Source organism: Gasterosteus aculeatus, chromosome X (genome assembly GCF_964276395.1).
Source record: "Gasterosteus aculeatus chromosome X, fGasAcu3.hap1.1, whole genome shotgun sequence".
Taxonomy (NCBI): domain Eukaryota; kingdom Metazoa; phylum Chordata; class Actinopteri; order Perciformes; family Gasterosteidae; genus Gasterosteus; species Gasterosteus aculeatus.
Genome location: NC_135698.1, coordinates 14,589,877 through 14,695,232, shown reverse-complemented (window position 1 = coordinate 14,695,232; position 105,356 = coordinate 14,589,877). Strand labels below are relative to the sequence as shown.

At 42.5% G+C, this 105,356-nt stretch overlaps 11 protein-coding genes and 1 long non-coding RNA gene across 27 annotated transcripts; 6 read left to right on the top strand and 6 right to left on the bottom strand.

The window, feature by feature from the left end:
- Positions 1–5,322: 5,322 nt before the first annotated feature.
- Positions 5,323–7,280, top strand: LOC120808761 (uncharacterized). The gene is made up of 2 exons (XR_013451171.1): positions 5,323–5,601; positions 6,330–7,280. It is a non-coding gene; the product is annotated as an uncharacterized LOC120808761 (long non-coding RNA).
- A 170-nt stretch (positions 7,281–7,450) lies between these two features.
- Positions 7,451–20,725, bottom strand: swap70b (switching B cell complex subunit SWAP70b). The gene is made up of 12 exons (XM_040161873.2): positions 19,718–20,725; positions 18,266–18,406; positions 15,649–15,822; positions 14,647–14,874; positions 14,250–14,396; positions 13,958–14,066; positions 13,305–13,486; positions 11,113–11,220; positions 10,768–10,934; positions 9,144–9,342; positions 8,707–8,803; positions 7,451–8,345 (listed from the first exon to the last, which is right to left on the bottom strand). The coding sequence occupies exons 1-12, from the start codon at positions 19,811–19,813 to the stop codon at positions 8,227–8,229; spliced, it is 1,767 nt and encodes a 588-aa protein (XP_040017807.2). The 5' UTR covers positions 19,814–20,725; the 3' UTR covers positions 7,451–8,226.
- Positions 20,726–21,318: 593 nt separating this feature from the next.
- On the bottom strand, positions 21,319–27,192 carry wee1 (WEE1 G2 checkpoint kinase). Its single transcript, XM_040161871.2, has 10 exons — positions 26,212–27,192; positions 25,524–25,735; positions 25,071–25,137; positions 24,306–24,478; positions 23,852–24,120; positions 23,600–23,689; positions 23,384–23,469; positions 23,116–23,286; positions 22,611–22,756; positions 21,319–22,491 (listed from the first exon to the last, which is right to left on the bottom strand). Exons 1-10 carry the CDS (start codon positions 26,698–26,700, stop codon positions 22,335–22,337), a joined length of 1,860 nt encoding a protein of 619 aa, XP_040017805.2. The 5' UTR covers positions 26,701–27,192; the 3' UTR covers positions 21,319–22,334.
- A 675-nt stretch (positions 27,193–27,867) lies between these two features.
- znf143b (zinc finger protein 143b) lies at positions 27,868–37,257 on the bottom strand. 7 transcript variants are annotated; one of them, XM_040161870.2, is made up of 15 exons: positions 36,572–37,257; positions 34,918–35,030; positions 33,934–34,122; positions 33,712–33,789; positions 33,425–33,621; positions 32,994–33,062; positions 32,799–32,915; positions 32,624–32,699; positions 31,948–32,073; positions 31,205–31,384; positions 30,850–31,077; positions 30,336–30,484; positions 29,519–29,671; positions 28,982–29,145; positions 27,868–28,216 (listed from the first exon to the last, which is right to left on the bottom strand). In XM_040161870.2, the coding sequence occupies exons 2-14, from the start codon at positions 35,018–35,020 to the stop codon at positions 28,996–28,998; spliced, it is 1,815 nt and encodes a 604-aa protein (XP_040017804.1). In that variant the 5' UTR covers positions 35,021–35,030; positions 36,572–37,257; the 3' UTR covers positions 27,868–28,216; positions 28,982–28,995. The 7 variants fall into 7 exon arrangements, with proteins under 7 accessions (XP_040017804.1, XP_040017800.1, XP_077939023.1 ...); XM_040161866.2 differs by having other exon boundaries at positions 29,017–29,145; XM_078082897.1 differs by having other exon boundaries at positions 34,918–35,027; positions 36,572–37,230.
- A 2,750-nt stretch (positions 37,258–40,007) lies between these two features.
- Positions 40,008–49,591, top strand: LOC120809672 (AT-rich interactive domain-containing protein 3B). Of its 2 annotated transcripts, none has more exons than XM_040163662.2 (9): positions 40,008–40,508; positions 41,126–41,710; positions 45,404–45,478; positions 45,582–45,654; positions 46,340–46,523; positions 46,874–47,088; positions 47,291–47,584; positions 47,678–47,767; positions 48,314–49,591. In XM_040163662.2, the coding sequence occupies exons 1-9, from the start codon at positions 40,482–40,484 to the stop codon at positions 48,454–48,456; spliced, it is 1,686 nt and encodes a 561-aa protein (XP_040019596.2). In that variant the 5' UTR covers positions 40,008–40,481; the 3' UTR covers positions 48,457–49,591. The 2 variants fall into 2 exon arrangements, with proteins under 2 accessions (XP_040019596.2, XP_040019595.2); XM_040163661.2 differs by having other exon boundaries at positions 46,874–47,124.
- Positions 49,592–50,704: 1,113 nt separating this feature from the next.
- On the top strand, positions 50,705–52,684 carry syt18b (synaptotagmin XVIIIb). The gene is made up of 2 exons (XM_040163663.2): positions 50,705–51,250; positions 51,494–52,684. Exons 1-2 carry the CDS (start codon positions 51,106–51,108, stop codon positions 52,519–52,521), a joined length of 1,173 nt encoding a protein of 390 aa, XP_040019597.1. The 5' UTR covers positions 50,705–51,105; the 3' UTR covers positions 52,522–52,684.
- A 1,113-nt stretch (positions 52,685–53,797) lies between these two features.
- LOC120809839 (uncharacterized) lies at positions 53,798–61,024 on the bottom strand. Its single transcript, XM_078082896.1, has 22 exons — positions 60,892–61,024; positions 60,479–60,651; positions 60,332–60,396; positions 59,944–60,229; positions 59,739–59,833; positions 59,546–59,657; positions 59,348–59,443; positions 59,114–59,227; positions 58,909–59,013; positions 58,670–58,816; positions 58,352–58,581; positions 57,985–58,249; positions 57,737–57,833; positions 57,591–57,636; positions 57,422–57,491; positions 56,895–56,961; positions 56,716–56,798; positions 56,547–56,633; positions 55,841–55,978; positions 55,597–55,740; positions 54,853–54,913; positions 53,798–54,525 (listed from the first exon to the last, which is right to left on the bottom strand). Exons 2-22 carry the CDS (start codon positions 60,566–60,568, stop codon positions 54,326–54,328), a joined length of 2,598 nt encoding a protein of 865 aa, XP_077939022.1. The 5' UTR covers positions 60,569–60,651; positions 60,892–61,024; the 3' UTR covers positions 53,798–54,325.
- A 486-nt stretch (positions 61,025–61,510) lies between these two features.
- edc3 (enhancer of mRNA decapping 3 homolog (S. cerevisiae)) lies at positions 61,511–67,534 on the top strand. Of its 2 annotated transcripts, XM_040163953.2 has the most exons (7): positions 61,524–61,676; positions 61,926–62,091; positions 62,191–62,417; positions 62,504–62,842; positions 63,266–63,419; positions 63,503–63,720; positions 63,798–67,534. In XM_040163953.2, the coding sequence occupies exons 2-7, from the start codon at positions 61,928–61,930 to the stop codon at positions 64,130–64,132; spliced, it is 1,437 nt and encodes a 478-aa protein (XP_040019887.1). In that variant the 5' UTR covers positions 61,524–61,676; positions 61,926–61,927; the 3' UTR covers positions 64,133–67,534. The 2 variants fall into 2 exon arrangements, with proteins under 2 accessions (XP_040019886.1, XP_040019887.1); XM_040163952.2 differs by having other exon boundaries at positions 61,511–62,091.
- Positions 67,528–78,554, top strand: LOC120809837 (tyrosine-protein kinase CSK). Of its 4 annotated transcripts, none has more exons than XM_040163946.2 (14): positions 67,675–68,073; positions 70,692–70,740; positions 72,533–72,631; positions 72,748–72,861; positions 73,003–73,112; positions 74,698–74,917; positions 75,414–75,507; positions 75,613–75,678; positions 75,872–75,971; positions 76,067–76,157; positions 76,240–76,313; positions 76,819–77,014; positions 77,121–77,207; positions 77,592–78,554. In XM_040163946.2, the coding sequence occupies exons 3-14, from the start codon at positions 72,617–72,619 to the stop codon at positions 77,775–77,777; spliced, it is 1,353 nt and encodes a 450-aa protein (XP_040019880.1). In that variant the 5' UTR covers positions 67,675–68,073; positions 70,692–70,740; positions 72,533–72,616; the 3' UTR covers positions 77,778–78,554. The 4 variants fall into 4 exon arrangements, with proteins under 4 accessions (XP_040019878.1, XP_040019882.1, XP_040019880.1 ...); XM_040163945.2 differs by having other exon boundaries at positions 67,692–68,073; positions 70,651–70,740; XM_040163944.2 differs by lacking the exon at positions 70,692–70,740 and having other exon boundaries at positions 67,528–68,073.
- Positions 78,555–79,180: 626 nt separating this feature from the next.
- mapda (N6-Methyl-AMP deaminase) lies at positions 79,181–82,138 on the top strand. The gene is made up of 10 exons (XM_040163949.2): positions 79,181–79,353; positions 79,492–79,622; positions 79,882–79,942; positions 80,063–80,150; positions 80,230–80,311; positions 80,502–80,628; positions 81,086–81,166; positions 81,241–81,379; positions 81,445–81,545; positions 81,807–82,138. Exons 1-10 carry the CDS (start codon positions 79,309–79,311, stop codon positions 81,996–81,998), a joined length of 1,047 nt encoding a protein of 348 aa, XP_040019883.2. The 5' UTR covers positions 79,181–79,308; the 3' UTR covers positions 81,999–82,138.
- Positions 81,763–89,251, bottom strand: nat10 (N-acetyltransferase 10). 2 transcript variants are annotated; one of them, XM_040163942.2, is made up of 29 exons: positions 88,993–89,251; positions 88,636–88,761; positions 88,467–88,558; positions 88,201–88,372; positions 87,984–88,106; positions 87,842–87,903; positions 87,639–87,753; positions 87,162–87,269; positions 86,869–87,002; positions 86,683–86,776; positions 86,493–86,591; positions 86,262–86,398; positions 85,716–85,840; positions 85,374–85,524; positions 85,111–85,207; positions 84,884–85,000; positions 84,586–84,687; positions 84,431–84,505; positions 84,239–84,355; positions 84,028–84,161; positions 83,892–83,940; positions 83,707–83,803; positions 83,516–83,623; positions 83,258–83,430; positions 83,056–83,175; positions 82,875–82,973; positions 82,705–82,778; positions 82,533–82,613; positions 81,763–82,460 (listed from the first exon to the last, which is right to left on the bottom strand). In XM_040163942.2, exons 2-29 carry the CDS (start codon positions 88,747–88,749, stop codon positions 82,322–82,324), a joined length of 3,108 nt encoding a protein of 1,035 aa, XP_040019876.1. In that variant the 5' UTR covers positions 88,750–88,761; positions 88,993–89,251; the 3' UTR covers positions 81,763–82,321. The 2 variants fall into 2 exon arrangements, with proteins under 2 accessions (XP_040019876.1, XP_040019877.1); XM_040163943.2 differs by having other exon boundaries at positions 89,092–89,215.
- A 603-nt stretch (positions 89,252–89,854) lies between these two features.
- Positions 89,855–101,369, bottom strand: caprin1b (cell cycle associated protein 1b). Of its 4 annotated transcripts, none has more exons than XM_040163938.2 (18): positions 100,995–101,369; positions 99,442–99,606; positions 99,235–99,297; positions 99,065–99,151; positions 98,728–98,966; positions 98,546–98,628; positions 95,082–95,297; positions 94,909–94,958; positions 93,700–93,783; positions 92,877–93,104; positions 92,695–92,800; positions 92,533–92,594; positions 92,348–92,440; positions 91,961–92,080; positions 91,474–91,627; positions 91,143–91,322; positions 90,512–90,618; positions 89,855–90,409 (listed from the first exon to the last, which is right to left on the bottom strand). In XM_040163938.2, the coding sequence occupies exons 2-18, from the start codon at positions 99,604–99,606 to the stop codon at positions 90,323–90,325; spliced, it is 2,124 nt and encodes a 707-aa protein (XP_040019872.2). In that variant the 5' UTR covers positions 100,995–101,369; the 3' UTR covers positions 89,855–90,322. The 4 variants fall into 4 exon arrangements, with proteins under 4 accessions (XP_040019872.2, XP_040019873.2, XP_040019874.2 ...); XM_040163939.2 differs by having other exon boundaries at positions 91,143–91,319; XM_040163940.2 differs by having other exon boundaries at positions 92,877–93,065.
- Positions 101,370–105,356: the final 3,987 nt, after the last annotated feature.

The window sequence follows — 105,356 nt, the reverse complement described above, 5'->3', positions numbered from 1 at the left end:
AAAGACATGAAAGCAAACCTACAGTTTGGGAAGAAATCCACAGCTCTTTTTTTTTCCTTCTAAATTCCATAAATTGGGTTTGATTTTTCATGGAATGAATGACTAACCCCCTGAAGACATTTTGTTAATAATAGAAGATTGCACAGTATTTGTTGACGGGTGTATCTAGGATGTCAGGCTGATTCACCAGTGAAGGAAGGTCACAGATAGAAACTAAAGCCTACAGATCACGGCTGTAATTGACTACATGGGGGGGGGCTGACTTTACAAAACCCAGTGGCACACACAGCTTGGATGGGTCTAAAGACGCTCATGAGTAATGCTTTTGAATGATTTGAATAGGTAAACACATTGCCGTCATGGCAACAATACGGCCAAAGAGATGATTCAGTGATAAATCTGATGTTGAGTTTCATTTCTCCAAAACACACGCTCAAAATCAATCCATAGGTGGTCACTATCCGTATCAGTAAGCCAAGATACTGTATATTATTTTCCTTCTTGACTTTTTTGCCGCAAGAATAGCTTTTGCATTAGATATTCAAGAAATGAAGACAACATGGTGTTTTCTCAGGGGACGAAGCTGCTATTGATTTCCACTGTCAGGGGTCAGTGGAACCCGATGTGAGCTAAACATTGGCACGCTCACACTGTGATAATATTAGATATTTAAGGTCTATTTATAGTCGCATATTTCCTCCAGTGTTTTTATTACTACTGAGAGAGAAACGCAGGAATTATAGGGTTTGTATTAGAAAACTCTCCCTGGAATTGAACAATATGATTTGCACCATTCTAAACATTCCTCTCCCCTCCTAGTATGTGTTGTTTTGGTCGGGTGAGATATTTACCAATTACAGGTGGAAAATATCATTTTGCCCAAGGGAAAGGCAATGTTCCACGTGTATTTATGACCCATGTGTCTGGAGAGGTATAACAGAACAAGCCAAACTAGTTTGTTTACACTCAATTAGGTTAAAAGTCTCCAATTAAATAAAAGACGAAAAATCGACTTGACTTTTACGTGGGGAGGCTGTAACAGACCTCTCCTACAATACATGTTTCAAATTCTACAATCTTGTAACCCATTGTTTATCAGTTTGATGAGAATAAGCCACTTGTGGCGAGGGCCATTCTTTGCGGTTGTAGCCAACGTATACCGCGTTAGAGGATAACTGTGGGTTCAAAATATTTAAATAAACTGGGAAACAAATTCTTGGCTTTGGCTTGGATCTTGGCTTTTTGCAACTTGGTGACGTATTGGACGGTAGTGGATTGTGGAGGGGTGACGTAGTGATGCCGTATACGGCGCTGGCAGCAAAAATCATCCCCTGCTTTATGTTCTGTTTGACTGAAAACCGACCATAATTTACTAACTTCTGCAACACTTGTCTTCACTCAGCATAACAGGAGATTTCCAACTGATTGATAATTTTACGTCCAGCACAAAGCTGCCAGAAGAAAATCTAAAAATTTTTCAGGTGCATCTTGTTCTTTGTCCATTCATTCTGTTTACGCGGTGTGTTTACAACACTCCCACAGTTTTAGTGTCTAAAACAGACGCGTAAACCCATCCGTGGCGTTTGTCTTCTTACGCTTAACAATTAAATATGAATTATTTACTACTACTCCAAATAAATATACCACAGAGTTCCTTCTTTTTGCAGCGCCAGAATCAAAAGTTAGCGCCTGACGCCTCGATTGACTCTTTGCTGTCCCAAAGGCATCGTGTTAAACTGCGTCTGGAAGTCAAATGTGTGGTTTCTTTCTGTTGCTTCGTGTGTCCCGCGGTACCCATCTGGTGTTCTTTGGGAAGTCTTTCGTAGGTGAGTCTCCACCAAACGCCGCACTGAGAGCACAGTTTGATGCTGCGTGAGAGACGACGGTTTTGAAGATCATTCAGCGCTGCAGTGATTGGCTAGTGGCACCATTTTAGCACGATTTCCCATCATTAGGATGTAAAAATCTGTCGTGTCAGTGGCGGCGGGGGGGGGAGTTTTTTTCCAAAACAATACCGAAACTTCTTTCAAAGGCCAGATGTTAATCTCATATTTTGAGCATTGTGTAGCAGGCTTTAATACGTCCCACTTAAATTACCCAAGAAAGTGGTGCCAATGAGTTGCGATGGTCAAACTCTTGCGTGATTCACCAATTACACAGAAATGAACACAGGCGGGAAACACTTCTGATCTCAGAGGTTTCAGACCTTTTCACCTGATCATACACCAGCTGTGTTATACTGTGCTGTGTTGTTTTTCTTAGAGTCGCTGGAGCAGATCTTATGACAATCCATCCAATAGTTGTTGAGTTATTGTGATAAAAGACTTAATGGAAGACCCCGTGGTGGTACTTCATTAAACACCACAAAGTCTCTTGCCTCTTGTTTGTACAAATTGTTCAAAGCAATTCAGCCAAATGTTGTTGAGATATTTCTTTCAAGACCAATGTGCTCTACACAAGTTGCTAGTAAAACCTAAAAAAAAAAATAATAATAATAATAATTTGTATGTCTGTGATCTGCCCAATTATCCATCAATGTATCTTGTTTTGTTCTACAAACATTTCCAAACCTGAAAATAAAAGTCTAAGATTAAGAAAGACAAGCATATATTGTATGTATTTACAAGCTGTAAATAGTGTTTTTGTGACCATTTCATTGCATTGTTCATTTGAATGAAATGGTGATTAATCCACAAACCGATATTTCAATGTTGAATCAAGTTTTAAGTGAAGTATGGCGAGCGACAGTGATCCACTAACACAGGTACCGACTGACAGGTGTGTGTCTGTGTGTTCGGGTGTTAAAGTGGTCATTTCATAGACCAATTCTTCATTTATTGGGCCTTTTTTCATTTAATAAGCCATTGACACACTACTGCTACTGTCCTACTGACTACATTTTGGTTTCCCCAAATATAAATGTAATTCATTCAACTTCTTTGTTCTCTCTGCTGTGTCTGGAGAGTTTGATTTCTCACAAATCTCATTGTTGCATTGGAAGCGTAAACGTGTCCGGGATGGACTTGGACAGACGGGAGATTCCAGCGTGTGGGGCGCCGGAGGGGAAGTTCATTTCATAAAGCCAAAGACCATCTGAACCGCAGTCCATTCACTTCCCATCTTCCCCGTTATGAGACACTTATAGAAATATCCTTCAATATGTTCTAATCTGAATGTGTGTGTGTGTGTGTGTGCGCGCCTCAACAAAAGCCACGGACACACACATTAGAGCTACAACTGTTTCTTCTCTTTAACTTTCTTGTATCGAGTCAACGAGCCGAGCGAATCTCCATCGTATTCCCGAGATGTCCCGGGGTTCAGCTCCACATCGTCTTCTGCACCTCCAGCAGATGGATGTCCCACAAGTGGCCCATAAACCTGTTTCCAAAAGAGCATGTTTACTATAGTTACACCCCCCCGCTGCCAGCTGACATGTGACTTTAGCTCTTTTGGATTAGATGACGCCACTTTGAGCCAAAGCATTACTGTCACATTGTCCTCGTTAGGACTCTTTTTTAAGGCAGGTTTCATTACTTTCAAACAAAATGGAGCGATGACTCGAGTAACGGTTTAGCAATCTATTGTATTTCTAAGACGTGCTCTTTGAAACCTTCCAAGGGGTTTGTTAAACTCTTTTCAGACGTAAGAGCTTCATCTGTCTGTTAAGTGGAGGCTTTTTGTCAAGACGTGTTTGTAATTATGTATTATTATTGAACGTTCCTGTTGGCTTTAAGCAGGCAGAGAGTGCATTTACAGATTGAGCCTTAGGTGGAATTAATATTAGTATTACATATATAAGTATTTCATCATTGAATAATACATTTTCTAGTCACTTTTAATCATATGAAGTTCTTACATGGTGCATTCAGCTGCCTGTTTTTAACATAATCTGTATAAGGCTGCAAACAGATCTTAACATAATCTGCTGAATGCTAGTGTGGCCTAAAGGATGTTAATAAGCATAAAACACCTCTCGGATAATCTGAATCGTTTGCATGAGTTAATTATGAATGATGTAGTTTGTACAGATTGGCTTGTTGATTACTCCGACATACTCGATGACAGCAGTGAGGCTAACGAGCTGTTTAGGAGTTTTACCTAAAAGTGATTTACGGATCTTTTATCTCCTTTAAATGCACGCCGGTAACTCAGAAGGGGGCTCAGGATGGATTGTGTGACTTCAGGTGTCCTCGCTGCAGGAGGTCCATGAGCCGTGACGACCCGCTGATCCCCGAGGAAGAGAGAGTCCGAGTGTTGAGGGAATGGGATGAAGAGGATGATGAGGATGATGATGATACAGGAGCGTGCAGGTAATTCCACCCACTATCACCTCACCAAGCACTTGTTGGTGAAACAACAAAGCTCTTCCGACGAGTCCACCTGCTTCCTTTTAAGCCCGCTGTACTCTGGGTATTTTTAGCCTAGTTTTATACGCTCTGTGCAATTAGGATGCAAGTAGGCTGCTGGTAAACAATCCGCTGGTCGCAGGCCAGCTCCGAGCTTGGCTCAATGGGACGGTTTCAAGTGGAAAACAAAAAAGAGACAAAAGAAGAAGTGCATGTGCTGGCAGGAGCGCAGAGCGGTCCATGGGGGGGATTCTTGCAGGGATTCTTTTTTCTTTTTCACAGGAACACTTGTGTTTTATATTTGCGCCGACATTCTTGTGTGTTGTTGGAGGAGGAGGAGGAAGAGAAAGACGTCGACTGTTGAAGTCTCTCCATCTTGTCACGTAAGGCATTCCTCCCCGATAGAGAGGGAGACGGAGACAGCCGGTCATTGGCGTCCTCCAGTTTGCATCAGGCCGAATGAAACCAAACCATGTCTCCACATCTGTGTTGGTCCAGAGCACATGTAGGTGTTTAGAAAAATGCATTGCTGCATTTTTCTGCTGTCAGGGTGCATGAATGTCATGCAGCATTGACTCATCAAGGTGTGGACACTTACGTACGCATGGACGTGTGCGTATTCACTGGCACATGACCTACAGTAGGAAAGTAGTGCATTTTTCTTTTTTACACGTATGGTAACCTCCAACCTATAAGGGCAAAGTGACCAACAGGAGGTCAAAGTGGAACCCCGCTCATCTTGTCAGAGGGTATTTATATCAGGAATGAAGAATTGGAAGATGGGTCTGATTCAGCCTTTCTGTGGCTGCAGAGTCGACCTCAGTCAGATGAGGTGATTGGACCCAGATCCTTTGTCCCAAATTTCGTCTCCTTGCATCCTTGAACCTCACAAAATATCTTAATTTATCTTTATCTAATCTTAATTTGGGTTAGGCAACACAGGTGAAATAAGGTGAAACTCCTCTGCTCCTTCCAGGTTCCAGTTCTTCTTTTTTGGTGTGAAGTGGAATGCTGCTGCTGGTCTTCTTCGGTGTTTTCCACTTCCATGAGGAGTAGGGAGGACATCTGTTTGCGTCGTTGGCCTGTCTAAGGAATTTTCCGGACACCTTTCAATCTTCTGTAGAAATGTATGACGTGAAGATGCAGTGATAAGCTATTTTTGTCCGCTGCTCTCGCCAGATGCTCGGAGCTCTGGATGCGCCCGGATCGGCCCCCTGGGCTCCATGAATTGTCATCGGCGATACTGTGAAGGAAGGTAAATGTTCTGCAGGCATTTTTATTTGATGGTCCCAAGAGCGCTACCTCTGATCCATAAAACCTCTACAGCCCCCCGGGGGCTCCGGAGAACCCCACTCGCTGTAAATACCCAGAATACCTCAAACTTTCAAACCCCTATATATTTTGAATTCCTTAGACGTCTTCAAACTCTCAGATGCTCTGGTACTCGGGGGGGCAGTGAGACCCCTTAACCCCGCCATTTTTTCTGACCTAAGTCCCCCCACTGCTCTCTCTCATACACACACACACCCCCTGCGATGGATTCCAGATCAGGGAATTTAATGCATTTCTGTTTCGCATCACCTCCCAGGAATGCAGCACGCGTGCCACAAGCCTCATAACCTCAGGCTGATGAGTGTGAGGATGTTTAAAAGAGAGAGGCATGATGGGATACAGACGCTGCTGGGGGTTGTGGGGGGGGGGTTGACAGAGCGCGGCACTTTGCCTTAATGACCATCTTGTTGCATAAAGAAATGTTAGTGCAGCTGTGGTATGTGCAGAGCGCATCTGGGCTGCAGATTTTTGGGAGCGTATTGTAACTTGTGTGTGTGTGTGTTTGGTCTGTCTCACTCAAATTAACAACTGTTGCACGATACGGAGGGCGGATGGAGCGAATTAACTTGTTAGGGATCTTTGGGCCTGATTTTACCAGGCGGTCTGTTTTGCATAACGTTTAGATGATGCTGTGTTTTCGTGTCCTGGCAGGCGGAGACGTGTGAGCACATCGAGTCGTGTCCGGATCGGCCTGAGCGTCCGGCCCGTCGGCAGATAACCTGCAGCGAAGCGTCCGGTGTCAATCTAGTGGAGCTCATCGATGGTTGACCAAGTTATTTACAGTCTCTCTTAGTACTAATTAAAATGAACACATCAATATCAAGAATGTTTCTCCAGTGCTGATGTACAACAGTCTAAATCTACACAACTTAAAAACACATTATGGTTGTACTGTAACTAGCTTTTTTATGTTATGAAGGCGAATGCTGTGTGTCTACGTTTGTAATCTTCACCTGCAGCTAACAAGTTCTAAGTTCTTTTTCATTCAGGCATAATTAAACTATTTACAAATAACATTTAATGGAGACTGCACGGTGAACCAGTGACGTCTTCACATCGCTTGTGTCCAAAACTGGAAATTAATATTTAAATTCTCCTATTTCCATTTTTGCTTGATAAATGATTCAAACAATTGATCTTTTTTTTTTTTAATAACATGTCAGTTGTACATGAACTGTGTGTCGTCTAGTTGATTATTTGACCGTTTCTGCAATTCTCCCGACAGCCGACAAAACTCATTTATTTCAGGTTTAGAATTTATTAATCTTGAATGGATGAAAGTTATTGATGAACTCAAACATTAAGACATCAAAATACATCAGAATTATCGGCTATTCTTAGTTTGAATTTGTTCAACCCAAGTTTATCTCCATATCAACACTCAAGTGTCCAAAGTGTTTCCTTTTGTCTTAATGGAACTTCTCAAGTCTCTTTTCAACCAGACGACACTTCAGTAGCACATTATTAGAATTACCGTCAGGGTGTCTCCGTCCCACACCGGAGACAGTGATTAGCTTCATTTCAGGAAGCTCTGGACTTGAGTTCCTCTGAACTACAATTAAAGCATCTACTGCATTGTGACAGAAGCCTGGAGCCATCCGACATGCTGAGCCCTGCTTGGTGTTCGTGGTACTGCGGCGCCCCGCGGTGGACGTGTGAGGTCACAGCAGCAGTGCAGCAGGCCGTTGGTTTGTGTGATGTTTTTAAAAGTTCTGCTGCAGGTGTTTTGTGCTAATCATTTATACCAAATAAAAAGGAATGCCATAGGCAAGTTATTCAAGACATGTTTTACTCTTCGTTTTCATTTATATAAAACACAATAGAGAAATCAATATACACTTATAACATTATCAAAGGCACTGATGTTAGAGTACAACAACACAGGACAAATGTTCCTCAGTTAGCATCCTGTTTTATGGGGGAAATTTTGGCCGATTGCCCGATTAAGCTTCAGCTAAACTTTAGTAAGGACAACAGCAAAAACCATTGTTAATATATATGTAGAAAATCCCTTTTATTTATATTTTCACGCTGACGGCTTTGCTAACAGGAATATAGCAAAAAGAGAGTTTGTAGCAGTAACTTACAACTCATTTAGATGCTGATCAACATCTCCTAACTTTACAACATGAAAACATGCTCAAACAGAATGAACTCTGGTTAGAAGCGGTAGTGTAATAAAGGATAAAAGGTAGCGACGTGCACTCTTTTCCACTAATGACATGTAAAAACAGATTTAACGGATGCGTGAACCGTGAGCATGTTAGCGCCGAGGGTTCAAAGGTCAAACGTTATCCTCCTCCCAATTTACTGTTTGCACTTTATCCATATAAATGACTCGACTTTGCCACACTGAGCATTTCATGTCCTGCGACTGACAGAACGATAACGAAGCTTTCATTATTCCAGCATGTCTGCTCTTGCTATGTTTTGATTCTAATATCATGCCGTTTGTTTCCAAATTTCAGCTACGTCCAATATCTGGTCACCAGAGAGTTTGTCTACCTCCCGGGCAGTGTCTCCGCCTCGGAGCTGCGTGTCGGAGGCTCTACTGGGCCTCGGCTGTCTGGTTCTTGCCTTCCTGCCATTTCTTCTGCCTCAGAGTGAGCTCTGCATCAGAAAACGCTGCAGGACCCCAATTGGTGATCATCTGCTGTCCCTTGGAACCTGGAGTTGGGACGGGAGGAGGCAGGGGGATCCCCTTAGAGGTATGAATACTTCCAAGTATTTGTCAATACTATGGATTGTAAATGGCAACACAAAAGCAACAGTGATGAAGCCCCATTTGAAATTGAAGAAGTAAGGAGCTCATCCTAGACTCTGTCCAGATGAACGGAGGTCCTCTGTGTCCGTTTCAACCTCGGGTCACTAGTTCCCCTCCTCCCAGTAAAACAGTAAAAGAGAAATATACTTTATCAGACAGCTGACAGCTGATTTTAACCGTAGTCATAAAATCCAGCCCTTCCCCTCAGAGTGACCCATTGCACAAACGGACGGAGGTTATTTTTCCTGTTGTTGTTGTTGTTACCTGGTTGAATGAGCCGCAGCATGCCCTCGTGTTCAGCCACCTTGTGCTTCCAGGTCTTTGTGTTGTTGGTTGCGTCTTCCAGCTTCTTCATCACGGTCTGCTCACACAAGAAAGTTATCGAGGGGTCTTTATTTAATTCATGATTTAAGAAGAGCCCTTTGAAATACTTCATTGACTGTAACACGTGTAAAGAAAACTGTAATAGTTATTAAGAACTCAGATCGGTAACATGTCCTGGATATCGTTCTTTGCTCAAGATGACATCAATCCCCCACGTCTCTACACTGCTCGCTGATATGTTTTCTCTCTCTCTCTCTCTCTCAGAATTTTACACATTATTATTATACCTTGTCATTGAAGGTTTTTGTTCCTTTTGACTTAAAAAACACTACATTGTCCTTATGGACCCGCTGGGCCCGCCCCTGCTGTCAGCTGACCTGGTACTGCTCCAGTGCCCCCTTCCTCTCTTGTTCCAGCTGCTCCAGTTGTGTCATGGCGGCCTGCAGGGCGCTCTCCTTGGCCACACGTTCCTTCTCCAGCTCCCGTTTCTCAGCCTCCGTCTGGGAGATTGCGCGCTGCTGCCGCAGGTGGAACTCCTCCAACTCCACCCTCTTCGTGGCCTCCTCCTCCAGTAACCTGCTCCACACAGACGAGTAATTCCAATAATCCCGTAGGAGGCATTTAATAACCTGCTTACGGTCATTCCCCTCCTTTGTAGACCGAAAGAATGTTTGATTTATTGATAAAGACATCGCCAGACAAAGACAGGATTGCTGTACAATCCTGACATTTTGGCTTTATATATATATAATCTATAGATATATATATATCTCTCTCATATATATATATATATATATATATATATATATATATATATATATAAAAACTGGTACTGTATGTACATATGTATTTATATATATTTATATGAACAATATTTATACAAGTAGTGAATGTATTAAATCTGTACTGATTTAGCTTTTTGATTATCAGTCTGGATAATAAAAGTTGATGTAGAAAATCTGTGTGTGAGGCGTCAATGTGTCAGCAGGTGGTGCTGTAGTGCAATAATGAATTGTTTTCATTTTTAGGATTATGAGTCATTAAAAGTTCACTTCTGGGTTAATTAATTTAATGAATACACACGTTGTATAGAAATCCATCCAGAGATTTAAATAACCAATATATAAGGTAACTACTGTGTAATCTTATTAATGGATGTTTGAGTTTTCCACTGCATTCATTTTGCGCCAAATATAAAGTGACAGATAAATTGTACAAGACCTTCTATTGTAATATCAACAGACTGTCATTTTAGGGCCCTGGGCCGTGAGACGGAAAGTAAATGTCAGCAAAGAGGAAGGAAGCGTGAAGAGAGGGAAGTAGAAGTTAACGTTTCTAAAACAGAGGAGCAGGCAGACTTCTTAACAAACAGATGTTACATTTCTAACTTTTATCGGATGACAAGCAAATCTAAAAGTGTATTACATTTCATCACTTTCATCATCGCTTGTCTCCTTTGACCACACTTTTAGGATTTTAAATCTGATGTGTTGAATCTGTGATAAACATGTAATATTTCCCTCAGCGTATCACCGCATTCAGCCTGGACGAGCCGAGTGAAGCACGGCGTTCCCACGCTGTACGTTCGTACACGATTTTGTTCACTTTATTTATGTGCCACGAAGGGGCGCCGCCCTAGTCTATTGTAGGAGCACCGAGACAGCGCTATTAGCCACAATATAACAATGTTTTGTTTTTAAATCAAGTGTGAAGGCCAAACTGTAGTCCTTCCTGTGACCACATTTAAGAAAGCCACACGAGAGAAGCAGTTTGACTCTCTGGTCACATGACCTGCACCGCTCACATTGAGTGGTTGGTTTAGAATTCACATTAATATCACTTACTTTGTTGTAATAACATACTGAATCTTTTCCGTCAGCTGAATATATTCATGAATCTGTGCTCCTCCTCCACCCTTTATAGACACACCGTGTCTGCAGATGCCGCCTGCCCCCCCCCCCTCCCCTCCTCCTCCTCCTCCTCCACCCTTCACAGACCCACCGTGCCTGCAGCTTGCGGACTGCCTCCTCCTCCTGCCGGGCGCGCTTCTCGTCCTCCAGGGCGTCCTCCAGCTGGCGGTACATGCCCTCCATCTCTCGCACTCGCTGCAGGTACTGCTCCAGCTCGGTGGACTTCTGAGCCACCTGCTTCTCCATCTCTTTCCGTACCTGTTGAAGAGAGAAATACTTCAGGATTGTAATTTTCCAAACTAAATATTTACCTTTTATCAAAAAAAAAACTTGCATAGATAATAAAAAGCCTTCAGTATACCAAAAACAGGAAGCTGTATTTGGGTCTGCTCTTGCTCCACCACCTGTTCCGATGACTCGGTGGAGGGTGACGTACCATTTGCTCTCTCTCCAGGTCCGTCTGGTAGCGGTCCTGGAGCTCAGTTTGGGTCTGAAGACGCCGTTGTTCTTCTTCTGCTGCGTTAGTCGCCGCCTCCTCCAGAGCCTGGTCCAAAACGAAAGATCGTATAAGTATAGAAAAGCACCGTTTCACTTTCTCTAAACAGGTTTTCACCCTTAAAGTCGAGCGATATATAGAAAAAGGATATTGAGGGTGAAGCCTCATTGCTTTAATATTTTTTTTTTTGCCGGACCTTTATTTAACTAGGTAAAATCCATCGAGAACCAATTCTCATTTACAAATAGACTGACGAGATAAATGAATAGTGCATGGCTTTAACTTCTGAAAAAAACTGTAAATTGAACTGCAAACCAAGGTGGTCTACATCATCTCAACAGTCCAGAATTGTATTGAGTTAAGTTGCCCCCAGAAAAACGGGATTTTGAATTTTGCCGAACAACACAGCACTACAAAAGTATTTCTTTGCGTTTACTGCCGTGTACAACGGAAAAGGATGTTATTGAGTGACACGTCAACATCATCAACAACATGAACATTGAATGAATGAGAACATTCACAAAAATCTGTGAGTGTGAGGACAAAAATCTTCTTTAAGCCATTGAGTTTTTGTGTCAGAGGAAGTTAATTGTCAAGTTTCACGGGCAGTTGAGCTGTAACCTCATGTGTGTGTGTCTAAGGGAGACGGTCCACTAAATATAGCAGCGCAGTGTGAGAGCCGGGCTGCCTATTGTGTGTGTGTGTTCATTGTGCATTCATGCAACCATCAGTATGCGAGATAGGACCGTCACCTCAATGGCAGATTGTTGTGCGTTCTTTAGAGAGCAGTGTGGCACAAAGGCAATCTGTACGTTACACAACCACTGTGTTTGAGTGCTGCACTGTACTACTGTACTGAATTACGGTTATGTGTGTTGTCGTAGTTACGTTGAAGGAGTATATCCTTATATATCCTTGTATATCCCGATCTTTTATTCAACTAAGAATGTAACGTGTTGATATTTGTCGAAATATGTATAAAAACTACGTAAACCAACAGTGGCCAGATGTGTATATGATGCTCTCTCACACACACACACACATTTCCCCACTTATCAACTGATTTTCCTAAAAGCGGAACATGCAGAGCACGTGGTTAACCTCCGACCAGGACGTGAATGATGAGGACGGAGGAGAAGTAAAGACACAGAATATAAACAAGGAACCTTTTGGTGGTTTTTCAGCTTTATAGAGGATTAACCTCCTTTTCCTGTTTTACTGCTCTATGTATCCCATCATGAAGCACTAGTTGTTTTCATGTAGCATGCAGACATGATGATTGAGAGATTGTTCACAGGAACATGTGATGAATTTACAATAATAATAATAATGCTGCTGTAAATAATCCCGGCGCTTCCTCTTCGCCGCTTTTACTGAAGACAGAAGTACAGATATGAAAATGAGTCATTTGGGAATTTTTATGTTATTAGGATAACTCTTCTGTGCACAAGTACATCTAATCAAGGATTTAGATGTTTAAACGATAACTTAAAAAACAAATCCACATCAAGACTCGTCTAGTCCACGTAGTCACAAGCGGTGACATCAGAGCGCGGGAATCCGTTTCCAGCTGCACTGGAAAAACATGTTTAATGGAGACACTGTGTCCTTCAATGGGCATTCCTAGTAGCAACTTCTGGTATCAGTATCGGGTAGAAGATCTTTACAGTGAATACACATTACTCAAGAGTTTCCCGTTTTAAAACCGAACGCTGCCGCCGCCGAGAAATGTTGTTCAATCAGTTTTGAGGCTTTTGTTATGATGACATCTGCAGTACTCATTGTGACTGCAGCAACAATTATTTCTACATATAGTGCATCTCCTAGCTGACACATTTCCTTCCTCTGATGTCCAGAAGCAACATCCTCAGTGTGATTTTGTACGTGACTTAAATAAATACATTTATTCATGTAGTGAAACAAATTTTTCCATTTCGGCCCGAATAAAAAGCACCGCCGGTCAGAGTTAGGACTGAGGAGGATGCGTCACAGGCTCAGCATGAACCATGTCATGTGATCAGGGATTCCTCCTCGAGTCAACGCTTCCATTTCAAACCGGATGAGCTACAAAAAAGGAACCGATCTCGAACCGGACGGAACATTTAACGTGTGCGTTGTTTTGTTTTCTTCACCTTCCTCATGTTCTCCAGTTCCAGTTGTTTCGCCTCGTTGGCCAGCTGCAGCTCTTTCATCCTCAGCTGCAGCTCCTCCTGCTCGGCACGCAGCTTCAGTCGAAGGTCCCGCCGCCTCTGCCGGGCCTCGCGGTGTGGCGCCGGCCGGCACTGACGCAGCAGGCTCACGCAGGTCTGAATGGCTGAGGGCAAAGAAATAAATGATTAAAAAAAAAAGCAAAACTTAAATATTCTCACGTTATTTTCTGCTGCTTTTCTTTTTGGCTTTATCGTTTATGATGGTTTGAATTCGGAAAATAGAGCGAATCGACAAAAGTTTAACGTTTGATATGCAGTAGAACACATGATAAATGAATTAAAGGAGGATCCACAGGTTTGCCAATAATGAAAATAATATTTTAGGTGTAGGCCACGTAGTGTGTATAATTTAATTCCCATTTTTATCAATTTCCCTTTGATATAAGAAATAAAAAAACTGAAAAGTTTACTATTGAAAATATTCAACATAATTAATGATGCAGCTTTGGCAAAAATAAACTTTAAAAAACTAAAATGAATACATTTTAAAAGGCAAAACGTGTATAAGAGGTTGTTCATTAATGTTGGTGTAATCAATACAAATATTTAAAACGTGATGACGAGTCACCACTCACCCAGAATCCACTCGTGCTTCTTCTTCTTATCCGACACACTGATTTCAAAGGTTTTTTGGGACGACTTGATGAGAAAGAGACACTTCTTTCCATCTTTATCTGGTAGGGGCTGCAGAGAGCAATGTCAGAGAATACCGTTTTTAAGAACACAAAACTTCTCTGTTTTTTATTATCATTAAGTAAGTCAATATAAATTTGAATTGAAAAAAGGTTGTAAACAACACTTATTAATAGAGGTTATATCCCTGATATTTTGCAAACCCTGGTCTCATATCAAATGCATCCTTCTTGCCTCCACGTCGCAGTTCCGGTCCAGTAATATATCTCCTTTCTTCTCCGCCAGGTCCTCCCCGACGTAGTAAGAGATGGAGTTTGGCTTCAGCATGAACCAGCGCTCCGTCCAGTTCTTCCTCTTGTGACCTTTCTTCATCATGTAGCCCTGCAGACAGCGGTTCAAGAAGTAAGTTCCTTTGCTCTCTTCAAAGTCACGAGACTCCACAGACGGACACGTAAACCACCAAAGAGACCACAGAGGACAAATGTCCTTCAGTCTCTACGGTAACACATTCACAACAATCTTTCACACCTAAATCCACTGACCTCTCACACAAACTGAGTTCCTTGTTTCATGTTCTTAGTGTTGTGAAGCAACGTTCTACTTTGATTTGTTACGTTGCCCCCCCCCCCACCTGTTTGAGCACGTCCATGATGAGCTCCTGGTAGACCTCGTTGACCCCCATGGAGAGCGTCTGGCGCTCCATGCCCTTGCTGAAGTGACCCGAGCCCACCAGGCCGATGAGCTGCCAGGCGCTCAGGCTCTGCTGCCTCGAGTCCAGCTGCAGCTTGTAGTCCTCGAAGCGCTCCTCCACCCAGCTGCCCCCCATGGCCTCCGTCAGCTTACGCAGGAAGTACTCGATCTGTGGGGGGGCGTTAGTGCACGGACACTCACATAAACTAAATAAAAACAAACCAAAGCTATTTGATTGTCCGTTTTTTTATGAAAGCGGTTCATGTGCATTGAAGACCCCCCCCCCCCCCCCCCTACACACACTGTATTTCACCTCCTTGTTATTGCTACGCAGCACACTAACGCCTAAATCTACATTTCTTCCTGTGATTCAGCGCCGATGTTTGCTGTCCCCACAATAAATCTTCCAGCGTTTGTAGGAGAACAGGAAGCTGCAGACTTCCTTTTCTACTCTTGAGCAACAGGCGTTTTTCAACGCTGAACTGAACATTGTAACCAAAGGGAAGCTCTCGCTGGGGCCTGAACGATCAAAAGCTCCTTCAGATGAGTCGTCAGTGGACTCAGAGGTAACTTCCTCAATGTTGGAGAAGGGGCTTTTCCGAAATTTAATAAGTAGGTTGAATAAGAGTTAAATGTCTTAAATGTCAGCTTTCATACTGCCACCAATAAACTACTGCTGAAAGTCCTCCATTTAAAAACTTGAAGGTTCAATTAGGGAAACAGTTTTATAGTAAAAGAAGATCAGCGAACGATAAACTTTGTCACGTTCGCACCGTATTTAGTTTTACGGTCAATCGACTGATTGGTTGGTTGGTTGGCTGGTTTGTTTCAGCTGTACTCACATTACCAGTCGAATCGTTTCATTTGTTAGTAGCCAAGACACAGATTGTGTACTGCACTCATTGACACTGAATGGTGGCGGTGACGTGAGAAGGCGGCTCACCTCCTCGGTGACCACGGTCAGCGGGTAGGTGTCCTCCGACAGGAAGTTGAAGATGCACCAGATCTTGAAGGCGTCGTCATTGGAGATGAGCAGCAGGCTCTGATCCAGATTCTTCCTGAAGCTCAGCGTCCAGCACATCTTGTTGAAGTCCTGAAGGTCAAAGTTGCCCGTCACCTGAAGCAGAAGGACGACAACAACAACAACAACAACAACAACTGGGGTGAGTCCGTTTGTTTCTCCAGGGAGCACAGAAGTTTGTGCGGTTTCAAACCATTTTGGGGGTTTTTATTCTAGAAGTGGAGCAGAAAAGGTGTTCCTTGGATTCAGCAAGTTGCTTCAAGAAGACAATATCCTCAACACACAGTGTGTAGCGCTAAAGACCCCGTAAACACACTTTCATATTTATGTATTCATTCACAAATGTGAGCGGGATACTGGTCCTTTCAGTAAAACAAATTTAAAGCTACAGAGATCGAATTCCAGAGCAAAAAGGGAGCAAAGCAGCTCTTGAGAAAGAAAAAGGGGGACAATCTGTGCTTTGGAGGAGAAATGTCCTCCTCGGGTTGGTGGACCGGAGCGTCTCCATGGAGACGCCTGGCGGTTCTCCCCCGTCAAACGAGCCACAGAGGAAACAAGAAAACAGCTCCTCCACCCATCTTAAATCACAGCTCCTCCACCAGGTGCTTCGCCTCGCTACACGTCTTCATCTGCTTCTATGCCCGCCGTCTCCGTAGCTTCTCTTAGATGTGCGGTTCATAACTGCGCCCAGAACATAGCGGAATGTCCTGATATCAGTCTGTATTTTTCTTTTAGGAAAATCCAACTCATTCTGCATTGAGAATTTAAGAAGTTAATTTTACTGCTTGACTTTAAGAAGTTTCTAAAAAGATGTATCAACTCTTGTGGGAAAAAAACAGTGTAGAACCCTCCTGTGGTGATTCGAGAGGGTGATGAAGAGGGTGATGAAGAAGGGTTCAGGCTTTGAGTGCAGAGACGTTTATTCGCCATCACTTTGCAGTGTCACGCTCCTCTGCTTTTCTCTTTGTCATTGAGGCTCGCCCGCTCTGTCGCTTTTCTCTCTCTCTCTCTCTCTCTCTCCACTAAAACAATGAGAGCCTTGTGGGTGCTGCCCCCCCACCCCCATCCCTCTCTAAGGCCACATGTTCATTAGGATTCCGGCTGCGGCTTCATCTCCTGCAACCTGCAGAAGCAACTCACATCGCCTCACAGAAACACAACAACTGCTCATTATCAGTAGGCAGCTACGTGGAAACACAAACACAGATGTGAGTGTCAGATTAAGACCAAAGACGCCAGTTCCTCCAATTTTCAACCTATAAACCAAAAAGAGAGAAATACATCATATATATCAGAACCAAGTCCACCCCAGAGATACAACCGGAGCCCAACATCATGACGTTCGGTCTGCAGCCGCTCATGACGACGCATCACCAGTGTTTCAGGGTCACAGAGTTCCACTTGTTTAGCAAACCACAGAGTGCTGAGTCCTCAGCTTTCGACCGATCAGCCGTCTGCCAGAGCTCCGCGATCACGCCACACTGACGCGGTCAAATGAACAAGTAGAAATACCAACCTGCAAGAAAAAGATGTGCAGCAGTTTGCTGCCGTCTTTGTTCTGATGCATTTTCCAGCCGATTCCTTTTCAAATCGCATATTTCTTCTACTCAACGCTAAACTAATCCAAAACTTCACAATTTGCAGAACTGTGGTTTTCCCTTGAAAGGAAGGGGATGAAAATCTGATAAGTAACCAAAGCTGCCAGATAAATTAAAAAAGTTCTACTTTTTAAATTTCTACTTTTACAACAGTGACCACCACTTCTCACTTTTCCATCTGAATCAGGTTTTCAACACACACACACACACACACACACACACACACACAGTTTCCTTGTCTGACCGGGTGGAGTTTCCTGAGGTGAGGGCAGTTGAATAAATTTAGCGACGGCCTCCTCCCTCGCCGGTCACCTACACTTCAATGTGTGTGTGTGTGTGGGGGGGGGGGGGGGGGGGGGGGTGTACACAAGAGTGTAATGACGGACCGAAATGCAGGATTTACATTTTCTCAAAAGAAGTTTTTAAATGAAGACTCTCAGGAAAAAAACAACAAAAAGCAGAAGGGTTCAGGTAGAAAGGAGGACCCGGCGTGTTAAAGTATGATGACTCTACAGAGACTGAAGTGAGTTGTTGCCGGTTAAACCGGTCAAACAACTTTCTTTAAATCTGTCGGAGCCAGCAACTAATGAGGCAACTATATGGATGAAAAAATAAATAACCCCGAGGTCAGTGAATCTTAAAAACATTTACAGAGAAAACATTCAAATTCAACAATTTGATGTTAACAACAATGACCACACACCGGCAGGCCGCCGTCGTTGTTATGGCAACAGCCATTCAGCCAGATCTATCTGCAACGTTATGACATCACACATCAACAAGTCCAAATAGCCAGAAGGGATTACGTTAAAGTTCCATTGCTGACATCACAACATCCCTTTACCCCCCCCCCCCCCCTCGTCCCTCCCCCACAGGGGATAAAGGCCTTCCATTGGTGCGGTGGGTCGCTATGATGTCATCACAGTGGGACGAGTGCCTACCTTATCCAGGATGAACCGGTTGAGGTAGGGCATGTAGCCCTGGTTGGAGACGGGGCCCTCGTCGTCGTCTTTGAAGTGCTCCTCCAGGGCCACGGGGTCGTGTGGGATCTTCATCACCGTGCACAAGTTGTGGGACAGAACCTGGTAGATGAAGATGTATAATGTCATTTTGAAGACTTTAAATATCAGCATGTGTCCACATTCACAAAAGAGTAATTCAGTTGTTATTGCTATGATTTAGTCTCTGTCTTTTAACAGAGAGCTTGTCTCTGTGAGATAAATCACAATATCTCTGCTTCAAGAACTGTTCCTTTAAAAAGCAGGTGTTTGTTTGAGGTCTATTTTATATGATGTTATATTAAAAAAGGCCTTTGGTTGCTTTGTTTAGAGTTCAGCCTGACACGTCGATCATCGTTTTGATGAACACACTTAACATCAGACAGATGACGTGTTGCACTCAGAGAGGAATTAAATAATTAAGTTAAAACTGCTGAACAATGTCTGTGTGACACACAGCTGGAAATATGTGGGTGTGTCAGGTTGTCGGTTGTTCTCGGAAACATTACTTACCGGTACTTGTTTGGCTCCGTTCACGATCGTTGCAATTTGCTCCTTTTGCGTCAACAGAACATTTAACCTAATCTTCCCATAAAAGGTTCAGGTATCTGCTTTGAATGCGATCAACGCTCCAAATAGCCCGTTTACACAAGAACACTTTGATACGGATTGTGTTTGTATCACAGTTAGTAGTACAGGAGTACTCTCGTGTGCTTGACTACAGATTGAGGGACAGACTTCTATTTTCAGTGGGAAATATTGTATGAAAATTACAGCTGAAACGATTGGCTGGTCATTCACCGATCATTCATAACGTTATTCATGCAAAACTATTTTGTGGAACCTTTTTCACAAATGTACTTTTTATTTTAATTTATTTACACTGATTTATAATACTGTTGATCTTTATGAGCACTTTGTGCTCTCAGAACTTTGAGCATCTCTCACGGTTTTCTAAAAAAAAACAATCGGACACACAATAGTTTACAAACTCAAGCGGTCAAATCCGGCTCTCGGGTTTACACGAATGTGTCATCTGAAGATTTAATAAACAATAGCAGAAGTTTAGAACTTTAAATTGCACGCGTCGTCACTTCAAGCCTTCTGTCACATCGCGTTAGCATCGCGTTAGCTCCGCCGCCGGGTCTCACGTTGAGAGGACGGAGAAAGAGACGCGACGACGTTCTCGCGCCTCGGAGTCCACGCGCAAACTCTCCCTCCGACCTCCGGCGGTCTCACATCGACGTGTGTTCACTTTATTGGGCCCATTGAGCACCAATTAGTTGCTTTAATCGACCAAGAAACAGGTGCGTCTCCGTTGCTGTGTGCGTGTGTGTGTGCGTGTGTGCGTTTGTGTGTGCGTATCTCCGCGCGTGTGCGTGTGCCCAGTTTTACCTTTAGCTGAGACTTTGAGACTTTCCCGCTTTTGTCCACATCCAGAGACGTGAAGGCGTGCCAGATGGACTTCAAGAGCTCGTCCCGCAGCGCCATGATGAGGAGGTCTCTTCTCCTCTCTTCTTCTCTTCTCCTCTCTTCTTCTCTTCTCCTCTCTTCTCCTCTCCTCCTCTCTTCTTCTCCTCTCCTCCTCTCTTATGTTCCTCTCCTCCTCTCTTATTTTCCTCTCCTCCTCCTGTTCTCTTCTTATCCTCGAGTGAGGAACTTTCTGTCGGACGCGACGATGAGGGGAAAAGTCACATGATGTGCGCGCGCGCTGTGATTGAAGAGCTGCAGCACCGCTCAGCGAGAGAACTACACCCACACACGCACGCACACCAAAAACTCATCAGATGATGTTTTGTGCGCGTGCGTGTTCCAGAGTTCATGCTGAGAATTTAGATTTGTGTTCGCTGGAACTCTTTGTGGGAGTAAAAGGTTCAACGGTTGTTAAATGCAATTGAATTAAATGCATTTTAATGTGAATAAATTAAACTAATAACTTATCTCAAATTTTGCTGCTTATCTTCAAACTTAAGGCGGTACATATCTGCTATATTTGCATATACTTTGACTGGACATTTGTTATGACATTTAAGATACTACCACTTTTTAAAATAAAGTACAATATATTTTAATTTAAAACATACTATAGGCCGTGCACTTTTTTATACATTTTCAATGTCATATTACATCATATTGTCATATTTCTTTATGCCCTACTGTACAATATCTTTTGTGACATATGAATTTAACATACTATGACATTTTATTACTAATTATTTTTGGTGTCATGCTATATGAATATTACATTTGATAATACACAATTACTTTATTTACGTTTTTTGAAATACTTTACTGTGACATTCTATGACATTTATACATTATACTTTAAGACACTATACCCTTTTTTTTTTTAGATATAGCATCCGCTGCAATCTATGTCTAAATAAAAATGACATTTGCCATTATACCACACTATGATTTTTTGTGTGTGATTTTTTTTTTATATATATAGATAAATAAATGTGTATGTGTGTATAGATAGATCTCAATTGATCTGTGACATTTGCTTGATACTTTCCTTCCCTCAGACCAAAGGTACCCGGGCCAGATGTTCTTCACACAGACGTCAGTGGATCACTGGAGCCGTGTGAAGGCCCATCCAGTTTTAGATAAATCATACATCTCCAATAAGGAAAACCGCTGGTTGCATCCTGCAGACCACTTTCCCCCGAACCATTTGAATGTTATGCTTTACTATGACAGTGCTGTGCTAGTTCCAGGATCTTTATGCTGAACCAGACCCAGACAGTCATAATACATTTTTTTAAATATATTTGTTTGACATAATACATAACAAACTATACATTTTGCACTATTTTTTTTTTTAATTAAGGCATATAATAGAAATTTCTTTGCGGCGTACTATAATGTTTTTGTATGACAGAATACGCTCATTTATATTTCTGACATTTAATTCATTTCAAAAGACCGCAATCGGACCAATTTAAAAAATGTTAACCTCCTACACATGATCACAGTGAAAAGTACTCAAAACGTAGATGTTAAGAATTTATTGAAAGAACATATATACAAGGTCAACAACTGAAAAGTTGTTGTGTTAGAGCTTAGGAGAATTTTGAAAAAAAAAAAAAAAGACACTGAATACTTGTATAACCAGTAATAGACGATGCGTGTTGAAAATAAATCAATAAAAATAACAGAACACATGAGAACCTAAAGAACAGGACGATGATTGTTCTAATGCTACAAGGGGGTTGGCAGCACCTATCGAACGGGGGAATTACCAGACGTAACCGCACAGATGTGTCGCTTGCTGGTTTGGGTACTTCAAACAAAACAGAGGATTTTGGCTCGAGTGGGATGATCCATTCTCCATGCAACCAGAAGAATAAACGTTAAATGGGGGATGGGGGGAAGCCTCCTGCTACATCAAAATAAGAGCCAAAGACCTCTAGAACGATCCAACCTGAAATGGGCCAAACCCCGATACACATAAAACATCAATAGCAGCAGGTTTTTCTTTTTTTTTCTCTTTAAAAAAAAAAAGAAAATGTGGCAAGTTCCAGGTGTTGCCTCCAAAGTGCTCCATACAAACACGGACATGTCAGTTCTCAGACCTTCTGGTACCCAGCATCAGGCATTTGACAGGCAGTAAGGTGCACACGGCAAGTACATTCACACTGAGAGCTTCACTGCGGCTTCGGTCCGCGGCCAACAGGCTTTGTCGAAGGGAAGTGCAAGGACAGAAACGGTGATGGAGCCTGACGTTCATGCAAACTTATGGAATGACAGTGTAAAAATAAAAAAGTAAGGTAAAGTATCTACCTTTCAGGAATGACAGTTTATCTTCCAAAAGTAAAAGTTAATTTGAAAGGGAAAAAAAGGGCTGAACCATGTTGGCAATGAGAGTCTGGAGTTTAGTTCAACACCACGAGTGACACGGCTCACTTGGAAAATAAAAACTTGATTGATTCCATCTGAACGTGTTTAATTTAAATAGGTCCATGAGCCTTTTGGGTTTCCCTTCCTGTCAGGGGGGGCCGGTGAAGTTTTAGTAGATGGTGAGGCTGACCGACCGGTTCATCTTCTTGCCGATGAGTCTGGAGGATCTGGGATTGGACTGCACCGTGGAGCGGGTCAGGACCCGGTCGGTGGACAAAACCTTCTCCTCTGCGGCAGCTCGAGCCTGCTGGGCCTTCTTCAGCTCCCTGAGGAGAATTTAAAAAAGGGACACAGTTTAGGATTGAGACTTGAAGGACGGCTTATCTACTTGAGGAAAGACGAATCTCAAACAGTAGGATGCATTAGTCTAAACTTGATTACTTACTTCTGGAGCAGTGCGTTCTTGAACTTCTCCGCATTGAGCTCCACTCTGAGCTGATCGGCGCTCATCCGGGCAGCCGTGAGGAGCACCGGGTGTTTGATGAGTTCGGACGTTGACGGCCGTCTACTTGGATCAGGATGGATCATCAGCTACAAGGAAAAGGGATTACGTTAAAAAAAAAAAATAAGGAAGCGCTGCAAAATTGTGATAAGAGATGCTAGAAAGTCATGTCCCAATAGAAATTATTCAGTTAAAAGTTGAATTAGCTTTAATGAGCTGAATTGTTAAAATTAACTTTTACAACAGATATAAGCTACAGATAAATAGTTGGTCTCTGCCAAAACAGCATTAAGTTGCCTCAAAATCAGTTTATCAAGGACCTTCATTCAGAACAAATTTAGAAAGGAATTAATCATCCGACAGGGGACATGTGTAGTCTTCACAAAGACATGTGTAGTCTTCACAAAGATATAAACTGATAAAAGTGGAACAGACGGTTGTCCTTTACCTTGAGAAGACTTAGAAACTCTGGAGAAAGCACTTGGGGGATGGCGGGCAGTTTTCCCTCTCGGATCTCGTGCCATTTGTCTCCGTTGGTGGGAAGAGGCTCCGCCCCCGAGGCGTTGACAACAGTCAGGGCCAGGGCAAAGATGTCCGCCTTCGTCAACTTACTGTAGTCCTACGAAAGAAAATCGGACCAACGGGGAGAAATGTTAACACCTTTGTGAAGCCCTATTCAAAGTCAAAAGGCACTTCTTAAGAGTAGGATGACCAACCTCTTGTAAAATTTCATTGGCCAAGTATCTGCTGTCACCTTCCTCCACTTGTGGATTGTTCACTCGTGTCACATGACCCAGATCCCCTGCAGAGGGAAAACGAACACGATCAGAACAGATCAAAGCGGGGACCCGACTCCACGACAAGTAACGGAAGAAAATATCAGTCAAAAGGGCAACAAAACAAACCAGGGAGGCCATGTGAAAGCAGCCTACCTATTTTGTAGACCACGCTGGTGGTCACTCCTTCGTCATCATCACATTCATCACAGCTTGATACAGATTTTCGTGAAATGAAGATGTTACCTATGAAAAAAGACATTTCCATTAGTTTATACTTTGACTCCTGCTATATGAAATGACACAAATACAGGGTTATTTCTTCTGCCGTATCTTAAAGTCCATCATTCTATACGAGATGTTATCAGGACCACAGTTGGTACAACGTTTGCGTGCCCAGGTACTCACTGGGCTTGATGTCCATGTGCACCAGAGATGTGGAGTGGATGTACTTGAGGCCCCGTGTGACTTGCAGCAGCAGGTCCTTCAGCTCCAGCTCGCTCAGGTAACTGAGCCGCCTGTAATTCTCGGAGATGGCGTCAGAGAGCGTGCCGCCGTTGCAGTACTCGTTCTGGATGAGCATGTGGTCGTCCTCGGCCCAGGCGGAGTAGTAGCGCACCACGTGGGGATGCTGGCCCAGCACGGCATGGGCGTACACCTCCCGCAGGGCGTTCTGTCTGCAGAGGAGGGGAACAGGCGGTATTAATTAAGACATGTCTGGGGCAAGTTGTGGACTTAAAAAAAAAACGCAATGGCGGGAAAAGGGGATGTTTTCCAGGCAACAACTTTAGATCATGTAATATTGATTGTTGAGGCTTTCATTAAAAAAAACTTTTCTTTAAAAAAAAAAAAAAAAACGTACTCGTCTACGGAGCCGGCCAGAGGTTTCTTCGACCTCTTGATGGCGTAGATGCAGCCATCGAGTCTTTTCACACACTTGAACACAGCACCAAACTCTCCGCAGCCGATCTTCTCCAGCTCGAGGAACTCCGAGGCGTACCTGGACATCATGTTGCTCTCCATCATGGTGATCCTCTGAGAACAGAAGGACACATTCATGATTAGCATTTACATTTCAGCGACTTCACAACCGACATTTTACACAACCATTTAAATTAAAGCGATTTCCTCTCAAAAATGTGTTCTAAAATCAATCTGCATGGTATACGGCATTTGGGAAAGTGATTATAAGAAATTGTTGTCAAAACTATTTATTTGTAATATATCTACTGACTATTTTTGTTTTTAATAAGCATGTTTGGGCCTAAAACTAAGTTTTTTTTGTGATAATTCAATGCGTCCACTGTTCTATTGTGCAATTAAATCTTCACAGGAATACTTATTTTGAGTAGCAAAGAAAGGTTATTTGCAATTGCCCCCCAAATTACAGAATATGTTCTATGTCAGCATTTATCTAACTGAAATAAACACATAACAGGTTGATCAATGAAGTAAGTCATTAGTTACAACTCTGGAGGAAGTGTGTGCTGGACAAACGTGGGTTTGTGCAGCAGCTGATCTGCACAAAATGCAACAAGTGTCCCACCAAGATAAATAAATCAACTAACATTATATACCCAACAGTAAACTGCAGATCACTATGCAAATCAAGAGAACATTTAATTACCTTCGATGGAGGTAAGACTTCATCCTCTCCTTCGCCGTCACTTGCCTCCATGTCTTCTCCACAAGAGCTGAAAGACAATAGGCCGTGTTGGTTAGCATTCTCCCCAGCAGGGGGAAGCACTGGGGGGGGGGGGGAGGTTTCACAAGCACGTGGCAAAATCCTCCGGTGACCATGAGGTCTCGGTTCCCAGCCAAACCCCCTGCACTTATTCAACGGCTTTAACGTATCTGGTCATTATAACAATGGCTTCCATCTGCGCTCAAGACAAACGGTTAACCTGTCCAGCTTGGCGGTTAATAGGTTTTGCATTGCTTCACTAACATAAGGACAAGTTCTAACACACCAACTGACCGGTAAATGTAGAACCAATATATTAACTACAGCTACATGCTATTTTTGACCAGCACTACAGGTTAAGACAAGAGGGATTTCTAACAAAACCGATAAACTCACTCATTCCAGTGTGCTCGCTTCCTGTTCCTCTGCTGTGTAGCGGACTGGATGAGGAGGGAGTCGGGTGTGAAGGGGTTAAAGTTGACATGGGGGGTCTGCTGTTTCCTGCCCGTGTCTGTGATCGACTTCCCCGAAGCCTCCGCATTCTTGAACAGGGCAACTCTCCTGCTGGAGGATCCCGGGCCGGAGGCCCTGGCTCTGGACAGCAAGCTCTGGAGGACGGGAAAAGGACACAAGACAGATTTAGTGCTTTGTTAATTAAATAATCAAAAGCTAGTTGATTAAACCGGGTAAATAAACACACTGGGTTGGAGTGTTGGAATCTGCAGGTTTTAAATAGGTTGCTTGACGTGAATGCTGTATAATCTAGGATTAAAAAAAAAAAAAACATGCCCAAACATACAGCCTCACGTGTCGTATCAGTTACAGTGGGGACATTGCGCAAAAGATCCTTCTGCATTAAGTAGGTCATCGCTGTTCACTGGATGCTAAAAATGGCCCCGGTGTTTGTTTAGGGTTAGTGTTACTTGTTTCTTCCCCACATTGAAACTTATGACAAAAGTCCCAAAGCAGACTAAAGAAATGTGCAAATGGCCCAAATATGCGCTCTTGAAGGTCGCTGCCAAACGTTGTCTCTGATAAACACACATACGACATGTGTGCACAGCACATATGAATCAACACGAACCTTTGGTGTGTGCGGTGTGTCAAAAAGTCTGAGTTTTCTGAACGTTTTGTGCGGCGGTGTGTCGGGGCAGTCCGGGATCGGGGAGCTGGATCCTTCCCCGTCGTCCTGCACGTAGGACCGCTCCGGTGACCCTCCGTACAACCGGGAAGCCTTGCGCGGCGACGGCGAGCAGTTGGCGAAGATAACGCTTCTCGGCGATCGCAGGTGAGTCGGAGACCCGAAACTCTCCTCGTCCCACAGCTCCACGTCGTCGTCTCCGCCGGACCGGTTCAGCGGGCTACTGTCGCCCTCCAGCCGCTTGTCTTCGGCGACCCGTCGCACCGGCATCGGGGAGTCCATCTCCGTGAAGCCGGACTCTCCGCCCGTGCTGTTGTTGACGTCCTCGATGGGCTCGTCCTCCCCGTCGCTGCACGTGAACTGCAGTTTCTGCCGAATCGGTGGAACTCTAGGAGACGGAGATCCGTGCCGATGGCGACTGAAGCTCGACATGTTCAGGATTTAAACCCCGGGGTCGTCGACGGTAAAAAAAAACAAAAAAAAAAAAAAAAACGGCTGGACCCCCACTACCGTTCGTAGAGAGGACTCAATACGACCACCAACTACCTTCAAATAAAGGTATCGACTTCAAAGTGTCAAAAAAGTACCGCGAGTCGCTTAAAGGTCCGCTAGCATCCAGTGAAACGTTAACTTGTGAGCCAACTCCTACACGCCCATCCAGCGCGGAGAAATGGCCCCGGAGTGAGTTGCGGAACAACGTCCCGAAGTGAAATTAAACCACCACCACCGGATACACGGGGGTCCAGTCGAGTATCGGTATCCGTCGATACGTTAGCGATGACTCACCAATTCAGAAACACGTCTTTCCACAGTAAAAAAACAAACCAATGTTTACGGAAAAGGAAAAAAAAGTTTGAACCGGTGGAGAAGGCTTCTTCCTATCACGCGCGTGGCAGAGGACTTCCCGCGACCGTTCGTCACGCGGTCCTCGGGAAGCCAATCGAAACGCGTCTTGATTTTTTGAAAGAAGGGCGTTCCAGAGTTGTGGGTGGTGTGTGGGGGTCGGGGGGTGGGGTCCGAGGAGGCGTTACGTCATCTGCGGCGCAGTGAGGGATCCAGCGCCAATGCCGCGTGCCCTTCTCAAGTTACCGGAGTGACACATTTACGTTGAGCGCGTCCATTGATTAGTCGGCTAGATCATTGAAGTCATGATAATTATAAATAATTAAAATTATAAATATAATCACCCTTCGGCCATAATGTGATTAACCTCCAATAGTTTTACAGGATTTAATATTCAAATAATATAATAAAAACTATTTGAGTTCTTCACCTGTAAGGTCATACTCAGGATTTATTTTATTCACGGTAAGTTTGTTTATTCACAATATTCATTTGCTAAACAGGCCATAATAGTCTGTGTGTCAGTAATTGTGGTGCATTAATACTTTTGTTTTATATCTTTTCTTATTTAGTTGGCGTTTATAAATAATTAGTACCAGTCAAAAGTTTGGATACATTTTTTCATTCAATGAGAAAATGTGTCCAAAACTTTTGACTGGTACTTTATATTATAGTGTATATTGTAATAAACAATTCAATTTTATATATAGACAACACTTCCAATTCAAGTGTTAAAAATCAATTACAACCAACAAATGACACTTCTTTTTTTCTTTATTAGAAATAGCATTAGCTGTACACTCAACTGTGCACTCTGCACCATAAACATAAGAAGGCATGTTCCCCTCTCCCAACGGGAACAAAGAAGCAGAGTAGAAGTCCAGTTATCAAAATCCTATGTACACATAAAAGCTAAGTTCTTTAGAGGGAAAAAAAGGAAAAAACACATGGAGGAAGACGTGTGATTTCTCTCGTATAGTCCAAGTGAGATGTGTTTTTCTTTAAAATCCTAATTCATTCATCAATCATCCAGGCCCAGCGACTCCCCTTGCTGTATTCTTGATGCTATTCTGATGGCTTCCTCCAGCGAAGGCTGATCGCTGAGCTACAGAGAAGGAAAACAATGGAAATGACACACACATCTATCGACACACTGATAGCAGTCGTTAATCGCTAACTACCACCTCAAAAGACGAACACCCCGGCTTGACTGACCAATGCGTTAAAAGGCGGTCACATGTTTGTAAGAGGTGGAATAAGCGGTTTGCTGTGTAATTAGCATGACAGAAAGACCCTAAAGGGACAAATGAAAACAGGGTTTTCCTGTTAAGGTAAAGTCATGAGACCTGTAAACTTTGATGAGATAATAATCTGTGGTTTCAGGCTTGATAAGCTAATTTAGTCCTTTGAATTGATTACAATAATATGTAGTTAAACCACATCTATTTTTGTATGGATTAAAGATTATGATAATTTTAGGAAGTAATTCCCCTGAGCTGAACCCCACCCCATACCAATGACTTTTAATTACGTATTAAAGCTGGGGTGGGATCCGGGTAGGCATTCATTTAAATACCGTAATGACTGAAACTCCTGTTGTTTATCGTATGGATGACAGCACACTGAGTGTAGTGGACATTAAAATAAATCAATCACAAATGCAGTGCACTGCAGTGTCAGATCCATACCAAGTGTATAACTAATACCTCTGAATTCAATGGGCCTCTACTGCCAAACTTTTGTTCCCAAATGTTCCATTTCACAGATAGTCTGCATTTACACTACATGGCAGACGTTTCCGGTTGTTTTCCTTCTTCTTCTTATCCTTCTGAATAACTAAACAAATCCGCAGATGTGAAACTCAACCCACCGGCGTATTCACTCCTACGGTGTCGTTCTACCAACCTGCACAGCAATGTGAGTGCCGTTGGAGGTGGCGAGTAATGTGACAGGATGAATGTCATCCTGCTCTTGGCTGTAGCCGGCCTCCTCCACGGTTTGGAACGCGGCCATGTCCGGCGTCATGATGGCCACCTGAGGCAGACGAGAGACCCGGGCGTAACCCCAATCAATCACACGTCAGTTAGTGGAAATACTAAATAAATATAGATATAGAAGGGGATCAATTTCGCTCTCTCTTAATAAATCACCTCTGGACTGCATAAATAATCAGGATGAACGATATCGCAGGATTAACAAAGTAACTATCCATCTGTACAACCATCTATTAAATCGTTTATAGACAGCTGAAAACACAACCAGAGTTGTCTTTTGTTTACGGTCCATTTCCCCCTCGTTGTTCCTGATTTGGTCCACAGATAATGAGTCGGGTACGCAAAATACCCCAAAGTCAATCATTCCCACAACATATTTGCACAATGAACACGGCGGCCGGACAGCTGGTTACCTGTTCCTCTGAGCCATCTGTTGTTACCATGGTGACCGAGTGACCGCCGTGCGTCGTCAGTTCGTGGGCCGGGATGGTTATGGTTGTGCCTTCCTGAGTTACCATGGTGATTGTTCCACCCATAGCTTGCAAGTCCGCTTCGGAGATGCTGACCTGATCCCAAAACACAGAAGAACGTTGAAAACGTGAAATTAACAACGCGGTCACAAGTGTTGTGTTAGGAAATGGGACAGAAGGCTTTCAGCCTGGAATAAGGAAAGAAAATGTCCTTCTAGAGTCAAGAATGGTTAAAGAAATATATATCATCAATATTTGGATTGGAAAATACTTCCTTTTGATAATGTGACATTTGGGGACAAACAGTGTACAGTGTATTCGGAGGATATATATTTATATGGTGATGATCTTACTATGAGTTGTTATTTATTTTAGCGTGTAAAGCATTTTGTTTAATTGTCGTTGTATCGTTATTACTTTAATTAAACGCAAAGTGCCACTGACGGTCTCTCAGTCCAACAATAACAAAGGGGAACGTTGATGAGGTCTTGAAGTAGCGTGGGATCGTGGGAGTTTTTGATTTAAGATTTGAAACGACCACCAACGCTCATGGAAACTAAAGTTTTAACCACGTTGGGTCATTTTATTTGATGAAATAGCTGCAAAGTAACATTAGCTAATGTAGCGTTAGATGAATTAACCACACATGCGGCTACTGCAGCGGACTCTCTATTACATATTGAGCTTATGTGTTCAAGCGCAATAATTTCTCAGTTCGAACATTCTTGGGAATATAAGTAATAATTAATAGTGTCATTACCTGCTGTTGGGTCCCGTCCTCCTGCGTTACCAAGGCGACGTGCTGCTGACAAATCATGTCCGAGCCCTCCACGGGAACCTGCTCTGAGCCAGAGTCGTCTGCCTCAACAACCGACGTGGTGTAGCTGGCGTTGGGGTCATCGATGGCGTCTGAAGGGAGGGTAAACATTTGGTTGTTTTATCCTCGTTTGATACATTTCTTCCATGTTGTTCAGTGATTTATTTTTATTCTGTGAATATTTCCTGTACAGTTTCATACTGTGCACATTTTCTTTTCTGCAAACCGTAGTGTCTAGTTTTAACTATTTATTTCATATATACTTATTCCTTTAGGCATTAGGAATGGACATCATACAAAATGTGTATTCAACAGTCACAGTTAAAATGAAAAGTAAAAATGACGTCTCATTTTCCACAGCCCAATAAACCGCTCTAGAAGGGTTGCTGATTTAATTTTTGGGCCGTCGACTAATCGTTGCATCTCTATATATATCCACACACACACAAATACTGACCTGTTGGGGGTTCAAAGTAGGCCTCCTGCTCCTCCTCGATGGGCTCCGTGTCGTTGTGCGCTGTGCGTTTGTGCATGGCGAGAGTGGAGATCTGCTTGTAGGTCTTCCCACAGTGGTTGCAGTTGTACGGTTTGCAGGGCGTGTGAACCACGTGGTGTTTGTAAAGGCTCGAGTATTCCGTGAAGCGCTTTTCACAGCCCGGCACGGTGCAGACATAAGGTTTCTCTCCTGGAGAAGAAGAAAAGTAGGTTTTAATATTAAAAACTGGGTGTTATACTCTGGAGGGACACCAAACCAGGACTTTAAGACTCGCGACGAGTCGGTGGGGACAGACTGTGTCGCACAAAGGACTCACCAGTGTGTATCCTCATGTGGTTCTTGTAGTTGGTGGCACTGGCAAACGAACGGCCACAGCTCGGCTCGGCACAGTAGTACGGCCGCTCCCCGGTGTGCGTTCGGATGTGGACTTTGCGGATGTTGGAGGTGGTGAAGGATCTGCCGCAGCCGTCCACCGGACATTTGAAAGGCTTCTCTCCTGAAGACAATTTTATATTTTCATACTTTATATGTTACGGTTAGGGGGTTTACAGATATGTCAGTTCTTTAATAACCCTGTGTTTTAACGTGTAAACAACTATGAAAATGAATCATTTGAACTCAGCTGTATTTGTTTGTTTTTAAAAATTACGGAGGAAGATGAAAAAGTTTGTTGTTCCACGTGGTATTCTATCCGTCTCCCTCTCCCAATGAGATTTAAAACCCTAAAAAAACCAAAACGTTTTATTCAAAAATAAAAACAGAATCATCTTGTGATGAGACCCCGTGGCTGAAAAGTCCTCAAGCACTTTGTGGGGAAAAATCGACTCCACACATTCAGATACAAAACCATGTAGTGTGTTCAGCCTGGACAGAGGCACAGCACCCTGAGGCGTGGTTTTACAAACCACAGGTGCCTGTCTCTGGTAGTTCCGAACAAAATACTATATCTCTTCCGTATCAAACAGCAGCAATCATTTCAGAGGATAAAATCTGTGCCAGACCCATGTGTGATTGCATAAAGACGCAACTTTACAGGAATATTGTTCCTTGGGGTTTCACCTGTATGAGTCCTTGTGTGCTTTTGAAGGTCTCCAGATGTTTTGAAGGACTTGCAGCAGTTCAGTTCTTGACATCGATATGGCTTCTCCCCCGTGTGTGTGCGTGAGTGACTCTTGAGTCCGTACCCTGAAAAGAAAAGAACAATCACACACCATAAAAACAGTGTCACTTGTGCCTATGGGTATGTATATATATGTACGTGTGTGTGTGTGTATGTATATATATATACATACAATATATATTATATATATATGTGTGTACTTTTTGATCTCAAAGTGTTAGTTGCGGACGTCACGACAGTAATAACAGCATTTTTGTCGATGCCTTCAATAAAAGCATTACAACAAACAATAAAGAATCCCTGAGTATTCCAGCAAAATTATCTGATGAAGGCTGAATCTTTTTCCACTCCAAATTATGCAATATGGCAAAAATGACCTAAATATGACACGTTCCAATACGTAAATTGTTTAAAAATATATATTTATAACAAATGGCTTACAAATTGTGCTGCTTGTTAAAACTGTTATTTTCACTTTAATATCTTTTGTATTCTAATTCATGTTTTCTGTTATTATTTTTGCATTTGCATTATTAGAAGTAATTGATAAAGATATTGGTTGCCTTTGAAATGACAAAGGTAGCTCAGACCGAGAGAAATGGTTTCCACGGCTACCTGTTGCAAACTTCTTCCCACAGCTTGGATATTCACAGATGTACGGCTTGTCTCCAGTGTGCGAGCGCTCGTGTACCTGCAGGGATGAGACAAAGCAGGCTGGAGATGTAAAGTAAAAACATCAACGGGAAGATGCTGCCAGGGAAATGTTGTCTTTAAACAGTCCTACACTTACCTTGAGATGGTGGGCGGTGGTGTAGAGCTTTCCACAGCCATCGTAGTCACAGCGGAAAGACTTCTCTCCTACGTTTGAGCTCCTCACCGACCTGTTGTCTTGACCTTGTAACACGATCTGAAAGACACACGTGAATGTAACCCCTGGTGAAGGATTTTTAATGAAGTAATGAATGAGTTATTATAGAAAAGATACCCGCATGTGGACGCCGTTGTCTGCTTCCACTCTGCCGAAGGACCCCAAAGGGTTTTCAATGTTCTCCACCTGACGGCAGCAGGACAGTTGAGTATTACAGCAAATCACTCACGATTATGAACATTCACAACGCAAACGCACACAGCTGTGCTATCCACATATGCAAAAATGTTGCACAAGATAAACCATAACGATGAATCTACAGCATCCTTTCTCCCCACTTCTCCAGTTTAAAAAAAATCAATTTAACCAAAGTACATTTTTACTTTACTTTACTCGACTGGATCAATCTTTACACGAATAAGCAGAATCAAAAAAATCCATTATTTTTCATAGTGCAGTAGAGCATCAATATAAGATTCCAAAACAAAAAGGGAAAACCCAACGCGTCGTTGCGTCGACTGGCCGCACACCTGTCTGATCAGGGTTACCTTGGTGGTGTACTGTTCTAGCACGCTGATGGTCTCGGGGTCGATGGCCGTGGCCTCGGCCTGCAGGTCCGCGATGGTGCCGTCAGCCTGGATGGCCAGGATGGTGTTGGACTGGGGCATGTGCAGCGTGTGCTGGATGTAGGCGGTGCTGCCATCCTCCAATTGCACCTCCTGCAGGCCGCTCTGGTCATATGCATCTGCACGGAGACACGGAGGGGGACGTTCAGGTTTTATTGAATAAAATGTGCGAAATGAGACACTTGACGAAAGACGGAAAATCCTTTTACCTTTGGGTGTGTGGATGTAGGCGGTTGTTCCATCTTCCAGCTGAACTGCTTGTCCATCTTCAAGTTGTAAACTGTCCCCTAAAACAAAAGAAAGCAGTTGACTGTAACCTATGCTCAGCTGGAATTTCTGGACATTTCAACAGCAGTCACACAGTAGTAAGATGGTGTTACACCCTGCGGGTAAAATACAAAATAACAACTGGTTTTAGATGTATATTTTACCTCCTTTGGGCATCGACACATGCTGAACGTAGGCCGCTGAGCCGTCCTCCAGCTGGATCACCTGTCCGTCCATGACCTGTCCATCCGAAAAGGACGATTTGGAGTCGTGCTGGATGTATGCAGTGGATCCGTCCGCCAGAGTGACAGCCTGCAGGCTCACGGTGTCCATGCTCTCCATCTGATCGCCATCTGGGAAAATCATGTGAAAAGGACAATACTTGAGAACAAGGAGATAGTGAAAGTTGCGAGGTCATCTTGTTTTGGTTGAACGTGGAACTGAGGTTGTATCCCTTAAAATGGAGCCGGCACGCTCATGTTGACAGACTCGATCCACTCATGGCTTATTACAAATGCACAAAGAGATGGCAAAGAAACGTTATTGACATCCTTGGACACATTAAGCAAACAAAGCAGATGTAGAAATAACTTAAGATAAGAATGAACGGATTGTATGACCTATTTAGCTTTAAATACTATACTTGACCATGACCATTAACGTCCTTTCAATTTCTAGGTTACTGCTCTTATAAAGTCTGAAAGAAGACATTTGATGAATATTGATTCATTCATGAACCAAACACATTGCACAACTGTTAACTCTTTGTACTACTGTATGTACTACTGTACTATCACATTGAAATACAATTTACTGCAACATGCTTCTATATTTGAGGTAATTTGCAACTCAATAAACTAGCAACTAACTGTTTATATATAACGTATATAGCGACATAAACAATGCTTTTTTGGAGAAAATGACAACTAATTTCCACATATTTGTCATGCATCATATTGTTCACAGTATATGCTTATAACGTGTTATCTATTGAATGCATCTTTACCTTTTGCATGGTGTACCTTAAAATGTCTTGCATTGGATTTCCACGTCTTATGAAATAAGAATAATTTGGCTGGTTGTGCGTCGCGATCTGTATTCTAGTCTCGTGCTGCGACGGCGAGCGAGTGAAGTTCAGTGGAGCTCACCTGACACGCTCACAGCCTCCGTCAGACAGAGGGTGACCGGCTGCCCGTCTGCATCGTGAAACTCCATTCCCTGGGAGTCCCGGTTTATCTGGGCCAAGAGCATGCTTCAGCTGCTGGAGAAGACACACAAACATACGGGGAGCCCCGTATGAAACTTTATGGTGTTGTCCACATGACGGCGAACACACAGGGCGACACGTGTGTTGATGTGCAAACGGAATATAAAACATACATAATGAAGGCCTTGCAGCTTGATTTTAACACTGGTAGCCACAAGTCAGAGCCTTGAAGCCTTTTATGGGAACAAAGCACAACCCACACTAATGCCCCTTTTGTCAGTGACTGTGGTTTATAGGGTGGATGGTCCTCTTCACATTTCCTCTTAAAATCGGACTAATTACTGTAAATATTGCACTATATACTAGTGACCCTTATAATCCTTAATCTTAGTTATTTTTTAAATCCTGACCTGCCATTAAACTGTTTTTTTTTTGTTTATTTTACCTTTGTTTTGTTAGGTCATATTAATTTGTCATGTTTAACCGCCTGTGCCAATTGCCTGTTTAACATTGTTTGTATGTTAAATTAAATGTCTGCAGTAAACCTTTTGTGCTCCATGTTAAAATCTTACGTGTTGAGTCTGTTTTTAATGGCTTCATATCAGGCTAAGGGAACGACATTTATAAAACGCACAACGAACCCGTGCTGTTACATTGATGTGGATCGATGTGCCTTTGAACTGAAAAATAAATAGCATTGCACACATCAATGGTTTTGCATCTTGGCAATAAAGGAGTAATAATGTGTTTATTGTGGGTAAAGAAACAATATACATTACAACCAAACTCATATTTTCAATATGTATTATTGAAGTACGTATAACTTGTACTACTTACTATATAACGGTATACACCACTAAGACATAATAATATGGAAAAACAAGTTACTGTGTTGTCTATGCTGATGACAGCCCCCGATCTGAGGGGCTCTTACTGCATCTCAGCTGTTTTTTGGCGCTTGATATTTTGAACACAGCATCTGGAGGTGGTTAGCTAGCTGCGATGTTAGCACCACTATGACTTGCTACTTGTGTCCCTCTGTAATAAAACATGATTACATGTTACACACAGTGGAGCGGTTCTGTCGTTATCAGGCTGCCCGGTTTAGCACACTCGACTGACGGCATGGTTGAATGCGCAGCCGAAACGTAATAATGTCATGTAACGTTAACGTAGCGGGGTTAGCCACCATGCTAACTGCGTTGCTAACTACGCTAACCGACTGTCCGCCTGTCACGACTTTCTTTTTTTTAGCGGCGTACAAGCAAACTGTTTCTTGCGGATAATCACGTTAGTAAGATTACAGCAATTGGGACTCAATATCTGTAGACTTGGTCCGATATGTGGCAGCCGGAGTTGCTAGCTAGCTTTATCCGTTCAGCTCACAGCCAAGCTACTGTAACTAGGAAACAACGTCGAGCTAATTAATGATAACTTAAGCATTTTGACTCGCTGGGTGTCATTTTGTAATTCATGTTTAAACAGTATTTCCTATCCGTCTTTTGAATCCCGGTCGCAGCCTGTCACTCCGTCTCTGTCTCAGAGATGGCTGTGGGAATAATGCATACTGGGTAAAAACCAATTTATACACTAACCTCCGAAAAATTTCCAACAATTCCTCCTGTTCGACCACCATGCACCAGTGCAGGAAACGCTTCACACAGCCGGGAACATGTATGGCAACAGAATCCTTCGCGCGCCTGCGCCCGCCTCCTCGCAGTTCAGACACGCTGATCTGTCGATCTGTTCGCAGCGCCCACTCCGATTCGTCTTTTGGAGGCCGCATTGCTTTTATTCAGCTTCCCGGGCCCCAGGCAGACGCCATTCCGCGTCGGTTTTCGTATTGTCTCGGGGTTTTTCACCTAAAATTACGCAGTGTCGTCTTTGGGAAATAAATGTGTAGGCTTCAACTCAAGACGGCATTCAAACGAGACTGTGGATTACAAGCCACGGTGTGCAACACCAGCTGTATAGACGGGTTCTCCTGCAATATAAACAGCGATGTGTGTGGAGGTTTTTCGGCATCCATGTTGAAAACAAGGTCGTGTGGGTAAAAAAAAAGGGGGAATGTGGGCAATGCAGTGAAGAAGGGAGGCTAGAGGGACGAAACGGACTCACAACAACCCACACGGCATCACATCTGCAGAGGGATTTTAAATAACGTTAACCTAAACTGGAGTGCAACGCATATATAAGATAGTGGTGGCAAAGTGACTCATTTAACTTTTTCTCTAAGTATAAACACTTATTTTTTAAGTAAAGGTTATAAATATGAGAACTACAAAATACGACCTCCATTCAATATGACTATTACTTTTGGTGCTTGTACATTAGTCACTCCCTAACTCTTAAGAGATGGCAGGCTCGAACAGTGTGTGTGTGTGTGTGTGTGTGTGTGTGTGCTCCACCAGTGAGTTTGTGATACAAGCTGTAGCTGTGTCTCAAAGTCGCTAGAATGCATCCTTGAAGCCTCCAGCCTTCCGCAGTCTTCGTGGTAGACCTGGGCTGGTCCTCCAACAACCGCATAGGCTGAACCGAGTGGTCTCTGAAATGGGACTGTCTGGCCTACGGGGGTCCCTCCACTGCTCCCGTTGCCTAGCAATCTGCTGAGCTTAACAATAAAAGCCTTTAAACCAGACACACTTAGTAAAGAACAGATAAAGAAGATAAACTTCTTATTTCCTTTAATTTAGGAAGATGCGCTTCTCCTACGGATCATGATATATTTCAGGCTGAGAGAAGAACACTTTCCGGTTATTTTAAATTTAAATTAAATCGGTCAATGTATAATAATAATATGTATAATGCATGCGTATAATGCAATTTAACTTTTTTTTATTATCATTTATAATTACCTTTAGCTAAAAGTAATATTGCAACCTTAAAGCAGAGGAGATTAACGGAGTTTGTTCTAAAGTCTTATTAAATTAAAAAAAACATCTGTTATCAACGTCACGTAATTAAGCGATTTCATAAACTAAGATGTGATTTTATATATTATATTACAAAATGTCTATTGGTAGATATTCGAGTGAATTTGTGTCCTCCAAATCGGCTCCTGGAGGGCTGCGTCCCTCGACCGCGTTCGGAGGAGCCGCTGCCCTGTTAACGGCAGATCGTCTAGTTATTAGTGAAAAGTCAATTTAATAAAAAAGTCAATACAGTTAATAAATGTGTTTGCTGATTTAATTTGAATTTATAATAACCAAAACAATTTCTTCTCTAAGCCTGAAATATATCACGCACCTGAGGAGAAGCATATCTTCCTAAATTAAATGAAATAAGAAGTTATCTTCCTATTTCCTTATATCTGTAACTTTGTAATTTTGGGGCTTTTAAGGCTTTTACTGTGAAGCAGAGCAGGTTGCTAGGCAACGGCGGCAGTGGAAGTAAAGCTGATGACGCAAGCAGAAAGTCTCCCCGTAGGATAGACAGTCCCATTTCAGACCGCTCGGTTCAGTCTATGCAGTTGTTGGAGGATCAGCTCAGGTCTACAGCGAAGGCCACTGAGGGCTGGAGGCTACAAGGATGCAGCCTAGCGGCTTTGAGACACAGCTACAGCTAGAGACACACACATACACCTCCATTATGACCAGTGCAGGTGTGGGAGGAAGCCAGGTGCGACATGTGTTCTGACCTTTCAAATTAAACTAACTTAAAATTAAATTCCAATCCTCTAACATTTTGAAATGCGATAAAAGAGCTACATCTGAATTTCCCTGTTTTAACAACAAGAAAGCCAGTACGGACGTTTTGCGTGAACAACAGATAAAAACTATTAACAACATCAATTATGAACTGTTACATAAAATGTAAATATTATTGATCCATAAATAATTGACGATTTAACTTTTCACTATATATATATATATATATATATACATACTTTTAGCATTGTTTTATTTAACTTAAGCTGCCGAGGGTTCTTGGGTTTGTCAACCACACGCCTGAGGGATGCAGGAGTGACCGGAGGGAGGCTAAGGAGGACAACAAAGGACCTGGCAGAGAAAGGGAGCTTTTGGCTCTGGCTGAGGAGGAAGGATAGGTGTTGGGGAAAGAACACCTAACCGCTGACAACAGCTGCAGGGGAGAACAACTTTCAGCTGCAGGGGGTGACAGGGAGACGTCCCTATCACTGCTCCGCCACCAGGAGACGTTCCAGAATTAAAGGAGCGAAGCGTTGGTGAATGGTTGTTTCTGGCTGATGACCCTGCAGCTGACCCATTGCCACCGGAGGAGGTGCGACAGGCAGCAATGCCCAGCAGGTGGTAACATCTTCCTGTACATTCACGGGATTTAAAAGGACAAATGTTGATCTTTATTTAACCAGCTAGTTCAAATATTTATGATAAAGGCAATTCAAAGTTTTTCTCACCCTCTACTTTGACTTTGTTGCAAGTAAAAAGAAACCATGAATGTTAAATCCTGTTAAATTGCACTAGAACATGTTCCATCAAATTGAACTTATTTGACAGGGATGGGTTTAGTATGTTTCCCCCGTTTTTGAAACCATATTTACCAGCTTGTGTTAATGAGCTGTGTGGTTTATTTCTCATTTTAGGAAAAGTGTCTTGCTAAGCCCTCCTGAGCTTAATGATATGAATTGACATCAAAATGTATTTTGTTCTTAACATTTAATCAATCCAGTCATGTAAATTCCCCCACGCTACCTTGGGTTTTGTAGAGAGGCGTTACCTAAGCACGATTCCAGTATTGTCCCTTGTATACAAAATTTCCGTTTAAGTCTTTGCCAAGCGAAAGAGAGAAGCCTTATTTGTGGTTTAAGCTCCCTGAAACCATTAAACACTGGGTGAGAGTGCATCATACCATTACATACCTCTGATGGTTATTATCCACCATGACCCAGATGAAAATAGACCCTCCGAAGGATGACCTCTGACCGCCTGCATTACGCACCTTTTGCTAAATGCTCTTAAGCCTGCCCCACAGAGACACGGGATAAAGTATACCTAACTAGGGCTACCTGCTGGGAAGTGTTAGCATTGGGAGTGTGCTGTGGCTTTAGGGATCAATTGCAAAGTGAGTGAAACGGCTCCGGACTCAAATGTATTTTTGTTGCAGTAGAGTCCGCGTTATCTCAACAACCATTCCAGTGGGATAAGACCAGTGGGTGGGACGGCTACGTGAAGTGGGTGGGTATATTGCCACGGAAATGCGGGGAAGAAAACCCCACTTTACGAGCTTTACGCGCGGGGCGGGCCTTTCATTCATGCGCGTCGGGGGGTGTTTGCCACTCAGTCAAAGACAATCAAGAGATGTTTGAGTTTCCGTGCGCAGGGACCACGGAGCCAAAGCGCACAGCGGTTTCACCCCTCCTCCAGTTCCACCTCCGATCCGCCCGGACTGCGACCTGCGCCGGCTTCTAACGCACACGGAGCCACGGTCCACCAGAGGAATCTCTTTTCGGGTTTGAAAAGGGAAACGGATCATGCGATTAATTCCTGCCGGAAGGAAGAAGGAACAACTAGGACAGACCTGTTGACGATGATGGATTACTCAAAGGCGCAAATGGTGAGTGTCGACGGGTCTTCGGAAACGCTCCCACTCGCGTTTGTTACTCTTAACCAAGCAAATAGCGATTAATCGGCAGTTTTTTACGACCATTTGACCTTCATCGAATTTATTTTTGAACTAGTATAAGCGTCTTTCACGATTATTAGTGTAGGCCTTGTTTTGCATTTGTTCTGTGGAAGCATTTTCTTTTTTAAAAACTATTAGTGTAATAAGATGACACTAATCCCTTCATATTTAGGTAGCCTTCAACATAGTTAGGATACAGAACTTATTTATTCTGCAACGAATATATTTTCACCAAAAATAAATGTAATTAGCGTCAATCATACAGCTTAATCTCACTTTAATCCACCATTACCTCGTTCTGTGGTTCAGACTGCTTCTCTTTCCTTTTACATTACTTTTATATTGTTTACTATTCCAAAAGAAATATGTATACGTTTATTCAGACAATGTACTAAATAGGTAAACAACACATTAGGTTAATTTGTCTAAATGAGCCTTCTTATGCTTTATTATATAAGACTTTACATGTCCTGCACCATGTATATGCAAATACACCAATATTTCTCAATAGGTTGGTGGTATAAAAAGATAAATGTTTTCATCCACAGTCGAGCTTATCCGAGGCGGGCAGTTCAGTCGGGTGTCCACAGGCCAGTAATGCTGGGGTTAAGCTGGAGGCGGTGATGGAGCAGCTGCAGAGACAACATGGGGCCAAACTGGAGATGAACCTTCAAGAGAAGCATCTTCTTCACGCCCAGCTCCTGCTTGCTCAACACGCTGCTGCAGCGAGGGCCTCTGACTCCTCAGTGGATCAGACCTATCAAGCAGACCACCAGGCTTTGAACGGACGTATCACCAGAATGGATCCAGATGAGGAAGATGAAGACTCTGATGAGGAGGAGCCGGAAATGGTAGAGCCCGAGGAGAACGACGAGGTGGAAGAGGGGGTAGGGGAGGTAGGGGACGGGCCTCCTCAGCAAGTGAAGAAGCCTGGGTTCCAGCAGGTCGTAGGCTTCCCTTTGACTCCCTACTCCACAGCTCACTCGTCTGCTGTGAAGGAAATGTCAGAATCTCCGCCTTCAGCCATAAAACAGGAGCAGGAGGAGAAGGCGCTTCTGTCTCCTGCAGGAAAACCCAACTTCACCTCCCCCAACGGCTCGGCTGATTGGGGCTATGATGAGCCACTGAGACAAGTAAGATGCCCAATTAAATTAATTATTGTTTTTCTTTGCTGGACTGTTTGGCAATCATTCATAGTGATCACTTCCTGTCATCGATTACAGATCCCGTTGTCTCTTCTTTATCGATTTGTGAACATCATGCTGGTGCGTGTTCTAACTTGTCGATTCTTGATTTCTTCCTGCTGGGAGGTCAACTGCTGCCCGCTCTTCCTCCCGTCCGCTCACATGTGTGGTTAGGGAGCATTTCCCATTGGCAAGATGCCCAAACCTGATAGTGTTTAATTACTGACCGGGCCACGGATGTCTCCTTCTGCCGTGCTGCACCTCATTTCTCACACTCTTGCAAACAGAGCGACCTGACCACTGGTTGAGCTAATTGGTCTTGGCTGTTGTCCAATCCCAACCGTTCAAAGCGGGGGGCTCAGGCCCGTCCAAATGAGAGCAGGGGATTAATGAAATGGCCTCAAGTGTATATTTACGGACGCGGTTTACTTCAAGGGTTAACTGCTGTAAGGAATTGTCCCCTTAACCTGCAATTTTTCAGTTCAACCCCTTTCTCATTGGATCAGACAGATCTACTTTAAAATGAGATGAAGTTATTCATGAGTGCTTTCGAGCCGATACGTTTGACTACTGATTGGAAACTGATTGGAAACAGAGGGTCAATTCAGACCCTGAGACAGATTTATTTTATATAGAGTTCAGAGAGTGTGTGTGTGGTTACCTTTTTAAAAGGCCCCACTTCAATACAAAACATTCTGATTAATGGGGCTTGTGGCCAGAAGGACAGCTGGGTTCGTGCCTCACAGCAAATGGCTACTCGTAAGGTTTACTTACTGTGTACTTTCACTGGAGCAGAAAGGCCTGTTATGTTGTCAGTTTTGCAAATCTCCTGTTGATTATTTAGTGAGTGTTTTGGGGAGAAGTGACCCATTGAGACTTTTGAGCTCTTTCAAAACGACTCACTCGCTCAGAAACCTCATTGCTGATACATCTCATGCGATTGCGTTACATAATTTAGCAGTTGCTTGGCAACACTTAATGGATGCTTAATTTAACTGCAAGTGATCAATACATTATACAGCGAGAATTACATTTTCTTTTGTCAAACCGGCACACAACAGCCAGAGTAGTGAACGTTTGTTGTTTCATCTGTGTTCAGTTTACCTAAAAAGTTTTTTTTTTACCATTGCTTACTTGTATTTTCTTCACTTTAGCAGTGTTCGGTTTGAATTTCAAAACGGGACTCTTGCAGTTTTTTGTAACATGCATGTAAGATAAATGAGCTTTGTTAGTTTAAAAAAAGGTCTTGCAAGTTAACGATGGCTGGTTGAAATGATTGCATGGAGAGCATAATATCGTCCCCCTCTTACTAATTTAGCGTTTCCTTTCAGTAATTTAATTAAACAAACATCTTTAGAACATGTGGCCTCACCCTGATGGCAGACATTGTTCAGTCACTGTCCACCCTTAATTGTCTCATGGCCCCTGTTTGCTCTGAGTCCCAGTTCCCCGCACAGCGAGCGTTTTCGGTTGATTAGAGGCCTGATAATTTGATTTGGATTATTTATTTGATATGTTTACACTGCAGCTGTGCTGTATCAGCTGAATATTATAATACATCTCATTAAAAGAGGCACTTTGCGTTCACTAAAACTGATTTTTAAATGTCCTGAAAGTAAATACATTTGTTTTTGTTTCTTATCTAGACTGCCTGGATAGACGACTTTATTTTTATATGTATTAACCAGATTTTTATAAATGGTTTTATATTATTCAATCAAATCCAACCTTTTTTAACAAAACAAAGGAAACCTTTTCCTGACCTACATACTGAATACTATCAGGATTCCCAGGGCAGAATGAAAAATGTGTGAGCAATTAACTGAAAGCTCTTTGTTAATAGAGCCGCAGTAGGTCCCACTCGCTCATCAATAAGAGGGGGGAAGGGTTTTATTTCCATTTCATGGTGAAAAGACTGGGATGTTTATCTACCTTCACATCAATAAGCTCTCTGCTGGGGGAGTAGAAGTCCTTTATCAGATGTTTCTAAGCTGAGGCCATTAGATGTGTCAACAGCGGTGCCACCACAGAGGCAGCGGTGTGTGTGTGTGTAAAATGGATACAAACAGTTATATATTAAGTAGTTTCACAACTAAACAAAACCGTGGTTCCCACCTACAGGAGCAACTTGGCTTCTGTATTTATCGGTATGAATCTAGAAAACAGAGTTTTTGAAGTTGCTGTATAACCTGTGTTGTGATTTTAGACACAAACATTTGGCTGAAAGGGAAAGCTGGTTAAAATGGTTCGCTCAAACTATTAGATGTACATTATCATTGGCTATTACGGATAAAAGATTGACTTGTAACGGTTTTAAATACCTTTTAAATGATCCCTGATGCTTCTTAGCAGAACCTCTGGGTTATTATTTTATGTCGCTTTGTGTGCTTGAATGGTGTTTTGACTGTAAGCAAGAGGAGAGTCACAGCCGGACTCGAATCAACAAGTCGTTAGTTCTCATGCGTTTTGTAGCTCAAAGTGTGAAATGTGATTGGCGTTATTAGTATAAACCCCAGGTGAGATCAGTTGCCACAACAAGCGTTTAGGGAAGGTGATTAATGGACAAAGTGATGCACTCAAATGCCTTTAACAAGTAATGTTGTTATAAGGGCAGACAAAAACAGTCTTGTGTTTATACAACCCAAGATTGACAACCGACTCATTTGATTCTGTCGCATACAAAAACACATTTTGTTTTGGATAATACACGTGCTTGTTTTAATATGAAACATGTTCACGTAAAGTTTTTAGCCCTCATAAGTGCTCTGCAGGCAAACGCTGGTCGATACCTACGCAGAAAACATGCAATCAGCATAGTCCTTCATTTTAATGATTTGTAACGCCTGTTTGGAACAAGGATAGAAAAGACAATGATTGAATTTTAATGAAGGACCATTCTTAAGAATGTTCTATCAAGCATGTGTTATTTTCCCACTTGCATCAGTCTCTGGGACAATAACTTCTCAGCAGGCTTTAGCATGCAGGCTGCTCTCCACTCCCCTTTAGTGACGGGGGAGGGGAGGAATGTCCGTTAAACTATCTAACGAGTGTCGTTGGCATTAATTCTTATTTCTATTTGTTTAAATTAACAGCTCCCCTGTTGACACTATGAAAAAAGTTAAATACACAGAGAAAAGAAAAGTCATGAAGTATACAAAAGAAGTCCAGACATAAAAACGAAAGAACAAACTCAAAATCACCATGCATACGGTAAACATAGACTATTTACTGTAAACCGCTAGTTCATTATATGGGAAGTGACACAGAGGGGTTATTAGTAGCTACAAAGTCAGCGACGTGAACCACCTTTTTACCATTAGACAAAAACTCACTTAACATGTTTGGTTTTTTTTATTGGGAAAGGTTACAATTGGTATTAGTTCCCGGGATCAATGTCGTCACAGGGACTTATCGTCTCCAGCAGTGATGGAAACATGAGATCCAGTTGGACAAGCTAGTTTTTCTCTATTTGTGGCACAATGCTATGTGACATACATACATGAAGTTTAAAATGCTCTCCTCAGAGCTGTGTGTGTGTGTGTGTGTGGACTATGGTACCATTTTGCATCATATAATGAACATGCAGGACAATCTGGTGGACAAACGGTTGACTAATGTTTCTTACGATGCGTATGTTTTCAGAGAGGGAATGGCATGTGGGCTGAGGAAAATGAAGGCGGAAAAATAAGAGGAGAACCATCCAGGGACTTTGCCAAGGTAAGGAGGTTTAGAAGATGCATGCAAATGAGAAAATGACTGAAATTCCCTCCGAGTAAAGGGATTAGCTCGTTCCTCATGTGTTTTTTGTTGTTGTTTACAGCTATATGAACTGGATAATGACCCACAACGGAAGGAGTTCCTTGATGACCTCTTTGTCTTCATGCAGATACGAGGTAAAATTCAGAGTTGGAGTCTTTGTTTATGTTTTTGTGAGTAGCTGTAAGACAGTTGAGTATTTTGAGAATTTTCAGCAATTGAATGAAACCACATGCTGGTTTTAAGCAGTTTTCTTTTTAAATACCATATAGAACTGACTGATTTAATTATTAATTCGTCAACACATCTCGAACGGAAGTAGATGCAGCACGATGCTGTCTGCAATCTTTGTTCATGTGCGCGACGGTCGTGGTAATGGAACATGTTTGTCTGTGACACAGGTTCATCTTGAGCACAAATGAATCTCTGTTCTACAATTGCTTTTAGCCCCCTTGCTTAATTGGCTTTGCGTCAGGTCAGGATTGCACGGGTTAGTTGTTAACCCCTGTGATTGGCAGGCCCTGCTGTCTCTAAGATTGCCCCTCCCCCCTGCGCCCGAATCAATGCAGCAACAGAGCTGCTGTGGAATGGTCCCCACCCCCATCTATCTGAAATGAGCTCCATTAGAGAAGTCTATCCACACAGATTATACATGCTAAGCCATATTATCTAACTTAACCTTAGACCCTAAGGTGTGTAAATCAGAGTATGTTGTTTTCCTTTGTCCTTTCGTATTTTAAGACAATTTCTCAGTAGAATTCAAAGACTATAAACTCATCTCATTGGATTTAAAGGACGACTGTGTCCTTCTTATTCATTCAGGAACTCCTGTGAACCGCATCCCCATCATGGCAAAGCAGGTGCTGGACCTGTACAAGCTTTATAAACTTGTGACAGAGAAGGGAGGCCTGGTGGAGGTGATCAACAAGAAGATTTGGAGGGAGATCACCAAAGGTCTCAACCTCCCCACATCCATCACCAGCGCGGCCTTCACCCTCCGCACCCAGTACGTGTCTTTCCCATTCATATCAGAATCTGTTGCATTGATAAATGTGGTCTGCAGGAACAATTAAGAGAATATAATGTGCTCCAATATAAAGACAGAGACAAATACCTTGAAATGTAGTTTCAAAAAGTTTGAAATTATTTAAAATGTAATATACTGAAATGATTGATATATATCTCTTATTTATTTATATTTATATATATACATATCATTTTGGAGAAATTATTATATAATCTAGTAGTTGTCTCTCATCTAAAGTGTCTTTGAAGTTTTACACCCAGGTTATTTTTATTTTATATAATATAGTGCTTGTTTGCACCAGATTGACCAATTTGGGAACCTTTTTGCAGGTACATGAAGTATCTTTACCCATTTGAGTGCGAGAAGAAGGGTCTGAGTTCTCCAGGAGAGCTGCAGGCCGCCATCGACAGCAACCGCAGAGAAGGTCGACGTCCCAGCTACACCAACAGTCTATACCGCTACTCGCCCTCCCCCAGCTCCACTTCACTGGCCCTCCTCTCTTCCCCCACCATGCAAACCCCCCCGACCGGACACAACGGCCTGAGTACGTGCGCCACCTCAAATCTCAAGAGAAACACCGGTACGGTATGACACAATTGTGCTGCGTTTCCCCTCTTATTTTGTGCACCAATCTCGTCTCAAAGAAGGCCCGTCGGTACTTGACCGTTTCTTTCACCGTCAAAACAGTCCGCGTTGTTGTATCTTACCTGTTTTAAAACAATCTTCACTGTTTTTCTATTAATCAGATGAGCTGTCCACCCCTGTGTTGCCCAGCCGACCCCTGGGCCGGCAGCAGCAGCATGCACAAGCTGTGTCGTTGGAGCAGTTCAGAGAGAGGCTGGAGAGAGGAGCTGGAGGAAGTGGAGGAGCTGGAGGAGCTCCTGGAGGTGCAGGAGCTGCTGCAGCCAACGGTCCAGAGAAGAAAAGGATGCGGATGGCGGAGGAGCAGCAGCGCCTCATGCAGCAAGCCCTCCAACAAAACTTCCTGGCCTTGGCATCTCAATTCAACCCTATGAACCACAAACTGAACAATGGACACGGTAAGTGGTCTTCGCTGTAATGACAAATGGCCTGTCATCACTTAACATGATTTTGGGACAGTCCACAAAGTCCATTTTCTTTTTGCCCCACAGAGAGCAAACAGGATTTGTCTCTGAGTCTCTCCACTAATGGAGCAGCAAGTATCAGTGTGTCTGTGGAGGTCAATGGCACCGTTTACTCAGGTGAGGAATTACATTTTAACAAGTCAACCTTTTTTGGTGTTTTTTTTTTTTATGAAAAGAACCAATTATATAATTTATCAAATAATGGATTTCTTTAATGATATCTTCATAGTTAATTTTAAATCTACATTTAAAATTCAACCAAACCCAAGTCTGTGGGGATGTGACTGCACATGTACACACTGCAGTTCATTTCATAATAGAAACTTGGTTTACTCTGATAGTTCTCAGTTTACAAGAAAAGTTTAGCAAAGCGGAAGTATAAAAGCTGAAAACAGCCCGTTCTTCAGCCCATCCAACTCAAATCCAGAGGTAAATTTGGGTATTTTTCAAAAGGCTGAAGCGTTCCGTTTAATAACCCTGTCTTTTTATTTGTTTTCAATCAGTTTCACCATTGTGCAACTGCAGCACTAAATGTTTTATTCCTTAGGATATAACGTAGTTAATGCATTCAAATTCCACCTAGCACTAGACATGCAATGTGTTCCAATAAAGTCATGCTCATTTGTTTTAACTTTATTCTTCTGTCTGATTTCTGTATTGCAGGAATGCTGTTTGCTCAAAAGTCAGCTGCTCCTATAGGGTCACAGAACGTAACTATGGCAGGAACGAATGGTTTCAGTGCCATGTCCTCCTCGCACAGTCCCTCCTCTTCATCTTCGTCTTCCTCCTCAAAGGGACCACATTAAGCCTCGCTGGTCTTTAAATCTTTCTAAATAACAAATAATACATTTGCAATATGCATACTTCTCTGGTCAGGCATGAACTATACTGCTTTTTACTTGTACACCTCTAGTTGTACTAGTTGACCTCACTCAAGCAGTGCAGTCTTTTTTCCATTTTTACAATTTAATGTGCTTCATATTTGTCAAGGGGACATGGCTGTTTGACCTGAAAGGCGTGCACATTAAACATAATTTAAATTCAGATCATAGTGACCTGTTAGAAGCTTTTCTGTATTATAATGTGGCATTCGTGTCTAAAGGGCGTTACAAGGTTTGTTCAGAAGTGTCTTTAAAGCCTTGTTGTCCAATGCATTTATAGCTTATTATAATAGTTGTAGCTGCCTTTTCCCATGTAGAAAAGTGTGGTCACCAAAAGTGCAGCTTAAGAAGACCAAAAAAGCCTTCGCTCAATGTCATAGCTCCCTTCTGTAACAACGTTTCTGAAGCTGTTTTGTACCTTTTGTAACCTCATAGTTTATTTTTTTTCATAGCAGCTTTCAGGGATTATCTAAAACATTGATTTTTTGCAGTTTGGTTGAAATTGTGTATGTACTGTATTGTGTTTTCATTTAACACTTATTTAATCATTTGGCTTCGCCTCAAAATTTCCAGAACCTTTTTTTTTTCATGTCAGTTTTGAATTAAAAAAGGCCAGAAAGTTGCTGGGAATTTTATGTAAGATGAAGTAATTCAACATTTACCTGAATTGACTTCTTATGTTCCTAAGTATCTGGATTTATTCTGGACCCAGGAATGTACTCTGGACTTGTCCATGTTAAACTATATCTCACTATATATTTGCATAAACAAAGAGAATGTATCCCTATCGACCTCAAGATTTTGACAAGTGAACACTGAAACAGTTCTACCTCATTCCTCTAGAGAAATATGCAATACTTAAAGCAGTGTGTGGTGGATCAGCCATCTGCTGGAATATACCCTATGTGGACAATCAAGTAGACCTATCAATCATGCAGACACATGTCACTGTGAACTTAAAATCAGGATTATGTTAAACTCTGTTTTGGTCTTTGGTTAGAAATTGTATTTCTTGGACATGTGCTCATGAAGAATAAAATAATATTGTGTGCTGTAGAAAGACTTCTTTTTTAGCCTCAATGGTACCCTTGTGATTCCCTTAGAAATATAATAATGTTAATAACCTTTTATACAATGTGTGAATAACTGAAACACACATACACTTCATGAGACATACTTCTACTTTCAATCCATATTGCATGTTTCACTCCACTGCATTTATTTGGCAGCCGCAGTGTCTACACATTATCTTTACATAGAAACACGTTTCATTTTATAAATATCATGCATTGTTAATTTGCTCCATCTTAACCAACTATAACACATAACACATTAATAGTATAGCGCTCACTTTTACTTTGGACATTTTAAGTTATTTTCACCAATGCACTCTTGCGTAATTTTCATGACTGTTTTGTAATGCGGTATTTTTCTATGTCATAGCCATTAAGCATCTAAAAATCGTAGAGTAGATAACAAAAAACATATATTCTCTAAAAGAGTGGCCAGACGGGGGTAGTATTGCCTCTATAAAATTAAGTTTTAACAATGGAACCGTCTTCTTGTATATTAACGCTTGTTGGCGGTACCGCTTGGTCAAATCCCTTCTGCTCAGTTTGCAGCGGATCCAGATGGATACAGATCAACAAATATGAAAGCTCCTCACAGTAGTTGTAACGTTTTCAATGAAGAAACGGAACTATTGAAGAATTAAGAGATTAATTTCTTTAAAAATCTCTGCTGAATTTTTATTGTCATTTAAACAGTGTACCTAATTGTGACCGTGCTGACACCGCAAATTAGTAATTGTGGTTTTGATGTGAACTGTGACACTTGACATTAGATGAGGTTTAAAAAGTGAAAGAGAAACACATTGTGTCTGTGGAAGAGGAAGCACAGAAAGAGTCCATATCCAGAGTTAATTCTTGAACTTTGCAGCAGACCGACGTGACAGGTAATACTAATGGAGATAAGAGATTATAGGTCAGAGGAAGAGGGCGGGGCATGTGTTTGACGGATTTACCGTTAGGACAGTTAATCTATAGTGAGACTGCTGCATTGACATCTGGAACACTGTAGAAAAAAAGATGATTCAGGAACAATTTAGCGGTATTATAGGAGATAATATCTCCGCCCACAGTCCCCGCCCGCCAGGGAGAAAATAACACCGGTCAAATCACTCTGCAGATGAGATCACTGTAACGGGTTGAAAACGGGAATATACTCTATGCAAGCAGGGACATCAGGAGGTTTTCTTTTCAATTTTGAGCCAGGAAAGACATACGTGTCTGCTGAACATTGCTTGACTGTAGCTAAGTGAGAAATCCTTTTTTTAAACATATAGTTTGCAGGTTTTGATACTCACTTTGTTACTCAAAGCTGAAACTTAGGATTCTAAATATTCAAGATGTTTTTGCTCCTCTGTGACTTTTGCACTCAAAACGATGCCCTGGATTGACTCACGCAGACTCACGAGAGGAGATATCTCCAACACTGAAAGCCAGATAATGTTTTCATAAGTCAAACTAATTATCTTCTCCACCGGGACCAAACCTTCAGCACACTGTTGGAACGATGCCGTACCACGATGAGGAGTACCCGGGTCAGCCTCTGTGGCAGTCTGTGCTGCTGTTCTGCTGTAAGGGTATGATTGAGGGCATCATGATCATACTCTTCTTCTGGCTTCTGGTGCAGGTCCTTTTCACCAAACAACTGGAAGGTATGCTCTTAGGGGATAAGTTCCCTTAAAATATATTTTTTAAATGTGGTGCAATGTGTCAACTCACAAATGGGGACGTGATTTATGAAAGATTTGAAAAAACCCCTCCATTGACAGAACTTTGATTTGAAAAATTGTGTCACTGCTTTCAGAAACATGAGGTAAAATGATATATAGTCTGTTTTATGTAATCAAGATAAGCAGATTCTAAATTGCTGTTATTATTCTCGTTTGTGTCTACAGTTCACCTCCAAATTCTTCTTCTGGTTGGCCTGATAGTATTTTGTCTGTGTTTGGTCCTGGGATGTATTCTGTGCTGCAGGACGAGTAGGATTTGTGCAGTGCGAGACAAAGACCCTGTGTCATCAGACCCTGTGACATCAGCACCAGCTCACGCTGAACCTGTGACCTTTGCCCAGATCCCGCCTCCCTCGGCATCGATGACAGCGTCCGCGCACAAATACGGGGAACAGGATGGCGACATAGTGGAGTACCCCTCCACTTTCCCCAGCCCTACCCCTTCGGAGAGGGAATTTGCCTCTCTGTCGTTTTCAAAACGAGCTAGAGCTGGTTCTGAACAGAAGGAGCAGCCAAAGTCTTATTTCTCCCCGCGCCGCCTCAGCACACCACCGCTAATATCACCCCTTTATAAACCCATTCATCACAGTCACACTTCCCTGCCTTCATTTCCCAAACTGGGTCTGATGTCCAAAACATACAAGGCTCTGCAGAGGCGCTGCATGGTGACGGGAGGTAAACTATCTTACAATGAACACAGCAGGCTCACCAGTCCCAGTTCTGTCTTTGCTTCTTCGCCTGAGGAACCAATCCCGCTGGCTCCGTTGAGCTATGGCTCCGGTGCCAGCTGCCAAATGCCAGTATCGTCAAAACCCTGCCTCCATTTTACGATGGCCTTCTCCCCAGAGCAGCAGACGCTGGCAGTGACTGTCCTGGACCTCACTGGGACGACCCACAGGCTGCAGGATGCGTCTGTGCTGGGCAGTCTTCCGCCTCTGTACCCCTGTCCCGTACAGGCCTCCACCCAAAGTCCTGAGAGCCGCAGCCTGGTGCTGCTACTGAGGGTGAGCTCCGTGATGGAGCTCCAGAAGTGTGATCTGAGAATAGAAGTATACACCCGGGAAGCTCCAACCGCGCTGGGAGAACTGGAGGTGGAATGCGGAGGAAGAGACTGGAGAGCCGAGCATCCATTTCATCTGGCGAAAGAGCTAAACATAAACAAGTGGAAGCTAAAAAAGGGATCGGGGTATTAAATAACATAGGTTAGCAAGTGTTGACCTTCATTTTAAGATTGGTGGTATGGAAATGAATGTTGCAAGGCCTACTTTGATATTGTTTGCCTGTATTTCTGTTTCTGAGTGTTGGACATGTGATCTCTGTGGTCAGTGCAATTAAACTTTTCGGTTTTCCCCCTTTGTTGATTTATGTGATTTTTGTACACTGCAAGCCACATGCTTCATTTGCTGCTCATTGGGTTTTTCCTCTCTGCTCTTTAACTGCAGAGTCTGATCTTAGAGGACACACTGATGTTTAAGGGGCTTAGCTGCTAATCTTTATTTTGCGTCAGTATCAGCCACTGGTCCGTCACATCAAAGTCAAGGTCTTCAGAGCATATTACTTAGTCCACCTCGTCCACTCGTTGGCAGCAACAGGTAAAAACAACGTTTGATGTCACTTGAATTTGAAAAAATGCTTATTTGATTTGGAGATCCCGTAAGGACATCGTGCTATGGCGACATTACGCAAGCATGCATGTGCAAAGGCAAGTTTCGCCTTTGGAGCAGAGGTAAAGTAATTCCCTATGTTTGCTTTTATTGTTTGGGGGATTAAATGACGTCTTAGAGAACTTGAATGCAGCAGGAGATCATCCCTTTTTTAATGACATTTTCATTTAATCCCTTACTATTCACAATCCTCTGGAAAATGTTCCAATCTCCTCTTGATCTCTGTTCGGACAGATCTAATCTTTGTTTGCATTAGCCTGTCAAGGCATTACTTTCATCGCAGACAACATGTCCATTAGATTTTACGACATGGATAATCTCTTTTTATTTTGTATCATGTTTATGGCAAAGTGCATTTCTATGCCCAAAGGACAACATTTGGATTTAATACTTATGTTACTGTGTGGAATACTTCTGTCCTTTTTGACCCTCCTCCGGGAGACATCAATCAGCTTCCCCTCATGCTTGAGTTTATAATTGTGCAGCTCAAGATTGCAATCACATCATAGATTGATAACTGTATTTATTTGCAATCCTGCTTGCAAATGTCCCATTCCTACTTAATGTAAATGTAGGTGCCTCCAGTAGATAAAGTTCTTTGTCAAGTCTTAATCTGAGCTGCGGGTGCGATGCAGGACGTGCTGACTGGAGGGCCATGCAGGGGGAGCAGGCCCGCTGGTACCAAAACACAAGCGTGTTGTAAAAGCTTCATGACCAGTGGACATGACGTACTGTATTAACAAAATAAGATACCAAAGGTCCCCTTTTGCCACAATATGTACACATTAAATAATGCTAAAACACATTTTGGATTTCTAAAGGTAACCATATATTTGTTAAACAGACTAAATTCCATGAGCGTTTAGACATGACGACAATTGAACTGATCTTTATTTCTTTAAGAAATAGAAATGTTCTTATTGTGATGTGAAATGTTAGTGTTGACTTTTAAATCTGGAATGTGCAACCTTTTCACTTTTTTTCATGTTCATTGGATTTTGGGGTTAAGCACTCCACCTTGTACTACTTTAACCAAAACATACACATACTCTCAGGTGCATCTGTAATGATTTCATATAGAAACGTATCACATCATATAAATAAACATAAACTTTGGCCTAACAAAGCTTGGTGGCTTTTATTAAAACGTGTATCATAAGTATAAGCCAACCCACCAAGTTGAAATTGTTGAAGTGAAGTTCTTAAAATACGTTTAAGTAAAAGGTTGGCATAGTGTTGGCAGCAAGCGCCCTGTAGATGCTGGTCTATCATTTCATTGCACTTCATAGTATAAAGCAATGTTTAACCCATGCAGGAGTCTTAACAAAACACATTATTTTCCCTTTCCCTCCACTTCATCTTCATCAGGGCTAGATATATCCACAAGCTCAGCCAGGAATATTCCATCAGGAAGGAAGGTGGGCGGTCTTTCCTGATGCATGTCAATCTTATCTGAACAGCTACACGACTTGTCTGACTGTTTCTTTGCAGCAGGAGGGAAGTCTTCAATGGGTTGCTTGCACGTTAGTGTGGCTAAATCAGGGAGAATGGAGGAAAATAAAATACAAACATTTGAATTTCAAGATGTCATACGAATTCTGTATTTTGAGACATGCAGAAGTTGGAAGGTCGTGGATAGAAGAAGAGAAATGACATAAGATCAGGGACCTGTCCACCAGTAAAGTAGCTAGTTCATTTGACAACGCGCTCCATATTATTTAGTCAATTCAGGTATTGGTGGATAGCTCCCTGTCTGAGATAGAGAAATGACTCCCATGGTTTCCCTATAGGCTCCATACCATAAACATGGCACAGATTACAGCACAAATAATTATTACACTGATTTGTGTTTAACATCACCTTGCAGAAGATTCACATTTTTTGCCTTCAGATTGCAGATTTTTGCACTCAAAGATGATATCTGGCAGAGGAGAGAACGGTTTCAGTGTGATAAGACCCCTTGTATACTCCATTTTCTTTATTAATTCTTCTTTTTGTAGATTTTTGTCGATGGAAGATGATTTAATGGTAAAGTTCAACTTGCTCTTTCACATTCAGACCTTGATTGTTTGAAATAGTTGAATTTATATTCTGTTGGCACCAAATGACATTCAGACTTTTAAATGGCTTGGATACGGAGTTCATCATATTGAATCTGGATGTGACTGACTTGTTCTCACGTATGAGCTCATATACGAGACTGTGTGACACGTGACTCTTTCCTATCCTCTTTTTCTCTTTGAGTCGGATGTAACCGGTTCACTCCTCACCTTTAAATCTGATTATTTAGAGCAGGAAGAGTCATATGTGAGATTATGGCTGAACTACATTTTCACATAAGTGGTTTTGCAGCCGGGCTGACAGCTCTCTGCTGTTTGCTCTTTGATCGAAGCAGAAGCCGGCGTTAGCAAACACTCTGTTTGTGTGTAATGAAGGAATTTGCAGGTACGTCTGATAATTTCATCACTTGCTACTACGTTTATGAAACATGCAGTTAGGCTAATTCAGATCTCTTGAGCGATGTGGTGGCTGTTTTTCTTTAGGTGATTTAGTTCTGGCATATATAAAGCCTGTTTAGACTGAATGTTACCATTCATCATTCACCTGATTGTGGAGGTCATCCTCAGCATGAGCCTCTTCTTCCTGCTTTCCCTCCTCCCCTGTCGGCCAGTCACTGCCCTCCTCGTCCTCCTCGAACACTGGCATTAAACCGGAGCTCTGCTGCCAGATCCTCCTGTCCATTGGATTCTGAATACAAAAAAGAAAAACAAGATCTTTCTGCATATATATTCAGATTAGTCCAATCTTTTTTTTAAATCTCTGTCAGTGGTGCAGAGAGGTTGCTTACCCTTACAACTTTAGACGTGTGGGACCAGTCTTGAGGAGAGGAGACTCCAGTCTGACTTACTGGTGATCTGTTGCTGTTGTGAACGGGTCCCACCTCCTTTCCTTCCTTTCCTTCTTGCTCCCTAAATAGACTCTTTAACTACAAATATGATAAGATAAAGGACATTGCTTTTGAGAGGGATTTACAACAGGTATAAATCAACTTCGGAAGCCCCACAGGACTTTACTGAGGCAGAATTGTGCCTTGAGCTAAATACTCATGCCAGCTATGAACGTGCTCACAGAGACAGTGCCAATATGGGGATGTTTACTTTTCTCACCCTCTTAGTTTAGACATAATAAAATGTCAAGTAGCAGTAGCAAAAACTTGAAATATTAGCATGAAAATATTTTTATGAAAAGTAAAAGTTGGCATTATGCGGGAAGGAAGATATCATAAAATTATATATTATAGTATTTCTAAGCAGTAATTTGATCAGCTGATAAAGTGGGGATTTTATTTACTTATGGGTTGCAGCAAAGTCATCAATTTATACTAAAACAATAGTTTCCATGATATCTTAGATTAATTTAGATTACAAAATTGCATTAGCAATCAATCCATAGTTATTTCAATATTTCAATTCAAACCAAAGTTGTTCCATTACCCTCCATGGAGCTGCTGTGTTCAAATAAAACGTGTTATCTTAGCATCAAGCAGTAAATACCTGTTCAGTGACCATCCTCCGCTGCTGGTCCGTCTCTATATTAATTTGGTTCTTCCTGCCTTCAGCAGACGGCTCCTCGCCTTTAACCTGTGGACCAGTAGTCATCGATCATGTTGATCAGCAGTAGCGGAGGCCCTCTTTAGAGCAGTTGATCTCACAAAACGTTTACCGGGTAAAGCTGCTCCAGTGTTTGAGGCTTCTGGACTGCCGGAGTTTCCTGCCGCTGCAGCTGGTTCGTCCTCCCCCTGCTCTCTGAAAACATGAGGAGGAAAACGTTTTCGGAGCTGAGCCTGTGAGGAAAATCAACCCACTATCTTCAGTTTTTTTTTTTTTAAAGCTGGGTCAAACCTTCCAGCTGGGCCCTCGATGAGTCAGTGGTTGAGACATTTGCTTGGCCTCCATCTTCTTCAGAGTGCTGTTTTTATGAGTGTTCATGGGGAAAATACATGAAGAAGAGTTATCTTCTGCTTGTTTTGGGTGGATAGCGACCAAAACGAGAGCAGAAATTTTGAGTTTAGCCATTTTTTCCCCCATCTCCCTCATTCTTTCTAGATGCTTGAAAGCTTCTTCCCTAATATAGTAACAATGAAAACCCGTCCACTTTCACCGCTTTGTCTTTAAAACAACTACTAATTGGTCAGATTTTCAAAGAGGCCTCTCTTTCTCGTCGGTCGCTTCTCTCTTTCTTTTTGCTTCAGCCTTTGCGCCTCACTACTTTGTATACATACTCATTAATCATTTAAATTTACTGTCAGTACTCCATACACAAACTATTCCACCCAACCGCTTCCCACTCAGCCCCCCACCACGACCACCCACACACACCTTAACAGTGGGTTCAAATTGAGGTCAGCGAGAAAGGAACATTGCGTTACCTGAGGGGCTTTGTTTTGGCTGCTGTGGGAGTCCGATGGCGGCTCCCATAACAAAAGGGATTGTGATAAGCTGATGAAGTGTACACGATAAAGAGAAAGACCAATTTCATTTGGAGCATTTTTCTGATGGTACATTTTAAAAATTAAAGTCCCTGGAAAATCCACTCACACTGTCTGCGTCTCTGTGTCCTTAGTTTGCAACGAGGCTTCACGGCCTGCAAAGACAAGAGCACAGCACTTTAACACCTCCTTGTGGTTAAGAGTAAAAAGACACATGAATATTTGCAGGTGCCACAGATCAATACGTTGATTTACCTTTATCTTCATAACTGTGAAGCAGAGCCTGACTCCTGCTCCTCTCCAGCTCTCGTTTGCATGCTTCAAGCTCAAACTTCAGAAGTGAGTCTGAATCCTTTTGTTAAAAAAAAATATTGTTAAAAAAAAACTATTTGGCAGATGTGAAGCTTCCGCTTGTAGCTGTGAGTAGATTTGTTTCATTTTTTAACCTAGATTGGTCTGAATGAACTGATGTAGAGTAAAGTCATTTTCAAAAGATGTCTTACTTTACTCCTGGAGTTGTTCCTTTTGTGTTCCTCCAGCTCTTCCTGTGTGGACTTCAGTGTCAAAGCCACATTCTGCCATTTCTCTGCCCAGTGTGAGGCCGTTGCTTTTAACTCCTCGCTGCTCTGGACTCTCACTGCATCTTGTTTCCGATGTTCTTCCTCTTGCAGGTGTAGCTTCTCCCTCTTCTCGAGGACCTCAACCTCCAAACGCTGGCACCGATCCTGCAGTTTCTCTTTCTCTAACTCCAAAGCTCCCACAGATTTCCTGGATTATTTTTAAATTTCATAAAAGACAAGGTCATTTCACTACATTAAAATGAGTTCTTCTTCAAATATTGAAGATGTTGGTGCTTGTTCAACATCTCACCTAAGCCGGCGGCACTTTTCTTTCATCTTCTCTAACTCATCAGGTCCGGGTTGATTCATTTTAATCAACAGTTCTTCTTTTTCCCTGATCAGCTGAGCTCGTTCTGCCTCCACGGCTGTGATCTGTCTGGAGCTGGTAACCCTCTCTGCCATTGCCTCCCGTAGCTGAGACTGAGATGTTTTCAGTTCCTGTTTAATCATTTCTAGCTCACGTGTCAGCTTTTCATTTGCCTGGCGTGAAGACACAACAAGGATCATTTAACAAAGCATTCTGAAAAGGGGGAATTTTACAAAAAGATGTCCACTTCAAGCTTTCAACCTCTTTAAGAGCCTTGTTTTCAACTTTGACTAGTACGGCTTCCTGATGCCGCTCGTTACTGTTGGGCAAAGGGTCACAACCCTCTGAACTCGGTTGGTTCATCTGCAGCTGCAACTCCAGGACCCTCTGCTGCAGATCTGCTTTCTCCTAGACATGCAACAAGCCAGTGATGTTGCCAACACATACTATTTTTAAATTTAGATATATAAGTGGCTGTAATGGAAGATTATTTAACATACCTTGATAAAGTAATCTTTGTCAGACAGTGCCTCTGTCAGCTTGGCCTTTAGTTCTTTTATGTTATCCTCCAGTTTAAGCACATGAGTCGACAGGATGGCTTTATCCTGAGTGAGAAGATTTAAATACCATTTCCAATTCCTATTACAACATTTTAAATGTATCTGTAGGATAAAGAAAGTACTGATTGAGAGACAGGAGACCGACCAGGCACGCTTGACCGATCTTGTTGTTAGCTTCACTCAGTTGTTCTTCCATGTCACAGTGATTCTGTAGTCGTTGATTCATCTCCTCTATTTGATTCAACAGCAGTTTCTGTGTCTAAAAACACAGAAAAAAAGACCCACAGTGCAATAACGTGTAAGATTGAAACAAAAGGACGGCTGCACAACAGACAACTGCAGTGTGACTTTTGGATTTTGTCTGGAGTTTTTGGAGAACCTGGTTTTGTTCTTCTTCTTGTGTCTTTGACCTGGCCTCCGCATCTCTCAGAGCCTCTCTCATCCTGCAGAGCTCCGCGTCGACCTTCTGCTTCTCCTGAATTTAGGTGTAAATGCAGTGTTTGTCAGAGAAAAGAAAGAAAAGGAAATCATTTAGAACACACAGTTATTCTCTTAAACAAGAATGAAGCTTACACACCTGTCTGTGAAAGACGTCATGCATCATTGGTAATGTTTCATTTGGTGGATCACTGCTCCCTCTCTTCAAAGTACACCTCATTTGTATGAGGTCCTTCTCCAGCTGCAGGACCCTGGTGAATACATTTTGCATGAGAACTCAATATTTTTTCAGTCTTCCAAATTCTCCAGTCCGTGTGTTTTGCTGCACTTACTTTTCGTGAAGCTCTTCACGTTGCCAACCCTTCTCACACTTGGATAATTTAGCCGCCTCCTTCTCCTGCTCAAGAGCACCCATTGTTTCTGATAGCTGAGGCGAAGTACATGAGTGCAGTCATAAAACAATGCAGAGATTAAACACTTTTCAGCATAGAATTTGTTTACATAGACATTAAAAATTAATTTTCTGTTTGAACTTACCTTATGTTTCATGTCAAGTAGTTGTGCAGTAGTTATGTTTTTGTTCAGCTGTGAATTTCTGGTCCTCAGTTGGTCCAGCTGAGTGTCTAAATGCTTGTGAGCATCCTGAAGCCACTGCACCCCTTCTGCTTGTCTAACGCTACCTTCACATCGGGCGGCCCTTAATTCAACCCCCGGAGATGGAGGAAAGGTACGCGTAGCACCCCCAGACACCAGATGGGACAATGACTGCCACTTCCTCAGACTCGGGTCAGTCTGTCTGAAGCCACCAGTGCTCCCAGATGTGCTAGAATACATTCAGTTTATCAGCCAGAACTTCTTTCATCCTCGCTTGTAAATTAAAATGACTATGTGTCTGTTACTTAAAAACAAAAAATCTCCCCCTTACCTGGTGCTGGTGCTAGACAGGAACTCTGTCCCAGAAACAGTTGCCATGCCACACCATGCTGAGGTCTAGGACGGAAAACACAATAAAAACTTTACACTTTGATCAACATGTCTTACCAGAAAAAAAGATACCCCATCTGGATTTTACCTGAGCTCTAAAGCGTGATTTGGTGTCCCACATATCAAGGTCCGAGGTGAGGGTAAACGGACTCGAACTTCTGTATGAGGGTCTAAACATATTGTGTCTTCCTGGATCTGAGATGTCTCTTCCCTTTGTACGGTGGAGGTTAGAATCCTCGTCTGCCCACGTGTCCGCCCAGGCTTCAGGGATAGGTTTTCACACAAGGCCGATAGCTTGAGGCGTTTGGCTATTCTTGGATGATGAGCCTTAATATTTCCACTGTTTGCTTGATGATAAACAACTACTTTTAACATTACATGATTATTATAATGTGCTTGTGACAGATTTATTTTCTCTAAATATAAATTGTTTGACTACACCTTTTATACATATGTAAATACACGTAGGTTTGCATACTAAAGTGTATTCCTGTACGGTACCGTGGTGCAGAAATCCTCTCCCCGCTCCGCTTTCAAGACTCACACTGCGTTGATTGCAAGCTTTTCCATGGTTACCTGTGTACACAAGAGGCAGTGATGTGGGTGTGCCATGCGCTAACACTTCTGGGAAGGTCTTCACATGATCTCACTCAGTCTGCTGACTGGCTATTGGTACACTTGGGTTGTTAAGAACAACTCATAAACAGTGATCATAACACTCATAGGTTCTGATCATTATGTATTACAGTGAGTTCATTCAAATTAAGTATTTACTTTGGGAATACTGAGAGTAATATTTTTTTTAATAAATGTTCTTAGTTGGGGCAACAAAGGTTTTTAAAGGGAAAAATAAGCATATGTTGAGTTGTCAAATAGTACCATGGCTCTAGACGCCTGCTAATTCTTACGGGTCTGTGAGAAATATTGCATGCAACTGACTAATTCCACAGTTGTTTAGATCCATGGGATTAACGCTTGAATAGGCACCTGCGTTACATTGTATTTTAACTACAACAGAAGCGTATGCGTTGATAATTTTGATGATAGAAACCGCAGTATATTTCCAATTTTATTCATTATCATGATTTGTTGCGCTCTTAATGTGAAAAACGTATTTTAGAGGAAAACGGAAGCTGTCATCTTGACGCTGTTAGCCGCATCTTTTGACCATTCAATAAGCTAAAAGCTAGCACTTTGAAGGAGCTACGACTGTCCTTTTAGCATTTAATTTGACATTTAATTAATTACTGTTCTTGATAATTCTGTTTCGTGTCAACTTCAAAAAGGTAGAACGTAATAAGCTCTCGTCTTTAATCAAATACACCGTTAGTTTCTCGGAATTAACGATGAATAACAGGCCGGCGCTAATGCTAGTCAGTTAGCATTACTTCGATAGCACCACGCAAATTTGATTTCTGACGTCCAGCTGCCATAAAGTTACCTTTATATTTAAACCGAGAGTCCGTGCTTGTTTGCTAAGCTTCCCTGGGGAGAAACGTGTAATCAAAACGTCTCTTTTTTTTAACGTGGCGCAGACATGGCAGCGGACTGGTTGGGTAGTTTGGTGTCAATTAACTGTGGGCCAACACTGGGAGTCTACCAAGGAGAAGTGGTGTCCGTGGACCAGTCCAGCCAAACCATCTCCTTAAGGCAACCTTTCAATAATGGAGTCAAGTGCCCTGTTCCTGAGGTCACATTCAGGTAAAACTGCCACAAAATGTTTTCTCATTAAATGTTTATTATGAATGATTAGTTATTAAATACAATATTCTACCCCCCCCCCCCCCCCCCCCCCTGCAGTGCCATGGACATAAAAGAACTCAAGATTTTAGATATAAAATGTGGCAATGCTAGAAATGGCTCTTTCGCAACCACCAAGGCAGGGAGTGCCCCAGTTGCAGTCCCAATGGGTGATCCCAGGTCCGTGGAGAAAGTCAACTCTCCTCAGCACAGCTCCAAAAGCTACGGAGAACGTCACCTAGACATACCTGGCCAGCCAAAAGCATTTCGTAGAAGACACAACTCCTGTAAGTGCAATGTAGTACGGCTCAATCCGAAAATATTATTGCTAATGGTTGGTGTGTTGAGAATTGCAGTGTATTCTTCCCATCAGGGTCATCTTGTAGTCGAGGGGTGAACCAAGTGACGCCGAAGAAGAACGGCGCGAAGAATGGTCAGATGAAGCCCCGAGATGACGAGTGTTTTGGGGATGCCGTGGATGACGGGCTAGATACGGATTTTGATTTTGAAGGAAACCTGGCTCTTTTTGACAAAGCAGCGGTTTTCTCAGAAATCGATATATCCGAGCGCCGTAATGGGGCGAGGTCACGTGGGACTCCTCAAGATCAGACACCAACTCGGTACCGTCACGATGAAAACATCCTGGAAGCCAAACCCATTGTGTACAGACAGATTACCGTACCGCAGCCTGGGGCCAAAGAGTACTGCACCGGTAAGTTGTTTCTCGTTAATCAGCGACCGGGAAGGAAAATTGTCTAAAGAGCGCTGAATATAGTAAAGATTACACATTGTTTCTTCCAATCTGCTGTGGGGTTCATCAATAACCCCCCCCCCGACTTGGACACTTTCTTAGCTAAAACAATTTCTTACTATTACTCACCCTTGTAATTAATTTATCTATGTGAAATGCTCTTCCCACTTGAGTAGTAAACTTAAAGCACTATTATGTGTGTTAGTTAACCATATTTTCGTTGTGAATTTCAAATAATTCAATTTTTAAACCACGTCACATATTATTGCAATGTGTTTATTCATTGTTATGCACCATTCACCTGGTGAAATTCCTTGTATGTACTTTGCAGTAACCAGTTCTGATTCTAAAATATTCATATTTGTGTTGTCTTTCTCCGTACAGATTCTGGGCTGGTTGTTCCCAGTATATCCTATGAACTACACCAGCGACTGTTGTCAGTCGCTGAGCGCCATGGCCTCTCGCTGGAGCGAAGACTTGAGATGACTGGAGTGTGTGCAAGTCAGATGGCACTCACATTGCTGGGTGGGCCCAACAGGTAAGCAATCAGCAATGGTTTGTAAGTTCACAACATCCTTGGCTAAATGAAGAGCAGCTTAGTTATGTCTCTGTTTCTTCCAGATTCACTCCCAAAAATCTGCACCAGCGTCCCACAGTTGCTCTCCTGTGTGGGCCTCATGTTCAGGGGGCTCAGGGCATCAGCTGTGGCCGTCACCTGGCCAATCACGAAGTGGAGGTCATCTTGTTTCTGCCCAATTTTGTTAAGATGCTCGACTCAGTCACCAGCGAGCTCACCCTCTTCAACAAAACTGGTGGCCAACAGGTGTCCAGTATCAAAGGTGGGCATATTTTTCTAATTCTCTTATTTTGCTCAATTGTTGTTGTTGTTTTTAATTTCTTCCCTCCAACTCCACAGACCTCCCAGACAGTCCAGTAGATCTAATCATAAACTGTCTGGACTGCCACGAGAACACATTCCTGATGGATCAGCCGTGGCACCGAGCAGCTGCAGACTGGGCTAACCAGAACCGAGCACCAGTGCTCAGCTTGGACCCTCCTGTTAGTGGAAAGGCACAGGCAGTCGAGGCCAAGTGGTCCCTCTCTCTCTGCCTCCCCCTGCCCCTGGCTGAAGGGGCTGGCAGGGTTTACCTGTGTGACATAGGCATTCCCCGACAGGTGTTCCACGAAGTGGGAATCAAGTACATTTCTCCCTTTGGCTGCAAATTTGTCATCCCCTTGCACGCTGCATAATGGGACTAGTTGGTAAACAACACTCTTCTGTGGCCACACACAAGGTTACGGGGCCTTAAATTCCAGAGTTTATCCTTAAAGTTGTGACCTATTCAACATGTGAATGGGACCACTGTTGTCAGCATTAGTTCTACAAGGAATATGTTCTATGGGTGGGGGAGTGGAGAGCTTTATTGAAAAAGTAAATGTGTCAACCGTCATGTATTTACATGATACTAAATGATATTTGTAAGATTTCTTTGAAACTACAGCTTAAGTGGCAAAAATAATAACAAAAGTAGTTTTAGACAGGCATGAAAATCCCTCACCTTTCAGCGAAATTCGCCGTTTTGAAACCAAAATAAGTGACTCGTGTAGATTCGGTGAGGTTTTTTTTTGGGGGGGGGGGGGTATGGCGGCAAATCACTGTAAAAATTTGAGCGCGCATAAATCAAACATCCGCGAGCAAAAGTCCGGTTTCGCGCGAGCAAAACTTTGTCTTGCGCGAGATATTTGCTCGCTCGCGGAGCGTGAACTTCGTTGCTCGCGAGGAGAATCTCTGCTCGCGCTCGACGGTGTTTTCTACGCGCTCGCTGTTTTTCTTTTTGACAGTAAGGGGGCGGAGCCAGTCACCATGGTCTCTACACCTGATTGGTTACAAACCCCGTCTTTGGATTGGCCCGAGTGATGCATTCACACAACCTATAGAAGCCCATTTCCGCACTGAAGAAAGGGGATAGAAAGTCGAAATCATGAGATAAAACGTTGTCAAAACACAAGCGGCACCTCTCTGTAACGGTAGTGGACCGTAGATGACAACCAGCTACAACCATAAGGGAAGGGAGCGCGAGATTCAGTGAACTGCGAACAGGTGCGCGTGTCAGAAGGGAGCGCGAGATCCAGTCACTGAATCTCTTCAGTGAATCTCTTCAGTGGCTACTCTTGAATATCGTGAAAAGTATCGAAGAACTTACACTGACTAGTGCTACAAACGGAATATGTGCGCGGGGGGCGTGGCGACAGCGGTTACAAATACGCACGCGCGTGCAGGCACGTCAGTGGGCCGCAAATTACTTTCTATTCAGAATGGTGGTCCCTGGGACAAAACCAGTTAAACTCCCTGCCCTAGAAGGGTAATATCCTTCTCACCTTTTTCACCCTTGACCCGTTTTCATGCCTGTTTAGATCATGTGAAGGCATTTGACATCAAAACATTTCTGAATGGCACTTAAATCTAACGTCATTCCAATACCATCTGGTGAATGAATGGAGATGGATGTAAAGGGGATGTTCCATAAATCTGGATGAGAGAATAGAAATCCACTTTATATTGGATGTACCTTTGCCATTGGTTTGTTTTAAATCCTGTCCGGTTGGACAGCAATTTAACTGTCACCTGATATTTTGGGATAGAAAATCCATTGGACAAAATGTGGAATGTTTGTCACGCGAGTGATTTTGTATTTTCAATCTAAGTCAGTGTTTAAAGGAGCTGCTTTTGCAGAGGATCCACATATCAGCAGTTTCATTATTTCATAAATTAGTTCATGTTGATTTAGATGGCGCAGCAGGCAGAACCTCCCAATACGCATTTTAGGCTTTTAAGCGGGGGGAAACGTTTGTGTGCTAAATGTGATAATATAGAGCTTAAGTTATGATGTGAGCATCTGTCCCAGTAGCTTCTGCGCCAATGCAATCCGTCATTAGTTGCATCAACACCTTCAGAATCAGTCTACAGCAGTTATGAGGGTACATTTTAGTATTTTAAAAGACTTGTTTTGTGAACGCAAGAAAAACTACAGATCCTGTGTGCAAAAAAACAAACAAAACGAGTACGGATGTCTACATTTGGTTTAGTCCATATCCATAAAGAATACAGGGCGCACTGGAAATGCTGTTTGGTGCTAAAAAATGTATACTGAATAGATATTACATTGTTGTTTTTTTGTTTTGTTTTTAAACTGACTTGTTGGAACCTGCGAGGCGAGCCAAACGACTCACTGACTGTTCTGGAACTAGTTGTTCGATTAGTAATGAATGTCAACAAAGGTTTTCGTTGTGCTTCTGTTTCCCTTTTGCTTTTTATTGCTTTGAAGGACCATACCTGTGTTCAGTTCCTGAATTACAAATCATTGGTTTGTATTTTACATTTATTCATATTTTTCTATTACTGTGTGGAATACAAAAACGAAACAACACAGTAGCTACATCATTTGCAGATTTTGAAAGTGCCGCCTCACACTAACACATGTGTATGTGGCATTTTCTATAATGGACTATTTTAGATGAATTACAGTTGTGATGTTTAAAGATGATTTGTAAAAACAAGGGGGTATGGTCCTTTCTGAGTTTCAATCTTACAGGTGTATCCCCTTAATGTTAGCATCTGTTTGCTATTATCGAGTGGTTTTCTCACATTGAAATGCTGTATTTGGAATGTGAACGTGTGAATGGGCGAAGCATCTTGACCTCACGTTGATCAAGATTCAACTAACTGCACCGAGTGCTCCCTATGAACCAAATATATTGGGTTTTTTGTGATGAGGCCTAAACAGTTATTTCCTGTATTCCCCGTCATGATATAAGAGGAAGGCTGTTTGTGTACTTAACCACTGGTGGTATTTCTAAAGTATAGACTGAAATCTAATCAGAGCTGCTCGACGTGTGCTGCCTCAGGTCCTCGACTGAGGTGATGTTTGTACTTCTACTGCCAGACCTTCTTGACAATGAAGGTCAAAACTTTTGCTTTGTACTTTGACACAATCACATTTATTTGAAAATGTGTCTGGGATATCGATGGTTTTAAAAAGTCCAGCCGATTGTTTACATCAACATGTTGATCTCATTGTTTTCTGTCTCAACTCACTTGCAGAGGGCTTTGATCCACTAGTTGAGGGAAAATGACACCCGTGCACAAAGGGTTTGCCCTTTCTCAAACATTCCTGTCTCCTCTGTTGAGACAAGTCTACTCTGGAGACATCAGCCAGGGGACTGAACAGGGGGGGGGGGGGGGGGGGGGGGGGGTGCCTTTGGCCGCCAGGGGGCGTTAACTCACAGGTCTATTGGCGTTTCCTTATGCTGCTATAACGGCAGCTTTATGCTCTATTTCCTCATTCAGGAGTTTGCATTTCTCCACAAAATGTCATCAGAGGAGAATCTGGTTTGTAAAGTATCTTCTGTCACGCTTCTTGAGATTTAGTTTAGACGTTTCAAATGGACCGATTCTGGTTGTTTAGGTCATACCAGAACAGTCTGCAGCTCGGAGAGCAGAATTGCGTTTATGAGTGAGAGGGAGGTTTCGTCTAGACAGGAGAACGGTTTCCTTTTCGGGTGCAAAGTCCGCTGTCAGGCGTCATGTGCATGAAATTCCTGTGCAGTCCTCCGTGACAATAATAAAACATACAAAAAAACTGTTCACCGTTGCTTCGTCTCAGTGGTCGTTTTGTAAGTATGGGATTCCCACCACTAAATAAATTCACTGATCTATCTTTAACTCGACTTGCTTCATATCGACGCGCATGTGCACTGCGCAAACAAGGTGGGGCGAAAACTTAAATTTTTCTGAAGGGGAAAAGGAGTGGACCAGTGAGAGGAAGAACCCAACTGTTCCGAATCGCATGTACTTCACCGCTGGGACTTTTGTTCTCGTGCTGTTTCCTCTTGACTTCTGGCACCGCCGAGGCTGCAGCGACACGTCCCCGTTTCATCACCTGTAGAGACATTTCCCAGAATAATGTTGACAGGAGACGCATCGGGATCAGTCCGCTGGTTTCGTTGAGGTACTTTTGGACTTCTGAGGTCAAAGGCGCAGTTCACTTCCTCGACGGGACTCTGTGTGCGTTTTGCGCTTCGACAACAACTTGACAGTTATTTGGTGAATGGGAAATTCGCTGTCTCTCCGAGGACAGACACCGGATCACCTGTTGTTGGTTGTTACTAATCGGGGTTTTGCCTGCAAACCGGTAAGAGTTTCTTTTGAAATTGTCTGAGTTGCGTTGTGCGCAAAAAGTAGCGCTCGTTTCTAAAGTAAGTAAGCTGCCAGCGCGTGCGCTTCCGTTGTCTTGTTGCACAACAATTGGCGCCTCTGATCAAGTGCATCTTTTTGCAAACCAGTGACACGTAGGCCAAGAAAATAATACAATTTGATTTCTCTGGGTGTTCCTACAGTAATTCCAAAGAATGCTTTCTAAATATGCGATTTCCTTTTCTGACCGCCCCTCCCCTCTTTCGAACTTCTTCAACTTCCTCTGCTTTTTGTGGTGCAGAAGCTGCATCATGCTGCTCTCTAAAGTCATGGTCTCAAAAGCGACCATTGTATTCTGCTGACTCAACATGATGCATTTGGACATTCAGATTTGCATTCAGAGTTGCCATTTTTTTTTTATTTGCAAAACTGGTTGCACTTGCTGGAATGCTTCACCTCCATTTGGGTTGTTATGCAATTATTTGCTGCTATTATTATTCCTTGAGGTGTGATGCTCCTCTCCTGGCTTTTTGAAGACAGAAAAAAGTCCTGACGCATAGCAGACTTTGCAGCTGCTCCCAGAGGATTCCTCTTTCAGAGTTGAACCAAGCTGTAAAGACGGATGAAGCTTATGAAACCAACACAGACTGCTACCCTGTCATGTGGCATATGCAGCGTTGCGCTGCATGCTGTGCACAGCACCTCAGCAAGGAAGTGTCCATTCACCGCTCAGGCATGGCCACTTCGCCTTACATGGTGTTTTTTTTGACGTGTTTACTTAGTAAAAGTGTTAATTACCTCAAAGAGGCCTCCATTGTGTTCTCTGAACTTAAGAAGGGAATAAAAGGCAAAGTGTACTGTAAAGCCCGGATGCTAAATTAAGGTTTTTTTTCCCCTGACTATCATTGATTTTCTCTTCCTGTTAGTCTGAAGACGGCCTTGTTTTTTGGGTTAAGTTTAATGTGTATCTATGTCGAACAGGATACTATTTGTGTGCGTATACCCTATCAGTATGCTCTCATGCCTCGTATCACTCAGCCTCATAGGCAAAACTGAACGCCGTGAAAGTGATACAATGACGGCTTGTGCCGCGCAGCCTACCGCTGGACTCGTACTTCCTGTCGTATATCCTGCAGAGAGATCTGGCTTTTACAGACCAGCCGTGTTGCTGCACCACAGTCCAGCTGTTGTCCTGGAGCCGGAGGGGATTTCCTCCACTGAGGTTCCTCAAGAACATCTGCAGGCTTTCAGAGCCAGCTGAGTGAACTGTTGGCACGCAACGCACTCCTTCTCTTTCTGTACATTTCTCACCGCTCGGTGAGCTAGTTTGTAAATCTGCCAGTTGATAGCTGAAGCGACGCGGACAACAATCGTTGATTCCTTCTTTCTGCCGCCCTGCTGCTGCAATGGTGAGGATTACTGGGCAGCTGCATTAAAGCAGTCGTAGAGCATCCTGAGACTGTGGGGGGTCAGGATGAGGGGCGGATTGCACTCCTGCTGTAAACAGAGGAGGGATGCAGGACCACCGTTAAAGTCCTGCTTGAGTAAAAGCACGTGAAGTGTTTTTTACACAAAGAAATGGCCCTGGTGACTTGATTTATTAGATGACATTATGTTGTTAATAATGGTGGACTAATGTGTGAAAATGAGAAGTGGAAAATTTCCCTCTGTAATGTCATAGAGTGGGAGTCGAAGAAGTAGTAGAAGTAGCCTAAAATGGAATAACTAATACCGGGACCTCAAAGTTCCAAATCCAGTCCAGTTCTCAAATAAATGCTCTTTGTTTGCTTTCACAATGCAGACATGCTCTCCACGATCGAAACTGAGCTTGACTCGAACATGGTCCCGTTACTCTTTAGATTCCGATCTCAATGACCAGCGCCTTGAGTGACACATTTTGCCGATCTGTCCCCAGGACCCCCAGCTGTCCTCACAGCTTTTGCAAGACCTTTTCACCCCCTAGATAGAGCAGCAAGTGGCTTATTTAAACGAGAACAAAGGAGACATTTCTACATTCCTGCCATGTCTTGCTTTGGGTGCTCAAGCTACCACTGATTTGTACAGTTTATGACTAACTTGCTTAAGACAATCTAGACAAGACATAATGTTGATCAACTGGTTTATTTATGATTTGCCAATTTGGACTGTAGTTCGATTGACTTTGTGATAACTTCTATTTACTAGTGATTGTTGGATTTGGTGTGAATTTGTTCTCCTTGTGCTCTTTCCTGACTCCATGTTTAGTCTGTCACTGCGTCTGCTGGTTTCCTGTTGCTTTCAGTAGCTCGGGTCATGCCTAGCTTTTCCTAACACTGATAATATGTTAATATTCCACTTTATTTTATTACCTGTGCACTGTTGTCTTGTCTGTCTACTGTCGCGCACTAACCGCCAAGACAAATTCCTTGTATGTTTGACATATTTTGGCCAATAAATGTTTCCTGATTCCTGATTCCTGATTCCTGAATAGGATGTAATAAGTCACTAAAGCAATGGCCGTGCCATGGTATTGAGATCATTTTGTAAGGCCATTGATAATAATTAATCAAATCTGAAGTATAATTCATATCACCAGACCTGCGGAACTGAATCATATCCCCCCTGCTCTCTGGACAGACTGACAGGCCGATGATGATGATGATGATGACTTCTCAATGAGACAGGGGTCAGTAGAAACTCGACAGACTCACAATGACGGCTTTGTCCGCTTCCTGAAAAGAGCAAGCTGTGGTTGCATGTGGAGCTCTCTGGAAATGGCGATGTGACTCCATGACCGACTGAGTTCTGTCCCCTTCGATCGGTTTGTGGTGGCCTGCCGCTGAGACGCATTCACTCCCCCCAGAAAAATAGGGAGTAAAAGGTCCTGTTGTGCGTCGGCCTTGGCCCCCATCGATCTGCACTCTGATGAGATCACGTTGCTCTTCCACTAGCTTCTACTGGAGGTTGACATTTGGGGTGGTTTGACAATTTGGTGCATCTACGGTCTCTTTTGTGATCCCTCCACTTTTAATGGTTGTGTTTACATATGTAAAAAGAAACATAATGGCAATGCAACTAAAAAAAGGTTCTGTCTTAACATTGTATATTCTTAGATGATTAATATTGATGTGTTTCTGCAGGCCACGGTACACTTGATTCTACTTGTTATGTTTATGTGTGTTAATTACAATCAAAAATACAGATAATCACCAAAATATCTTAAACATACAAGGTACTAGTAAGTACTTTTCATGTTGCACATTGATTTCCAGCCCGGGTTGGGTAGGACACGAGATGAGTAACGGGATACTGGATGATACAAAATTGATGTAACCTTTTTGACTTTGTTTCTATGAATCACTGGATATCTTTATCCTGTCAGGCATCTAAATAATATGGCTGAAATGTCCTTGGTGGAACCGCTTGTGACTTACAGGCATTTCAGACTTTCAGACCGAGGGGTCACATGGCACGTTTAGTTTGGCTTCCTTCACAAAGAGCATAACAGCCTCAAAGCACCGCCGCCGTCTTTTCCTGTTATGACTCTCTGTGCAGTGTGAAATGTCAAAGTGTAACGTAGAAAAGACTGGGAGGGACCAACGGATGCAAGGTGGGGGTGTCCTTTTATAGGTTGGTGGGTGTGGGACACTGATATGATATCGTGGACGTGAACTGCTCCAACACATACAGGAAGTTGACTTTTTAGTAAACAACCTGTGGAGCGAATGTGACTTTATGCAAAGTAGCAGATGTTTCAATGCCAAGATTTTCCCTGAGCGCCGTCCATTGAGCCCCACCTCTTCTCCATGGGAACTAGGGCAAGACGGGAGGAAGTGGGGTTTTGGGGGAGGATTGAGTGGGGGTGGATGTTGAGTGTGACTTAACCCACAGGTCATTATTCCGTTATACGTTTTTTGTGCATTCTTCATGGAAACTGTGCGTCTGGGTGACTCAGGGCCGGAGTTGCAGTCAGTTGCTGCTTTATTGACGTAAAGAACCGCTGGGCTGGATGAGTCCTTCGGGCCTGGTCAGGCCTCACCACACGTAGGCATTCCAGCGCTGAAGAGAGCTCTCTTGATTCCTACAAGGGCCAGTCACCGCGGCTTTTGGGAGGAAAAAGGAACTGGTTTAATTAATATAATATAAAGTAGATCCAGTACAGTACAACACGCATAAGCCTCGTCTTTCTGTATTAATGTGTCATGGAAACTTTCGGCCCTAGTTGTGAAAGTGCGATTTAAAAAAAAAAAAGTGTCTGTTCTCCTTTTTTTTTTTTTCTTCTTTTTTTTTTTATCAGCAAGTTATTTTTACTGCCACTGATCCGATCTACTCTAGGGCGTTCTGATAATAGCTGACATGTGCCTGATGCACTTTACCATGAAAAACCACAAAGTCCCTTTTGTGAGAATTATTTGTGGTTAACTGAATACATTTGACCCGAGGGCGTCAAACTGATTCAATTCTATTCCCTTTCACAGGTACTTTATGTGCGAGTCCGTCTTATCAGTTCTAATGGTTGCAGCTAGAAAACATCAGCTGTGAGAGGATTGAACCCCCTCACCATGACGGAGGTCCAGGTAAGAAAGGCCTCCAGCGTACGTGCTTCTCAGAACTCACACACACCATGACATGTCCGATGAGTTATCAGTGAGACGTTTGTTTGCTAATTAGTCATCTGCCCATGTTCCTGTAGACTACATGGCCACAAGGCACCGAGTGTGTGGCCAGGTACAACTTTAAAGGCACATCGGAGCAGGACCTGCCCTTCAATAAAGGAGATCTGTTGACAATTATTATTGTCACAAAGGTAAAGCCTCGTGGCCCAACTTGTGTTCCTATAAATATTTGCGAATGCTCTCATGTCTGTGTATATAAAAACACCAGTGAATCAATGGTTGCGCTTAAATTGATTCATTTTAAATGTCAATTCTGATGTTTTGGGTTTCAGGATCCAAACTGGTACAAAGCAAAAAATTCCGCCGGTCGCGAGGGAACAATTCCAGCCAACTATGTTCAGAAAAGAGAAGGAGTGAAAGGAGGGAGGCTGAGTCTGATGCCGTGAGTACACAGATTAACGCCGTTACTCAGTGGGGACGCTCAATACAATCCTTCATTTGAACTAAGAGCAGGATGTGGTTCAGGTATCGCCTGTAACTCAAAAGGTGCCACTACACCAGATTTGTGTGGCTTTGGTAGATACGGTTAAAATAGCTCACTGGAAGCAGAGGGGCTGCATGGCCTGGCAGTGACGAACCAGTTGTCTGAAGTGAGACCACACTCCGGTCGGCCTGTGTTGTAATTGCAGTGCACTTGTTTCTGCTTCCAGCGCCGCTTTGCTTCGCGTCGTTTCCTGTTTCTTTTCAATCTCAGACTGAAGCTATCTAAAGAATCTCTCAGTTTCTCGACATGACTGATCTGTTTGCAATCGTGCGAGAATGTCTATGGATTGAATTCATGTATAGAGCCCTAAATTACACAATTTCTTTTGAGGACTTTGTCTAAACAAACGCTTAAGATACCTTCAACCTACTCTGAAAAAACTAGACAAAGAAAGGCGATAACAAGAATACAATGACAAAATAAAGACATTGGGAAGAAGACTTCCCTCCATTCACCCCAAATCATCACTTATGTGCATATATACTTTCAGACATACAGTACATTACATGTCATTTAGCAGACGCTTTTATCCAAAGCGACTTACATTACACTTTAAACCCATGGCTTTTTCACATTTTTGCCCGGGGAGCAATTAGGGGTTAGGTGTCTTGCTCAGGGACACTTCAACATGGAACATGGGGCAGCCTGGAATCGAACCACTAACCTTGTGCTTCCCAGTACACCTTCTCTAACCCCTGCGCCACGATAACCCTTACGACATTATATTGTCTTAATTCTACATTTAAAAACACATACTAGTGTGGCTGTACAGCAACACCCTGTAGAAACAATACTAAATGTACAGACTTGAGTTGAGAAACACCAACTGATGATATGAAATGCTGTTGTTATTGTTGAATGTCAGCCGTTGTGGAGGTGAGAGTAAAATGGTAAAGAGAATCTAGGGGTATCTGAGTGGATCCAGCATTATATTAAAGGAATCTGAACTGCCTGTAATACACAAATAAAAAGGAAAACTCTTCTTCCTACAACTCTGAGGGAACAGACCATTTTTTCTATTTAAGGCTTAAAAAAAACCTCCCCATGGAGCCCAATGCATATTCATTTACTGTACATTCACCCTCTCAATAGAGTATATACTTGTATCGTGCAGTGCTACTGGACTCTGTCATACTGCCTGGTGTTTCTAATGATTCATCTACCCACATCGATCCAATATAGACTGTACTTTATCAGTGCAAAGTGTTGTTACAAATAACAATTACAAATAAACCCCCCAATCTACACCGGGAAGTGATTTGACCCTTAATACGCTTTGTACTGATTGATGCAACCAGAAGAGAGTCTGCAGAAAGGATCCATGTACGTTTCAATCACTTGATCTCTAAAATGTAGACGTGATCATTCTCGTTGTTATCAGGATACTTGTGCCTCATTTTTATTGTGTTGTTGGTTCTGTTTTCCTGTGGTTGTTTCTTTTCTTTTGAATGCTCTGTTACCTCTCTGGTTCTCCTTCTCCCAGATGGTTTCATGGGAAGATAACGCGAGATCAGGCCGAGCTGTTGCTTTCCCCTCATGAAACGGGCCTGTATTTGGTTCGAGAGAGCACCAACTTCCCCGGCGACTACACCCTGTGTGTGAGCTGCGACGGCAAGGTGGAGCACTACCGCATCGTCTACTCCAACGGCAAGCTCACCATCGATGACGAGGGGTTCTTTGAAAACCTCATGCAGCTGGTTGAGGCAAGACATTTTTTCGAGAGTAGCATTCTGGTCTACTGCTTGCTTTATTTTCCTGTTTTACAGCCAGTTTCTGTGCGACCTCGTGGACCACATACAGTTCCTGGTACAAATAATGAACAGGAAGTCTCAAAGAGGAAGAGTGAACAGTGTGCCGTGGTGCAGAGCACTGACCTCAAAAAGACACCCCTAATCGTTTTCGCGATTACCATGCTTGTTTTAACCCGAAGCATATAGTGAAATAGAGCAGTGTGAGTAATCTAAATCTAAACAAAGTAACTCATTTGACAGTGCTCCACAATATACTGTATGTTGCCAATCTGTTCATACAGCCCTCTGTTGGTGTTATGAAACACTGCTCGCTGAGTCTTATCACTCATAAACTGTGGAGTTTCCTTTCTGTCGTATTAAGTTTTACTGAAGATTGTTTTAAAAAGTTATACAGTTCTATATTTAAATATTTCATTAAATAATCCCAGGATTCTCTTTTTTTTTGTAGCACTACACCAAAGATTCAGATGGCCTGTGCACCAAACTAATAAAGCCAAAGTTGGAGGAGGGGACAGTGGCAGCTCAGGATGAGTTTTCAAGGGGTAAGTTTCACTTCAACCACATCCTCTTAGCCTTTTTGTACATGCACAAATGCACGAGCCTGTTACGTTTCACTGCATATTTTCTACTATTTAATTGACCAACAGGTGGCTGGTCGATGAGCAGGAAAGACCTCACGCTGCAGCAGGCTATCGGCAAGGGAGAGTTTGGAGGCAAGTAGCTTCAAGTGACCCAACTGTATTTAATCACTTACATGTGGTGGCGATCGGATCTGTGTTATGAGCATGCCACTAAAGATGGAAGCACGCATGTGATATTTCTCTGAATTCTCTGAATTTGTACAAAGGTTTAGATAAAAGTAATGTACAAATAAAATCAAGCTAACCTCATTTGTGATCATTCCAGATGTCATGGTGGGAGATTATAGAGGGACTAAAGTAGCTGTGAAGTGCATAAAGCATGATGCTACAGCGCAGGCCTTCATTGCAGAGGCTTCCGTCATGACGTAAGATTGTCATTTCTCTCTTCTTTTTTTTTAGAAACATGAATGAAGATAGTATAACATGTTAATCACATGTCTGCGTTCCTCTCCTTCCAAAGGCAACTACGGCACGATAACCTGGTGCAGCTGCTCGGTGTTATTGTAGAGGAGAACGGAAGTCTGTACATAGTTACTGAGTACATGGCCAAGGTAGGTAGTAGACCGTCTGAGGAACTGTTAACATTCTTAGTACTTTCATAAAGGTGTAACACGTCCGTTTGTCTGTTTTCAGGGCTGTTTGGTTGACTACTTGCGTTCAAGAGGCCGGACAGTACTTGGTGTAGACGCTCTCCTTAATTTTGCACTGTGCGTATGTTTTCTATCATATCTACAATTATACTGTGTTAAAGGCAGAGTTTTTGATCTGTGGAGCTGTTTTGAAGAGCGGATCCGTGAATTGTTTGCATTTGTGCTTTTCATTTCACACCACTGAATGTGTTTTTAAGACAAACTTGTCATTTACCTCCCCTTTCTGTCTCACATACACATCAACGTTGTCAAATAAAGGGAACAAAAGCATCTGTATTAAGTGTGACTATTCCATGCATTTTGACGCATTATTGATGGTTATCAATATAAAAGGTGTAAATGTGCCAGTAAAGGCAAATGTTTTACAAAGTTTGAGATACATGGAACATATTGTAGGGACAAAACAGTGAATGTAAACTGAGCGGCCATTATTTCTGTTTGGTTGGATTATTATGACATTTGTACTCCATGTATTTAATCACAGGATTGAGAGTGTAAAGAAAAAAAGGTCTTCAGGTTTTAAAGGTCTTTTGATTGGTTGATTGGTCTTGTACTTCCTCAGAGATGTGTGTGAAGCTATGGCGTACCTGGAAATCAATAACTTTGTCCACCGGGACTTAGCGGCCCGTAATGTTCTGGTGTCCGATGACAACATGGCCAAAGTCAGTGACTTCGGTCTGACCAAGGAGGCCTCTTCAACTCAGGACACCGCTAAGCTGCCTGTGAAGTGGACATCGCCGGAGGCCCTCAGAGAAAAGGTAAACTTGTTGACCAGGACTGTTGCCATAGTGTTTACTGTGCTTTGCCACGTGTAGGTCCCACTGACTGAATAAACTCATGTGCTTGTTTTCTTTCTCTTAACAGAAATTTTCCACCAAATCAGATGTTTGGAGCTACGGTATTTTACTTTGGGAGATTTACTCTTATGGCCGAGTGCCGTACCCAAGGATTGTAAGTATCAATACAATATATTTTAGTAAGGTGGCATACAAAACCTATTAGGGTGGATTGGGGCTTTCAATTTAGATGGGGATTAATCAGTAATGCATCTACAGTCTAGATTTGTTCCCTTTGCTAATAGTTCAGAGGGTAATATATTTTGTAAAGTATCGTAACTTTTACAAAACTTAACAATGCATAATATGTTTAAGAAGAGTAACAGGAAAAACATAATAAACTACATTCCTTTTAATGAAGAAAACTGTATTGTTTTATACTGTGTTCATTAATGTGTTGCTGTATTTGTAACCACGTCATTCGCCACACATCAACCCCAATGTGATGCATGTTTGCTCTCAACCCGTCTATTTACCAACAACCTTTTCCCTTCTGTAGCCATTAAAAGACGTCGTGCCTAGAGTGGAAAAGGGTTACAAAATGGACTGTCCAGATGGCTGTCCTGAAGTGGTGTACAACATCATGAAACAGTGCTGGAATTTGGATCCTGCTGCTCGACCAAGCTTCCAAATGTTGAAGGAGTGGGAACAACATATCAGCCAAGGGATGAGAAAAAAAGAATGAGATATCTCACTGAACAGACACGACAATTGCGTTTGCTCTTCTTTCATTTTGACCACTTGGACCAAAACTTCAAAAGACTGCCCTTCCAGAGTCTCTGACGAAGTTTCATTTGAAACATTCTCCATGAACTGTTAAGTAAAACTGTCAATATTATCTGTCTTTGCATCATCCCTCACCTCACGTTTTAAAGCTGAAGTAAGCTTGAGTGAGTCTTTCTGTGCTCTGTTATCAAGATGAATAATTAACTGTCATATCACCACGTCCTTCCTTATAACACCACCATGCCTCCAAGCCGCAGTGCCTTGACCCTTTTTATAGATCATTTTTATTTACTTGTGTTATATTTGTGGCATCATTACATTTCATGAAGATGATGATAGATAGAAGATGACTGTAACATAATTTAAAGTAAGTTTACCAATCCATGCTATCCGTTAAAAGAAGAGCTATTCTCAGTCAGAATACAGTTGCATTACATTGCTGTATTATTTTTACAGCTTCCAGGTACACTTTTTTTTTTTATAAATGTTGAACTATTTTTTTAAAAGGAGTAAGTTGCAGCTTATTTTTTCAATACTATATGATTGGAAATATGTTTGGATCCCTCTTTAAGTCAAAAAAGGAAGGAATTCCCGTGTACAGAATTGTCCCTACATCATCAGCAAATGTTTTTGTTATCAGCAAATTTTTCTGGAGTTTTTTTGTGTAATGAGAAACAGTTTTTACTTTTTATTTTTCAACGCTGCCATTTGTAACAATAAAACATTTGCAAATATATTTACCATCCGTTCTCATCAGTTAGTAAATTAGGTGAAGTACAGCTACTTAATATGAAAGTGATAAATAAAAGTCTATTATGTTCCTGTAGTACTTTACTTTTCTTAATGAAGGAGAGCGAAATTGTGGCTAGACAATGCTCCATCTCTTTCAATTAAACAGCAAAGTAAATTTGAACTTTTTGCAACACAAATGAAGGAAATTAATAAGGAAATTTGAGTCGTTGTATTTATCCTGTTGAAATTAAATCAAAAAGGAAAGAAAAAAAAAACATTTTTGAACTTCCGAAGTAAGACTGCAAAGCAAAGTATCGAGACATGCAAAATTGTAAAGATCATAAAAACAAGCGTTTGATTATTCTTTAGTAAGAGCTGTTCATAAGTGCAAATATATCAATATCAATAATAAAATATGTTTTATTTTATTTTCCTGAAGGAAGTTGTGAAAGTACTTTCAAATTTACTATCACGACAAATTCACGACCCCTATTTTGTAAAGTATGATAAATGGCTGGCTCTATTGTTATTTTTATACTATCACTTGTACACTGAATCTATATATATTTTTTATATGACCACTCACCGTTAATAAACCTTAGCGGAACCTTTACGAAGGAAATCCACTGCAAAAAATAGGGGGCTTATTTGGATGTTGCTCTCGTGGTGCAACAAGAAAATATACACTGAAAACAGGCGGCTTGACAAGAGGACGACTCCGAGCTCACGGATTAACCCAGGATTTGTTCTGAACATTCATGGAGAACGAAGCGGATGCATTTTATCGGGAGCTGCCAAAGGTGGTAAGTCCCAAATGTGTTGTTTCATCTCCGGACGAGAAGCGAGTCGCAGGGGTGTAAAGACGATTACATCTTAACGTTGTTTGAGCTGATCGTTCAGCTTAGCTACATGCTAACGTCAGCGGTTTTACCTGTCACCAGGAGCTTCACGCTCACCTCAACGGCTCCGTCAGCGTCAACACCATCGAGAAACTCATCAGCCGAAAACCACATCTCAACATCGAACACGGCATGACGGCCATCGGTAAAGGACAGCGGAGGACACTGGACGAGTGAGTCGAACTTAAAGTCAGAGTTGAGTTTCAGTGTTGTTGACGAACTCATCTGTTGTCTTGCTTGGTCGTTAAAGTACGTAATTTTCTTTCTGTATTTTTTTTTTAAAGTGATATCGATACGATGCAGTTTGCACTAGAGTAGCTGTTTTTCTTTGTACACAGTGGCAAACCGAGTGTGTTCATGCTGATGATAAAGTAAACTCACAATGTCAACGGTCTTTGTTAAACCGGTCAACATGGCGCGTGTTGTTCGCAGGTGTTTTCAGGTCTTCAAGGTCATTCATCAGCTGGTGGACTCGGAGGAGGACATCTTGATGGTGAGTTTTGACTGTTCTGAATCGAATCTGTCTGTCAGGCAAACGGGAGAAGAGGGTATTCTTTTGGGAGGGGGGCGTGGCCCAGAATATCAGTGACCGGTGTTTTTCCTTCCTCTCAAGGTGGCAACAGATGTTATCACGGAATTTGCAGCTGATGGTGTCAAATATTTAGAGCTGAGGAGTACACCACGGGAGGAGAAAAGGACCGGTGAAGATGTCAACATGGAGCCTCATATTTTGATCAAATGATTTCGCTTACATTTGTTGTTGATTTGTTTTTTGGATAGGATTGACGAAAAAGGGATATATCGAAAGTGTCATCAAAGCCATCAAAAACTGTAAAAGTGAGGGATTGGACATTGATGTCAGGTAGGCAAAACCTGTATTATTTCAATTCCGTTATTGTTTTAAAAGAAGTCCAGTCATTTATCCCGGGTGTGTCCAATGTGGAAGTGTTTGACACACACAGACCTTCACTAGTGATGAAAACACCAAAATGCTGCATTAAGTTCTGACCACAGTATCGCACAATGTTGCATGTGCCAATTTTCTCTTGAAGGTTTTTGGTGGCAATTGACCGTAGGAATGGCACTGAAGTTGCCATGGAGACCGTGAAGCTTGCTGAGGAGTTCATGCAGTCTACTGATGGTTTGGTGTTGGGACTCGACCTCAGTGGAGATCCAACGGTCAGCCAATATTATGTAATATATGTACAATCAGAGACTATTGGTAAGCGCGTGGGCTTTTTGATAAGCCCTGCAGATTAAAATGAAAATGATGGTTTTACTCCATGTCATAGATAATGAGTTTAGTGCTAGTAATTGGTACTTCTTATAAAAGAATATATTAATTATGATCCGTTGAGGTTCGTTTTTCCTTACATAATGAAAATAAAACATCAAAAGTACAATGCTCCATACTAATTTGTCTATCCTTACTGCAGTTGAAATGTGAGGTTTTTTGGATATAGATGTGGCTCCTAGTATTTTTTGAATTTATTGTGAATGTCCCAAAAAACTATAGAACTTGGTGTTGACAGATCACATCAGGGTCGCTCTTGTGCCTTTTGAAAAGCTGCATGCAACTTTTTTCCACCCAGAAGGTTGAGCAACTGCGCCATAAATCTGTTATTTTCATTTTAAGGTCGGCCACGGCAAAGACCTTCTTCCCGCTCTGCTAAGGGCCAAGAACTGTGGACTGAAGTTGTCACTGCACCTCTCAGAAGTATGACCTCAATGTTATTCAGTATCTGTGGTCACATTATGTTTGAGATGACATTTCAACAAAACCTGCTGCAGGTCCCATCGCAGCAGGAGGAGTCAAATTTGCTGTTAAGTCTTCCTCCAGACAGGATCGGTCACGGCACCTTTTTGCATCCTGAAATGGGTGGATCTCAAAGTCTTGTTGACCAAGTGGTGACAAACAACATACCGCTGGGTAAGAGTGAGATGGCATTATACATTTGTGTGTGTGGTAAATTGAAATGGTATTTTTCTTTGTAGAGCTTTGCCTGACATCTAACGTTAAAGGACAAACTGTGCCGTGTTACTCCAAACATCATTTCCAGTACTGGTACCAGATGGGACACCCAAGTATAATTTGTGTAAGTTTCCTTACTTTGTATGAAACAATTCCATATTACCATTTTTTTTTTTTTTTTAACCAACTTATCAATGAGATTCTCTGAGACTTACTACACTATGGCTCTTTTGTAACATGTCCTTCAGACTCACTATACTGTGACGTTTTAAAGAATACAACAATTTTCTATGATATGCCATGACAATAACTTATTTTGAATGACAGATGACACTTAATTGTTAACATTAACCATGATGATGATTTATTCCATGTCACATTACAGACTGATGATAAGGGAGTCTTCAGTACAAACTTGTCTCAAGAATATCAGCTGGCAGCCACAACGTTTGGTCTCAGTCATGAAGCCATATGGAAACTCTCCCAGCAGGCCATAGACTGGATCTTTGCACCTGACGCTGTGAAACAGCAGCTCAAACAGAAGTGGGAAGCTATGAAGCCTCAGGTGTTCAAGTGACCGTTTCATTGGAACCTACAGCCAATCACATACCTCAAATTTCAGTTGGAATTTTTCCCCCCATCACGTTTTTAAAAGACGTTCCTTAAAATACTTCAGAAAATGTTTGTAATAACTGAAATTAAATGACATCCATTTTATACCAGTGTGGTAATGTGTTATTTTCTGCACACATGAATCCAAAAACAAGTTGCCGTGACATACTGGAGACTGTGAGAACGTAAAAAATAAAATCGCTAGGAATAAAAACAAAACTATCTTAGACAGCCGGACTTTTGAGTGCTCTCCAAACAGTCACACTATCAGCGCAACTGTATTTACAGTCACACCATCTTCCCAAATTTGCCCCCCTTGCCCTTCTTGAATTTGCCGTATGGTTTTTCCTTTTGTTTTGCTTTCCCGTGCTGAGGAGCCCCATTACTTGCGTCGATGTTTTCCCCCTCCCACTTCCTCTTCTTGTCACTGTTGGGAGTAGAAGGCAGTTAAACAGGTTTTTACAACAACAAAAACACTTTTGCCAAATAAACGCTGTACCTTTTTATGCTGACAATGGCGGTGTTGCCTGCTTTCTTTAACACCTGGTCCCATTCTTCATCATCTCCACGGATCCTGTACCTGTGAATACAAAAGGAAATCATAAATGTACCAAATATTTCCCTGTACAGTTAAAATCCATAATTATTCACACAATTAACCCCATACTCACTCTTCCACGTCCATTTCCTTCACTTTCTCTAAGTCCTGCTTGTGTTTCTCCTCAAACTCCTTAGCGGCGTCATTCTGTAACAGGTTCATTCTCACATGAGAAGCCGAAACCAGAATACGTTTGCTAGATGAAATGCTAGTCGGGTGGTTAATTCATTGATCGCGGCATACCAGATCATCTTGAAGACTTCCGACCGTCGGCTCCATGGAAATGTCTTTAGAGGTCGCCATCTGTGCCTCAATAGCTTGTTCTTGGACACGGGTGAAGACCTAGGACAGTCAATGCAGTAAACTTATTAATGCGGTCAGATTTTATGGGATTGTTTTTCAATTGGTGACTTTGTGAACTTACTTGCACAAATTTCCTGATCAGACGGTTGAAGAGTCCCATGATCTGCGAGCTTGGGAGTTCAATTTCCTTTTCTAACTGGTCTACCGATTTGTGCTGCAACCCGATACCCAGCAGTAACGCCTAGAGGGAAAAAAACAGGGGAAAATCAACAACTATCACAAGAATACTATCCGTGACAAGCGTAACCAACGAGGAAACTCACACACTGTGCGGCTGAGAGAGAGATGTCACCCAGCTGCTTGAGGAAGAACATGCGAGCGACTGTTGGGATGAGATCCATGATGAGGTGGTAGTCCACCATGCTCCTTGAATACAATTCCAGCCGTTTGAGGTCGTAAGGACTGAAGTGGGACCCCAGCTCGGCGCGAGTCAGAACTGTGAAGGTCAAAGAGAAGTTGGATCAGGTCTGTGAGACTCGGGGAGGACAAATGATCCGGTTAGTTGGTAGAAGAATCCCTACTGCTCGCGTCGTCCTTTGACTTCTTGTCCTGCAGGATGCTGAGTGACAGGCTCGGATGGAAGCGGCTGAACTGGTAGGAGAGAAGCGACAGGAAGCGCCGGCGGAAATCTAAGGAAAGCAAAAACTGACGTGAATACGTTAAAACAAACGGGATCACCAGAGGTGGAGCAGGAGAAAGTGTGGAAGTGCACCTTTCCAGAAGGCAGACAGCCACTGGCTCTGCTCTGCAGCCTCATCGGTGTTCAGCTCCTTCAGCATCACACACGAGTGCTCTCCTGTCAGGTCGTTCTACAGAGACCCACACACACCGATAATTACAGCATGCGACAACAGCACAATGAACATAAACACAGTGAACACATTTGTATCCACTCACAGGGGTTTGTCTCAGGTAGACCGGAGTATAGCCCGCTTTCCTCCAGAACCTGTGCGATTGCAAAAAGAATTTTTGAAATGCCTAAATCTCCAAAAATATTAGAAACTTCACCGTCTCCATATTCGAGGAAACTCACTTGAGTAGTTGTGTAGTAAGGCCAAAGGAAACTCCTAGATAGTCCAGTCTCTCTGCTCTCCTCTCACTCAGCTTGAGCAGCAGAGGAGGGAGCTCCTTCCGTGGAGTGACCACCTCCTCCAGCAGACTGACCGCCTGGAAAAGAGACAACGACGATGTAACCTAATCTCTTAAATGCAGTTTTACTCTTGATCCACATTTAATTGCATTACCTCACTGCTGACTGAGGTGATCTCATTCGGATTGGCGTGTGCACTCTCATCCATGGTGGGAAACTTTCCCTCATAGTACATCTGTAGCTGCTGGAGAGCTCTGGAGCCGTAGCCCATCTAGTGGACAGGTTGAAAGCCAGTTACATAAAGTATAAAAACAAGGCCAACATGCTGGGGGACGCAGACGCTTACCCCTTGGTAGTCTGGATTAACAGCAATTCGCACAACTCTGGCTCCGGAGAGGCCGCCAAACTCTGGGTCTTGGAACTACAAAGAAAGTCAACGGGAGTTTAGGAATGTTTGGAGACGTGAGCGGTAGCAATAAAAGATTTAGAACTGGTGGGCACCTGTTCTGACACCGTCCAGGGAATGAGGTCACCAGAGGCCTTCTTCCCTCTGGACAGACTGTTTAGGATGGACTGCTGAGATATTTCTCCTTCCAGACACACCTGAGGGACAGACCAAAGCAATAACGGTGAGTCAAGTCAGTAAACATGACAAATAAGATACAAGCAGAAAGAAAAAGAAAGCTGCTGAAATCATTTGCAATCGCTTTAAGTGAATTAGAAAGGTCTCTGAAGTGGAGTAATCTTGGAACAGAGCTTTGCCTTTAAACGAATGCAATGGCCTTCACTAGTGTCTTACCTGCACCACAGCAAGGACCTCGGGCAGTGAGTTCTGCGTGGGAGGAACAGGCGGCAGGAGACAGAACAGGTGATGGGCCGGAGCATCAGACAACATCTGCAGGTCATTTGGTGAATTCTGGACCAAAGAAAAAATGGAAGTGAATACACACAATAGTGACTTAACACTGGGTCATGGAAATGGAGTTCTTTGAAGAAAAGCAAGTTATGCGAAAACAAATGAATCACCTTGTAGTGCGACGCCACGTATAGAGCCATCAACCGCTGCAGAAACGCCTCAGATGCCTTGTGGTAACAGAAGAGCGTGTCTCGGTTCACATAATATCTGAAACATGCCGATTAAGGACAAACTCAGAAGAAGCGACCACTCGGTTTGCTTTAAACTTGCATATGGTTTCATTAAAAAAAACAGTCATAGTAAAGTTTGTCAAAATAGTCAATGAAAAGCCTGGTGTGCTGAGCTGGGTTAACATAGAGCCTTTGGAGGATACAGGTCACACGTCTGCGGAAGTGGGCAGCCAGAAATGAGTCTGGGAATGTTCAGACAGTCCAGACAGAGCAAGTCATTCAGCCACTTCTCGACCGCATCTCCAGGAGCGTACCGGATGGACTCATGGAGAGAAACCTCATGGAGAGAGCGAGCTGCGGACAGACAGGCATAGTTTAACTCTTTCTTTGACTCCCACTCACTCAGACTGCTAGGGCTGTCACAGTAACTACTTTTTGTTGTGCTATGTATGTATGTACACACAATATATATATATATATATATATATATACACACATACATTATATAGACATAACGTACATAAGGAAACCAGGGAGATATTTACCGGCTGCCAGCCTCTCGGTGTCGATGGTCCGGTTCTTTGCAGACATGTTCTGCTGGCTGTCGGCACTCTGCTGCCTCAACTGCTGAATCAGCTTGAGGGAGAGAGAGCGCCCAGTGCCTTCATACCTGCAGAGATGAAGAAAGCATTTAGCTTGAGTAGAAACAAAGAATGAATTTATCAAATCAAAAAGGAAATATTAACAATTTCAGCTTCAAGGTGGAATATTTGCTAATTCCACTAGCACTGTAATGAAGTAAATATATTTGGAGTTTGGTCTACTGTTCAAACAAAACAAGCACTATAAATATGTCAACTTAGGTTTATGAAATGTATATTTTATGACTATTTCTTTAGCTAACAATGTACGATAAAGAACAACATTGTTTCTTGCAGCCATACAAAACATAACCAATAAGTATTGCTTCTACATCACTGGTCATGAAATCCAGATTGATCATAATAGTTCCAAAAGACTGTGTGGAATCTTTTTGGACAAAAGCACTATTGCATGTGACTGTGTGCATATCAGCCAGTTCCATTACTGACCCGTTGATGGTCGAGGCCATGAACACCAGATACGGCCCCAGCAGGTTTTTAACCAAAGGAAGAGGGATGGCTGCAGCCTCATCAATGACCAGCAGTTCGGCCTGGCCCAGCTTCACGGCATCACCCGGGTGAATGTACTGTGGGTCACGTGGTCAGGAGGGCCAGTTAGGAGAATTTAAATAATTACCGTAAATACAAGATAACGGAGAAGATGGGTGTGGTCTTGTTTACCTGAATTGTCTGTCGGTGTTCTTTGAAGATGTTCACCCGCACCACAGCTTTGTTGAACTCTGGATTCAAAGACTGGATGATTTCATAATCAAGATGCTCCTACAAATGCAAAAAGGGGGACATAAAGTGGTTATTGCTGACGCCAGGAAATAACCGTCACGGATGTCGAGAACGAGCTCAGGCAGCCTACCTGGTACTGTAGCGCATCAAAGCCTTTGAAGATGAATTCAAACATGGTGTGGAGGTTGTCTGGGCTCGGCGAGGTTACAAAGATATTGGAGTAGCTGTAAACAATGTCAGGCCATCATCAGCAAAAAGGCTAACACAATGCAACCAATAAAAATGATCATTTTAATGAGATAAAACTAATCCGTACCCAAAAGCCACAGCTCCAGCGACAGCCAGCCCGAGTGCTGCAGACTTGCCTCGACCCCGAGCGGCGGTCAGAGCCACGGTGCTCCTCAGGGTCTTCTCTGAGGTCGCCTCAATGAACTTCAGCACTCCTTTAGCCTAGAGGAGAAAGTTACGTTTATTAGGGCTACTGAGGTGTAATGTCTGCAGAACACTGCTCTGGGCTTTTAGAGTTGTTTCTTAATATGTTACTGGTGCATCCATTGAAGGTTGTACTTGGCGAATGTGTAAAGTGGCTCTTTAGTGAGAGCTCCTGACCTGGTCCATGGTCATGCAGCAATCCACCAACACACCCACAGGCTGAGTGTCCTTGAGAGACTCCTTTAGGTCCTTTAGTGCTTGTTCTCGTGGGGACAAACCATCGTCCTGAAGGGGAAGGGACAAAAAGTCAGAAATAAGTGAAAATGTAGCCTACAGGCAAGCTAATTGTATTTATTTAGATCTTTTCAAAGTGCTTTTGTTACTGGATATGTACAGACCTAAAAATGTTAAAGTAGCAATGGTTATGCTTTTTTCTTCAACATTACATGAAGAAAATGTTGATTGTTTAACTGACTGGAAAAGAGGCATGTCATAATTTCCAAAAGATTCACTTTAAAATGACAGGAATGCAGATAATTCTCTGAGGAGCTCTGGAACAGTAAATGGTCTTCGTATTTAATTGATAACTTACTTAAACATTATCAACAGATTCTTTTCTGTGGACCAACTAATTGATGACTGTAATGTGATTACCTGAGTCTTTGGGGGGACGGGCTTGATGTTTGCCATGTGGCTAGAGATTGGCAGGATGTTAAGTTGGTCATCAATGACTACGCAGTTTTTGCACGACGCAAGAGACAGAATGAATCTAGAAACAGTGGAACAAAAACAAAACTGATTGGAAAACGGGTTTCCTCCGAATGCACCAACATTTCCTAAAAAAGGCGAGCACTTACCGCTCATTGAACCGCCCCACCACGTCCTGATGAGCCTCTGTCCGGTATCGAGAGTGAACGTCCTGAAAACAACAAAAGATGCATTTTAGGTCCAGCAAACCTAGTTCGATGCGTATGGGGATGGAAGAGGTAATGGTCTCACCATGGTCATGGTGTAAAGCTGCTTGAGAGAGTTCATAGTCCTTAGCAGAATCACCACTATACCGCCTCCTTCGACGGTCTCAACCGTTCTCGCCAAGAGATTGGGAGTGAGGGCTTCAAAGTCCTGCGTGGCAAAAAAGAAAAGGGAAGAGTTCGACCGATCTACAACTACGGCAGTGGTTCCCAAAGTCGGACCTCACAGGTCAATGAGGACTCACCTGCAGGACACACATGCCGTAGGTGTTCCCCAGGATCTTGTGCGTCTCATTGTAGTAACAGTATCGGATGTTGGTTGCAGCGATGAAGAGTTCAAACGGGTCGTCCTGATTCAGGGTCAAAGTGCCAGTTTTTATCTTCTTCTGCAGATGTCTCATGCGCTTCTTACGATTGCTGTTTCAGACATTTTGACAAATCAAACACGTTTTACTTTTTGACACAGTTAAAGGACAAGCAGTTCAAGCGCTCAAGATGAATTCACACACACCTGCTGAACCCCAGCTCTTTTTTGTAGCACCACAGTACAGAAGGTCGTGCCTTGACGGTCGCTTTAGACAGCATGTGGTGCAGAATCACAACCTGCAGCAAAGAAAAGATTAACGGGGTTGATTCCCCAAATACAAAAACGTGTGTAAAGAACGAGGAGGATGTATTACCTGATCTCTTCCCCGATCTCCCACCACCACAAATATGTTCCGATGGTGCAGAGCGACTCCATTCTCTATCTGGACACGAATCCTGTTGTCCACCTTCTTGCGCACTGTCGCCATTGTTTTCTACAACTGGAGGGAAGTCACGGGGGGAAAACATGTAGAAGAAAACCTTTATAACTACAGAGACATATATAGGTTGCAGTACAAACCATAAAGTTCTGTAAAAATGAAACGGGGGGAAGGGTTGACTGGAGCTAACTTTGCGCCACAATAGATAGAAATGCAAATGCAGCAAGGAAACCAAACTTCACGCCACAACGCGACGTGGAAACACATAAACAAACACTTAAGGACAGTTACCTTCTGCCACACAGAATAGCTGTTGTTCAATCTTCAAATTCAAACAAGTTTAAGGCTGAGGCTGAGTTTACATGCAAAGCATCATGCTTTGATACTCACGTGGAAACTTCCGTTCATGGAGGACCCCCGGTGCAACGTCATATCCACGCGACTGTTTCAGACGCGGAGCCTGTTGATCCCAGAGTACCGTCTGCCAGGTGCACTTGTCGACTGTATCGATTGGAATTAAATTAGTCAGCTATCTTCGTACTCTGTTGATCGATTAAGTGAATTTTGAGATAATAGTGTCTGAAAATGAAACGCATATGTTCAAAGCGAAGTCAAGTTTGTGGCTTTCATCAGTTTGATAACAGGCCATTTATCCACGGGAGTTTGGACTAAATTGTGTAGTCAAAGAGAACCATTTGGAAACTTTTAATTAGGATTCCTGAAAGATATATGTGCATTCCTCGTTTTCTGGCATTTTCTTTTATGACTGGCAACTCCAACGCGGGAGGCCAACTGCGTCTGAATTCTCCCTTTGAGCACAGCTCAGGGGCATAAAAACAAGAAGCCATCAGCACGCGGCCGAACACTGCGTGAACAATAATGCCGTTTCTTTCCAAAGCAGTTGGCCAATAATTCGTTAATACACGGAATTACATTTACCTAAAATGGGTCAAAACCAATACATTTGCAGTTAAAAAAATAAAATAAAGTAGAACCCTTTTTCCAAAGTGATACGAGCTAAATGCTGCTGTAATAAAACTCATAAAAGAGCTTGAGAACACAGTTATTGGAAAAGAATGATCCTTCACATAACTTATTTAACATTTTTACTGAGTCATGTCTTTCCTAAACAGCAGAGAAATGAGATGGAAGCTTGAGTATGCAACACAACTTTATTGAAACTCTTGAAGCAACATCAATTTACAAACAAGGAAACGGGAGCTCATTGAACATAAAACGCTTTCTGTTTTTAAAACCAAAATGACAGAAAAAGAACCGAGAAGGGGAATAAACTCCCAAGGGTTGGACCAGCAGTGGCAGGTGCATTTTTATACAAAAAATAACTTATGAAATCTTTCAAGTTTACAGGAATATTAACACATTGCTTATGCAAATTGATGATTGAATTTACAACTTAGCTTGTGTTTCAGACTTTAAAATTATGTAATATTTCCAAATATCAAAAGTAGGCATCACTTTGATCTGAGACACAGGGAAAAAAAACACTGACTAAGAACAAAAAAAAAAAGAACATGATTGAGCTTGGGCAAATGCATTCTTGAATTTTGAATTTTCAGTGTGGTGCAAGTTAGTCTGTCACAGTCATTTTAAAAAGGCCTTTTCAGGATCGTATTGCCTGAGTGCTGCCTCTCGACACTCCCCTGGGTCCCTGGCCAGCTCCCCGCTTGTAGTTTGGTTGGTAACCATCCTAGAGCAACAGAGGAAAAGGAAAGAGACATTTTAGAAACCACTCGAGACCGCAAAGATGACATTACCGCATCAGTGTGAAGCCTGAACGGCTCTTCCATACCCTCTGATAATTCCCGTTTGAGTAATCCCGAGGTGTGTTGAATTGAGTCTGTCCATAACCGGAGTTAGGAGTGTTGGCGAAAGGAGGACGATAACCATCGTAGCCACCTAATGAAAGAAGAGTTTAAACTAACATACAATTTTAGATGCAGATGTCACTTTATTGTACGTCACTGCAATCTAACACGGCCGAGAAGATTAACAAAAAAAAAAAAAAAAAAAAAAACACAAAAATGTGAATCTACTTGGAATGATTTCAAATTTGACTTAAAGACAACAGAAGCAGGAACATGAGGTTAAATACATAGAGATGAATTAAATTATCTCCATGTTCCTGTTATAACAGAACTGTCATACGTATCATTAAATGCAAGACAATAACAGATTGAACAGTTTAAAAAAGGTGGAAAGATTCTCATGTGAGATTAGTCTAAATTAATGACAATAACAAAACAAAAAACACCCGTACAATAACACAAAATGAACTGTTTAGCACTCCCACCACGTGTTTCCATCTTTCAATAATGCCAACTGGAACGGAGCCTCAGGTGGCCATTTCAGGAACACCAGTTCTTGGCATTTTCAAGGTGGCTTTTTTTAGCACCACAGGTTGCCAATTGGTGGCAGCTTACCTCTGAATCCATTGGATGAGCCTCTGTAGCCATTGATCATGCCCCTAGCATTGCGAGGCCCACCTCGAGACATGCCTCTGCTGTTGTAGAAGGACTGACCCTGCCGGCCAAAGCCTGGGCCCTGCTGCGGAGGCTGTTGATGGCCTCCCGACTGGTCTTGGGAATGGAAGGCACCAACTACTAAAAAACAAACAAACAAACACAGAATTGTTTTCCCCCCAGAAAGTCTTCAGTCAGTCAAACCACAGTATTCACATAGAAGTCCGTAAGGGAAATCTGGCAAACTCAAATCAAGCAAATACATGATGAAGGAAACTAAAAGTCAACCCACCAGATTGCAGTGGCTCTGGCTGCATCTCGGTCTGCTCCACAGGATGCTGCGGCTGGCTGCTGAAGGCTTGGTTGTAGCTGTTCTGGTATTGGCTGGCCTGGTTCAGAGCCTCCGTCTCATTAGCTGGTGGGACCGGGGCATTGAGGTTGAACACCTAAGAGGAGAACAAGAGACATATTGTTCAGGCCAAAACCAGTGGAAAGGACAAAAGCTCATTATGAGTTAAGTCGGTTACTCATTATTTCCTGGTTTCACTACAAATCCGTACAACTGCAATCTGATGAGAGGGCACTGAAGGACTCAATAAGCAATTTCTAATGGAAGTCAGTCATTTTAATTCCACAGAAAGGTACACAAAGTCCTGCGGAGCCCTTGTTTAACTGCATGACGGGCCAAATCTTCACATTAAACATGAAACGCTTTTAATCCGAAAACCATTTAATAAAATGGGCAATATTTCAATAAGCGTTGTGACAATTTCCCTTACGGTCTGCATTGACTGGAATGGGGCGGCGTTGACATTGATGCCACTGCTGTGTGGAGCTTTGGAACCAGGCTGAAAAACCGGTGGGTGAGCTGCAGAGGGCTGCTCCGACGACGAGGACGTCTGTCAAAGACAGGAAACAAGCAACAGGTCAAAACATTTCTCAATTTAATAGCCTTCGATTCAGTTTCTTTACAGCAGGATGAAAAGATATGATGAAGATAAGATGCTAATTAACTGAGATAATTTTCTTGGTATTTGGTCTATTCAAATCATTCAGCAACCATCAACTAAATACTTACAGAAGTTGGTCATTTTACGGGCTGAATCAAATATTTAACAAGGACTAACTTTTTCCACACAAAGTCTTTCACAGAGCAGAATGTTTACCTGGATGGGGTCGATGGTTTCTGTAGACGGTCGAGGATCGGGCGTGTGTGAAGTCTGATACATGGGGGGCGGTGTCGGGGAGACAATGGAAACCTGCAAACAGAGCGAAAATTAAACATCCCCTCTCAAAATATCTTTCAAGTGGCCTTACAATCAGCGTTGTCCGTGTCAGCTTGAATGCTTACTTGTGTGGTGTCCGGTTGGACAGGAACAGTTTTGGGTTGCGATGGCCGGGACTCTGGGTGAGCTAAGAAGTTTATTGCAACTTGGTAAACCAGAAAAGTCCTTTTAAGCTATTCAGTATGATGCTTACACAATACAAGACATCAGAACTAAGTTTCTCTCACCTGGAGGGCACACCATCTGTGGTAAGTCCATGTTCTGAGCAGGTTTCATAGGCTGTGATGAGACAATGGCCGGGTCAATGGGTCCGTCAAACTCCAGCATAGAGTCCTGAGAGAAGAGACTTGATGAGCAACGTGCTCCATATCTACAGTAAACGATTGTTATAACAGCATAAAGTTCCCACCTGCATGAAGTTGTACATTCCCTGCATCTGTGCCATTAAGTCCTGCACCACCTGCTTCCTGACCAGGGGGTCAGTGGGCGGCACGGGAGACACCAAGTTCAATGGGTGGGTCTCCGGGGCAACAGGTGAAGCTGCAGGCTGCACAGGCGGCGGCTGCTGCTGCTGCTGCTGCTGAACGGCACTGACTGCCTGAGAGTGGAAGACAGGCAGAACAGGCGAATAAGGAACCTACAGGACGGACAATGATTGAGAAATGGTATGGGGTTATTGGATGACAGTTGCCAAAAAGTGGTGCGTGAGCACCGAATGTGCACATAGAGGTTTATACTCATGTGTTTTTAATAACATTCCCTTAAAAGCCAGCTGGTGTACAAATAAACTAACTAACTATAACCAAGTCCACCGTCCAGCTCTTCAATGCTGAGGTGGAATTGTAAAAACTATAAAATCAAATCTTATACTAAATAATCATGGACGTACACAGACTACCGTACCGACCGTACTTACTACTACTTGCAAATGTCACATTCAGTTCGCTGCCTTATAAAACACGGTACACTGGATTTCTTTCAGGGACACTGTTGCCTTACTGACTATGTGGCTGCAGCTACAACAACAACCATTTGCAGGATTCTGTAGACGTTTTCATTTATGCAAGAAAACCCTGCAAATGACCTTCTAAAATGCGGCTGTCATGTGATAACAGGAGCAGCCACATTGCAGAGTCTAGCAAAGAGTATTTGGTTTTGGTTTAATGGTCATTTGTGTGTCTGCATCTACAGCAGGAGAAACATTGATCAACAGAAGGTCCCCGGCAACCTACCTCTGTTTCCGTGGCCCACTCGTCCCCCTGCTCCTTCTCGCTGCCGCTGTATGTGCCGTCTGGAATGAACTGTCTGTTTATAAACTAGTGGAAGGAAAGAAAGAACAAAAATAAGCATTATGCAAAAAGATTATAACACCAGCTGTTTCTAATAGGGGTGGGAATCTCTTGGCACCTCACGATTCGATTCCCAGGTCAACGATTCGATTCTAAACCGATTATCGATTCTAAACTGATAAAACGATTATCGATGCATCTCGATTTTCAAAATTTTCTCAAATCCGAGTTTGCTAATCACTTCCTACTTTATTTGATAATTAAAGAAAATCAACAGATGAATTACCTTCTCTAATTTTTTATAAGAAAAAAAAAAATCTTTGTCACAAATATGATTTTCTATCAACAATGCATGAACCAATGCAGCTTGCATTTCAACACAATATGGAAGTAGCCGATGTAAAAAAAAAATATTAAACCGATTAGTTTTTCTTTTAAATGAATAAAAAGCTGCTCTTAGTCTCAGACCGGTCCGTATTTGTAAAATTCCGGAAAAAAGTCCAAATCTGAATATCTTGCCAACTTTCAATACGGATCGACTTTTTGGAAAATCGAAATAATGAGGTAAGATATGCGCAGGCTCCTCCATAGTTCGGTAAAGTTACTAGATATTCAGATTCAGTCTGCGAGCTGGACGCATCGCTCTTAATGTGCCGGTAATGATGGTAAATGATGGTTGTAGCTGGTTGTCATCTACGGTCCACTACGATTACCGAAGGGGGGCGTTTGTTTTTTGACAACGTTTTATCTCATGATTTCGACTTTTTATCCCCTTACATTTGTGCGGAAATGGGCTTCTATAGTTTGTGAATGCATCACTCCAGCCAATCCAAAGACGGGGTTTGTAACCAATCAGGTGTAGAGACCATGGTGACTGGCTCCGCCCCCTTACTGTCAAAAAGAAAAACAGCGAGCGCGTAGAAAACACCTTCGAGCGCGAGCAGAGATTAACCTCGCGAGCGAGGAAGTTCACGCTCCGCGAGCGAGCAAATATCTCGCGCGAGACAGAATTTTTTTTTTTTAATTCCGATTATTAACTTTTCTTAATCTAGACCGAATCATTCTAGAGAGAATCGAGAGAAATCGAAAAATTGATTTTTCCCCCACCCCTAGTTTCTAAAACACTATTAGAAATGGGACAATTAATCTCACCTCCGTTTTTTCCACCGCGATGGAATCAGTGAACTCAACTACTTCCGGTTCTGTAAAGAGAAGAACTATTCATTTAGAGAAAGCAGCGCAGACATCGTTGAAGATTCATTGTGTGAGTATTTAAAAAGACAGTAGAAGTATAACGGAGCATGTTTTCAGAGAGTGATCAGGACCTGGATCAGCAGTCGGACTCTGCTCTTCTGCTTCTGACGATTCAGCTACGACAGCAGGGGCTGCTGCTGCTTCAGCCACCGTCGCTGCTGAGGCTTGGTCCTGCGCCTCTGCCTCTTCTGCCGCTTTCTCCTCACACACTCCGTTTTGGTGAGATGGCACCTGGTCAAAGTACCCACTCAGCATAACCTGGTCCAAAGTCTCTCTCAATGCCTTGTCTAGGAGAGGAAGGAAAGAATAGAGAGCAATTCAATTTGAAATAAATCACAACAATCAAACAATGTTGTTGGCTGCTGCTTCTGAGTCAGGCTTGGGAACACAGAAGGTCACGAAGAAATATCTAATATTTGTATAACATATACACTTTTAGTGTCGAGCAGACAGAATAATGTACAATATGCATTTGGAGGATACATCTGATTCAGCAGTGAAAACTAGAAATGTAAAAGCCGACTGACCCCAGCGTAGGTGAAACCCACCACCATCTGGCCATAGAGTCAAAACAGTTTAATTTACCGTTTATTAATCATTTAAATGCAGCTTGTGCTCAGTAAACCCTTCTGCTAATGCTAGTTAATGTTGTAATAACCTTCTCTCCTCATGTTAGCTCACTCAGTTTTAACATTAAAAAAAAACATTTTAGCAGAGCATAACTCCTTCTAACGTCCACAGGTAATGGGTATCAATGGTAAGAATCAGGGTGCGATCCTGGGTTGGGACTTAGTGAGGGGCTAATAAATATATTCGTTCTTTCATAAGTGAAGAAACGACTCCTTAAAAAATAGGACACAACACCACCCAATGTAATCTCAAAACATAATCTCCACTGTTGCGTTGTCGGTTAGATGTCAATGCCAAACTTGAATAGTTGTAGAATTCTATCATAGCAAGGGGACTATCTTTGGGATTTGGACTGTTTGTTGGACAGCAGAAGAAAAACAAAAATCAATGACCCAACAGCTAATACAAGTGGAAACATCACCTCGTACAAAGAGAAGCAAAGTGAATGAAAGCACAAGGTTGTTTCCGTTCAGCAAGCAAAACTAAATAGAGGGCTTTTATTCACCGCTGTGAGCAGAATACAAAACCAGATCAAAGTCTCCCCTACCATTATAACAGGTTGAGTCTATCTGGATAACGGACTGCACTGCACTCTTTTGGCAGGCACCACAGATGAGGACCTTAAAGCTATGGCAGCATTCACATAGGTCCACCGATGCCTAATATGGGATAAAAAGTAGATAGATAATAAATATGATAGCAAAACAATCAGGACTTGTGATTTACTAGAAAATACTACAAGAGCCTTTAAGCTTGCTCGGGCTGTTTGGGCCCACTGGCGAAGCAGGTCAGAGCTATTTCCTTCACTGCCTCAGGCTTCAAGCCAACAAGTCTGCTGATGCCTGAATAAGTATCACCCCGAGTGAGACCTCCTTACTGAGGGCAACGTGTTGGCCGGTGTCACCCCAGTGAACTGGGTCACCAGTATCCTAACGTGGCTCCAGAGATCCTACTAGTGGAACCACAGGCGGCAGGGCCGCTGGCACGCTGCCCCGCTGCTGAGTCAGGGTAAGCCCACACACAGCCCAAGCAGAATGCAGCACGGCGAGTTGAGAGGCGGGATCGCTGAGAATGCAGTACGCCCAGAGCCCCGATTTTTGCATCACAGCACTGCACGCAAGCAGCATTAACAAGATACAATGCCACACTAACATATCACTGACTGCAGTGCCTTATAGAGTAAGGTCATGTTTAGATCATTTGAACATTTTACTTATCATTGGGTGAACAGTTTCTGACAAATTAGTTATGCTCAGCCTCGTCACAATAAAAGAGCTCCGTGGCAGCAACCATCCAAGAAAATGTCCTACAAACTAATTTTCCAACTCTGAGAATCAACATAAGAAGGCTTGTCGCAATATGCAATAAAATGACATATCGCACTCTCTGAAATCGCGTGCAATAATCTTTGGTGCTGCGATAGACCACCACCCTGCATTCCTCCGTCTCTCCCTGCAGTCGTGGAGCGCGTCGCCCTGCCGGCGGTCGAAGCCACGGGTTAAACCTCCCCGGCTGCGCGGCGCGCTGGACACATTTTCTCGAACCCGACCACATCGCACCAAGCCCGATGCTTTGCCTGCTCCGTGTCTCTTGCACTTATTTTAATTTTAATTAGGATATTTTTTTCATATTGCGAATCTAATGTCCAACTATACTGACAAATAAAACATTCTTTGTACTTTTGTTACTATGTTATTATATTGTCATTATGTTATCAGTGGCATAAAATAGTTTGAAAATTGCAATATCGTATATCGCAATAAATGTTGGTGCAATAATCGCACGACAAAAATGTGATATCGTGACAGCCCTAAACATAAGTCAAGTTTTGTTTAACAATAAATCCTTTTATGTCAACTTAATTTTTGCTATTACAGTGATTTGCCACAAATAATTCAACACTGATCTGCAGTTGCTTTGTCCATGAATTGATTAATCATTGTCGTGACGAGTTATTGTCTACAAATGGCTTGTTTCGTCTAAATCTCCCTGACTCCCAACATCACTGCGACAACGCGATCCTGTAGATACACGCTCTACAACATCAGGAGAATACGTCCCCTTCTCACTCAGAAGGCAGCGCAGGTACTGATTCAGGCTCTTGTCATCTCCCGCCTGGACTACTGCAACTCCCTCCTGGCAGGTCTCCCTGCCACCGCCATTCGACCTCTGCAGCTCATTCAGAATGCAGCAGCTCGACTGGTCTTCAACCTTCCGAAATTCTCCCACACTACTCCACTCCTCCGCTCTCTTCACTGGCTACCGGTGGCCGCCCGCATCCAGTTCAAAACACTGGTGCTCACGTACCATGCTGTGAATGGATCGGGTCCAGCTTACATCCAGGACATGGTCAAACCCTACATCCCAACCCGCACTCTCCGCTCTGCATCTGCAAAACTACTCGTCCCTCCCTCACTGAGAGCAAAACACTCGACTAGGTCTCGACTCTTCGCTGTCCTTGCGCCGAAATGGTGGAACGCGCTCTCTGAAGACATCAGGACCGCAGAGAGCCTTCACATCTTCCGCCGCAAACTAAAGACACACCTCTTCAGACTCTACCTCGACTAAAGACTAACAAATTGCAGCACTTAAATTGTACTTGTGACGTCACTCATCTATAGCAAATTGTAAATTCGCTTATTTGAGGAAATTGCACTTTCTTGTTTCTTGTTCTCCTGAGTTTGTACCCTATGGTTGAATGCACTTATTGTACGTCGCTTTGGATAAAAGCGTCAGCTAAATGACATGTAATGTAATGTAATGTAATGTAAAATCTGCGAAATCACAAACCATTTTCGCTGCAAAATAAACTGAGCCAAAAATAATAAGTTAAAGCAATTGTTACAAAAATATTGAGCTCTACTGCTCTCAATCATTCCTAGGCGCCATGTGAAATGTCACTTACATGTTGTCCCGACCACAGCCTTGTTCTTCCCTTCCAGTAGGTCCCAGAGGTGCACAGATGCTTCTTCATACCGGTCAACCAACCTGCGTGTGTAGATACAAGATGTATGCCTTTCCATTGGTGAAAAAGAAACAATGCTTTGGCATCTCAACTGCACTCAGAAATCAATTACTCTGACCCACCTGACACTTTGGTCACGGTCTGGCCCCACTAGCTTGTAGAACTCATCAAAAGCTGCAAGGTGCGCATCCGTCAGCATTGGTGAGCCGCCAACTCCCTCCTTCAGGTCCCGCCGCACATTGTCCTCTCCCAGCCGGTCCAGAAGGAACTGCAGCTCCAAAATGGTCTTCAGCCTCCTTTGCTCTGCCTCTTCCCGCTGCAGCTGCTCCCGCCGTGCAGACTTCTTCACCACCTTCTGGATCTAATGATTTAACCACATAAAGTCAAGTTACTAAAAGTTAGGGTGAAAAAAACCTCTGAGGGAACAGTTTCACACAAGAAAGAGATAGTCATCCTTACATCTTGTCCCAGTGTGATGAACGTCTTCTGCAGCTCTCGGCCAAATTCCAAGTTATAGGTGATTTCCTGGAATTTGGTGAGTGCGTCCTGGAAGGCAAAAGGCACATGAGGATGCAAGGTTGTAAATGTAGTTTAAATCGTAACAGGATTATTTGTTTCAATGCACCCACCAGCTGGTCCTGGTTGAGACGCTCCCCTTTATCCTTCTTGACTTGATAGTCATCCAGTTTACTCTGCCATAGAAAAATAAAAATGAATAAAACCTTCTAAATCTGGGGACAAATGTTTTTGCAAAATCCTCATAATGTACACAACAGACACCTAGGAATGTAGTTATCAGAAAGGATCCGGATCAAATTGCTCTCAAACCAACTCACCTTTTTTTTCTCCAAGTTGCGAACCTTCTTGTCGAGGACACACAGCACTTGCTTCAAAACTTCAGCCTGTCCACCAAGTGCAAAATTGCCCATTGACCCTGGAGCGGATCCCACATCTGGGCTGGCAGACTGCACTGTTCGGTTCGCGTTCATCGCTGAGGGCATCTAGAAGGTAAAGTGTGAACAGTTAAAGTTAGAAAAAGAACTTCTGTTGGTAATAAAATGTCTTGATATATAGATATTGTATATACACAAAATACACAAAGGATTATTAGAGAAGAAATGTCAGAATCAGTTGAAATATGTCACAACTATGGCTGAATAGACGTTTACATCATTAAACGCTACATGATCACGATAGTGGACAATATCATGAAATTAGCGATGCAGATTCAGATTACTTTCTATATGGATTATTATGTCAATATTTTTCTCAGTTGAATTAATCACTTGCTCTGTAAACGTTCAATGATAGTGGAGAATGCAAATACTCTCTTTACTCTTTATCTTTGTCAATATTGTTATTCATTACTACAGCCAAGCCCACAACTCAGTCATATGTATGTCAAAACAAGTAACTTCATGCAGTAGAAAAATATTGATATCAAATTTAGGAAATATGAAAGTAAAAGATGTTTGGATGAGCAATTATTATTGTTACGCTGTGTTCGGTATCAATGTCAATATCAGGAGAGAGGAGGTAGGATCTTTGTATCACTAAAAAATAAGTAAAATGCCCAAATGTCCAAAACATGAAGAGTAGTCTTTTCAAAACAGAAAGAAAAAAAACTGGCAAACACGTTTTGGCATTTTGACAAAATAACATAAAACATCGCTGATTGCTGTTCTTACAGTTAATTGGTCAATTTCCGAACCATCAGATCTATAGACGAGATAACGCCAGATTGCATGTTGCAGTGGGAAAAGATGAATGTCACAAGAATCGAATTTCAAAGAACACCTCATTGTTGAAAACATCGTAATCTGCAGAATAAGGAAAGTGGTGCAAGAGTCTGAAGAGGGAATTGATATAGAACAGAAAGTAACAACTAATTATGTACTACAGGTGGTGCACAACTGTAAGTTAGGTTGAAAAGATGTATAGACATGAAATATAACGTTAGCTTCATAACGAAACATGTCAACCAGTAGTCACTACATCCCCTAAATCTCAAACCCCCTTTCATCGTGGCTACTAACGTTAGCTAACTTTGGTCTGAACGGTGTGTGAATTGAAGGGAGGACTGATTTGAAATCCGAATTTCTCCGTTTTTTTAAACAGTATTCTCCACTAACAACTGCAGCCACGAAGCAGTATCTTCAACAGCCGGCGTGTGGCTAAGATTTACTCTAACAGTGCGGAAAACACGGCGTTGTAATCTTGGAGGTTTGGTAAAAAACGGCCCTTGCTGCACAACCGTTAGCACAGACTTAACGTTAGGTAGCATCTTCACGCATGCTAGCTTGGATGTCCGGTAGCTACAGCGACGCGTGCTAAACAGCAGCCGGACGGAGCGGCGTTACCTTGATAGCACGACTACGGATTCACCCACCTTGATGGTATGTATCCACGGGGGAGCTTGCTAGCGAATTGTACGAATCGGCCGAGTTGTTATTATTGTTATGGTGTTGCTTTATTTTCTCTTTGACTCGAATGTGGGATCCGCCCCGCCGGCCTCACCGACAACTGAGACGGTACGAAAGACTGAGAAACTCTTTATAAAGGCGAAGGTCCGTTTTTAGCTGTCGAAGATATACCTGAACAGAAAAAACACAAAAACCAACCTCACCAGAGTGTACATTTATTAACAGAAATATTTACATCTCTAACTAGAAACAAAGTAATTTAATATTTTATCATAGGCTAGTAGGTCAATAACTTGACTTGCCATGTTGATGTTTGTGATCAGGCATAAAAGTCAACAGCCACTTGGAAGAAATTCTGCACAATCATTTGCTTTGATTCGGCTATTCTATTCTTCCTTTCTGTGCCACATACAGTTTTTCTTCAGCAGCTGTCTCATCCCGCTCTAAACATGCGCTGATATGGTTCGTAGCTGCCTAACTACACCCATTACTCATGAGAATACATGGATGTAACATCCTTTGCACATCGGTTTGAAGTTCAAGTTTAACATAGAATTGGGCAGTTACATTTCTGAAGATGACTGTCACTGAAAATACTTTGTTCAAAGTTGCAATTCTAAGTTACATTTCAGTAACTGCTTTGAAAATAAGTTTAAAACCAAAATATAGATATTTTAAAAAGACAATTTCGAGAACAACACAAGTTATAGAAATACAATAATACATAAGTGTGCCCAATCTAAAAAGGGTGCATGCTGTGTTAGAAAAATCTAGTGCTGTTTGGGTTAACCCAAGTAAGTCTGACCTGTCCGGATTATTTTGTGAAGTAAATATAATACATTTGTAAATGATAGTCCTATTTAGTTTAAATATGCTCAGAAATGGTCTATAGAACTGGTTACAGTTGGTTGGTTACTGTTTTTTCCTGAACAATTGGTTGACCATTTTGTTCATGAGCAGAGTTACTGAACTCTTTTCCCTGTGCTGTCCATGTGTTCTCTCCCTTCTGAAGAAATTAATGTTTGTGTGCTAAATCCAGAAGCACGTAAAATGACTTTTGAAAATTGTCCTTGCAATGTTGCTGGTTTGAATTCTCAGTATAAGAGAGTGCTCACAATAACACATTTTCATCATAATATGTTGTTCGTGCAAACAAATATTGACCTGCGAGTTTTACAACCAACCATCAACCATCCTTCAGCATCTCATACGTCCATGTTCTCTTGGCTCCAAGTTAGCAAACTCTTGCATTTTTTAATTATACTAGGAAGTTTGAAGATGCAATTTTAATCTTGCCAATTCATTATCATATAATTATATAGGTCAATAGAAAGTCTCAGATATATGGATGAACACTGGTGGCGATGCTCCTATCTGTCCTACCACCTTAAACCAGTAGGGGGCAGTGAAGCTTAGCACTGCGTTAAACAATAACAAATGACGCAGAAATGTTGATTAGAGAATAAGTATTTAACGGACTGTAAGTTTACATAGTTCACAGTCTTGTAGACTTACAGTCCTTTCAATTTAAATTTTTGTCTGACACACACGGAAACACTTTGAAAAGAAGGGAATACTTTTAGGTATCTAACATTTCCAATATATTTGGGGCTGCATTTTTATTTTTATTTGTTTGCTTCGTTGGCGTTTTCAGGCGAGCGTGTTAACCAGAAGAATGTGAATCCAGCTTTCTTTTGTTTAGCCAAATACAGGAAGCAGTTAACATGGCTGCACGGCTTTTTGATTGCACTGTTCCACTGAAAGTGTTTTTGTTTTAGGGATAACACTGATAATGGGAGGATCCCGAGGGTAAGCGAAGCGCCCCCTTAATGAGTGACTCATTTCCGCAGCCTGCTGTATTTCAATCAAACGACAACACAGTCCACCGGCCATTATCCAAAAGAATTCCAGGGAGTTTCCTCGTCTGACCTCTGATCTTTACACCGTAACATTTTAAAACCAACAATGAAATCCCACGGTAATTTACATCCATGTGGAACCAGTGAACAATAAAACGTCACCTCAGTAGGCCTGTGAACGTTGAGGACGAGGGCTTTGAAACTGTTGCTAATTATCTCTTCACTTCAGATTAGGAAGGAAGCGGTTGGCATTGCTGTTGCGGTTCCACCGTTTTTGCTAAGACAGTGTCAACAACACATCCATGATGCATTTATTCCAGGAAGTGGGCCTGCATGTATGTGTTCAGATGTGCATGATATGCGGATACACACCTTTCTTAGCTTACTAATTAATAGATTGACTCATCACGATGGTGGAAAATGGTTTCATATACTGCGTCAGCCTTGCCATACTTTACTATTTAGAGCGTTTGTGACTTCTAGTAATGCACATTATTTACTGAATAATGGAAGAAGTAGCTGTTAAGTCGAATTCAGCCGTTTGCTTTGTGCTGACGCTCAATTTCCAGCTGCCCTCGAATTCCACACATGCTCTCAACTCCAAAAGGGCCCCAGTACCAAAAAGGCAAAACAGGAAGCTGGACATGAGTGACACCACTTCCCAAAAGGTTGTCTATAGTTCTTAACTATTTGCTCCCCAAACTTTACATTTGAAATAAAAGCAGAAAAAGCAGGACAAAATGGATCTAAAAACCTAATTTATAATTCAAATTGAAACGAGGAGATTGCAGTGTGTTACTGGTGATATTTAGGAAGCCTGAAGTCACAGATAAACTGTGTTAATCCTATATCACACTTCACCATCTGGAGTCAACCTATCTGAGAAACCACAAGAGGGGCATCATCATGCACGTGTGCGTGCATGTGTTTGTGTGTGTGTGGGGGGGGGGGGTAAGGAAGTGAGTGCAGTGTGCACCAACCCCCCCAGGAAAGCATCATTTGTGCACATCCTTCGGGCGTTCTCAGTCGACCCCACAGGAAGAAGTTGATGAGTCGGGTGTCATATCAGATCTGACTTTCTCTTCTCTTATTTCTTGTCTGTCATCAACTTGCTCTGAGCTACATGATATTTTGGAGGGTTGAGACATTATTTTACCAGTGACCTTCACGCACGATCCCGTGTGTTCATATTTACAAGGACTCTTCTGCAAACAAACACAAAACAAACCCACTCAACTTGATTTTAATTTCCCTGCTGAGGCCAATGATTCTATATTGAATTGTCCCAATTCATGTGTCCGATACATTCAACCTCAATAAATTCAAAATGCGCAAACCAATCAATGAGAATATTTTTCATTTAAAGTATAATTGGCTGGAGTTTTATCTTTATGTCAAGCTGCTCCTCTGTCTGTGCAGCTGGCAGTGAACAGGGCCGCGGTCACCTCGCTCACGGCCCTCTCAGTTTGGTTTCCCTCCAGTGAGCCTATACAACGTCCAACAACCGCCAAGGATGCAGTCAGGCCGAATTCAGACTTTGCCTGCCATCTTCCTCTGTTGCATCTGGCTGAGGTGCTTTATCTCTCGGTCCAGTCCAACTGCTGTCTGTGTGCGTCCCTCCTGCAGGCAGCCCCGAGGCTTTGGCAGCAGATAAGAGGAAGAGCCCACAGCAGCTCTGGTTTCAAAAGGGAAGGCTGCAAGGACACCAACTATGTAGAAATATCATTGCATTCATTCCTCATAGGGACGACTTTCACAATAACCTATTTGGGGGGTATTAGTCTTCTGCAGTGTTTAGGCCTATCTTGTAATCCAGACCCACATAGAGGGGAATAATAAGAAAAGCAAACTACAATTCAATAATTTTGCATTTTGAAAAAAATACCTGTTTTTTAATTACATGTCATTTAGCTGACGCTTTTGTCCAAAGCGACTTACAATAAATACATTTCAACCATAAGGATACAATCCCCAAAGAACATGAAACAAGAAAGTACAATTTTAATAAATAGGCTGATTTACAACAACTTGCTATAGATAAGAGCCATTATAAGACAATTTAAGTGCTACAATTTGTTAGTCGTTTTAGTCGAAGTAGAGTCTGAAGAGGTGTGTCTTTAGTTTGCAGCGGAAGATGTGATGGTTCCACCATTTCAGGATCTAGTCGAGTGTTTACCTACACTCAACTATATCAGCTGGAAATGTTTTTTTTACATTCGAAGCTGTAATGGTTAGATTATTAAGAATTCACAAAATCATTTGTTTATGCCAATATGCATAACCTGATAGCTGTTGTGCACAACAGGTGTACTGTTTAAATGATACCCTTCACTTTACAATCTCGGGTGAAGAAATAGATTATGAACGTTTCATTTATAACAAGCGTAATTGTCACCTATCCATGTGATATCATTTGGGATATGATGTTTTCCCTGCAATTTGCTGGTCAGTTCATGATCTGATGACGTG

Coding starts and splice junctions, on each gene's coding strand:
- syt18b (XM_040163663.2), top strand. CDS start 51,106: ATGCCGTACCACGATGAGGAGTACCCGGGTCAGCCTCTGTGGCAGTCT. Junction 51,251..51,493: donor TTTCACCAAACAACTGGAAG/GTATGCTCTTAG, acceptor TTGTGTCTACAG/TTCACCTCCAAATTCTTCTT.
- LOC120809672 (XM_040163661.2), top strand. CDS start 40,482: ATGATGGATTACTCAAAGGCGCAAATG. Junction 41,711..45,403: donor ATGATGAGCCACTGAGACAA/GTAAGATGCCCA, acceptor GTATGTTTTCAG/AGAGGGAATGGCATGTGGGC. Junction 47,125..47,290: donor AAATCTCAAGAGAAACACCG/GTACGGTATGAC, acceptor TCTATTAATCAG/ATGAGCTGTCCACCCCTGTG.
- znf143b (XM_040161866.2), bottom strand. CDS start 35,020: ATGCTCTTGGCCCAGATAAACCGGGACTCCCAGGGAATGGAGTTTCAC. Junction 34,123..34,917: donor GGAGGCTGTGAGCGTGTCAG/GTGAGCTCCACT, acceptor TGATTTTCCCAG/ATGGCGATCAGATGGAGAGC. Junction 31,078..31,204: donor CCACATGAGGATACACACTG/GTGAGTCCTTTG, acceptor CTTCTTCTCCAG/GAGAGAAACCTTATGTCTGC.
- wee1 (XM_040161871.2), bottom strand. CDS start 26,700: ATGTCGAGCTTCAGTCGCCATCGGCACGGATCTCCGTCTCCTAGAGTT. Junction 25,736..26,211: donor ACACACCGCACACACCAAAG/GTTCGTGTTGAT, acceptor CCCGTCCTCCAG/AGCTTGCTGTCCAGAGCCAG. Junction 24,121..24,305: donor CTGGCCGGCTCCGTAGACGA/GTACGTTTTTTT, acceptor CCTCCTCTGCAG/ACAGAACGCCCTGCGGGAGG.
- mapda (XM_040163949.2), top strand. CDS start 79,309: ATGGAGAACGAAGCGGATGCATTTTATCGGGAGCTGCCAAAGGTG. Junction 79,623..79,881: donor CAGCGGAGGACACTGGACGA/GTGAGTCGAACT, acceptor TGTTGTTCGCAG/GTGTTTTCAGGTCTTCAAGG. Junction 79,943..80,062: donor CGGAGGAGGACATCTTGATG/GTGAGTTTTGAC, acceptor CTTCCTCTCAAG/GTGGCAACAGATGTTATCAC.
- LOC120809839 (XM_078082896.1), bottom strand. CDS start 60,568: ATGTTTAGACCCTCATACAGAAGTTCGAGTCCGTTTACCCTCACCTCG. Junction 60,230..60,331: donor CTGTCTAGCACCAGCACCAG/GTAAGGGGGAGA, acceptor AATGTATTCTAG/CACATCTGGGAGCACTGGTG. Junction 58,817..58,908: donor ACAAAGATTACTTTATCAAG/GTATGTTAAATA, acceptor TTGCATGTCTAG/GAGAAAGCAGATCTGCAGCA.
- swap70b (XM_040161873.2), bottom strand. CDS start 19,813: ATGGCGCTGCGGGACGAGCTCTTGAAGTCCATCTGGCACGCCTTCACG. Junction 14,397..14,646: donor TCATGGACGTGCTCAAACAG/GTGGGGGGGGGG, acceptor CGCTGTCTGCAG/GGCTACATGATGAAGAAAGG. Junction 11,221..13,304: donor AACTGGAGAACATGAGGAAG/GTGAAGAAAACA, acceptor GTTTTGGACCAG/GCTCTGGAGGAGGCGGCGAC.
- edc3 (XM_040163952.2), top strand. CDS start 61,928: ATGGCAGCGGACTGGTTGGGTAGTTTGGTGTCAATTAACTGTGGGCCA. Junction 62,092..62,190: donor GTTCCTGAGGTCACATTCAG/GTAAAACTGCCA, acceptor CCCCCCCTGCAG/TGCCATGGACATAAAAGAAC. Junction 63,420..63,502: donor TTGCTGGGTGGGCCCAACAG/GTAAGCAATCAG, acceptor TGTTTCTTCCAG/ATTCACTCCCAAAAATCTGC.
- LOC120809837 (XM_040163944.2), top strand. Junction 73,113..74,697: donor GGGAGGCTGAGTCTGATGCC/GTGAGTACACAG, acceptor TCCTTCTCCCAG/ATGGTTTCATGGGAAGATAA. Junction 75,679..75,871: donor CGGCAAGGGAGAGTTTGGAG/GCAAGTAGCTTC, acceptor TGATCATTCCAG/ATGTCATGGTGGGAGATTAT.
- nat10 (XM_040163942.2), bottom strand. CDS start 88,749: ATGGCGACAGTGCGCAAGAAGGTGGACAACAGGATTCGTGTCCAGATA. Junction 84,688..84,883: donor AGGTCCTTGCTGTGGTGCAG/GTAAGACACTAG, acceptor TCTGTCCCTCAG/GTGTGTCTGGAAGGAGAAAT. Junction 84,506..84,585: donor CCTGGACGGTGTCAGAACAG/GTGCCCACCAGT, acceptor CTTTCTTTGTAG/TTCCAAGACCCAGAGTTTGG.
- caprin1b (XM_040163938.2), bottom strand. CDS start 99,606: ATGCCCTCAGCGATGAACGCGAACCGAACAGTGCAGTCTGCCAGCCCA. Junction 93,105..93,699: donor AGTGGGCCACGGAAACAGAG/GTAGGTTGCCGG, acceptor TCCGTCCTGTAG/GTTCCTTATTCGCCTGTTCT. Junction 92,081..92,347: donor AAACCATCGACCCCATCCAG/GTAAACATTCTG, acceptor TGTCTTTGACAG/ACGTCCTCGTCGTCGGAGCA.